The sequence below is a fragment of the Pinus tabuliformis genome, chromosome 2_2 (assembly GCF_031772625.1).
Source record: "Pinus tabuliformis cultivar Carrire ecotype Pingquan chromosome 2_2, CPIR1, whole genome shotgun sequence".
In the NCBI taxonomy this organism is placed as follows: domain Eukaryota; kingdom Viridiplantae; phylum Streptophyta; class Pinopsida; order Pinales; family Pinaceae; genus Pinus; species Pinus tabuliformis.
The window spans coordinates 885393254-885537432 of NC_142300.1; the positions used below are offsets into that span (position 1 = coordinate 885393254).

At 38.3% G+C, this 144179-nt stretch overlaps 2 pseudogenes; both read right to left on the bottom strand.

Moving 5' to 3' along the window:
• Positions 1-76763: 76763 nt before the first annotated feature.
• On the bottom strand, positions 76764-77462 carry LOC149195859 (F-box/kelch-repeat protein At5g26960 pseudogene; annotated as a pseudogene).
• A 229-nt stretch (positions 77463-77691) lies between these two features.
• Positions 77692-79084, bottom strand: LOC149195860 (mitogen-activated protein kinase kinase 9 pseudogene; annotated as a pseudogene).
• Positions 79085-144179: the final 65095 nt, after the last annotated feature.

Consider the following 144179-nt stretch of genomic DNA (forward strand, 5'->3'; position numbering starts at 1 on the left):
GAATGCCCACTTTTTGAAGGGATGTATCATCATTTGTGGATTCAAAGGCATCTCGTCCCTCCGTGATGGTTTACCTGTTCTTTGATATATATCACAGGCCTTACAGTGTGCTTTTGAATCTTGATGCAGGGTTCGCCACCACAACCCTACGTAGAGAATCTTCTGCGCAGTCGCTCGCCTTGCATAGTGTCCTCCTGCAGTGCACCCATGCGCTTCAGCTAGGATCTGACTTCATTCAAATTTAGGTACATACCTTCGAGTATCTTATCATTGCCCATCTTATATAGGTGCCTCGCAATGACAGAAAAATCAGTCGCGTGCACCACCAGTTCTTTCTTTTGTTGGACAAAGTATTCTTTCGGCGCAGTTCCCATTGTCAGAAAGTGGATTATATCTTCAAAGTGTCCATTTGCTATGTGCACATCAAAAAGCTACACATCAGGTACTCCTTCCTCCAAACTGGTAGGTTCCTCCCCTGTTTCAATGCGCGACAAGTGATCCGGTCCCACGTTCAATCGCCCAGGCTTCACAACGACTTCAAATCATATTCTTGGAACAATAAGAGCCACCTGCATATGCGCCCCCCCAACACAGGCTTATTGACTAAGTATTTCAGTGCAGAGTGATTAGTATACATCTTGAAGTGCCCTCCTAGCAAATAGTGCCGATATTTTTGGAGCACGTACACCATAGCCAATCCCTCTCGCTCGGTAGTGGAGTAGTGCTTTTTCACTTTAGATAATCTGCGACTTGCGAACACAATAGGGTGATCCAACCCTTTTCCTCCATCTTGTATGAGTACTTCCCCTAGCGCTATACACGATGCATCAACATGAACATGAAATTCTTTCATCCAGTTCGGGAAGACAAGAATTGGTGCAGTAACCATCTTTTTCTTTAATATATCTAGGCTTTTCTTACAGTCGTCGTCCCAGCAGAACGTGACATCCTTCTTTAGTAGTTTCTCCATCGGCGCGGTGATTTGGGCATAACTCTTGATAAAATTTCTATAGTACCCTGTGTGTCCCAAGGTAGCGCGCAGTTGTTTCACACTGTGCGGTGCTTCCAAATTCAGAATTACCGCAATTTTCACGAGGTCTACCATCAGCCCTTGCTTACAAACCACATGCCCCAACAGGTTCCCAAAAGGAATAAGAAACATACATTTCTTGAGGTTGAGCGCGATTTAGTATAGCCAGCATGTATTAAGCATCAAGCGTAGGTTCGCTACATGATTCCTAACCAACCCAAAGACAGTCCAATCATCAAAATAGACCTCCAAGAACTTATGAATATACTCCCTGAACGCCACAACAACTACGCGTGAGAAGATGGCTGGTGCATTCTTCAATCCAAACGGCATGACAGTGTATTGAAAGAAACCCCATTCCGTTGCGAAGGTTGTCTTTCTCCTATCTTCTGGCGCAATCCTGATCTAGTGATATCCCGAGAACCCATCGGTGAAAGAATATGCCTCCTGACTGCCTACATTATCCAATACCTCATCTGTGAATGGGGTTGGGAATGGATCGTGTACGCATGCATCGTTCAATTTTCTGAGATCTACGCAGATTCTTATTTCATCCTTCTGCTTCTTTTCTTGTACCACCATTGGACTTACCCAATCGGATTCTTCGACAGGTTCAATAATGCCTGCCGCGAGCATCTTATCTAACTCTACGTGGACCTTCTCCTTGTATTTTGGGTTTAATCGATATGGTCTCTGCTTTACTGGCTTCGCGTTGAGTTTTAGCATGATCCTATTACCCCTAAGTCTCCTATTATTCCCTTTATGTCTATGAACTTGGTCAGAAATAAGTCCTGATACTCGCAGAGTAGTTCAGCGACCTTATCCACCGTCGCGTTGTCCCAGTAATCCCCAATATTCGCAAATTTAGGTTCTGCTTTTGTACCAATGTTTACCTGCTGAGTCTTTACTGGTGCGGTTATGTTAGGGTTCTCAATTTGGGGTCCTCAAACCTCTCACTAGCCTTCTGTATCTGGAATATCAATGTTCCTTGGATCTTCATCCTCTTCCTCAGCAGTGACGTTATAACACTCCAGTGCGCAATTTAGCTGAGCAGCCCAGTCAGTTTGAGTTAGTGCTACCGACCCCTGTGGTATTCTAAAGATGACTGCCTTTACCTCTTGTAGTGCTTCATTGATACTCTCCCATCCATCCTCAAAGTTAAAGGTCAGCACAAACCCTTCGCGCAGAATATCCCATTCATTCGTCCCATGACGAACTCCTGTTTCTATGTACCAGTTCATTGGTATAACGTCTAGAGTGTGATAGAACATGTGCATCCACTCTGGTTGTGGGTTTTCTCCATATCCCTGCGTCCACTTAGCCAGATGCGCACGCGGATCATCCTGGCCATTGTATTTATCCGTGAATCACACTCGAGGCTTTCCAAACCGTGTGCGCATCATTCATCTACACTCGCACTAGTCTTCAAAGCTTCCTTTGTGCATACCCCACCACCTTGCGGGCATAGCCCGCAGTACTCAATTCAAAGCTTTGAAACATTGTTTCTCAGGCACCTCTCTTTTGAATCTATTCGTGAAGTCATCTGCCTCACTTAACCTGTCATACGTAGGCAGATCCCTTACCTCCGTTGATACGTAGTGCAACGATCTTGCCATCATGTTACAGTTCAGCATGGTTACCTCGTGTAACTGGTTCTGCCATTGTTCGATCTCTTCGTCAGAATCTGATGTACAGGAGCTTTCACACTCCAATGAGATTCATCCATCCATGGTTGGATTTACCCTATCTTTCTCTCGTGTAGTTATCTTGTATATGCAATCTAGGTCGTCGTTGCTCTCGTAATCGCACACTGGCTCAATGTAGCGCAATCCCTCTGCAGGGTCCAAAGGTACAACTACGTGCAGAGACTTTTTCTCAAAAATCATCTTGCGCTTCTTCAAGTTTATCACCCCATTCATGTCAGTGGCCCAATCTATCCCTAATAGCGCGGGGTAGGGATTGTTGTCATCAACAATCTCTATTACTTCAAAATTTGCTAGCGCACTCGCTCCTTCGATATCTACGGTGATTCCTTGCAATCTTCCCATCAGTAGGATCTTTTGCTAGTTCATCATTCACAGTTGGATAGGAGACCATTGCAGCGTAGGCCTCCCCATGCGCTCCCATGTCTGTTTCGATAGAACGTTCGCGTCTGATCCCAGGTGTAGAATCACTTGGTCCATCTTGTATTCTCCAATCTATGTTAATCTCATTTCTCTTCTTGTCCTCGTCGCATGCTTTCCAACCTTCCTGACTACGCGTGGCTCTGGCGTGGTCCCAACACATCGATTGATGAGTTCCTGTAGTCCTTTTACAAACTTACTGTCGCGTAGCAGCTTCATGCATGTTTCTAGGAATGTTGTGAGCATCGAGGGGTCCATTTCCAGCTCCGGTCTATCTTTGCTTCCTGAAGTGGAGGCATCAATGAAGCTCTCCTTGGCTTCCATGAAGGTTTTCTTAGCGCGCTCCAAATCAAACTCTAGTTCTTTCATTGGAGCCTTGTGGACACAAGTACTCTCTTCAGGTTGCTTGCCTTTGTCATCCCCTGTCGTAATTCCACTCCGGAGTACAATGTTCACACTAGGATCCTCTTTGCATGGCTCAGACCTCATCATTTGTAGGTTCTGAGTCGGGGAAGGTTGGAGCATTCCTTTATCATGCAACCTCACTATTAGTGTGGGACAATCCTCCGTCTCATGATCAAACAATGTACAATACAAGCATGATGGATTCTTTGGATTCATACAATCGTGGGCATAATGTCCTAACCCCCCACAATTGTAACATATGAGCTGCCCGCGACCTCTTCCAGGTCCTCCTCCACCTCGACCTCCTTTGTGTCCCTGAAATCCGGTTCGCGCCATCCCTGCGCTTTGGTCAAGGAGCCACATTTCGGCCTAAACTCTTTGCGCACCTCTAGGCGAACTGTTCTATCTTGTTTCAGACTTTGCATCTCAAGGCACAAGCTTTTCAACTGCGCGTGGATCTGCTGAACTCCCAGGTTAGGATCCTGTATCAAGGTTTCATGCTGTCTCATTGCGGTCTCTAACGCTTCGGCTTGAGTTGTTATCCTTTGCTGTCACAGCGCATTCCTCAGATGCGGTGCTAGTTTTGCTACAAACCATGCATGGTGTTTTCCATCTGTCAGAGTCATATTGGCTTCGTGAATCATACATTTCAGCCTTTGATCCAACTCCCAAGGAGTTTCGCCTAGTAGCATCACGATTTCTTTGAACCCAATTATCGACTGCACTTCTGACTTTGGCCTGCTAAATTCCTTAGTTAGCATTGCTTGGACCTCCACGATTCCTGCATGTGGATGATCGCTTGAGTGCTTAATGTAGCAGGTCAGTGCACGATCTTGCAGAGCACTAACCAATGTAGCTTTCTTGATAGCATCATCTGTCACTCCCTGTGCTTCCCATACAACTTTTACTATGAACCAAAATTGGTCCGGATCCTCATTTCCGACTCCTTTGAACACTGGTAACTTTATTGATCTCGCCATATTAAAATGCGGCGGTGGTGGAGGTGGTGTGGGTGAGGATGGAGGTGATGATGGTGAAACTGGTGGTGGTGTGGGTGGGGGTGGTATGCGTGGAATCCTTTGCCTTATCAAGTTGATCGCACTCCATGGAGATACTTGCGCGAGCTCTTCTTCATCCCTTCACGAGGGTGAGATCAAGGGGCTAGTTTCTAGTTTTGTACTACCTTTGTTTCTATAAATTCTACCACTTCGCGTAGCCCCAAACATCAATGTATTCGCATAACCCGCTTTTCACACAGTAGCATTTTAATCCAGGTGTTCAAAGATTTAACATACTTACCTCGCGATCCCTTGAGGAAGCGTCACTCCGCCTCGTTATAACTGACTGAAGTATCTACCGCGAATTCAGTAATGAATCCTCCTATAATGCGATCGAGCCAGTGGTCAACAACGTGCACGATCTTATCCTCTGATGCTCCCAACCTGCGCACCAATTCTGGGGTCCACACAATATGACTATCAAGCCTTCACCTTCCTTGGCTATCTGCTAGCTTCGCGATCCAATCGTACAGCTCAGTGGGGAATGACACGAAGAATATTTCGTGGATCTCTATATACAGGTAGCAGTCTAACCACTCTTCTTTTGTCAGTCGCAAATTCTTGTTCTCCTACGCTGCGAACTCGTGAATTTTCCTGTGAATCCAGCCTTCGATCTCCTTCTTAGTTGGATTCCAGTGATGCGACATCAGAAATCTCTATGTAGATCCCAGTCCTGGCAACAGAACCATCTGTTGGCTTGTGGGGGCCTGACCCAGGTTCGAAGTTAATTAGCCAAACAAATCCCTGTACTACTGGACCTTTCGGCAACAGTCCGCGGAGCATGAACTGAAGTCTCACCTGAAGTAGTATGGGGGGGTGCTGGAACCAGGTTTCCGCACCCTTGAGATGTTTAAGGGTTTGACTGGATCCAACTGTTAGGTCCTTTGTGCAAGGTACTTTGCGCACTTTCTTGGCCTTTGCGGCCTGATCTACTTGCCTTCGCGTAGCCTTAACTAGGGTTGTGGGGCTTTCGCGCTGCTGGGGCAGTGCTCTGTGCTAGTTCCCTAAGTCACCCTTGCGACCTTACTTAGCTCTTTACACTGATTAGTCACCTTCGCACAAACAGATGCCTTATGTTATATTTATTGATTTAATGCATTCATATAAGTTCGCGCATATAAATAAACAGTAAAATTGTAATTCATGCCAAATAACATATAACTCAGAAAAGATACACAGAAATATGATATAACTTCTCTTTTATTGATTCTTCCCACGGTTACAGACTCGACCTACCTTGCACACTCAGCTGCAGACTAATAGGCCTCTGCACATTCAGCTGCAGAGCCTTCTCCTACTCTACGACTCAAAAACACAATACACTTGACTCCGTACTTGATCAATCTCTTAGAATATTCATTTCTACTCTACGATTGTCTTCTTTACAACTTATAGCCTCGCTCTATTTATACAATCCCATGGTCCGCAGACCATGGGTAGATCTTACAAGCCGACATTACAATACAAAAACAAGGGTGGACAACCCTGTGACTCAATTATGGCTTTGCACTCCGTGCCCATAAATCGCGAAGTCTTTACAATGTATTTGGTCAAAACTTGGGCCTTAAGCCCCAAAACATGCCTTGGGGGGCCCTGCGCCCAACAAGGGTGTTAAGGAAGACCCTAAAAAAATTAAAGCCATCAAGGAATGGAAAATTCCCACAACCTTAAGGCATCTTCGAGGGTTTCTCAGGTTAACAGAGTATTATTGCAAGTTTATTAATAATTATGGGAAGATAGAAACACCATTAACAACATTACAAAAGAAAGATGCATTTTTCTAGACTGCAGAAGCAACTAAGGCCTTTGAACATCTTAAGGAGGTAATGTGTCGTGATTCGATATTAGCTACATGAGAATTAAAAAAACCTTTATTGTGGAATGTGATGCCTCAGGAAATGGCATTGGTGCTATTTTATTTCAAGAAGGAATACCCATTGCTTCTGAAAGTCGTCCAATCGAAGGAAAGTATTTAGAAAAACCTATTTATGAGAAGGAGTTGTTGACAATTCTACATGCAATGAAGAAATGTCACCCTTACCTAATGGGAAGAGGCTTAAAGGTAAAAATAGATCATAATAGTCTTAAATACTTCTTAGAACAAAGATTATCTTCAGAAGAGAAACAAAAATGGGTCACATATATGTTGGGTTATGAATTTAAAATCATCTACAAAAAATGGAAGCAAAATGTTGTAAAAACTTACCATAGGGTCAAGAAGGAATATTTTTTGGGATGGAATTAAATCTGATATTCAAATTTTTTTGGTGGAATGTTTGGGTTTCCAACAAAATAATGTTGAGACAATTAATACCTTAGGACTTTTACAACCATCAGCCATTCCAAGTCAACATTGGGAAGATCTCCCAATGGATTTTATCATAGGTTTACCCAATTCTGAAGGAAAGAGTTTCATCATGGTGGTAGCTGATAGACTTACCAAGTATGCACACTTTTGTGCATTACCTCATCCTTTCAAATCCAGTACAGTTTCTATTTCATTTGTGGAAACAATTCAAAAGCTACATGGAAACCCAAAGATTATTGTAAGTGATAGAGATCCCATTTTCCTTGGAATTTTTTTCACAATTTTTTTCTTTTCTTGGTACTCAATTAAATCATAGCTCATTTTATCATTGTCAATCTGATGGGAAAACTGAGATAGTGAACAAATGTTTAGAAGGATATCTTCATTTCATTGTATCCGATAAACAAACACAATGGATCAAGTGGTTTACCCCCCAATAATTGTGGTATAACACTTCCTTCCATTTATTGCACTTTATGGATATCATATACCTTCCATCACACTATGTTTAAGAGAAAATTCTAAGGTTCAAGCAGTGGAAGATATCATCAAGCATCAACAACAAGTTCTCCAACTCTTAAAGGACAACCTGACTCTGACACAAAATCAAATGAATGAAAAGGCGGATCATCATCGCAGTGAAATAAGTTTTGATGTGGGAGATTGGGTATTTTTACGAGTATAACCATATAAACAAATGTTTGTCAAGAAAGCTAAGAAGGATAATATATTATCACCCAAGTAATATGGCCCTTAAAAGGTGTTAAAAAATATCAGGACTATGGCATACAAATTGGAGTTTCTTGCACCTTCACGAGTACACCTAGTTTTCCTTGTTTCATGCTTAAAGAAGGTTATCAGTGACAAACTCCTAGTTCAAACAATGTTGCTGGAACTCGATGAAGAAGTTAAAATAATATTGGAGCTTGAAGAAATCATAGAAACAAGAATCTAATAGCTACGAAACAGATCAATTTTAAAGTATCTCATTACATGGAAGAACTTAGTATTGAAGAATCCACATGGGAGGATGAGTATTTTATCCAGAATCATCTAAAACTACCCAAGCATTGAGGAAAACATCTTTTTGAAGGAGATGGGCATGTTAGGTCCCTACAATACTAATGTAGTCCCCATATTGTTATTGTTGTGCCCCATAGAAGCCCACTATTATTATTTTTGTGCATTTACATTATTATTGTTATGTAGGCCCTAATTATATTTTGACCCCTTAGACTCCTATATATACCAAGGAGGTCATGTCATTTGAATAATCGAAGAATTGTTCGTTTATGTGATGTAAAAGGAAGTTCCCCCCTCAAAGAGGCTTATTTTCAAGTTCTTGATCTATCTTTTCTTATGTTTTTGTTATCTGGTTAAATAACATAAGATGTCGATGACATAACAAATTCATTGCGAAAAATTAGTTGTCGTCGATCTGTGGATGCTAATTGTTACATCATTATATGGACTCATATGCTCAGTGATGTTGGTAGAGTGACTCCAACTTCTGTCAATATCCCGAGGACCCATTTTTTCGAAGTATGTATGCTTTTGGTGATTGACCAACCATCGTTATCATCCATCGTGTGACACCACGAGACTCCTACATCCATTGATCTTCTAAATATGCTTTTCATTAAAACATGTATGCTTTCGACAGTAGACTGACAACCCCTGTCGTCGATCATGCAACACCAGAAGATCGCCCTTTTGTCAATTTACCAACGTTTGATAGATATTAGAATTATGACAAATTTGTAAAACTCCAATAATGCAACTTTACCATGTTTCATGTTTAGTAAAACCTCCTTTTGTCCTTATAATGACAAAAATTTGTGGCAATAGCAACAAAAGGCCATTGAAAGTTGGCTCAATTTTTATTAGTGAATAATAAGGAAAACATTAATACAATAGTCGAAATGTAATAACTCAATATTTCAGTCTTAACAAGACATGGATATGTTTGCATGCAACTTGTCCATGAACAAACTTAATAGTTGTAGACACACAAATTTGTTGATACCCTTAAGATTGTTGGTATGAAGATAAAGGATTTCAAGCTTAATTAAAATGCCAATTACCTCAATTATGTTGCTTGTTAACATGTTTGAATAAAAAAACTAGAAGTCTCAACTTGCCTAATTTTGTATTGGCTTTAAGGATACTATAATTTAGCATGTTTGATGCAAGAAATTGTAAAAAGGAGAACAACAATTTCCTAGAGATAGAGCAATTTTATCCCAACAATTTTTCGAATAAAGATAGAGGATTATAAGTTCTATAGAAAGTCCAATTGAGCTAGAAATAATCCACTTTAGTTGTTTATGGAAAAATCAATACTTGATGACTAAGTTTAATGTCCTAGAGTTGAAATGATGTGACCAACAAGATTGTTAAAATAAATGTACAATACCGGTGGATTTTCTCAAAGAAGTTCAATACTTCAACTCATAAGACTAATGAATAAGGAGAGATATTATAACTTGACTAGATGGCCCAATTATCTTGGTATAGTCTTTGTTGAATATTTTTTGAAAGAATGATTGGTTAGATGTGTGTACAATTACAAAATATTTTTTAGTATAGCCCCCGTTGAGATAAAGTGTTTGGAGCACTTTAATATATCCAAATTATGGTGGAATTCTTCCTATCAAATGTTTTTCTCAAAGATGAAAAGTTCACATCAAGGGGAGGCTACCAAGAGATGGAGAGATACTACCTTCCAAATGTAATTCATAAAGGATTACTGCAAAGAATTTTAGTGTGTTTTTTGTGGGAAACAATCTTCCATGAGTATAGATTTTTTGAGTTCTCAATTGTCTAGTTGTACAAAATCCTTGTGGATCTAATGTAATAGCCTTCTTCAAATAAAAAAAATTCATCCATGTTCCTTTTTTTCCTACATGATGTCAATTGACACACGAAATCCTCTAGAGTGCATTGTATCCAAACAAAATTGTAGGGTTAAAGTGAAGTAATTCCACTAGGTGTGGGGTCATAGAGATGATCATATTCCTCGTGAAATATAAGAAGAAGAATAATATAGTGATTTCCTTGAGAAATTAAATGTTACAACAGTTGGAATGTCCAATGATATTGTTGTTTCCATGATCACAAACCACACAAGCTTCAACATGACTTCTTCTTAAATCGATTAGTTCCATGAATTATATATCATAGTTTTATTGATTTAATAATTGATTAATAATAATTAAATTTATATACAAAAAATATGAATTATATTAACAAGCGTGAGGTGTCCAAAAATTATAAAGCAACATATATTTCCCTTTTAATGTTTGTTGAATTTTTCCATTTTACTTTTATTTTAAAATTTTCCATAACAATAAAGTAAACATTTTTTTATATTCTCAATACAAATTTTCTAATATTATCTTCAAAACTATTTTTCTCAATAAAATGATTTTTTTTTGTAAGCTTGGTAGGACTACATCTTCATCATGTCCAATATATCACCCCAATTGGGGCAGGGAATTGAACTGGTGACTTCACATCAAGGGGTGCCTTAACAAAGCACTTGATCACCGTTTATCCAAGACCCCATGGACTCAATAAAATCATATTTTATATTACAATATTCATTTATTTTTTACCTAGATTGAAATATGAACATGAAGAATCATCAATTTCGATTCATAACTAACCATAATTTATAAAATAAATTAAAAATGGATTAATCAAATAACATATGAAAAGCATTTTGAAGGAGAGGAAAAACATAAAGAAAAATATGTTAATTTTTCATAATAATTCTCAACCAAGAATCTTGTTTTCAAAATCTATGAAAAAGCTCTAACATAGGAACCATATGTCACTTCATTGTGTACACTTTTCAAAATACTTAAATATATATGTAAACTAGGAAGTAAAAAACTACAAAATGTTAAAAAAATCATAATTAAGTGGAGATGGAAAACAAAAATAGATAACATAATAACCATTCACATTTTATTCATCAAAATATTAGATATTATTTTAATTTTCAATACATATTTGATGAAAATAGCATTATGATTGGATAAAAGATAAGTCATTTAGGGAATCGATACACTCCATAAAATGGTTGTATTTTTGGAGGTACCATCCAATGCCATACTTTATCCCACATAATTATTAATGTTACAACTCCACCAAAGCCAATTCCTACTCCTAACCCTAATGCAATTAATGAGACATGTTCGTCCACATGATTCAACCATCCTTGGTCTTCGGTAACATTTGCAGAGACTCCATATCCATTTTTGGGGGTAGCTTTATTGCATGCTTGTAAAGTATAGACACATAGGCACTTGTTCCTTTGAAATGAAGCCACATTGAAAGTGTCCATCTATGTTCCTTCTGGGATTCGCCCACATAATCTATTAAATGATACATCCAGGGATGCGAACTTAGCTAATTTAGAGATTTCTTGAGGAATCTCTCCACTCAAATTATTTGTAGCCAAGTCTAATTTCTCTAGGTTAGATATATCACTTAGAGATGCAGGAATTTTCCCTTCCAACTGATTTCTAGATAGATTCAACAGCCGCTAGGCACTCAAATTTCCCATGCTTGAGGGAATTTGTCTAATAAAATTATTGCTAGATAAATCCAAAATGGTATTTGTCAGCAACACATATGTTAGAGAATACTCAAAACATTTAATTTTAACTTTCACGTCACTATATAATGTACTATCAATAAGCTTGGAAGACGAAGGTATTTGAAATCCTAAGAGTCTCCCTAAATTAAAAGGTATTCTTCCAATAAATTTATTATTGGATAAATCCAACACCTATAATTTAGGAAGAGTTGTGATCCAATCAGAGGTACCACCCTCAAGATTATTATAGCCCACACTTAAAACTTGTAATGATTGAAAAGATTCATAATGTTTATGAAGTTGGTCTATCAATTTATTTTTCCTTAAATCTAGTGCTAGAAGTTTGGTGCAATTGGCCAAATATGATGAAAGATTCCCATAAAAACTGTTGGAATGAGCAGAGAAAACCCGCACGAAAATTGGAAAAACTATGTCTAGGGGTCCACTAAGTTTGTTCTTGGACACCTTGAAGCGCTCTAAACATGTACTGTTCTGTAAAGTTGTGGGAATCTTTCCATTCAAAAAGTTTTTGGATAAATCTAGCATTGATAGATAGACAAATTTTCTAATATCCTCAGGGATTGTTCCACTAAGAATTTTGTCAAACAACAACAAATCTGACATCATTATGCAATTCCCAAGAGATGCAGGAATCCTTCTACTCAAGTTGTTGGATGAAAGATCCAGCCTCAATAAGTTCTGCAGTGAGCCCAATTCTCTTGGAATTCTTTCACTCAAGTTGTTGGATAACAAATCTAGTGCCCATAAGTTCTGTAGCGAGCTCAATTCTCCTATAATTCTTCCACTCAAGTTGTTGGATGATAATATCAAAAAATTTAAGCTCTACAACGAGCCCAATTCCACTGAAATTTTTCCATTCAAGTTTTTCAAACTTAGATCCATTTCCGTTAAGTTCTACAACAAGCCCAATTCTCTTGGAATTCTTCCACTCAAGTTTTTGGATGATAATATCAGCCCCCTTAAGTTCTGCAGTGAGCCCAATTCTCTTGGAATTTTTCCACTGAAAATGTTGGATGATAAATACAACATTTTTAAGTTCTGTAGTGAGCCCAATTCCATGGGAAGAATTCCACTCAAGTTGTTGGATGATAAATCTAGCTCTATTTAGTTCTGCAACATTCCCAATTGCATGAAAATTCTTCCATTCAAGTTATTGTAGGATAGATAGAGTGTCTCTAAATTCCGCAGAGAGCCCAAATCCACTAGAATTCTTCCACTCAAGTTGTTAGAATCTAGATTCATGTCTTGTAGGTTGTGTAGTGAGCCCAATTCCACTCGAATTCTTCCACTCAAATTGTTGAAATATAGATACATGTGTTGTAAGTTGTGCAGTGAGACCAATTCCATTGGAATTCTTCCACTCAAGTTGTTCGAACTTAGAGAAAAAAACTCTATGTTCTGTAGCAATCTGAATTCCACCATAATTATTCCAATTAAGTAGTTGTAATCTAAAGATAGCTTCTTTAGGTTTTGCAGCAAGTTGAATTCCACCGGAATTCTTCTGCTCAAGAAGTTGGAATAAAACAAAAGAGACATTAGATGAGTACAATTTCCTAGAGTTGGAGGTATGTGACCAATGAGCTTGTTCTAGGAAATGGCCAATCCTTGTAGGGATGTGCAATTGCTCAGAGAAGTTGGGATACTTCCAGTGAGAAAATTATAGTGTAAATCGAGATATTACAACTTGACTAGACGACCCAATTCTGTTGGTATACTCCTTGTCAACTTATTATCTGAGAGCTCCAAAGTTCGTAGTAAGAATAGGCTGCCAATTGATGGGAAAATAGTATCGTTAAGACGATTGTTGCTGATAATTATATGAGATATCCAACATATGTAGTAAGGAAAGGTTGCCCAGAGATGGTGAAAGAGTACCCTCGAAATATCACTGAGGAATTAATAGGGAAATCACTCTATTAGTGTTGTTCTGGCAAGAAACACCCTCCCAAGAGCATACCTTCATTGAATTCTCAGTTGTCCAGTCTGACAGCGATCCTAGTGGATCAAATGTTATTTCCTCTTGAATGGAAGAAGTGCATCCACGCCCTTTTATCCTCCAATGATGTGACGGTGTGTTCTTTTGAAACAAAATGATGGGGCTGCAAATACTTATGTAATATTTCCATCATATGTTTGCCACTGAGTTGTTGACTAGTGAAATCCAATGGTCTACCTACCTGCATTAATACTGCGCCAATGCCCGCACCTGAAGTATCACATTCAATCACAAAATATTTGTTGAAGTATGGTAAGGACAATATTGGAGTGGAGCACATGTCCTGTTTGAGAGCCAAGAAGGCTTTTTAAGCTACATCAATCCATATAAATTATTTTTTCTTGAGAAGATTAGTAAGGGATTGGGAATTGCGTCCATAATTGCAGACAAATTTGCAATAGTAGCCTGTGAGACCCAAGAATCCCCGCAAACTCTTCAAGGTTTTTGGTTGGGGTTAATCTTGCATTGTCTGAATCTTTTTCGAATCAACCCTCACTCTGTCAAGGCCCACAATGTGTGCCAAATAATTCTTCCATGCCAAAGGAAATTTTGGATAATTTAACAAATAATTTGTGATCTTGGAGCAATTGTAATATTTGGTCAACATGCTAAAGGTGTTTGTCCCATCTTATGTTGTAGATGAGAATGTCATTGGAAAAGAATAGGATGAATTTTCTAAGATATGGTTTTAGAAGGTGGTTCACGAGGCTTTGAAAAGTGGATGGGGCATTACAAAGACCAAATGGCATGACCAGGAATTCATAATGGCCTTCATGAGTTCGGAAGGTTGTCTTGGGAATGCCAACTTCCTTCATGCGTATTTGGTGTTACCCTAGAGGAGGTCCATCTTGGTAAAACATTTAGCACCATGCGGTTCATCAAGTAGATCATCAACTACTGGAAAATGAAATTTGTCCTTGATAGTGAGCTTATTAAGGGCCCTAAAGTTAGGACACATGCTCCATTCTTCATCTTTATTTAGAACCATGACTAGTAGATATGAATAAGGCTTGGCGTTGGGACGAATAAGACCGACTTTGAGGAGTTCCTTGATGATTTTTTTGATTTCATTCTTTTGTGCAAAAGAATATCGATATGGGCATACATTTGGAAGCTTGGCACATGGGAGAAAAGGGATGCTATGACCATGTTCACCTCTAGAGGGTGATATTTCCATAGGTTTTTCAAAGTCCCACTGGTGGCGATCCAATACCTATTGCATATCGCGATGAATATGAGGAGGAGTAGATTCAATGGCCTGGATGGCATTAAATTGGGATAATATCCCATGATGGCCCTTTTTTTAAAGCTTCTCCATTTGATGCGAGTTGATCATAGTAGGAGAACCTTCCTAGAGTCCCCTTACTGTATGAGTGTTGTCATTATGCTTAAATCTCATATATAACTCCTGCAAATACGTTGTGATATGACCCAGTGTGCGGATCCATTCAATACCAAGGACAATATCACAACTACCCATTTCAATGGTAAACATGTGGGTTTTGACGTGATAATCCCCCATTTCAAGTTTAATATTTTCATAGCATCCTTCACGTTTCATGGTCCCCCCATCCGCGATAAGGACATGGAAATTAGATATCGCTCGTACAAAACAATGAACAACTTATGCTACTCTCTTATGGACAAAGTTATGGGTGTTTCCACTATCAATCAATACCACTACTAACCGATTTTTAATAAAGCCTTATATTTTTAGATTTTGGGGCGAAGAAATTCCATCTAAGGCATGTAGTGATATAATCGTCTCATCTAGCGTAGCCATGAGATCATTTTCCATGTTAGTTTGGGGTTCACTTGCTTCTTCCTCATGCACTTTAATGGATGGAGCTTCATCAACTGAGTTGTTTTCAGTAGCATCAATTTGAAACAATTTTGGTTCCTTGGATTTATGTCCTAGGGAGTATTTTTCATCACAGTAGTAGCAGAGTCCTTGTTTCCTTCTTTTAGATATTTCTGTCAGTGACACCTTTTAAACCTTAAGTGTTTGGGTGGGGCCCATAGCCTGAGTGGGACGTGCCTTTGCGACGAAATTTGGATGATTGGATTGGGAATTTTAGGCAACTTCTACATCTAACGCCTTGCGGGATGCATCCAACCAAGTAGCTGGGTGATGCACTCATACATAGGCTTGGATGGCTTCCTTTAGGAAAATGATAAAACATTCCAAGCAAAATGCATCTCCTATTCCTTTAGTTTTGATGGCCAATTGTTCAAAAACTGCAATGTACTCCCTTACTGTACCTGTTTTCCTCAGCTTAGTGAGATGACCTAAAAAGTGAGATTCCCGATCAAAGCAGTCACAAATGGCTTTGAGAACATGTTCCAAGTTGGCCTCCCTGGATAACATTTATGATGCCACTGCCACCACTCCCATCTCTCTTGGCCCAAGTAAAGGGCCCCCACATGTAGTTTAGTTTCACACGCCCAAATATTATTAATGAGGAAATATTGTTCCATTTGTGCCACCCATATTGCGAGGTTAGAGCCATCAATTTTATACATGTGCAGCTTGGGTGTCTAGTGGCTCGAATATTGGTGACCACCATGGAAATGAATGTGATGGTTGGATTCTCCTTCTATGTGTGCATAAACATTGTGTTCTTCCCTCATGGGTTTGTGAGGAGTCTTTATAATTTCCAATACTTGTGTGATTTGGGTAGTAATGGACACTTGGAATTCATTAAAAAAATTCTCGAGGGTGTTGAACTTCTCGGTAGCCCTTTCTGCATCCATAACTTGAGACCTAGTAATGAGCATACACTAGCCCCGTCAAATTTTGAGCTTACTTAAGAGTAGTATGGTTGGAAAGAGGGCAAGCTCAAGAGTCTAGTGATGTGGCTCACTTGAAGTCGTGTCGGGAAAATTTTGGGACCGTGTGAATATTGGGGGCTTACAAGTGAATGGTACAATTGAAATCAACTCGTTGTCCTGAATCTTATGGGCTAGGTCTCTTACAAGTTCCCCTTAATTGCCCCATATTTTTTTATTTTATTTTTACTCTGAAATGGGTTTTACTCCCAGCTAATCAATACTACAATGACCGAATTCCAAAACGTTTGATACTGCCAAATATCTTGCAAAAATTGGGCCTGAATGATAGTAACTGAAACCCCAAGGTCTTGGTACTACAAAATGTGTTGCGACAATCAGATTTGGACTATGGTAGCCAAACCCCTCACTGCAAAAAGAGTCTGATCTTCATTGTGAAAACCCCAACTACTGAATCTGATTTATACAGTGGTGACAAAACCCTAACTGCTAGATCTGATTTGGACAGTGGCAGCTAAGCCCCCAACTGTTGGATCTGATCTGGCTGAAAAGGTAGGAGGTAGACATTAGATAGTTGAGGGAACTGTGGTATGAAAGAAGTGTCAGGTGCTACAGATCACATTATACATAGGGGTCCAACAATAGTATTCAGCCCAATCTTTCAGGATGCTAACTAAGGAGAATCGACCGTACCCTTAGCCATACTACCCGACTACCCTATTGTACGTACATGCGATTAATCTCCTTGAGTGTTGTTATCAGTGTATTGTAGCAACAAGATGACTGTCGACTTATCTAAGGTTAGGTTTCAGGTTACCCTAGTAGGGGCTTCAGATATACCCAAGGGTACATGGAAGTGCACTGTGTGCGGTTTTGTCTAATGTGCTACTACTCAAAGGGGTACCCATAGGGGTTACAAGGGAGTCCAACAAGCGTGACCACCTCTTGTAGTTCCTTAGTGCATGCCTCCCAAAATCTGCAGGTTTATGCGCTCAACAACAGATCTTGTGGTTTAAATATGTTGGAACATGTCTCTAGCCTAAAAAACAAAATGATACGAAAATTGGAGGTACAACTGACCCTGGAAAGTGATATGATACCATTTGTTATGCACTTGACCTACAAGAATAATAGAATTCCAGAAAGCTGAAAAAATATTTCCAGAAACATAGAAAGATCACATGAATTGAGACAATCTACAAAGATATATTATTATTCAGAAGAAAAATACAATGTTCACTTGCTTCTTCGAGGGGGTAACCTTCAATAGAGCATAACATAGGTTAATCACTTTTTTTATTAACTATCGCTCATTTATAACTAATTTTGGTCCCTTTTCTATAATGTGGGTCAACCACTTACAATTATTATTAATGTGGATAACTCCTTATGAGCTTTATTGACTCAACTATCTAACTATGACTCTGACGAGACTTATTACATAAATAAGGGAGTTAGGGTTGAACCCTAACAAAGTTTTTGGAAAAATCATACTTGCATTAGAATGCAAGTTCTGATAGGCGTAATTTCAGTGTTGAGCATTTAATAATGTTTACCTTTTATTTCTCTTCAATTAAAACCATATTCTAATGCAATGAATGGATTATAATATTGTGGTATTTCCATGTGGAACTCACATATGAATTAATTATTGTAATCTGAGTAGAAAGTCGAAATTTGTTTTTTAAGAACTAGGATATTTTTAGTGTTAATAGTTTTTCACAAGTATGGTTAAAACTAATTGACTTAGAAAATGATCTTGTGTCTGACACTAAACAGTAAAAAGTATAACTTAGACACAGTGTAAACATGAAATATTTGTGACAAAAACTGGGCAAGTTAAAAAAAAAACTAATTTAGTCGACAAATGAAAGCATGAAATTTTGTCTAAACTAGACAAATGAAAAATGTTGAACACTATACAAACTCCTCAGAAAATAAAATAAGCATAAAACGTTCAATTTTGTAAAATGTATTTTCTCTATAACATTTATAAAAAATGGATATTTTTTCATGATTTCTAGAGTCTTTTACTGAGGGTTTTAGTGAGTTTCAATAATTTGGTAAGTGCACTCGAGTCTGAGCATTATTTGACTAGTTTAAGATATTTGTGTATTTCTCACTAAGATTTTGTTAAGTCAATGGTAATTGTGTTGATTCAGTTTTGATATGATTCTATAGAAACTCCAATTCAACTTGAATTCTTCCACTTGAATTGTTTATGGAAAAATTAATACTTGAAAACTAAGTGTAATTTCTTAGAGTTGAAAGGACGTGACCAACAATATTATTAAAATAAATGTCTAATATTTAGAGAGATGTGAATTTTCTCAAGGAAGTTCAATACTTCAACTCATAAGACTAATGAACAAGGAGAGATATTCGAACTTTACTAGATGACCCAATTATCTTGGTCTAGTCTTTGTCGAATATTTTATGAAAGAATGACTGGTTGAATGTCTGTAAAGTTACAAAATATTTCATAGTATAGCCCCAAATAATATTAATGTTGAGATAAAGTGTTTGGAGCACTTTAAGATATCCAAATTATGGTGGAATTCTTCCTACCAAACTTTTTTCTCAAAAATGAAAAGTTCACAATAAGGAAAGGCTACCAAGAGATGGAGAGATACTACCTTCCAAATGTAATCCATAAAGGATTATTGCAAAGACTCTTATAGTGTGTTTTTTACGTGAAACAATCTTCCATGAGTATAGCTTCTTTGAGTTCTCAATTGTCTAGTTGTAAAAAATCCTTGTGGCTCTAATGTAATAACCTTTCTCAAATGAAATTTTTTCCTCCATGTTCCTTTTATTCCTACATGATGTCAATTTACACATGAAATCCTCCAAAGTGCATTGCATCCAAACAAAATTTCAGGGTTAAAGTGAAGTACTTCCACTAGGTGTGGGGTCATAGAGATGATCATATTCCTCATGAAATATCAGAAGAAGAAGAATATAGTAATTCCCTTGAGAAATTAAATGTTACAACATTTGGAATGTCCAATGATATTGTTGTTTCCATGATCACAAATCCCACAAGAATTAACATGACTTATTTTTAAATTGATGTGTTCCATGAATTGTGTATCACATTTTTATTCATTTATTATTTGATTAATAATAATTAAATTTATATACCAAAAATATGTATTAAATTAACAAGTGTGAGGTGTCCAAAAATTATAAAGCAGCATATATTTCCCTTTTAAGGTTTGTTGAATTTTTCCATTTTACTTTTATTCAAAAATTTTCCATAATAATAAAGTAAACATATTTTTATCTTCTCAATACAAATTTGTTAATATTTATCTTCAAAAATATCTTTCTCAATAAAATGAATTTTAATATTACAATATTCATTTGAATATTTTACCCAAATTAAAATATGAACATGAAGAATCATCAATTTCAATTCATAAATAACCATAATTTATAAAATAAATTAAAAATGGATTAATCAAATAACATATGAAAGGAATTTGGAAGGAGAGGAAAAGCATAAAGAAAAAATATTTTAATTTTTCACAAAGATTCTCAACCAAGAATGTAAATCTATGAAAAAATTCAAACATAAGAACCATATGTCACTTCATTGTGTACACATTTCAAAATGCTTAAAATATATATGTAAACTAGGAAGTTAAAAAAAAAAAATGTGAAAAAAATCATAATTAACTGGAGATGGAAAACAAAAATAGATAACATAATAAACACTCGCAGTTTATTCATCAAAATATTAGATATTATTTTAATTTTCAATATATGTCTTATGAAAATAGTATTATGGTTGGATAAAAAATAAGTCATTTAGGGAATCGATGCACTCCATAAAATGGTTTTATTTTTGGAGGTACCATTTAATGTCATGCTTTATCCCACATAATTATTAATGTTACAACTCCACCAAAACAAATTCCTACTCCTAACCCTAATGCAATTAATGAGACATGTTGATCCACATGATTCAACCATCCTTGGACTTCACTGACATTTTGAGAGACTCCATCTCATTTTTTGGGGATAGCTTTATTGCATGCTTGTAAAGGATACACACATAGGCACTTGTTCCTTCAAAATGAAACCACACTAAAAGTGTCCATCTTCATTCCTTCAGGGATTCGACCACACAATCTGTTAAATGATACATCCAGGTATGCCATCTTAGTTAATTTATAGAGTTCTTGAGGAATATTTCCACTCAAATTATTTGTAGCCAAGTCTAATTGCTCTAGAGTAGATATCTCACTTAGAGATGCAGGAAGTTTCCCTTCCAACTCTTTTCTAGATAGATTCAAAAACCTCAGGGCACTCAAATTTCCCATGCTTGAGGGAATTTCTCCAATAAAATTATTTCTAGACAAATCCAAAATGGTATTTGTCAACAACACATATGTTAGAGAATACTCAAAACCTTTAATGTTAACTTGCACATCACTGTATAATCTACTACCATTAAGCTGGGGAGAGGAAGGTATTTGAAATCTTAGGAGTCTCCCTAAATTAAAAGGTATTCTCCCCGTAAAATTATTATTGGATAAATCCAACACCTGTAATTTAGGAAGATTTGTGGTCCAATTAGAAATACCACCCTGAAGGTTATTATAACCCAAACTTAAAACTCGTAATGATTGAAAAGATGCATAATGCTTAGGAAGTTTCCTATCAATTTATTTCTCGTTAAATCTAGTGCTAGAAGTTTGGTTCAATTGGCTAAATATGATGAAAGATTCCCAGAAAAACTATTGGAATGAGGAGAGAAAACCTGCAAGAAAATTGGAAACACTATGTCTAGGGGTCCACTAATTTTTTTCTCGGACACCTTGACATGATTTAACCATGTACAATTCTGTAAAGATGTGGGAATCTTTCCATTCAACTAGTTTTTGGATAAATCTAACATTGATAGTTGGAGACATTTTCCAATATCCTCAGGGATTGTTCCACTAAGCTTGTTGTCGTACAACAACAAATCTTTCATGTTTGTGCAATTCCCTAGAGACACGATAATCCTTTCACTCAAATTGTTGGATGATAGATTCAGTCTCCATAAGTTCTTTAGTGAGCCCAATTCTCCTGGAATTCTTCCACTCAAGTTGTTGGATAACAAATCCAAGCTCTCTAAGTTCTGTAGAGAGCCCAATTCTTTTGGAATTCTTCCACTCAAGTTGTTGGATGATTGATCCAACATCCATAAATTATGCAGTGAGCCCAATTCTCTTGGAATTCTTCCACTCAAGTTGTTGGATGACAAATGCAACGTCCATAAGTTCTGCAACGAGCCCAATTCTCTTGGAATTGTTCCACTCAAGTTGTTGGATGACAAATCCAGCGTGCATAAGTTCTGGAGCGAGCCCAATTATCTTAGAATTCTTCCACTCAAGTTGTTCGAATGTAGATCCAGATGTTGTAAGTTCTATAGTGAGCCCAATTCCACTGTAATTATTCCACTCAAATTGTTGGAACGTAGAGACAAGAAATTTAACTTATGTAGCAATCTAAATTCCACTGGAATTCTTCCCATCAAGTAGTTTTCATTTATAGATAGGTACTCTAGGTTCTGCAGTAAGCCAAATTCTACTGGAATTCTTCCTGTGAACTTGTTGAAAGAAAAAGAAAGACAAAATAGGTGAGTACAATTTCCCAGAGCTGGAGGGATGTGACCAATCACCTTGTTCTCATCAATGACCAATTCGTGTTGGGATGTGCAATTGCTAAGAGAAGTTGGCATACTTCCAGTGAGAAAATTCTGGGATAAATAGAGATATTGCAACCTAACTAGATGACCCAATTCCGTTGGTATGGTCCCGGTAAAATCATTGTCTGAAACATCCAAAGTTCGTAGTAAGGAGAGGCTTCCAAGAGATAGAGAAAGAGTATCGTTGAGAAGATTGTCGCTGAGATTAAGTAATTAATGTGCTTTGAGCTACCCAAACTCGGGTGAAATTATTCCACTGAAATGATTACATGAAAGATCTAATGTACACAATAAGGCAAAAGAGTGCCCTCGAAATATTGCCCAGGAAGTAATTGGGAAATCACTCTATTAGTGTTTTTTAGGTAGGAAACACCCTCCCAATAGCGTACCTTTGCCGAATTTTCAGTTGTCCAATTGGACAACGATCCTTGTGGATGCCCTATGAATTCCCTCTTGAATGACAGAAGCACCTCCACATCCCTTTAATCCTCCAATGATGTGAGGGTGCGTTCTTTTGAAACAAAATGATGGGGCTGCAGAGACTTACTAGGTCCTCCAGGGGTGTAATATTCCCTTGAGGAGCTGAAAGTAGCGGGAATGACATTATCCACTGATTTGTTCTTTAGTATTGGGACCACTTCCCAAACATTTTTTATGACTATGGAATCATATTCCTCTACCATGGCATCAACCCACACTAGTTTCTACACTTCTTCCTCGAATGAGGGTTGTTCTATCTAAACTAGCCCACTCATCAGAGCCATGTACCCATTGTACTGATCGGTTACCTCCTCTTCCTGCGTTGTGATGTCGGTACTACCACATTCTCTCTAGCATCATGCAATAATCTGTCAGCTTCCCTATTGCACTTCCTTCCTTCTTTGGATGTATCTACATGAGTGGGTGCCTCCACTTTGTGCTCCTCTTCTTGTGGCTGCTCCACAACATCCTGACGTGCTTCCTTTAGAGCCAAAAAATTTCGTCATCTGCATGAAGTTGAATATCCCTCTCAAGGGAACATCTCATGGCCTTCTCTTCATCGAACTTCACATCTCTATGGACAATTATCATCCTGTGAGATGGAAGGTACACTCGATAGTTGTGAGGTGTATTAGTGTACCCCACAAATATGCCCAACTCTACTGTCGGATCTATATTTTTCCTTACATTCTTGGAAACATGAAAGTAAACTGATGAACCAAAGATCTTGAAGTGTGACACATCTAGTTTCTTCCCTAAAAAAAAATCTTCTAGTGTACTCATCCTGAGAATCTAGTGAGGAATCCTTTTCTGCACATATACCAATGTGTTTCATGCTTCAACCCACAAATGAAATGGTAGACCCTGATCATGCAACATCACCTATGAAACTCCCACAATACATTTGTTCTTCCTCTCAACCACCCCATTCTGTTGTGGGTTATGCGGTGCTATTAACTCTCATCGAATTTCTTATATTTCACATTTTCAAAACATTCCAAATCTACAATCAAAATAAGAATACTTATTCATATGACCTAGCATTGTAATTGTTATGCTTCAAAAACTGAATCATCCTTCTATTACAATGACCTCAGCTAAAATCCATTTCCTTTCCAGAAAAACCAAACTAGATTATAGGATCTTCGATGCAAACCGAACCAATACCTTCCAATTCCCAACTAGTGTGAACAAAAGCGTGGAAAAGTGAAGATGTGATTCTGATATAGATAGGTCTTGTCCTGTAATGTATAGGTCAAGTCCTTTAATGTAGCTTGATTGATTCTTTTTTAAGTGAACCTAGACTTTCTCGAATCTAAATTTTTATTTCTGGAAGTGCAGTGTTATTATCCAATGATTCCATATTACTTTTGCTCTAGCAGTATCGATCCCCTCTTACGAGGGATGTATAGGTTATCACTTATTTATATTGAAAGTCCTGAACACAAAAACCATCGACAATAAATGGTGACAAAAGGGTTTCTCATTGAAAGCCCTGAACATAGAATCCATTGACAATAAATGGCGACAAAGGGCTTGTGATTAAGTCTTGAGTGGTTTTTTTAAGAATTTTCTTCCAATAAAGATCATATTTGATATCTGTGAGTTCTTTTAGCTGGTGAACCATCTCTTCTATATTGAAGTCAGCTCGAGCATAATTAACTGAGACTTTGTTGTTTGATATTGAGGAGAGGGATTCCTTTCAAAGATGAGTGCCAAATTCTGCAACACATTGTATTAGACTTCCAAATTGTCAAGCCTTTGTTTTTGTTGAATCAGAAAATTCACTATAGATGCATGTTGAGAGACAAAGAGAACAATGAAGTCCTATTAGACTGAATATATTCTTTGTGTCTCCTTAAAGTATTGTTGAATTCCAATAACTCTCTATTTTCCATGTCTATGCTCGAAGCCCCAAACTTTGCCAACCAAACCATGCTGAAAAAGACAATTCCAGAATGAGAGCCACAGTTCAAGAGAAATAAGGAGAAGGCTACAAACACCTTCTGCATCCTCAACAGAGGACAAAAACTAGGACAAGAGACCCTTCACCATGAAATCCTCAAGAAATTCCCTACAACAAGTAGTCCAGATGGAATGCACACAATAAAGGGAAAGCCTTAGAGAAACAGAGATGAGATACCACTCTCTTCCAAAGCCCTTACAAACTAATACTGATTGTAAGGTGTTACAATGCCAAACTACCTCTAAATCCTTATTCATCAATGAGCAACGGTTCACTTCTCTCGATCCACCTTTGTATTTTGCGCCTTACCATGAGCCTGAAGTCCTCTCTATTTCCAATCCTACAGCTCCAGATCCCTCAATATCGCTCATAACTCATTATTCTCCCACATGCTCTGCTCTTTATCCATAATTTAGAGTTCAAAGGTGAGCTCTCTACGTTCATCATTTATAATGGCAGCGAAAAGAATCTATTCTCCCATGAATTTGAATACCACCTCTGTGTACCACAAAATTGTTAACTGAACCATATTCATGGCACCTAATTAAGCACCTAATTGTTAACTACGAATAGCCTTCTCCCTGGCTCTAGTCCCTTCCTGGAATACCCAATCAAGCCCCCTCCCAATAAGTAACTTGAAATAATTAGGTGGTTGAGAACAAAAAGCATGCCACATCAAAAGGAAGGGTAAAGAGGGTCCACCTCCGACTATGGTTGGGGGGTGTTTTATTATAAGATCTCCAAAAATTTCCTCGAAAAATTGCCTCGCCTTCTGAAACATAGACAAATGCATTCCAACCCTTTGGAACAGGTTAATGAACACCAGCTTCTGGCTTCATTGTGAAATCCAAGAACATTGTCAAAGTTCGGATGTATATAGGGGACTTAATGCCCAAAGATTCTCCAGCTATGAAAACTGGTCAACACCATCTTTCTCAATCTTTGAAATGTCTTTACCTTCCAATTCTTGATATGCAAGTTCAATCCTATAGAGAAAAGACAACCAATTCTTTGTAAGTCGGTAACTGAATTAGAAATAGAGAATCTTAAATAAATTATCTGGTTAGAAACAAAGGTACTTACATTTTGTCTTTTGATAAAATATTTACCCAAAGTTGCAAGCCAATCTCGACCTCTTTGCTTGTTGGAATTTCACATTGGATTGTAACTCTTCTAGATGTCATCCATTGCACAACCCAATAATTGTTTACTCAGAACATTATCACAGATTTTGATCTATTTGTTTCGTTCAACATGGTATCAAAGTGGGTGTGAGGATTGTGGCCTTCAAATTTCTGAACCAAATGTTTTTTGGCCCTCCTCTCTCTGTTGGGCATTGTAAAAAATTGCTAAGCTTGTCTATTCTCGCTAGTCACCTCTCCGTGTTGGTTTTGTTTGTTGAGTTTACCCTCTTGTTCATTTTCCTTAGCTAGAATCTTTTGGGGTCCATCATTTTTCATTTTACTTATTTTGATGGTTCAATATCCTCTTATTTTTCCTTATTCTTGTTTGAGGTTTATCATGTCTCTATCATTCTCATAGTCTTAGATTTTTATTTTGATCGATCTGTATCCATTCTAATTTCTTGCGGAGTAGAGATAGAATTTGTGTGCAAGTGGTGAGAGATATGCAAGAGTTTTCAAGGTTGCTAACACAACTATTTTCTAGATGCAAATTAAGAGTAATTGGTTGGAGCTTCTATTCCATTGTGCCATACACTACCACTAATTTTTGTTTTTTCCTTAAGGTCAACATGTTGACAAGTGAGTTTTTGCTTTATTATAAACCATATGCATGATTCCATTTCAAATGTTAAAGCATTTCCACCATTCCATGAGGAAGCACACTTCTTGGATTGTGTACTTCATGTTTGTTTTCACCCTGAACTACGAGGGTATTAGAATATGTTGAAGATATGAGGGCCAAGAGCTAGGTGAAACTTTTATATTTTTAGATGGGTCTTGGTTCATTAACTCTATATTTATCTTCTTAACACTTTAGTAGCCTATGGTATCTCTCCATTATTTTCGATGTATGCATTTTTTGCTTCCGAGAGCCCATTCTCATGCTTGGTCAAATCTAAGCTTAGTGCTCTTTAATACCACCCCAGCAACTGTGAAAGCATACAAGTTTGATGAGAATTCATTGCAGGGTTTCCATATTTCCATATTTTCAATTATATACTTGAATTTATAAAAGTGTTCATGTAACAATAAAGACCTTTTTTTTACCTGCTAATGTTCTGGAATGAAGAGGTAAAATTGTTGAAAATACAGATATAAAAAAAAAACAAATTAGTTAGTTACGACTACCTCTCATGGAAATGGTCATAGATGAATGACTTTGTTATCACTCAGTATTTTCTCTAGAAGTTATTAGAAGAAAGAAAATGGTCGAGGTAACCACAAACCAACTTTTGGGCATAGGCTCAAGCCAACCTAGGCTCAGAGAGGGCTCTCTCTATATGATCTAGATTTGTTTGTTGGGATTTTAGGCTAGTTATGATTGTTCAAGGGGTTTCGATTTTGTTTGAGATTGGGTGGTGGGATTTCTTAAACAGATGGATAAATTGATGTCTTTCAGACCATTGGGCTATGGAGTCAAATGATAAGGAAGAAAGGCTGGATAAACTCAGTAAAGGAGATGTTCCAAGGGCAAGATAGCAGAGTGTATTTCAGATGTTTGAGATAGAGGGGTGAAAGGGTTTCACTCGGGGAGAGAGAGTAGGTAAGGGTTCTCAGACCCGGATAATGAATGAGGAAGGCAGGGGTAATCGAAATCAAAGGGCAGTTAAGGATCCTTCAATTTGGATTATTTGTGAAATCAATTTAAACTAAAGAGAAATTAAGAATTCATTAATTTAAATATCAGAATAAAACATTCAAATGCTTAACTGTTAAAATAGTGTGTGATTTAAACAAGTTCTAAAATATATTTCCAAGTTGTAGCATTAAGATTGAAACACATAAAAGATTATGGATAACTTTGAGAAATTGACAAAGATACATGAAAATACTTGTTTGAAACTCGCTCAACACATGAATCCTTGGAACAGTCTGATCTTTATTAATCAATCTAGCTTGCTGGCTCATCAATTGATACAATAACCTTCTGGTTCTTCTTGATCAAAAAGTCTATAGAAAAGTCTAACAGAATCCACCCTACATACTTCGAATTGTGAAGTATTTATACAAAAATTATTACAAAATATCTCAAACTAATTTGAGATTTAATCTAGGGAATAAAAATATCTCGTTGCAAGAAGATAGAGACAGTTATTGAACTGCTTCATGTTGTCCCTTTTATTTTGGCGCTGCTGGTTTTTATGGTTTGATTTTAGCCTTTTATGTTGCTTTGTTGTTTTGTTGTTTCACGCTGGAATCTTCTTTTAATTTTGGCTTTCATCTGATACACTTTGACACTGATATACTTTGACTCTGCTAATCTGTCTTCATCTTTTCACCTGCTGACTGTACATCAACCTTTTTACTACATTTTACTATAGTAAATCAGTCAAATTTTCCCACCATTCAGCATCAGGTAATTTGATTTTCAACATCCTCCTATATATTTCATTTGCCTCAGTGTACTTAGCAAAAGTAGGCTTAGTGATGAATAAGTGTTTTACCTCATGCTGGAGGGAAAACAAGTTTTCAAACGTTAGGTAAAGAACCTTGCCTATTGGCAATGCCTTTATTGCTGATGTACTGACCTGTTCTTTTGCTAGCTCTCTGATTTGGGTGTTGTAATCCTGTTGTGTCATGAGCTTTTCATTTATGACCAAGGGATTGGGTAACCCTTTCTCTCTCAAAAATTGAAACTTGGCCATAAATCTATCAACCGCTACCTGCATATTTTGACATTTGTCCTCCAAGTTTAAAATTAAGTTTCTCTTTGAAAGGACCTTTCTCACCTCCAAAATTGTTTATGTCCTATCCTCTATATCCAATTCCTGAAATTCATACTTGTTTTTACTGTTGAGGAAGTGGATAAGTCTATTTGCATCTTCAAGCATGTTTCCTAATTCTTCCTTGACTCTTTGGATAGCTTCTGTAGCTATCTTTATTAGATCTATCTGTTCAAAAATCATTTGAATAGATGGCCAAATATCATTGACAAAGAATGATATTGGCCCATAATAGTTCCTTGGCTTGTCCAAGGGGTTTCTCCAGTGTCAGATCTTTCTCCATGTCCTTTAACCTCTCACTCATTCTGGCAACTTTCTGCACTTCTTCCTTTCGCATGATCTGGGCAAGCTTGCAATCAGTCTCCAAGCTTGCCACCTTTTCTTTAAGCTTATTCATCTCTGTAGCCTGTATGGACATTTCCTCCATGGCTCTGAACAAATTTTCTTCTTCTTCCCCTGATGCGCCTGCTGCTGATGTAGACTCTGTGGAAACTGGTTGTGTTGTAGGCTTAGGAGCTGTGGGAGCCAATGAGGTTGCCAATGTAGAAGGGACTATTGTTGAGATTGTTGGGATGACATTTACAGATGTAGTGGAAATATCACTTTGCTTCAATTGGATTAAAGTGTCAAATTCCTTCTCTGTTTCCCTTAACTAATCATTTGGTTGTAGGACTAGGTCCATCAACTCTTCATGCCTGGTTTGGCTCTCCAAGACCTCTTGTGTTTGGGGATGCTACAGCTGAGGTATCTTCAATTTCTTTTTGAGTGCAACAATGTCATCATTCTTTTTCTTGATTAGTTGTTTAGTGGCTTTAACATCTTTGGGATCATGTCCCAATTCAATCACTAAGTCTTCCAAAGACTTAATTCTAGTATCCTTGGCCTATGGAGAGGCCTTCTCTAACTAATCTTGGGCTGAAATATTGCTCAACGAATTTTGCAACTCATGAGAAACTATGGCTTTACCTCTGAGGGTGGAGTATATCATCTCTCCATCCTGTTTGTGCAATTTGACCTGGTCATTGGGATGAATATCCCTTTCCAATACCTCAAAGTCAATCTTTTTGTAGTCTACTGATGTCCTTGGCTGCTGTGCTGTAGGTTTTATGAAGGACATCTGTAGTTTTCCCTCTTTGATGTCAAAAGATAACATCAACCTGGTCTGATTGGTAGGTGTGAATTTAAGATACTGAGCATAAGTTTGGGCCTTCAGTTTCTCATTTCTCATCTTTATCTCTTTAAACCTGTGTTTTATATCCTTATCCTTATCAGGCCTACTGAATGAGGAAACTTCTACACTTAGCTGCCTTTCCAACGTTTGAGTTTGTGATGTGGATGGCTCCTGTGTTTCTCCAGATGGAGTTGTGCCCCTGCTTTTATCAAACTCAGTATTAGTTACTTATGCTGATCCTTTTGTGTCTCTTCCTGTTCTGAAACATGATCAAGCCTTGGCCTCTTGCTTTGACTAGTTTCATGTTGCACATTGGATGTGTCTATGCCTGAAGTGGAGGGTCCCTCTTTGTTTCTCTTGGGATTTCTTTTCTCATTCTGAGGAGTCTGCATGCTAGGAGGGGTGCTCATGGTTGCTTCTTGCTGTTCAGGTACATGTAGAAATGAGCTCTCATCAAGCTGTCTTTCTAAGTCAATCAAGGCATTCTCTACATCTACCTTTCTATTGTCTCTCTCTACAAGACTATTTTCCACCCACTCTAATTGATTGGCATATCTTTCTATCTCTGTATGGGGTGGTGAATATAAGGTCCCAACTTGACCTTCTTTCTCAATTTGGTCATAAATTCCTGAGGGTCATACCTCCACATGAAACTCTTTTGGAACTTCATTTGCTGCAAAATTTGGTCTGCCTCCTTCCCTGCCTCTCTAGAATTGCAGATGAAGGGGCCTAACTGGTTTTTTACTTTGAATTGTGATATTTTCTTAGCTGAGACAAAATTGATCTCATCAGAGTTCATTATTTTTCTATAGTACTCTAGAGAAAATAACCTCATGGGGAGGTATTTGGGTAGTTTATATGGTGCAAGCTGGAAACCATAAATTCTTATCTCTGTGTGGTTTTGGTAAAGGTACCAATCTTCCATTTGGCTTTGTTTAGACAACTGGAGCACCCTTTTGATCTCTTGAATTATTCTGGGTGGAGGGCTTCCTGTCAGCATGGTCATGACTGGATGAACAAAAGAATCAATGAAATCCATATAGGTATATGGTGACTGAAACTTGTGGAAAAGTGGGGTCCAAAATATGACAGACCTGGGCTAGCCTTTAGTATCCAGCTTCTGAAGAGTGAAAGGAAATCTGTCTGGCTAATAGTATAGGAACATATGGTATAAAACAGATGAGTATTTAAATACTCTCTCATTATGCATTCTAGTGAACTGTTCATGCATTCTTTCAGCTATGAACTGGGCATAATCATACAAAACAATAGGAGGTTGTCCTGGGGTATAAATGGACATGAAGGCTAGGACAAATTCATCAGTGGTACAACCCAGAATACATGATATCATAGTAACAATTTGTTTCCCCCTATCAGAGAAAAAGGCAGAATGGTATGGAGGGGGATCCTTGGCAATATACTGCTCTTCTACAATGAATGTATGGAATAATTGGGCTAACCTAGACAGACTCAATTTGGAGTACTGGTCTAGAAAATCCTCAATGGAGAGTGGGGTGAGGTTTGGACCTATAACATCTCATTAATTGACTCAGCTGTAATTGTGAACAAAACCTTTTGATCAGGGGACATTATGGCTCTCTGGCTGGGAATGTAACAGGCATGGCACTGGTGGACAGTTTCTGGGAAGACATGTACCTCTGGGAACTAGTACTTGGGAAAATTTGACTCCCAAAGGCTAATATCATCAGCATGGTTAAGGTATCTATCTCTACTTAAGCAATGGATTTTAAGTAGGAGGGTCTGGGTAGCTGTATCTTTAATTTGAAAGTCTATGTTAGCTAGGGGAAGGTGGTCAGGGTCCAAATGGGGAGTTGTGATGGGTCTGACATCCATGGCAATAGGGGAAGCCATAATTCAGTTCTTTTGGATTTGAATATGGCTTTCACAAGTTTATTTAGAGGTCTTGATGGAAATTGGAAGCTTTCAGAAGGGTTTGGACGTAAAATTTTAAATTTAAAGCAATTTCAATTAATTTTACTTAATTAAAACACTTCACAGATTGAACGTTTTCAAATTGAAAGGGTTGTTTGGAAAATTCGTCTTCAAATACCTGGAATTGGGTGAATCGGCTTCAAATTCGGTGTTCTTGGAAACTGCAGAAATTTGAATGGCTCTAGTATGGACTGAGAGGTTGATTGGGGTCTTTGCAGCTTCTTCAGGAGTGAATTTGGAGTTCAGTAGGTGAATTCAGCATTTGCAGGAGTCGCAGTGGTTTGCTGAGGTTTACACAGAAAATAAGCGAAAAAAGGCGAAATAGGGTTTCGCATGCTTTTTATTGAGCAATGGTTATTTTTGGCGGGTAATTTTATGAGTGAATAGTAGGTGGTTTTTCGGGTTGAGCGGGAAGGCGTTTTTCAAGCCATCGCACCGCTTTCCTGGAGGGAGTGGTATTTAGGAGGGGTCACCCGATCTACTCCATCAATTGACACGTAGCAGTCTGGGGGCTAGGGAAAACCGCTTTATCGGGCGGGTAAAGGTCGGCCGTCGGGCTCGGTCAATATGGCTATGGATCGTTGGATGAGGGTGATAATGATCAGACGATAGTTGGGCGAGGGAAGTGCGTGGATGATAAGAGCATGGGTTTCGGGGCGGGGCTTTATTCCTTGGCGGTTTGGGATTAATTAGATTTTAATAATGGATTAAAATGATTGGACGGGGTTTAATGACAGGATTTTTAGGTTTTGTCGGGATATGGGATAAATTGCATAGTTTATATAAAAACTAAGGGTTGGGATATTTATATATGGGATTTAATTAATACGGGAAAAGGATATTAGGAATTATATAATTAAGTTAAAAATTAATATGAAATGAATGTGCGGAGTGAACATACCACTAAACATAATGTAATATTGATTCACTTTCTTGACATACATTTATACTTAGGATAAAGCACTTTTGTGGGTTTTTTGAGTGAAATAGGATTTAACATGGGGGGTTTTTACTTTGCCTAGGCAATGAAGTTTATCCTTATGAAAAGGGGTTTTATTAGGGTAATGAAGGGAAATGAATTGTATGTAGGGAATTGTAACACTTGATGTCCATAAGTCATTAAGCCGAGGGTCCGGTCCCACCAAAAGTCAGAGAAATGATTTGAGCCTTTATGACTTGAAGATTTAAGTACTAGAACTTACTTGTAGATGGGGAAATTAGTAAGTAAAGGGGTGAAAAGAATGAAGGGGAGTTAATTATTTGAAAATGTAAACCATTGTTTTTGCCTTCTTAAATGCTCATGCACATTGAAACATATAATCAAGCATGATAAATGTGCTTTTATCCAATCAACTTTATAGTTGAACAACCTTTCTTCTACTTACCCATTACTTACCCTACCATTTTTTCTTCATTTCATTTGGGTGCATTTATGCTAGCAAACCCTTATAATTCATTTTTCTTTTGAAAAGTAAAATATCTAATTCTAACCTTATATCATCCAAGGTCTTAGATTAAACTGATGAGCTCCTTTTATTTTCTCTACCTATCTAATGATCTACCAAGATTAAGCTGTTTGGTCAAATTTTATTTTCTAACTATAAACATAAAATTGAAAGCATGAAATAACCAAAATTAAATAGTTTGACTATCATGGGTTGTGGCATGTATGACAAGCTGCACACAACCATTATTATGCATAAAAGTAAATAGTAGTGGCATTTAGACTTGCACACTTTCATGGTCTCTTTTTGTTTTTGGGGTTCATATATTTTCATTTTTTGACCTTTCATTATTCTTTTTGTCCTTTGATGTTTCTTTTAGGACACACCCTCTTTACATTTTTTAAATTTTTAATATGGAAAACATTTGCAGAAAGCAAAGCTATGTACAATATTACAAGGCTCAAACTTAGCCAATTCAAAATTATGAATCCTATCTCTATAGGACTCTAATAGTGGCTCCACTTGGGGGTGGCATTTCCTAGTGAAATGTCAAGAACTCTAAATATCAGTAGCCTCTGAATTGTTGTTGATGTTACCTTGCAAAGTGTCCTTCTGTGAATCTGCATTATTGACACTTATGATAGTAAATATTTTAAAACTTAGGGCCTTCTCTTTGGGCTTCAACTTCAAAGAATTACCATCCAATCCAATCTACACACTGGAATGTTATGTACAATGATGGAAAATAAAGTGAACTACTGCAAGTCAGTGGAAAAGTAGTGCTTCAACATCCTACCATTAACAGGTCCTCCTGGTAGATCTGACCCATCAATGTTTCTCAAGAAAAAGGCATTTTTTCCTCTGTAGCCATAAATGACATAAGGTCCCTGCCACAGAAAATCAAATTTTCCATGCTTGCCTTTATCTTCTCTCCTTGAATCCCATTTCAGGACTTTGTCTCCTATGTGAAAATCATCTACTTTAGTCTTTTTATCAAAGACTTTCTTGATTTTTTCCTAGATTATCTGTGATTTTACATAAACCTCTTCTCTGTTCTGTTGTAGGTGTATAGTTTGGTTTATTCTTCTTTGAATGTCATTCGGTTCCACTTGTTTTTCCTGAAGGATTTTCATGACTGGCACTCCCAAGGATGATGGGAAAACTGCATCCATCCCATAAACCAATTGATAGGGTGATGTTCCAATGGACTTTTTAGTAGTCAATCTATCTGCCCATAGGGTATTGACTAACTTCTTATTCCATGTCTTTTTATTATCCTCCATTAACTTTTTGATAATATTGACCAGGCTTTTGTTGGATGACTCTGCTAGTCCATAACCTTGAGGGTAATAGGTTGTGGAATGTGTTATCACTTAAGAAATGATTTCTAAATTCGGAGCATCAGTTCTATTCCAAAGGATTGGTGTTAGTCTTGGTCTAGTCTTTCCGTGGCTGCTTTAGTGTCTAAGATCTAGGAAAGAGTCTTGTTGGTATGGTCAAATAAGGTCAACACTCCATTCTTGCCCATCACTGGTCCCACATCACACATTATTTCCATGTGTCAAGCTTGTGTCAAGGTTTACATTTTACATTTGTTCCTAAGTCATAATGTTATATGGTGGTTAAGTCACTTTTATGGTTTTTAGAGTCTAAGTCATAGGGTTAGAGTCTCATTTCCATCATCAAATAAAGCTCAACAACCTTGTTTTACACTTTATGGATCTCATATCATGTTTTGAAAGTCATGTGTTTAGCCATTTTGGAAAATTTTTGAAACTTGCTACGAATCCACGTTTTTGTAGCACAGACAGTGTAAAAAACCAGTTTTTTGCTACGAAATCACTGAACTAGGAGTTTTCGTAGCGCGCTACGAAACCCCTGAAAAAGCCTGTTTCAGCATAAAAAACTTTGTTTTCTGCGTTTACTAGTCAACTTCCAGAAGGGGTCCTGAGCAGCTGAGAACTCAATTTTGAAAACTGAAAGAGGCTTTTCTTTCTAAAATACCAAACTACAAAAACCTCTTTCAATTTATTCAAATTCGTTATGAGGTGGGAATAATTTATGGTTAAACTTGCGCTATGAAACTGCTGAAAGTCAAGCTTTGGCTTCTGGTTTTAGCAGTCTTTTTCAAGATCATTTTCTGGTCACAGGAAAAGGTATTTTGGAATTCTGAAGGAGGTTTCTCTTCATCAACTCTCCATCTACAATAAACTATCTCACTTTCTTCATAAGTATTTTCAGTTTGGAGATAATAAGCTTTCTTTGAGACCCTAATTTCAGAGAATAAATTTTTCCTATTTGACACATGTTTTTCAAGGATAGATTATGAACAACTGGAGAAGTGTTTTAAAAAACCAAGAGAGGTTTTTGTTCTAGACGGCATGGACTACAAAAAATCCTTCAATTTTGTAAAATATGTCATGAGTGAGAAGATAAGGGCTCTGTCCCACGTGCCATTTTCAAGGATCCTAAGCCTAAAAACAGGGAAACATGTTCCCTAATTTCTAGGGTTTGTCATCAGCAGTCAGGTGACAACGTGGGAGGCTTCATCAAATTTGAATTCATGAGGTTGCAGCTGTCAAAGAATGCATTTAAATGTTTAGATAAGGTTGTTGTAATCATAATAAGGAGTTACACTCCTAGTTGTATTAGGTCTCTAGGACTGCTAGTTAGCTGTCAAATGCATTTAAAGGTTTGTTTTATGGTTAGAATAGGTGTCATTGATGGCAAATTCGAATTCTCCTCATGCTAGAGGAGGAATATAAATCATGTAATGAACTCTATATATTGGAGAAGATGTGATGCATAAAGGGTTGGCAATTTTCAAAGAAACAAGCACATTGTGCTATTGTATGTGACTGTATGTTTTCAGGTTAATACAAAGAGTTGCTTTCACTACTCAGGATTCAGAAAGGGTTTCAATGTTTGATTTTCCTCATGGCTTCCTTCATATACTTACTTGCAGTGGTATAGACACATGTTACTTAGAATTCATTTGATGATGCTCTAACTTCCTTCGTGTGTTTGTAAGCTGTGTTCTCTATATTATATCTCTGTTTTTCTTTTATGTTAAAACCCTCTATGCCCTGACTTCCATGTGAAATTGATCTTGCTGTTGTACTGAAACACACTTTGACTCCATAGCCCAATGGAAGTTTGTTAATTGGTATTTCAACCATTTATACATTGTTGTTTGAATTTTCCATAGAGTTAGCCATCTAATCTTATTCATTATCAAAATCTTTAATCTTGTGAGAGAGCCCTCTCAGGTTGAGGAGGCTAAGCCTCAACCAAAAGTAGGTTTGAAATAGTTACTTAAAGTCTACCTGATCAGCAGCCTATCAGGGTCAGATTTTGAGATAACATTTTGGTGCATCTGCCGGGAGCCTAAAGTCTATTCATTCCCGAAATTAAGAAGCTGAACTTCTGAAGGTAGCAGGAGCTCAGACATTTTTTTTTTGAGGCTGCAAAACTACCTTGGTGACTGCACACATCGAATAACAAATTGGAAGGTGACTCCATTGCTACAAGATCAATAGCTTGATGAAGTTTCAAGATGAGTTCCACTGCAAGAATGAATGCCAGGTATGCCCCTATGAATCTGTCTCATATCCCTGGTTTTCCAAATCCTATGCCAAAGGTTGATTGGTTAGATGATCTTCCAATATTCAAAGATGAAAACAAGGACAATGCTGCTCTTCATTTGGTTAGGTTCCATATGCATGTACGCAGTCTTAAGGTTCATTTCCATGAAGATTGTCTCATGAAGATTTTTATGACCACTTTAGAAGGAAAAGCATGGTCTTGGTATAAAATCTTGGAAAATGGTTCATTATATTCTCTTGTTGATTTTCACGATGAATTCTATGAGATGTATAAAGAATCTCATCCTTCCTTATTACTGGTCAAAGATTGTTGTAAACATTCTTTGAGTCTTATTCAGTATTTGGAGGATTGTTATGATGATGATGAATTTATGGATGAAGAAATTTTAGAAGCTCTTCATAACAATACATTTCAACACCAAGAAGAAAGTATAACATCCCATGAAATGCAACAAGAAAATTAGTAGGGGTTTACTTATGAAAACCATGTTACATCCCCTGATATGAATGAGAAGATGCAGCAAACTTGCCAGTCTTTTGATCATAAAGAGTATGAAATTGATTGCAAACACCAAGAAGAAGTACTGGAAGATAGCTTTTATAACCCTCAGGCAGAGGAAAAGGTTGTTCATTTTTGTAATTCCTTGCAGCAACTTACATCAAAGAGTGATCATAATAATGAGGAAAATTACATTGTTTGTGGGAATCATTCAGAAAAGCAGTTGGATAGCATATCAAATAAAGGTTGTGTGACTAAAGATCAGTTGTTAGAAGTAACAGGATGCTATGAGAATCATCAAACTAACCATGTGTTTTTTGACCCTATAGCTAACTACATGGAAAAGATTTACTGTTCAGGCTTCCAGTTATATTTTCATCTTGAAGAACAGTTACACCTCATGCTTCCTTGGTTATTTCAGTATCTGGTTTATTTTTGCTTCAAGCATAGTCAAGAGATTCAAGTGTCAGATCAGATCGATGACTGGCTTCATTAGAAGTTTCATGTTCCTTGAGCTACAAGTGGAGATTGCAGCTGATAGGGTAGGTAGATGCAAATAAGCTCAGGGTAGGTTGACTGAGCATCTATTTCAGTAGGTGCATTTTGAATTCTTCTTGCAAAAAATAATTAAAGGCTTGAGGAACAGATTGGACAGAAGTTCAGAGTTTTATTATAGAGAATGGATAGCGGCACTGGAGCTACAAGTTCTTAGTGTACCACAGGGGCACACTATCCCAAGTGGAGCCACTATTATCACTTAAGAAATGATTTCTAAATTCGGAGCATCAGTTCTATTCCAAAGGATTGGTGTTAGTCTTGGTCTAGTCTTTCCATGGTTGCTTTAGTGTCTAAGATCTAGAAAAGAGTCTTGTTGGTATGGTCAAATAGGGTCAACACTCCATTCTTGCCCATCACTGGTCCCACATCACACATTATTTCCATGTGTCAAGCTTGTGTCAAGGTTTACATTTTACATTTGTTCCTAATTCATAATTTTAGATGGTGGTTAAGTCGCTTTTATGATTTTTAGAGTCTAAGTCATAGGGTTAGAGTCTCATTTCCATCGTCAAATAAAGCTCAACAACCTTGTTTTACACTTTGTGGATCTCATATCATGTTTTGAAAGTCATGTGTTTAGCCATTTTGGAAAAATTTTGAAACTTGCTACGAATCCACATTTTCGTAGCGCAGATAGTGTAAAAAACCAGTTTTGTGCTACGAAATCACTGAACTAGGAGTTTTCATAGCGCGCTACGAAACCCCTGAAAAAGCCTGTTTCAGCATAAAAAACTTTGTTTTCTGCGTTTACTAGTCAACTTCCAGAAGGGGTCCTGAGCAGCTGAGAACTCAATTTTGAAAATTGAAAGAGGCTTTTCTTTCTAAGATACCAAACCAAAAAAACCTCTTTCAGTTTCTTCAAATTCGTTCTGAGGTGGGAAGAATTTATGGTTGAACATGAGCTACGAAACTGCTGAAAGTCAAGCTTTGGCTTCTGGTTTTAGCAGTCTTTTTCAAGATCATTTTCTGGTCATAGGAAAAGGTATTTTGGAATTCCGAAGGAGGTTTCTCTTCATCAACTCTCCAGATAAAATAATCTATCTCACTTTCTTCATATGTTTTTTCAGTTGGGAGATAATAATCTTTCTTTGAGACCCTAATTTTAGAGAACGGATTTTTCCTGTTTGACACGTGTTTTTCAAGGATAGATTATGGACAGCTGGAGAAGTGTTTTAAAAAACCAAGAGAGGTTTTTGTTCTAGATGGAATGGACTACAAAAAAATCCTTCATTTTCATAAAATATGTCATGAGTGAGAAGAAAAAGGCTCTGTCCCACGTGCCATTTTCAAGGATCCTAAGCCTAAAAACAGGGAAACATGTTCCCTAATTTCTAGGGTTTGTCATCAGTAGTCAGGTGACAACGTGGGAGGCTTCATCAAATTCGACTTCATGAGGTTGAAGCTGTCAAATAATGCATTTAAATGTTTAGATAAGGTTGTAATCATAATAAGGAGTTACACTCCTAGTTGTATTAGGTCTCTAGGACTGCTAGTTAGCTGTCAAATGCATTTAAAGGTTTGTTTTATGGTTAGAATAGGTGTCACTAATGGAAAATTCGAATTCCCCTCATGCTGGAGGAGGAATCTAAGTCATGTAATGAACTCTATATATTGGAGAAGATGTGATGCATAAAGGGTTGGCAATTTTCAAAGAAACAAGCACATTGTGCTATTGTATGTGACTGTATGTTTTCAGGTTAATACAAAGAGCTGCTTTCACTACTCAGGATTCAGAAAGGGTTTCAATGTTTGATTTTCCTCATGGCTTCCTTCATATACTTACTTGCAGTGGTATAGACACATGTTACTTAGAATTCATTTGATGATGCTCTAACTTCCTTCATGTGTTTGTAGGTTGTGTTCTCTATATTATATCTCTGTTTTGCTTTTATGTTAAAACCCTCTATGCCCTGACTTCCATGTGAAATTGATCTTGCTGTTGTACTGAAACACACTTTGACTCCATAGCCCAATGGAAGTTTGTTAATTGGTATTTCAACCATTTATACATTGTTGTTTGAATTTTCCATAGAGTTAGCCATCTAATCTTATTCATTATCAAAATCTTTAATCTTGTGAGAGAGCCCTCTCAGGTTGAGGAGGCTAAGCCTCAACCAAAAGTAGGTTTGAAACAATTACTTAAAGTCTACCTGATCAGCAGCCTATCAGGGTCAGATTTTGAGATAACAGAATGGCCAAGGGTGATATGGTATTTATTACAGAAATCTATCATTATTTTGGACTTATAGGTTGCTGCATTATCAGTAATGAGCTTTCGGGGACATCCAAATCTTGAAAGGATATTATTCTCTAGGAAGGTGATTATGATAGTGTCTGTGGCTTGCCTAGAAGGTGTGGCCTCTATCCATTTGGTAAAATAGTTTGTGGCTGTTAGAATCCACTTATGCTGAGTTGAGGATGAGGGGTGTATTTCTCCAATGAAGTCTAACCCCCATTGTTGAAATGGCATCTCAGTGGAAATTGGTTTAAGAGGCAAGGGTAACAGCTTCCTCTTTCCCTCAAAAATTTGGCATTTGTGACAGGAGGTCACATGTTTTTTGATATCTACAAACAAAGTAGGCCAGTAGAAACCAGCCCTCAAAATCTTACCAGCAGTACTCTTCTAGTACAAGTGTCCTCCACAGTCCCCAGCATGAAACTCTTGCAAAATTTTGTCAGTCTCATCTTTTAATAAACATGTTAAGAGAATACCACTACTGTCCTTCCAAAACAATGCATTATCTATAACACAGTACCTCAATGATTTCATTTTTAAGAATCTAGCTTTGGTTCTTGTCAGTTCAGGAGGAGCTTGTAAATTTAGTAATACAAATATAATATCTGCATACCATGGTGATTCAGTAAAGGGTTCATTGATCTGTGGAGTCACCATCTCCTCCTAATCATCCAAAGCACTAATGAATTTGATATAAAGGGCCTGACAGTTCGATTCAGCCATGAGTTTGGCTAAACCTTGGCCTTTGATGAGCTTCGTAGGTTTTATCTCTATGTCATATTCCAATATTGTGGCAATCCACTTGCCTCTTTTTCCTTAAGGCCCATTTTGAGTCAAAATGTCCTTAACGATAGAGTTTGGAACATAAGCAATGATGTGAGAGTACAGAATGTATACTCTAAAATCTTTGATAGATTTAACCAAAGCCACTGCCTATTTTTCCATGATATTGTATTTTAGTGTGGCATCTCTCAAGGATTTACTAAAGAATGCTATTGGTTTTTCATATCCCTGATTGTTCTTTTGTAGCAAGATTGTTGTAATAGTGTGTTCTGAAGAAAATGAAAAAATAATAAAATCTTTGCTGAAGTCAGGACTAATCAGGACTGGAGTCTTGGTTGAAGCTTCCTTAATAGCTTCGAAGGATTGTTTGGCCTCCAATGTCCACTTAATTGATGAGTCCTTTCTAAGCATGCTATTTAGTTCCCTAATTAATTTTGGTATATTTGAGATGAATCTCCTATGAAAATTAATCTTACCTAGAAATGATTGTAGCTCTTTTATGTTTTGGGGATGGGAAATGGTCAAAATGGCTTCTATTCTAGCAGGGTCTATCCTATTCCCATCTTTAGATATGATGTGTCCTAACATATTTCTCTCTTCTAGACCGAAAAGTGTCTTTTTAGGATTTAAAGAAATACTAAATTTCCTGCATTTGATAAATACTCTTCTGAGATGGTCTAAGTGTTCGTTGTCTGATTTAGAGAAAACTGTAATATCATCCTGGTATACTACTAAGAAATCATGGATTTCTTTAGCAAAATCTATATCCATGGCTCTCTAAAATGTGGCACCTACATTCATTAATCCAAAGGGCATTTGCAAATACATGAAGGTACCCCATGGAGTAGTAAATGTAGTTTTGGGTTGGTCCTCAGGTTGGACTAATATTTGGTTATAGCCAGAGAATCCATCTAATAGTGAAATCCTAGATGAGCCCACTACCCTTTGTAATATATGGTCCATTTTGGGTAAGGGGTAGTTGTCTTTTAAAGAAACCTTGTTCAAGTTTCTAAAATCTACACAAAGTCTAATTTCGCCTGTATTTTTCCTAGTTGTAACTAAGTTTGAAATCTAGTCTGAGTATCTAATGGGTGCTATTATTTGAGCATCAAACATCCTTTTAACCTCTTTTTCTATGGATGGCATAAGAACTAGGTTTATGCTTCTAAGTTTTTGTTTGAAAGGTTTATGATCTTCTTTCAGAGGTATTTTATGTTGGATTATGCTGGTGTCATAAGATTTTAAATCTTCATAACTCCAAGCAAATACATCCTGGAACTCTTTAAACAGATTTATATATTTGACCTTTTCCTGTGGGGGCAAGGCTTTAGATACCTTGATGAGTTTTGGATTATCTTCATTTCCTATATTAACTTCTTCTATGTCAGCTCTTAGAGGTTCCATATTGGGCTTTCTAGCTACATCATTAGAGTCAAACAAATCCTCTAAAGATACTAATCCTTTAGGCAAAAAATTATCTTTCAAATCAAGAATCTGAGGATCATCATCCATTATTTCATCTATCTCTACATTCTCTAAACTATCTATTTCTACCTTAGTAAATTTAGTTGGTTTCTGTACATCAAAAACATTTACATCTAAGTTGTTTTCTATATTATTGTCTATGGTGCATTCAGTATCTATTTTACAGTTCTGAAATTCACCTTCATTGTTCATGAAATCATAGATCTGAGAGTCCTGAGAAAAGATCTGCCAATACTTAAGGTTATCTGGTATAACAGGCCTATGTCTAACCTCTGCAGTGTACTAGTGGTTTGGTTGAAATGGCAATTTACATGTACTAGCAAAGGTAGCCAGACTGTGGGCCTGCATGTTTTGTTTTCTTGGAATGGCAACAAAGTTTGATTCCAGGAGGTCCTTGACCAAGTCTAAAACAGTATCCCTATATCTACCAAGCCTTGGGCTGTTTACAAAATATTCAACACTAATCTGTTTCATAATCAGCTTAGAGTCTCCCATGAAAGAAACTCTTTTGGCTTCCAAATTCCTAACCAATTGTAACCCTAGAATCAAGGCTTCATATTCGACCATGTTATTGGTACATTTAAAGTTCAATCTGAAAGCATGACCCTAGCATGGTTTTTTTCCATATTATGGATCCAAACTCCTGCACCAGCCCCCAACCTATTTACAGACCCATCAAAGTTTAAATGCTAAAGTGACTCATGGAATATGTTCTCACTATCAGCGATTCTGTACTTAGGGTCCTTGGCTATGATTTCCTTTTTATCAGTTTCTTCATTGTATAAGATGAAGGAGTCCATATCTGAGTGCATGGAGTATATGGGAAAGTTTTGGAGCTTCTCCTAACTACTAACCATGTACTTCATCAATGTCTCCCTATATAATTTTCTTGGTTGGCCAAAAATAGATATGGTGGCATAAGACATATCCAACTGCAAAGATCCCTGTAGTTTTGCTCCCCATGAGTGAGATAGTAGCATTCCATATTTTGGTGGAATATTTGCAACTACAATTTCCATTAGAATGCTCTTTGTAGGGAATTAGACAAGAGTCACACATAAGTCTTTGATCAAACCAAGGCATTTAACTTGGCTGGAGTCAAAAGAAAATAAATCCTTATAAGGCCTGGTTATGTCTAGGTTCAATCTTTCCTTTATTGCTTTTGGCATGAGATTGTGGGATGCTCCTGAGTCCAACATAGCGTTATGCAAAATTTTATCATGAATATTTAGGCTAATGTAAAACGGAGGAACTCCCCCTTGCTGATGAATTCCATTGGCCTCAGGGCCAAACAACAATTCAGGCTAGTCATCATTCAAACTAACAGAATCCTCTCCCTCTCCTATGTTCAAAGTCTCCGTTATCTGTGACCTATAAGATTCATTTTTTACCAGTTCGGTTAGAGGAACTGATATCTTCAACTTAGCTATCTCATTTTTAATATTGAAAGGGAGTTGAGGTTTGTTTTTTTGATTCAAATCTTCCTTAATGTGTGCAATTTGAGTGTCTTTATCATGTTTCTCAGTGGTAGGGATTTCAGTTTGTGTTTCTACTGTTTTACCTTGATCTCTTTTATCTTGATTATTTTCAATGATTGGCTTTGATTGGGTTTCATTAGAGGTTATGTCTACAATCCTAGGGGTTTAAGTTTCAGGTGTTCCCTTAGGGAGAATTTGCAATACCTTTTTAACTGGAGTTTCTTTTATTATCTTAGTCTGAGTTTGGATGGATCTTTTAATGGGAGTTTCGTTATTCTTATTACTTATCAAACTATATTTTTTGTGTACCTCATATATAGCTGATTCATATTGTTTCTAGGAAAATTAGTATTTCTAAGAAATGCTAACCCTCTAGGTTTGGTAGCTAACCTAGAAACAATAGTCAAAGCAATTCACTATCTTTCCTATGAGTGATAGATAAGAGAAAGATTATGGAAGACCAACCTGTAACTTTCGCTTGATTCCTCGCTTGATCTCCCTCTCCTTTGGCCGATCTCGTAACTCCTCCCTGTACTTAACATGATTGGAGAGTACCTGCATAGCTACAGAAACAAAGACCTGTCAAAGAATAATGATCCATCACAGCATAAACATCATAGAATCAGAAATATGATAAACAAATGAATGCATTTACAGTTAACACAAACAAATGGGAAAAATCTTGAAGAACTTTATTGATAACAAGGAGAATTACAACCCATAAGTCTGATCCAGTGCCATCCTCCCAGCTTCAAGCCTTCTTCACCTCATGAATCAGCAAGAACATACCAACAATAACACAATACTCTCACCTCAATACTAAAACTAGCAGCACTTCCTTACAACTCAGAATAATTTAGCCCCTTGATCTCTTGGATGAGGGATCCTTTTACAGATGAGTGCAGGAGGTTGAGTCATCAATGGGGATGATGAATGCCTTTCTATTTTTAGGAATTGGTTCCATGAAAGAGGGGAATTAGAGATGGTTTCCTAATTCCTTTAGTCATCCTTGGGTGAACTCAGAGGGGCAGGTGGCATAGGAGAAGTTTGTAGAAGTTTCCATGAGAAACTGACTCTCAAACTCTCCTGGAATTTTGTCCTACCTCATCCATCGCACCTTGTAGAGGGCCAAACTGCGATGCATAGCACTTTGACAGTGTGGTACCTGCTATGCATCGCACCCTAACACATGGCTTTCTGCAATGATCCCTTTTAGGCACTTTCTGGATGATTTTTGTGATGGAACTTTTGGGGAATGAGGCATTCAGATGACTAAGTTTCTTTAGGGCATAAAACAACTATTTTAGGGGTTGATGAACCCTAATACCATCGACATGTGAGTTGGAGTTGATGTGCCCAAATATGTCTATAACAGTTTCCCCCTAAAGTATGAGGTCGTAAATGTCTATGTCGGGTGAAATGATTTATCATGAGGATCAGAAGTTTCGAACTGGAAGGTGACCTGCATCAATTACAATACAATACATCATGATGATATGATTTTTTTTTGAACTAGCTGAGGGAGGCATTCCATGCTCATCTTGTAAACTTTCATTACATGTACATAGATCAGATGGTCGTCTACAGATATAGACTTGTGTTTCTACATATATAGATTTGTAATCCATGATTAGGATGACCATCTGTGTAAGGCCTTTGTACATTCGATGCTTTTATACTCCTAAATATATCGCAGCCCGGATGGATGAAACTAGATCTAGGGTCTTCAAACTCATTCAATCTTCACTCAATGTACAAGTCAAACCATGTGAGAAGATGTTTTGAGGTCGAACATGGAGAGACATCGTCTGATTACCAGCCAATGATGTAAGTTGTTAACAAACGCGAGAGGGGTCACCGATAATGATGATGACCCTCAAGGTACAACAATACATTTCATGTGGTGTGAATAAATGATTCAATGTCAAACACCATGCAAAATCTTTCGGTCAAAGGCTATTGATGTCAACCAGTCGCCGGAAGAGAGAAACTTGCCATTGATGTATGCAAGCTTCAAAGCACTGAAAGGGTGTTTCTAAGTCAACTTCTTGGATAATGAGCTGATGTCGACAAGAAGCGACTCGTTGTAGGAGGGCCTTAATGTATCCCACATCCATTACACGAAACGAAGAAAATGACTTTTGGAGATGAAAACAAACTGACGACACAAGGTTCAGGAATAGCGGTCATGAAAATGAAGGTTTGTAGCATTGCAACAGATGAGACTTTAACTGGATGACTTCTCTTGAACATATCGGTGACACTAAGATGAATTGGTAGCATTGACCCAAAAAAAAAGTGATGGATGGCATGATAGACCAATGGTATGATAACCATCAAACGGAATGTCCCAACCCAGCTTAATCATGGAGATGAAGTGAAAGTGTCATGTTCAAGAGTGACTCGCTACAATAAGTTTTCAAGATTTTTCCCAATTTTCCCGAGTCATTGATGACCAGTACCTTCTTATTTTTTATCTAGCTTGAGGAGGATAACATATGCTTGTTGTATAATTTTCCCTTCGGGAAAACCCATTGCTATTTGATGTTTTAACGAGTCTAGCAACGGTGAAACTTGGTCTTGTCTAGATGGACAAGTTTGTCACTATTATTTTAACAAGTTTAACAACAAGGATAACTCGGTTCTTTTCATGTTTAGAGAGTTTGAAAAGAGACAAAAAGAAAACTCCATAAGTTATTTTTCATAAAATAATCCCTCAGGTCTGAAAAAGGATAAAATAATACAAGAGAGATGTCATTTCCAATACTTTAACGAGCTGGAAAAGACAAACGCTCGACTATCTTTTCTTATTTTAAGAGTCTGAAAAGAGTTTAAAGAGGACTCTATGATTTTCTTTTCATTTTTATATCAAAGCTCAAAAAGAGAATGAAAAGTTTACTTGGTGGTCAAAGATGCTCAATTCCCCATTAGCACATCAGATTCTATTTTTAGTTGTTCATCCTGCTCAAAACTCCATAAAAAATGATTAAAAATACATATTTATGGATGAAAAATGAATAAAACTAACATCTATTTGATTTACAAGTAAAAGAACATATAAAAACAAGTTTTGACAATTCATTTTCATCATTTCATTTCAAACATTGGATTTTGGAGCTCTGAAGTAGTTTTTTCCCCCAAACTTCACCAATCGATTTTGAGAGATTCTGTGGATCATTTCCCACGCCGTCAGGACCAGGTAGGAGCTATCCTTATGCTCTTCAATTCTATTCCATTCTTTTTCAGTTTTGGGCAACTTTTCTCAGCTTTCTGGGCCTCTAGGGTTTAACATTACGTTTTTTAACCATCGCACCTTGTCCCTATCGAAAAGTGCAATGCATACTAGGCTGCTAACAGGAAACCTACTATGCATAGCACTGTCTTCAAAGGACAAGTGCGATGGGTGCAAAAAACCAAGTTTGAACAGTTGTTTTTCATCAAATTTTGAACTGATTTTTTCCCAAGTTGGATCCTAACTTATCTAATGTTTGTGTTTCAGATATTCATTGGATCAGAATGGTTGTTACATGGTGAGAACGAGAACATGAAGAGTAGGATATGATTGCATTGAATGACCAGGGCACAGTAAATGCCTTAAAGAATTGTGGTTTGCTAAAGTTTTTCCGCTTGTCTAGCATGAGGCAACAGATGGATTTGCTGCAGTATCTTGTTCATGCTTGGGATCCTATTGACCAGGTGTTTCATATCAGGGGTAAAGCTATTCCTATCACCATCGAGGATGTTTATTTTCTGACGGGTTTATCGAGGCGGGGTGCCCCTCTTTTATTATCAGGACCCACCCGAGGAGGTGAATTGGTGAGAGATTATATTTGTCAGTTCTGTGGGGAAGTATCTCAACCCAACAGAGATGGAAAGATTCATATCTGAGATGTTATTGATTGACCTTTGAGGACTATACTCTTTACCCTTGCTAGATTGGTTGGCAGTGCGGCTTTAGATTTAGCAAACAGATCCTATATGCAGTACGCCTTGGAATGCCTAGAACCGAAGGTATTCAACTGGTGTGAGGCGGTTCTTCCACTCATGAAAGATCAACTGACCAAAGTGAAGGCTGGAAAGACCAAAAAGTTTGGTTATGGGTCTATTTTGATTTCCTTTTATTTGGAAAGAATCCCGCACATGCAACCACAGAACATTTGTCTAGGAGTGCCTGGCCTGAGAGAACCACGGATGCAATGATGCGTAGACCTTACAGCTAGGCATGTTGGCCAGTCACAGATCTCATTTTCATCTGCCTTCTTTGAGTGGTTTGACCATCAAGAGATGGCTTTTGCAGAATATCCATATGTGGGAATGGATTTCCGAGGCGATCTAGATTTAGCATTACTAGTTGGGGAGCAGTGGAGTGCTATTGGTAAATTGATTTGACCACACTTTTATTTTTGCGTTTTCCATTTTTTTTTTGTGTTTTTTGATTGTTACAAAGACTAAATGAACTCACATGTGTATGCAGATATTGGACCAGTTCGACCTATGGCATGCCCACAAGAAGCAAATGCTTCAGTGGAGGGAGCTATCGGGAGGGCAGTCCTTAGAGATTTGGACATAGCAGAGACCTTGGCTCAGTTACAGGATCATGTAGAAGGCTTAACCCTCGGCATTCTGGATGTCTGGATTGATGAGTTACCCACAAGGCTACAACGCCATACCACTGGTGTGCTGAGTCGTTGGACGAGGCTCTTGCACATGATAGCACATGCGATGACCTGTTATCATCAACATCACTAGTCTAGGTTGTTTTCTGCATTCATTTTGAGTTTCTAGGGTCAGATGACCAATTTTGTCTTGGACACAAAATATTTGTGAAAACTTATATACAACTATCTATTTGACTTTCAGAGTTTTATTGTGGTTAAGTGATGAAATCCTATGCAAATGATGATGTGAAATTCTTTCTTTACATATGTTGCAAATGTCTATTTAACACATAGTTTTCTAAAGAGTCAGTTAATGTGTTTAAATTTCTGGAAATATGTTGATATTGAATGAAATCAAAATGTCTTTCCAAAATTCTAACTCTTAGGAACATGCGATGAATAGTTGGGTTTCGGACGAAATAAACGCCAGTAAGCTGTAGAATGACAAGTTGTGAATCTAGCCTAACAATAATTTGGCGTGCCATGTGAAATGGCATCAGAGAGGAGTTAAATCAATGCGCTATACTCAGTGATGTTGTTTGTCGATCGACCAATACATATCCCTCTGAAACTCACTAACTCGCTGCTTGGAGCGAAGATGGCCCAGGCTGCAAAAGATAAGTTCTGCATACTATGACTAGCTCCGTCGGCATACCCAACAAATGGTTCCGAAAAGTTTGACATCTGCAACAAATGTGAAGTGGATTACCTAACCAAATTGAAACTCTAAAAGAAAACTAACACACAAAAATGCAATGAAAGCATATGTACAGTGAGTTTTACTACACTTAATCAAGCATAGTAACGTTTGAGATACAACCCGTTCCGGGGTTGCGACAATGGAATCCCATCATAATCGACTAACTCATAGGCTCCTTTTGTCAACACATGTTTAACAATATAAGGGCCCATCCATAATGTTTCAAACTTCCCTACTCCTAATTTGTCAGAATCCTGATCGTAAATCAAGACCAGGTCACCTTCTGAGAAGACACGAGGCTTAACATTCTTGTCATATTGTGCCTTAATGTGTTTCTTATGTGCTTCATTAGCCAATGCGGCATCACGACGGGTTTCATCCAGATGGATTAATTCCAAGAAACATGCTTCTTCTTCAGAAGTGTCGGGTAGCAGGTCAATTGCGAGCTTGAGGGATGAGATTTCACATTGAATTGGCAAGATTGCTTCCAAACCATACACCAACTGAAAAGGCATAAATCCGGTCACATTTCTTACCAAGGTACGGTATGCCCATAAAGTTGAGTACATGATTAAATGCCAATTCCGTTTATGGACTCTAATCATTCTTTGTAGCATGCGCTTAAGGACTTTGTTGATTGCGTCAACTTTTCCGTTAGCTTGTGGATAATATGGAGTAGAACTATCATGAGACAGTCCTAATTTGGTAGTTAACTCGATCATCATGTGATTGCGAAAATGTGACCCATGATCTGTAACTATAGCTTGTGGCACACTGAACCTGGAAACCACATGATTGAAAAAAAAGAGAGTAGTCGTTTCGCCACTATTGTTCAATGTAGGCATCGCCTCAGCCCATTTTGTAAAATAGTCAATGACGACTATAATATACCCATGCCCCCCGACCGAGGTGGGGTTACATGTCATGAAATCAATGCCCCATTTTGCGAATGGGCCAATAGCAACGACTGGATGCAGTGGTGCAGGTGGTAATCTAGTTTTACGATCAAAAATCTGACAAGCATGGCACTTTTTGACAGCAAGTATGCAATTTTTAAATATAGATGGCCATAAGTAACCAGCTTGTAGGGTTTTTTGTGCAGTAGCGTAACCAGATAAATGCCCCCACAAGCACCTAAATGGTGTTCATTCAGAGCTTTTTCGGCCTCCTCATGCGTAAGGCACCTTCGTAAAATCGTATCGTAACCATGATGATAAAGTGTATCACCAACGATCAGATAATCTTTGGCTTGGTATTGAGTACGTCGCTGTTTGGAGCGAGAGGTGTTAGGCCTAAAATCTTGGGTCTGGAGATAGATCAGTATATCTCCATACCATGGATCAATTGACGAAATTAGAAACAGAGACTCATCCAAGATTGATGCTTCTAATGTTAAATCATTGGAGGACGAGGGAAGGTCACAAAGTAGCTCAACAAAAACAAGATATTTCTTTGATTTGGATTTGATGAATTCCAAATCAAACTCCTGCAGGATTACTATCCATTTAGAGCATTTTCCCCCAAACAATTTACGTGACAAAATGTATGTCATAGGGTTGCAATCTGATATAATGGTAGTTTTGCGAAGAAGGATATAATGTCGAAATATCTGCACAGCTTGAAATGCTGCTAAAGCTAACTTTTCAACGTATGAGTATTTACTTTCTGTATCATTAATATTGTGACTTAAATAATATATAGGACGTTCAATTCCATTTTCCTCTTGCACTAAAACCATACTGATGGTTGTATCTACAGTGGCGAGATACAGGTAAAAGTCTTTTTGATAGTTCGGGGCGTACATTAATGATGCTTTAATTAGGGAATCTTTGAGAGCATTAAAGGAAGCTTGCGCAACTTGGTCCCAATGGAGGGGTACCCCTTTCTTCAATAGACATGTATAACCTTTAGCTAATTCAACATAATTTGGAATGAACCTCCTCAGAAAGTTTGCCTTCCCTTGAAGTTTCTGAATCTGTAACAAATTTGAAGGTGGAGGCATGTCAAGAATTGCCTGAACCTTTATTGGATTGAGTTGAATTCCGTCTTTAGAAACTACAAAGCCAAGTAATCGACCAGAGCCAACACAAAACACACATTTGTGTGGATTGAGTCTTATTTTGTAGTGTCGACAACATAAAAATATTGCTCTCAAATGTTGCGGGTGATCAGTTTTTCGTGAATGAGTAGGCAGATCGTCAAGGTATGGTTGAACTATGTGTTTGATGTCATGGAAGGCATAATTCATTGCCCTCTAAAAATTTCCCCCCGCATTCTTCAAACCGAAGGGTAATTTGCGATATGCGAATGTGCCCCACAGACATATAAATGCAGTTTTTGATTGGTCCTGTGGGTGGATATTGATTTGATTGTAGCTAGAAAACCCATCCATGAATGAAAATATTTCGCATCCAGCACATTCATCAATAATCTGGTCGATAAAGTGCATAGGATAGTTTTCCTTCGGACATGCTTGATTTACATCCCTATAATTGATGCACACTCTAATCGTCCCTTGTTTTTTCATCACTGGAACAATATTTGATACCCAATCAGTGAGAGGTATAGGGAAAGTGAGGCCAACGCACAAAAGTTTTTCAACCTCTATTTTAATGGCAGTGGCTTTCTTTGCATGAACCAGTCGAAGCCGTTGTCGTACTGGTTTGACATTTGGATACATATTGATCTCATGTTCAACAATGCTTGAGTTAATGCCTAGCATTTCCTCATAAGACCATGCAAAGACATCTCGAAATTCAAGAAAAAGAGCACAGTAATTATCTAGTTCCAATGGAGAACAAGATTTGCCGACATGAATATTTTCTACAACATTAGGCTTGGTCGAAATGTTTATGGAGATTGTTTCTTCTATGTTAGACAGATTTCGCTCTAAATCGATTGTATTTACAGAATTCGACAAAAAATCAATGATTGAAGGGTGATTGAGTTCTTTTGAATAATCTTCATTGTCATCTCGAAGGTGGGAATGATGATGATAATATTCCCATGGCATCTCTCTTATCATCATTGATTGGATGATTCCTTCATTTGTAAAATGTATACGTGACAAAGGATCAGAAGAGGTGCCATATTCTAAAGACCTATCTACCCATACAATTGTTGAGTGCAGATTAGGGTTTTCCGCACAAGCCCAATAGATTGATTGCTACAATGATTCGATGGGGCTTGGCACCATTGCCTCACCATCATGATCACTCTCAAAATAGTTGGAAATCTCCTTAAACTCAGATGATGTAGAAGAGATCATGTTGCAGGTTTCCACTGTTGCCACTTCCACAAAACCAGATGGTGATGGGAGGGTAAAGGTACCCATCAAGGAAGGATCTTTTAGGAGACCTACTCCAACATTTTGAAGTGATTGTGAATTTCCATGTATTAATGGAATGCTTCCCGTGGCTTGTGAACTATTAGCAAAGAAGGCTAGTTGGTCGATAACTGTGATTCCACCTTTGAAGGGAAATGCAATCGTTCGAAAGTATGTGGAAACAACTACAGCCATAGCATAAACCCAAGGCCTTCCCAGTAAAATATTGTAATCAAGGAGTCCATCAACGACCTCAACTTCAATATCTACTGTTTTTCCCCCTAGTTCAACTTGCAAGCTACTTAAAATCCCATATGAAGTGTACGTTCTTCCATCGAAAGCTTTTAGTGTAGTTGGTGATCTTGACAAGGGTGGTGAACCAAGAGTTTTCCAGTAGCTCATTGACATGATACAAGTAGATGCCCCCTCATCAATAATGGTTCGATGAACATTTTTATTGAGGGATTTCACCTGTATAAGGAAAGCTAGTTGTGCTGGTAACTGTGGTGTATATCCTGTATGATTAAAGACCACAAGATTGGAATCCATAGGATCGATCCCACCTATTGCTAATAACAAAGCCTGCTTTTGGGAGGGACAATTTTTCAATACCTCGAGTGTCGACATAGCGGAAGGTGATTGAGACAAATCTTCCACAATGTTATAATTTTGGGCTGCTCGAGCACAAGGATTAAATGTTGATTTGTGTACAACTCCCTTTGGCGGCTTTATTGTTAATTCAGGAATAATCAGTGGAACAACTTCTGGTGAAGTCGTGCTCGAAGTACTAGGTTGATCAGTAGCCTGGTTATTTTACAATGACGGATTCTCGTAATATTTATTCCTTGTCGATACCAAAACATCAATTTGTTTATTTGCGATAGATAGCATAAGTACATGGGATGTGGAAGCATTATCAGTGGCAACCAAATGTGTTTCTGGGTTCGGAAAAAAATTTGTCCCCACCGTTGAGGTATTCAAAGCTTTTAAAAGTTTTGAGACCTCAAATTGATGTGAACAATCTCTTGTAAAATTCTCATCATTGCATATCAGACATGGATAACGAGTTTTCCTAGCCACAGAAGGGGTTTCAGATGATTTTTCAGGAGTAGGATTCTCTTGTTTCTTATTATTATTCTTCCCCTTTTTCTTACCTCCTGGTTGCTTTGGATTTTTTCCTTTGTCAAATGACTCAACATTAATCTCGGAGGCAAGAGCATTTTCATATTGATTTTCATTTTGACTGGATATAGCAAGAGTTTGACTAGATGGTCCTCTTGATGTTTGTGTGCTCGAGGAACCGATCACGCCGTCACCGGCATGAGAGTCCCTACTCGATTTTGGAGGTGGTGGAACGGTGAAAGCTGGTCTAGGTGCAACAGGAATTTTATCATACAGTGTGTCTGATTGCGTGTAAATCAGATCCAAATATTGGGCACGAGCAATGACTTGCTCTTCTGTGACAACTCCTCCTTTCGCCACATCCTCAGTGATAGATGGCAATAAGGACTTTGTAAACCACTCAGCTAAAAGCTGATCTGAAACATATGTCTTAACCATTCAATGACGATGCCGCCACTCATGAATATGATCTGATATGTGAGTGGAGCTATTCTGTTTAAAGTTGGTCAAAAGTTCTGTTCCAGTTTCATACCTGATAGGTAACTGAAAGTGGGTTAGAAAGGTAGTGGCTAAAATGGTGAAGTTATCAAAAGAAGCTCTAGGTAATTCAATATACCATTTTGCAGTTGGACCAGTAAGCATTCTCTGGAAAAGACAAAGTCTAATCGAATCATCATTCAGGGTGTTGGATGAAAACCATAAATGAAAAGCCATTACGTGATTCGATGGGTCTTCTCCTGGATTTCCATTGAACTTTGGAATGTCAGATGGAAATTTATGTGGAATCGCCGGCAACCAAGGGGCATATGAAATTGGATCATTAGTGAGCCGGTTTAAATCTAGTAGTTCTAGAGTTGCTACAAATGCAACTGTCAATTCGGGTCAGGTGGGGCATACCTAGGATAAGATGGAATCACTTGAGCAATATATCTTTGCATACTAGCATAGGGCATCTGTGCCTGGTAACCTTGATAAGGTTGTTGGACATAACCAGTATAGGGCGGTTGTTGATAACTGGTTTGGAAATGTGGTTGTCCATAACTTGCAAAGCCTTGTTGCCCAGATCCTTGGTAAGTTTGATATTGTCCCATACTAGTTTGAGCTTGTGAACCAAGTCCAAACTGGGGTTGGGATTGCTGGAATTGAGGTTGTTGATATTGTGACAGCCACGGTTGTTGAACCGATTGTTGCTGCCCAGTATTGAAAGACTGACCAAGATGTGGATCAATTGTACCAGTGTATGCCTGGGTCATTCCGGATAAAGGTACACTAATCTGGGATTGTTGTTGAGTTCCAGAAACAAGCGGCTGTTGTATAACAACCTGAGAAACTTGAACTTCTTACCTTGAAACTTGGGGTTGCAAGGAAGAAGGATCGGTTTGTATCGGTTGAGATACAACAGTTTTAGCTTGTGACTGTGGTACAACAGTAACAATAGGTATAGTGGGAATATTGGACACAGTTTGCATTGGTTGTGTTGGATACACAAGCCTTGGTTGAGCTGGCAGTACTGGTTGCCAACGACTAACTCTAACTCCAGTTTGACCTGAATACTGTGGGAAACTCTCATATGGTTGTCCTCCAGAAAAAGGAGGGAACGATGAGTAAGCAGATTGTTCTCCATATGGTGGCAAATCAGTGTTTAATGGATACATCGGTCTTTGAAAACTAGTTTGCCCAAATTAATACTGATGCATAGGATCAAATTGCTGAGTTTCCATATGAGAAAAACCAGATTGAAATCTGGATGAGTAAATGGGAGTCGACCATGGTGCAGAAGCAACCCCTAAGTGGATTCCAGATAATGATTGGTAACCAACTGGAATGGATGATTCACCATATAGGTGTGACTCGGGTGTAGCAGAGAACATCGAAGGAGTAGCAGCAGAGGATTCTGCTGCAGCTGCATCAAACGATACAGTCTTGGATGTTGATGGTTGTTCAGACATGGTTAACTTGTCCAAAAGCTATCCTAACGATTCGACAGGAACTCGCGATGAGGCAGGATTAAAAGAAGAAAAATTAGGAGTAGTAGGGTAGAGGTTAATCCCAGTTCCAAAATGGAACGGGGCGGTAGATGTGGGATCCTCTACTATCTCCTCTATAGAAATCAAACTAGGTGGAAGAGGTTGACCGTCAGGTCCGTAAAAGATTTCTGGTGCAGAAGAAGGTGTAGTTTCTACAGTAACAGATGCCGGAGGGGTAACAACTTCTGGATACTGAAATTCAAAGTCCAGATGTTCAGGTAATTGAACTACAGTCTCAAAGGGAGGTTCTTGAACAACTCCTGGTTCAGATGTAACCTTGGTTCGAACTGGGATAGGTTCCAAACCAACTCTTGATGGAGTTTTTTCAGGTTCAGAAGTACTTCTTGGTTGAACGATTTCAAATTGAGGATCAATTTATTGTTGGACAACCTCGGTTACTATCACACTAGGATCAATACTAGTGTCCTCAGGTAACTTCGAAACTTCCTCTTTAGAGGTGGATGTGCCAGAAATAATTGGAGTAACTGGAGTCTCTGAAGATGTTGAAACAAATGTTCCAAACAACTCAAATGAACTAGACTTAGTTAAATGAGACCGCTTTGTCCGAATTGGTTTCGCTTCCAGAGGCAAAGACGGTTGACTCGCTAATCTCCGCGAATGACGGGGTTTGGATTGACTTTCTTCCACGACTGCAGATTACTCGATCAACTTAAAAATCAACTAAGGGAAAGTGATGTTATTCGTAGTCAATTAATTTTAATGACACTTGGACACAACTTTGCTTTTTCATTTTTATAGAGTCGAGAAAAAGCTAAAGATGACTCTAGTTGCCTTCTATTTTTAATGAGCCTGAAAGGACAAGTGCTCAGATGGACCTTTTCTTTTAAAGAGTCGAAAAGGAACGAAAGTGACTACTCTAGAGAATCTAGACAAAAAGGTTTACCAAACCAATCACAAAATTGCAATATACACCTTTGTGATAAATTAAAGAAAAATTACCAAGGACTTTACATACGACAATCAATCTTCCCGAATATTGTGTTCAGTGCATTGCGATTGATAAGGCGGAAGACTCAGTTTCCTATGGATAAAGGATTTAAGCCTATTGGGGTCTCCCACTATATATGTGACAGTACAGGGAGCACAAGTCTATACTAGCACTTGTCGGATCAAAGAGGAGGAATCACCCAACCTTTAGTGAAAACGATAGCCACTAGGTTTAACGATGCCGAAACACGTCTCTAGCCTAGACCTATAAATGTGTTGCGTTAGATTCCAAAGTGTTGTTAAGTTAATTGAGGTTCATTTTAAGTTGATCTTTCTTAAGAGTTTGCCTTTGAGGGTTCACCGTGAAATGTGTTCTGAAATTCCTAAAGATGTAACTAAAATGATAAGCAATCTTTTTGTTTATTTGAACAATGAAAATCCTAACTACAAGGGATAGAGCATAGAAGCACTTTTAAGCAAATACCAAAGAGCACACACTAATGCAATTTCCCTAAAACATCCTTTTGTGCATTTGTTTTCAGTGCTCCTTAATGTGAATGATTCAAGAAGGAAAACTAAATGCAGCAATTATTCAAATTGTTTCATACAAAATGACAACTTTTCGACAATTTTCCTTCAAAGAGAGAAAGGAAGACTCAAACGACACTTTCAAGCTTGAAGAAATATCTTTTTGACACTTTGAACGAAATCAAATCAAATGCATACAATAGATTAATCGATCAGCTATGAAGGAGGATTTTACGACACTTCGCTTTTTCGATGAACATTGAAGACTTTACGACACTTTCTCTATTGAAGCAACAAACTGATTAACACTACTTTTGACAATAGTTTGTAAATGAAAAACAAATACACAAAAACATTTACCAATATTAATCTAAATATAGGCTGATCTAAGTGTTGAAAGTTGGCTTCAGTGGTGAGACATTGTTCATATTCAGCAAGCAATCAATCAGAAATGAAAACTAGTTAAAAACCTCAATTCCTAGATGGGAAAATTGAGTTTCAATCAGTCATCATAGGTTACAGTGATAGACAGTGTGATGCATAGCACTTTTTCCATTCGGGAACTACTATGCATAGCAGGTTGCAGTTCAGGACAGTGCGATGGTCACAGAGAGCGCTTCTGAAGGTGTTTTTGGCTCAAATTTGATGCAGTTTTTAGTGGATTAAGCTTGGTTTCAATGAACAATAACAAGCAAAGTGTAATGGAATGTCCTAAGAGGCTACTAAGCTACCAATAAGGGCATTTTGATGCTTTTTTAAATCAAATGCTCAAAGTATAAACTAAACCAGAGATTGACTGAAGTAGCATTTATCTACTACGCAATTGTATAACAAAAGTAGTTCGAAAGCTTCCTGGCTAGCTTCAGACTCTGTCTATAGTTTATATAATTCATCATAGAGCAAGATACAGCAAAAAACAATCATCGTTCCCTAGCGGAGTCACCAATTTGTTTCTGGGAAAATTAGTATTTCTAAGAAATGCTAACCCTCTAGGTTTGGTAGCTAACCTAGAAACAACAGTCAAAGCAATTCACTATCTTTCCTATGAGTGATAGATAAGAGAAAGATTATGGAAGACCAACCTGTAACTTTCGCTTGATTCCTCGCTTGATCTCCCTCTCCTTTGGCCGATCTCGTAACTCCTCCCCATACTTAACATGCTTGGAGAGTACCTGCACAGCTACAAAAACAAAGACCTGTCAAAGCATAATGATCCATCACAGCATAAACATCATAGAATCAGAAATGCTAACCCTCTAGGTTTGGTAGCTAACCTAGAAACAACAGTCAAAGCAATTCACTATCTTTCCTATGAGTGATAGATAAGAGAAATATTATGGAAGACCAACTTGTAACTTTCGCTTGATTCCTCGTTTGATCTCCCTCTCCTTTGGCTGATCTCGTAACTCCTCCCCGTACTTAACACGATTGGAGAGTACCTGCACAGCTACAGAAACAAAGACCTGTCAAAGCATAATAATCCATCACAGCATAAACATCATAGAATTAGAAATATGACAAACAAATGAATGCATTTAGGAATTGGTTCCATCAAAGAGGGGAATTGGAGATGGTTTCCTAATTCCTTTAGTCATCCTTGGGTGAACTCAAAGGGGCAGGTGGCACAGGAGAAGTTTCTAGAAGTTTCCATGATCAACTGACTCTCAAACTCTCCTAGAATTTTGTCCTACCTCACCCATCGCATCTTTTAGAGGGCCAAACTGTGATGCATAGGACTTTGATAGTGTGGTACCTGCTATGCATCGCACCCTAACACATGGCTTTCTGCAATGATCCCTTTTAGGCACTTTCTGGATGATTTTTGTGATGGAACTTTTGGGGAATGAGGAATTCAGATGACTAAGTTTCTTTAGGGCATAAAACAACTATTTTAGGGGTTAATGAACCCTAATACCATTGACATGTGAGTTGGGGTTGATGTGCCCAAATATGTCTATAACACATACCCTTGTTTAAAATCAAAAGATTCACCAGATTCTAACTGTAACTACTGGAGCACATATAATTCTTGTTCCTCTTGAGTAAGAAAAACATTGTCTTCATCTGTGGTCTCTAGTACGCTAATCTGGGTATCATCCTCTGCTTCTTGGTTTTTTGATTCCTCAACATAATTTTCTTGGAAGGGTGGCCTAATTTTTTGGTCTGATGTAGTATTTTTTGTAGCATTAGGGTTCTTCCTAAAATTTGGGTTTCTTATTGGGGGTTGTGGCTGTTGATTTTGCCATTGAATTTTCCTATCCATGATATCTAATCTATCCATAATTCTTTGTAAAAGTTTAGCTAAAACATCTACTTTTCCATCTGAAGTTGAAGCTTCTTCTTTAAATCCAACTTTCTTTTCATTCCCCATTCGTGCTTTCCTAGCTAACAGGTTGGCTTCGACATTGACAACATTACTCTGCATTTGCTCAAGGGTTTCAAGATTTCTCTCCCTCAGCTAGTATGACATATCAGCATCAAAACCATCAGGGAACTTAATCAATGCTAGGTCAGGTGGGGGCTCAATGTTGGCTGGAATTGCATTATAGATATTATTAAACCTAGTGCAATAGTCCTGAACTGATTTGTTGGGAGCTCTCCTAATATTGTCATATTCAGAAAGTATTTGTAATGGGTTCTTTTTTCTTTCCCATTTATCAATGAATAACCTTTGAAAGTTTTCTAGGTTTGCAATATGGTTGGCAGGAAAGGCTTTGAACCATTTCATTACATCACCAGTTAAAGTTTGGGAAAAGAGTCTCATTTGGACATCTGCCTCATCTATTTCATGTAATTCAAAAAGTTCTGACATCTTGTTTACATGTTGGGCAGTGTAATGACCAGTATCATCAAATACGAAAATATTACTCTGATAATCTACAGGCATGGCATGAAGTTGGGCAAGTAGGACAAGAGGAGCATATCTGTTTGCCATTGTTGTGATTCTCATTTGACTGGGGAGTAAAGTTGAGGTGGTTGAAGAAGGGCTTCAGATTGATGGAGGTAAACTAGATGATGATGAATAGATAACGATAGGTTGATGTGGAAGTGTAGGTATAAATGGTGGGGATGAATGGACTTCTGAAGGTATTGTTGTTGAAGTTGAAGGGAACAATGGTGAACTTAAAGTAATAGACAATTGTTCAGAAAGCTCAGGGTGGCAGCAGTATTACTGGATGATTGAGGAGTTCTTAGAATGTATTCATCTATTGATTGATTGGCCTATTGAACTTCAAGGTCTGCAATAAAATCAGGATCTAGAACAGTTTCATCGATTGCACTTTCAGATTTTGTTCTAAATAATGAAATATCAAATAGCACATCAAAGGGAAGTTCTTCTAAAAATAACCACTCATTAGGACATGAATTAGCTTTAACTAATGGTATTTGGCTAACTGAACTTTCTTCTTTTTTAGATTTTCTTGAAATTAGGTTGGGATTATCAACTACTTGGGCAGGGTTTGGGTCTGGATTAGCCCTAGTAAAATGAGTCTTCCTAGAAGCCAAAATTTTGAATCTTTCAATTGTTTTGGTGAGATTTTGCAAAATAACTTCTAACAAATAACTTTAAGAGGCTTGAAATGTAGATTTAAAATTTTCTTAAAGCTTTATTAGGACTGAGGGTTGGTAGTCCCCAGTGGAGTTGCCACTATGTTATCACTCAATATTTTCTCTAGAAGTTATTAGAAGAAAGAAAATGGCTGAGGTAACCACAAACCAACTTTTGGGCATAGGCTCTAGCCAACCTAGGCTCAGTGAGACTCTCTCTATATGATTTAGCTTTGTTTGCTGGGATTTTAGGCTAGTTATGATTGTTCAAGGGGTTTCGATTTTTTTTTAGATTGGGTGGTGGGATCTCTTAAACATATGGATAAATTGATGTATTTCAGACCATTGGGATATGGAGTCAAATGATAAGGAAGCAAGGCTGGATAAACTTAGTAAAGGAGATGTTCCAAGGACAAGATAGCAGAGTGTATTTCAGATATTTGAGACAGAGGGGTGAAAGGGTTTCACTCGGGGAGAGAGAGAGCAGTTAAGGGTTCTCAGACCTGGATAATGAATGAGGAAGGCAGGGGTAATCAAAATCAAAGGGCAGTTAAGGATCCTTCAATCTGGATTATTTGTGAAATCAATTTAAACTAAAGAGAAATTAAGAATTCTTTAATTTAAATATCATAAGAAAACATTCAAATGCTTAACTGTTAAAACAGAGTGTGATTTAAACAAGTTCTGAAATATATTTCCAAGTTGTAGCATTAAGATTGAAACACATATAAGATTATGGATAACTTTGAGAAATTGACAAGGATACATGAAAATACTTGTTTGAAACTTGCTCAACACATGAATCCTTGGAACAATCTGATCTTTATTAATCAATCCAGCTTGCTGGCTCATCAATTGATACAATAACCTTCTGGTTCTTCTTGATCAAAAAGTCTATAGAAAAGTCTAACAGAATCCACCCTACATACTTTGAATTGTGATTTATTTATACAAAAATTATTACAAAATATCTCAAACTAATTTGAGATTTAATCTAGGGAATAAAAATATCTCCTTTCAAGAAGATAGAGATAGCTATTGAACTGCTTCATGTTGTCCCTTTTATTTTGGCACTGCTGGCTTTTATGGTTTGATTTTAGCCCTTTATGCTGCTTTGTTGTTTTTCTCTTTCACGCTGGAATCTTCTTTTACTTTTGGCTTTCATCTGATACACTTTGACACTGATACACTTTGACTCTGCTAATCTGTCTTCATTTTTTCATCTGCTGATTGTACATCAACCTTTTTACTACATTTTACTATAGTAAATCAGTCAATTTTTCCCACCATTCAGCATCAGGTAATTTGATTTTCAACATCCTCCTATATATTTCATCTGCCTCAGTGTACTTAGAAAAAGTAGGCTTAGTGATTAATAAGTGTTTTACCTCATGCTGGAGGAAAAACAAGTTTTCAAACGTTTGGTAAAGAACCTTGCCCATTGGAAATGCCTTTATTGCTGATGTACTGGCTTGTTCTTTTGCTAGCTCTCTGATTTTGGTGTTTTAATCCTGTTGTATCATGAGCTTGTCATTTATGACCAAAGGACTGGGTAACCCTTTCTCTCTCAAAATTTGAAACTTGGCCATAAATCTATCAACTGCTACCTGTATATTTTGACATTTGTCCTCCAAGTTTAAAATTAAGTTTCTCTTTGAAAGGACCTTTCTCACCTCCAAAATTGTTTCTGTCCTGTCCTCTATATCCAATTCCTAAAGTTCATACTTGTTTTTACTGTTGAGGAAGTGGATAAGTCTGTTTGCATATTCAGGCATGTCTCCTAATTCTTCCTTGACTCTTTGGATAGCTTCTGTAGCTATCTTTATTAGATCTATCTGTTCAAAAATCACTTGAATAGATGGCCAAATATCATTGACAGAGTCAATGATATTGGCCCATAATAGTTTCTTGGCTTGTCCAAGGGGTTTCTCCAGTGTCATATCTTTCTCCATGGCCTTTAACCTCTCACTCATTCTGGCAGCTTTCTGCACTTCCTCCTTTTGCATGATCTGGGAAAGCTTGCAATTAGTCTCCAAGCTTGCCACCTTTTCTTTCAGCTTATTCATCTCTGTAGCTAGTATGGACATTTCCTCCATGGATCTGACCAAATTTTCTACTTCTTCCCCTAATGCGCCTGCTGCTGATGTAGACTCTGTGGAAACTAGTTGTGTTGTAGGCATAGGAGCTGTGGGAGCCAATGACGCTGCCAATGTAGAAGGGACTACGGTTGAGATAGTTGGGATGCCATTTGCAGATGTAGTGGAGATATCACTTTGCTTCAATTGGATTAAAGTGTCCAATTCCTTCTCTGTTTCCCTTAATTGATCATTTAGTTGTAGGACTAGGTCCATCAACTCTTCATGTCTGGTTTGGCTCTCCAAGACCTCCTGTGTTTGGGGATGTTGTAGCTGAGGTATCCTCGATTTCTTTTTGAGTGCAGCAATGTCATCATTCTTTTTCTTGATTAGTTTTTCAGTGGCTTTAACATCTTTGGGATCATGTCCCAATTCAATCACTAAGTCTTCAAAAGACTTAATTCTAGTATCCTTGGCCTATGAGGAGGCCTTCTCTAACTAATATTGGGCTGAAATATTGCTCAACTAATTTTGCAACTGATGAGCAGATATGGCTTTACCTGTGAGGGTGGAGTATATCATCTCTCCAGCCTATTTGTGCAATTTGATCTGGTCAATGGGATGAATTTCCCTTGCCAATACCTCAAAGTCAATCTTTTTGTAGTCTGTTGATGTCCTTGGCTACTGTGTTGTAGGTTTTATGAAGGACATCTGTAGTTTTCCCCCTTTGATGTCAAAATCTGACATCAACCTGGTCTGATTGGTAGGTGTGAGTTTGAGATATTGAGCATAAGTTTGGGCCTTCAGTTTCTCATTTCTCATCTTGATCTCTTTAAACTTGTCTTTCATATCCTTATCCTTATCAGGCCTAATGAATGAGATGCCTTTCCAACATCCGAGTTTGTGATGTGGATGGCTCTTGTGTTTCCCCAGATGGAGTTGTGCCCCTGCTTCTATCAAACTTAGTATTAGTTACTTCTTTTGATCCTTTTGTGTCTTCCTGTTCTGAAACAGGATTAAGCCTTAGCCTCTTTCTTTGATTTGTTTCACGCTGCGCATTGGATGTGTCTATGCCTGAAGTGGAGGCTCCCTCTCTGTTTCTCTTGGGATTTATTTCCTTATTCAGAGGAGTCTGCATGCTAAGAGGGGTGCTCATGGTTGCTTCTTGTTGTTCAGGTACCTGCAGAAACGAGCTCTCATCAAGCTGTCTTTCTAAGTCAATCAAGGCATTCTCTACATCTACCTTTCTACTGTCTCTCTCTACAAGACTGTTTTCCACCCACTCTGATTGATTGGCATATATTTCTATCTCTGGTATGGGGTGGTGAATATAAGGTCCCAACTTGACCTTCTTTCTCAATCTGGTCATAAATTCCTGAGGGTCATACCTCCACATGAAACTCTTTTGGAACTTCATTTGTTGCAAAATTTGGTTTGCCTCCTTCCCTGCCTCTCTAGAATTGCAGATGAAGGGGCCTAGCTGGTTTTTTACTTTGAATTGTGATCTTTTCTTAGCTGAGACAAAATTGATCTCATCAAAGTTCATTATTTGTCTATAGTACTCTAGAGAAAATAACCTCATGGGGAGGTATTTGGTTAGTTTATATGGTGCAAGCTGACAACCATAAATTCTTATCTCTATGTGGTTTTGGTAAAGGTACCAATCTCCCACTTGGCTTTGTTTAGACAAATGGAGCACCCTTTTGATCTGTTGACTTATTCTGGGTGGAGGGCTTCTTGTTAGCATGGTCATGACTGGATGAACAAAAGAATCAATGAAATCTATATAGGTATATGGTGACTGAAACTTGTGGAAAAGTGGGGTCCAAAATATGACAGACCTGGGCTAACCTTTAGTATCGAGCTTCTGAAGAGTGAAAGGAAATCTATTTGGCTGATAGTATAGGAACATATGGTATAGAACAGATGAGTATTTAAATACTCTCTCATTGTGCATTCTAGTGAACTGTTCATGCATTCTTTCAGCTATGAACTGGGCATAGTCATACAAAACAACATGAGGCTGTCTTGGGGTATAAATGGACATGAAGGCCACACAAGTTCATCAACAAATTCGTCAGTGGTACAACCCATAATACATGATATCATAGTCACAATTTGTTTACCCCTATCAGAGAAAAAGGTAGAATGGTATGGAGGGGGATCCTTGGGAATATATTGCTCTTCTACAATGAATGTCTGGAATAATTCGGCTAACCTAGACAGACTCAATTTGGAGTACTGGTCTAGCGAATCCCCAATGGAGAGTGGGGTGAGGTTTGGACTTGGTTGGACCTGTAACATCTCATCAATTGACTCATCGATAATTGTGAACAGAACCTTTTGATCAGGGGACATTATGGCTCTCTGGCTAGGAATGTAACAAGCATGGCACTGGTGGACAATTTCTGGGAAAAAATGTACCTCTAGGAACTGGTACTTGGGAAAATTTGACTCCCAAAGGCCAATATCATCAGCATGGTTAAGGTATCTGTCTCTACTTAAGCAATGGATTTTAAGTAGGAGGGTCTAGGTAGCTGTATCTTTAATTTGAAAGTCTATGTCAGCCAGGGGAAGGTGGTCAAGGTCCAAATGGGGAGTTGTGATGGGTCTGACATCCATGGCAATAGGCGCAGCCATAATTCAGTTCTCTTGGATTTGAATTTTGCTTTCACAGGTTTATTCAGAGGTATTGACAGAAACTGGAAGTTTTCAGAAGGGTTTGGACGCAGAATTTTAAATTTAAAGCAATTTCAATTAATTTTACTTAATTAAAACACTTCACAGACTGAACGTTTTCAAATTGAAAGGGTTGTCTGGAAAATTCATCTTCAAATACCTGGAAATGGGTGAATTGGCTTCAAATTCGGTGTTCTCGGCAACTGCAGAAGTTTGAATGGCTCTGGTACAGATTGAGAGGTTGATTGGGGTCTCTGCAGCTTCTTCAGGAGTGAATTTGGAGTTCAATAGGTGAATTCAGCATTTGCAGGAGTCGTAGAGGTTTGCAAAGGTTTACACATAAAATAAGCGAAAAAGGTGAAATAGGGCTTCGTAGGCTTTATTGAGCAACGATTATTTTTGGCGGGTAATTTTATGAGTGAACAGTAAGTGGTTTTTCGGGTTGAGCGGGAAGGCGGTTTTCTAGGACATCACACCAGTTTCCTGGAGGGAGTGGTATTTAGGAGGGGTCACCCGATCTACTCCATCGATTGACACATAGCAGTCAGGGGCATAGGGAAACTGCTTTATCGGGGAGTAAAGGTTGGCCGTCGGGCTCGACCGATATGGCTGTGGATCGTTGGATGAGGGTGATGATGATCAGACGAGAGTTGAGCGAGTGAAGTGTGCGGATGATAAGAGCATGAGATTCGGGGGGGCCCAAGGCTTTAATCCTTGGCGGTTTTGGATTAATTAGATTTTAATAATGAATTAAAATGATCGGGAGGGTTTTAATGACAAGATTTATAGGTTTTGTCGGGATATGGGGTAAATTGTATAGTTTATATAAAAACTAAGGGTTGGGATATTTATATATGGGATTTAATTAATACGGGAAAAGGTATACCAGGAATTATATAATTAAGTTAAAAATTAATATGAAATGAATGTGCGGAGTGAACATACCACTAAGAATAATGTAATATTGATGCACTTTCTAGACATACATTTATACTTAGGATAAAGCACTTTTGTGGGTTTTTTGAGTGAAATAGGATTTAACATGGGGGTTTTTTACTTTTCCTAGGCAAATGAAGTTTATCCTTAGGAAAATGGGTTTTATTAGGGTAATGAAGGGAAATGAATTGTATGTAGGGAATTCTAACACTTGATGTCCATAAGTCATTAAGCCAAGGGTCCGTCCCACCAAAAGTCAGAGAAATGCTCTGAGCCTTTATGACTTGAAGGATTTAAGTACTAGAACTTACTTGTAGATGGGGAAATTAGTAAGTAAAGGGGTGAGACAAATGAAGGGGAGTTAATTATTTGAACATGTAAACCATTGTTTTTGCCTTCTTAAATGCTCATGCACATTGAAACATATAATCAAGCATGATAAATGTGCTTTTATCCAATCAACTTTATAGTTGAATAACCTTTCTTCTACTTACCCATTACTTACCCTACCATTTTTTCTCCATTTTATTTGGGTTCATTTATGCTAGCAGACCCTTATAATTCATTTTTCTTTTGAAAAGTAAAATATCTAATTCTAACCTTATATCATCCAAGGGCTCAGATTAAACTGATGAGCTCCTTTTATTTTCTCTACCTATCTAATGATCTACCAAGATTAAGTTGTTTGGTCAGATTTTATTCTCTAACTATAAACATAAAATTGAAAGCATGAAATAGCCAAGGTTAAACAGTTTGACTACCATGGGTTGTGGCATGTATGACAAGTTTCACACAACCATTATTATGCATAAAAGTAAATAGTAGTGGCATTTAGACTTGCACACTTTCATGGTCTCTTTTCGTTTTTGGGGTTCATATATTTTCATTTTTTTGACCTTTCATTATTCTTTTTGTCCTTTGATGTTTCTTTTAGGACATACCCTCTTTACATTTTTTAAATTTTTAATATGGAAAACATTTGCAGAAAGTGAAGGTATGTACAATATTACAAGGCTCAAACTTAGTCAATTCAAAATTATGAATCCTATCACTATAGGACTCTAAAGGCTTACTTAAATCAGTTGAATTATCTAATATAATGCATTGCGAAAACCCCCAATACTTAATTCAAAAGAGTGAAGGGAACTCTACTTGAATGGTTCATGAGGCACAATACTTGCTAAGGTTTTACAAATGGGTTAGCAAGCTGATGCAGGAGCATGGGGACTTAGCCAGTAATGTGAAAGCTTGTTCACATGTTGTGGCTAAACAAGTTGAAATTCATTGAGTGAATGGTCAAAAGCCAGTTTTACTAAGAGGGTTGGATCTCTCAAGAAATTAGTTGTATTTCATTATTGTAATAAGTTAGAAACTGTCTAATTTTAGATTCAAAGATAGGATTGTTAGCATATAGCTAGGAGTTAGAGATTTGTTGTAAGATTTATTAAAAATAGAGATTTTGTTGTTAGATATGGTTGGAGTAATAATCAATGTATAAAAAGGAGGCAAATGTAATGAACAAAGGAGAGAGAGGATTGAAGATGGAGTAGAGTGAGAACCAAGATTTGTGTGTGGGTTTCCAAGTGAACAGAGGTCTTTGATGTTGTAATCATGCCCAAGGCCGAGACTCTGTAATTTTGTTAATTTGTGAATAAATATTGTTGTCTGTGTGATTCCCTTATCAAACCTGCAGAGATTATATTTGTTTGCATGTGTGTTATGAGTATTCGGGATTGAATCATATTAAGTTCCATTTCCATACTTGATGGTAGAAAACACTGTGTTAAAGGCGAGTTTCGGCGTTGTTTGGTTCCGCAAGCGGAAGTCCCATTTACACAGAGAAATCATGCAAAAACACTTAGCAGATTCATAAGGCGGAACTGAAATATTATATATGGAAGTTTTGGGGGCTTATCGGGTCTAGACACATTATCACATCGTGACAACGGAGTGGCCTGCATTAAATTCTAAACCCCGAACCTTTGCGACTACTGATCGCCGACATATCGCATCGGTGTTCTGAAGCGGGAGCGGTAAAGCGTTAAGTGGGAGCAGAGCCGATCGCTGATAGCAATTAGCGATAATCGCATCGAAACTCTAGAAAAGGGGAACCGCGGATAGCGCATACCTTGCATCTGCCAACTGTCGATATTGCAATTGAATCTGGACTGTCCAATTAGTCAGATCTGCGTAAAAACGCTTATATTTGTTTAAACAGGGGAAAAAGCATTCTTTGGGCATTTTCAAGAGCATTTCAGTCCCGAAAGGAAAAAGCATAAGATTGAGGAAATGGGTGTTAAAGCGGGGTGATTGTTGGGTTTTATAAATCCATTGTTTCCACCTGCGTCATTTGTGGTATCAGAGCAGAAGCTGAGGTTAATTGTAGCGAAAATTCCGCCAAGGAGAGGAGTTGGCATTGGTCGAGGAAGACCAGAAGCAAACACAGTTTTGCTAGAGGAGATCCGAAGTTTGTGGATGAGGATGGATACTATGGAGGTTGCCCAGAGAAGAGCACCTGATGAAGGAATTGATAGTGCTACAGAAGAATCTTCCGCAGAGGAGGAAGAAGAAGAAGAAAATGAGGATACTAAACTCATCAATATGTTGGCTAACGTAGGAGGGAAACCAAAAGTGGAAATTCCTACAGATGAAGGAAGTTTAAATGCAAAGGAGCTAATGGATTGGATCAAATCTTTAGACAAGTACTTTGATTATGAATAGGTCAATGAGAAGAAGATGGTGAAGTTTGCAGTCCCCAGATTGAGGGGTCATGCAGCGATTTGATGGGATGAATTACAAACATCCAGGACGAGGAAAGGAAAGCCTAAGATCAAGAAATGGGACAAAATGGTAAGTAAAATGAAAGCCAATTTTTTGCCTAAAGATTATCAGTTGAATCTTTTTAAACAAATGCAAAATTTAAGGCAAAAGGGAATGTCTATTAAGGAATACGTAGAAGAATTTTATAGATTAAGTATTAGAGTAGGACATGTAGAAGATGACCTGGAGAAAGTAGCTAGATATATAAATGGCTTAAGATATGATATACAAGATGATATTAGCTTGTTAAATCTGAAAACTATTGAGGATGCCTATCAAGCAAGTTTGAAGGCAGAGGAGAAGATATTGAGAAAACAGAGTCAAAGGAATAGAGGAAGAAGCTCAGTCAGAGGCAAAGGGACTACCAGAACTAGGGGACAACAACATCAGCATGAAGCAGGAAGCTCAAGCAGCAGACCACCACAGAGAGAAGAGTGGAAGAGAGGAAGATTCGCGCCCAGAGGAAGAGATGTTCGGTGTTACACATGTGGAGAGTGGGGACATATCTCATGGGACTGTCCTCATAATAAACCAGCAAATCAGAGGAATGTGAATGTGGCTGAGGCAAAGCCAGAACCACCTCAACATATGGAGAAGGAAGAACCCCCTGAAGAAGGAGAATCCTTGTTATTAAGAAGGACTTTGCTTAAGACAGAGAAGGAGATTGAAGAACCAGTGCAAAGGAAGAATTTGTTTAGAACTACCTGTAAATCAAAAGGTAAGTGTTGCAAAGTAATAATTGATAGTGGAAGCACTGACAATCTAGTTTCTACAGAGATGGTGGACAAGCTTGGACTAGCAAAAACCATACGCCCTACTCCTTACAAGGTGTCATGGTTACAGAAGGGACATCAAGTCATTGTGACAAAACAATGCAAGGTTGAGATACAAATTGGTACGTATAAAGATGTGATTTTATGTGATGTAATGCCCATGGATGTATGTCATATATTATTGGGGAGACCGTGGCAGTTTGATCGGAAAGCAATTCATGATGGGAGGAGGAATACTTATACCATGGAGAAGGATCGAACTAAGCATACATTGTTGCCATTGAAGAATGATGTTGACAAAGGAACACCTGGAAGTAGTATTATGCTGATAAGCAGAAAGGAGTTACTATAGGAGGTAGTGAAAAGCGAGGAGTTGCATTTTGCCATTGTGGGAAGACCAAAGGTAATTTTAACTTCCACAAAATTTGGATGATTTGCCTAAAGAAGTTAAAGTTCTGTTAGATGATTTTGCTGATATCATTGTGGATGAGTTACCAAATGCGTTGCCACCGATAAGGAGTATTAGCCATCATATCGATCTAATACCAGGGGCAAGTTTACCAAATAAAGTTGCGTATAGATTAACTCCTCAAGAAAACGCAGAAGTTGAAAGGCAAGTGCAGGAGCTGATGGATAAGGGGCTAGTCAGGGAAAGTCTTAGTCCATGTGTTGTACCAACAGTACTCAGTCCGAAGAAAGGAGGAGAATGGCGCATGTGCACAGATTCTAGAGCTATCAATAAGATCACTATTAGTTACAGATTTCCTTTGCCATGTATGGATGATTTAATGGATTGTTTGAGTGGATCCAAATATTTTACTAAAATAGATTTGAAGAGTGGATATCATCAAATAAGGATTCGGGAAGGCGATGAATGGAAGACTGCCTTTAAAATGAATAGTGGTTTGTATGAGTGGTTAGTGAGGCCTTTTGGGCTCACTAATGCACCCAACACATTCATGCAATTAATGAATGAAGTCTTAAAGGACTATGCAGGCAAGTTTGTTATTGTGTACCTTGATGATATTCTAATTTTTAGTAAAAGTAAGGAAGAACATTTAGAGCATCTTAAATTAGTTTTAAGAACTCTACAGAAAGAGAAACTACTTATAAATCTGAAGAAGTGCAGTTTCATGAAGGAAGAGTTGATTTACTTGGGATTTGTAGTTTCCAAAGAAGGATTGAAGATGGATCCAGAAAAGGTCCAAGCAATTTGGAATTGGCCTATTCCCAGAAATATATTTGAGGTAAGAAGTTTCCATGGACTTGCAAGTTTTTACAGAAAGTTTATAAGAGGTTTTAGTCAGATTTGTGCACCTATTCTTGAAACAATTAAGGAGATCAATCAGCCGTTTAAGTGGATAGAAGCAGCAGACAGGAATTTTAAATTTCTGAAGAAGAAGATCACAGAGGAACCAATTTTAGCTTTTCCCAATTTTGAAAAGGTATTTCAGGTTGAAACAGATGCTAGTGGAGTTGCAGTTGGAGTAGTTCTGAGCCAAGAACAAAGACTGATAGCATATTTCAGTGAGAAACTGAATGAAGCAAAGAGGAAATATTCTTCCTATGACAAAGATTTTTATGCTATTGTACAAGCCTTGAAGAAATGGAGACATTATTTGCTGCCAAAGGAATTCATATTATATTCAGATAATCATGCCTTACAGTTCATCAATAACCAGCCGAACTTGAATCAAAAACATGCCAAGTGGGTAGAATTTTTGCAAAGCTTTACTTTTGTAATAAAACACAAGAGTGGTAAGTCAAATAAAGTAGCAGATGCATTGAGCAGGGTAAGTTTTATTGTGCAAGAATTCAAAGTGGGTGTTGTAGGATTTGAGGAAATGATTGAAATGTACAAAGATGATGTAGATTTCAAAGATATCTATGCAATAGTTCGAAATCTAGTAGTTCATAACAGGAGTCAGTGGTTAGATTATCTCATTCAAGGAGGCCTATTGTTTAAAAGGAACAAGTTATGTATTCCCAAATGTTCCATGAGGGAAAACGTAATAAAGGAGAAACATAGTTGAGGATTATCTGGTCACTTTGGACAAGATAAAACCTTTTCTCAGGTGAATGCTTTTTATTATTAACCAAAGATGTAGACTGATGTCAAGAGATTTGTTGAGAAATGCAGGATATGTTAGCATGCAAAAGGAAGGAGTCAGAATGCAAGATTGTATCAGCCATTGCCAATACCAGACTGACCGTGGGATGCAGTTAGCATGGATTTTGTTTTGGGATTACCAAAAACCCAAAGAGAGAATGATTCCATTTATGTTGTAGTAGATAGATTTTCCAAGATGGCACATTTCATTGCTTGTAGGAAAACTAGTGATGCAACACACATACCTAATTTATTCTTTTCAAAGATTGTAATATTACATGGGTTACCTGTAAGTATTGTGTCTGACCGAGATACCAAGTTTGTAGGGCATTTCTGGAGGACTCTTTGGAAGAAACTGGGAGCTAAACTCAGTTTTAGTTCAGCCTATCATCCTCAAACAGATGGACAGACCGAAGTAGTGAATAGGAGCTTGGGAAATATATTGAGATGTTTAGTATATCAAAATCCTAAATAGTGGGATTTAGCACTAGCTCAAGCTGAATTTGCTTGTAATGATACTCCAAACCAGAGTACTGGAATGATTCCATTTCAGATTGTTTTTGGAACGCACCCAAGAGGTGTGTATGAGCTCAGGAATTTGGGAAAGCAGGAGACCAGGAGTGGAAAAGCTGAAGAGTTTGCGGAACAGATGCAAAGACTACAGGAAGAAGTCAAAGGCAAATTACAGGAAAGCAACAACAAATACAAACAGAGGGTAGATTTGAAAAGAAGAGAGAAAGAATTCCAAGTGGGAGATCTAGTGATGGTGTATTTAAGAAAAGAAAGATTTCCTGCTAAAACTTACAATAAACTGAAAATGAAAAAGATAGGACCATGTAGAATTGTAAGAAAGTTTTCAACTAATGCATATGAAATTGAATTGCCTGAAGGAATTGGAATATCACCCATTTTTAATGTTGCAGATTTGTATCCATACAAAGAGGCAGAGATAGAGCTACAGGAGGAAACTACAGGAGATGAAGTTCAAACTGTGAACTGGGAAGAACAAATGCCAAAGGCAGTTAAGAAAGAGGTTGAAGCTATTTTGGAGCAAAGAGTATCCAAGAGAACCAAAGGGCAGACTTATTTCCAATATCTAGTCAAATGGAAAGGACAACCAGTGGAGGATGCTAGTTGGTTGACTACAGCAGAGTTGCAGAAGTATGGAGTAAGTCCTGAAAGTCTAAAGGACAATTCTTTTCTTCCCCAGGAGTCTGATGTAGGAGCATCGGGACTTAGCCAGCAATGTGAAAGCTTGTTCACATGTTGTGGCTAAACAAGTTAAAATTCATTGACTGAATGGTCAAAAGCCAGTTTTACTGAGAGGGTTGGATCTCTCAAGAAATTAGTTGTATTTCATTATTGTAATAAGTTAGAAACTGTCTAATTTTAGATTCAAAGATAGGATTGTTAGCATAGAGCTAGGAGTTAGAGATTTGCTGTTATATTTATTAAAATTAGAGATTTTGTTGTTAGATATGGTTGGAGTAATAATCGATGTATAAAAAGGAGGCAAATGTAATGAACAAAGGAGAGAGAGGATTGAAGAGGGAGTAGAGTGAGAACCAAGATTTGTGTGCGGGTTTCCAAGTGAACAGAGGTCTTTAATGTTGTAATTAGGCCCAAGGCCGAGACTCTGTAATCTTGTTAATTTGTGAATAAATATTGTTGTCTGTGTGATTCCCTTATCAAACCTATGGAGGTTATATTTGTTTGCATGTGTGTTATGAGTATTCGGGATTGAATCGTATTAAGTTCTATTTCCATACTTGATGGTAGAAAACACTGTGTTAAAGGCAAGTTTCGGCGTTGTTTGGTTCCGCAAGTGGAAGTTCCATTTACACAGAGAAATCACGCAAAAACACTTAGCGGATTCATAAGGCAGAACTGAAATATTATACACAGAAGTTTTGGGGGCTTATCGGGTCCAGACACATTATCGCATTATGACAATGGAGTGGCCTGCATTAAAGTCTAAACCTCGAACCTTTGCGACTGCCGATCGCCGACATATTGCATCGGTGTTCTGAAGTGGGAGCGGTAAAACGTTAAGTGGGAGCAGAGCCGATCACCAATAACGATTAGCGATAATCGCATCGGAACTCTAGAAAAGGGGAAGCGCCAATAGCGCATACCTTGCGTCTGCCAACCGCCGATATTGCGATTGAATCTGGACCATCCGATCGGTTAGATCCCGATCCGCGGTAATAATGCTTATATTTGTTTAAATAGGGGAAAAAGAATTCCTTGGGAATTTTCAAGAGCATTTTGGTCCCAAAAGGAAAAAGCATAAGATTGAGGAAACGGGTGTTAAAGCAGGGTGACTATTGGGTTTTATAAATCCATTGTTTCCACTTGCATCACAAGCTAAGTGGGCTTGATTGTGGGGAAAACTACACAGTTAAGCGTGCTTGAGCCAGAGGCGATCTGGGATGGGTGACCTCTCAGGAAGTCCTGGTTACCGAATGCAAGCCCCAAAAGTGATGATTGACGCTATGTGATTTATTTCACTAGTTTCAATCCCACTTCTTCACCCCTGTGAGCATCACCTGATGCAATGAGTGCTAAGTGGACTATTCAAAAATCATGAGAAATTAGTCAGCTATGACTACCTCTCATGGAAATGGTCATAGATGAATGAATTACTTAACGTAGTTGAATTATCTAATATAATGCACTGTGAAAACCTCCAATACTTAATTCAAAAGAGTGAAGGGAACTCTACTTGAATGGTTCATGAGGCACAATACTTGCTAAGGTCTTGCAAATGGAGTAGCAAGCTAAGTGGGTTTGATTGTGGGGAAAACTCCACAGTTAAGCGCGCTTGAGCCAGAGGAAATTTGGAATGGGTGACCTCTTGGGAAGTCTTGGTTACTGAGTGCAAGCCCTGGAAGCGATGATTGACACTGTGTTATTTATTTCACTAGTTTCAATCCCACTTCTTCAACCCTATGAGCATCATCCGATGCAATGAGTGCTAAGTGGACTATTAAAAAATCATGAGAAATTAGTTAGTTACAACTACCTCTCATGGAAATGGTCATAGATGAATGACTTACTTAATGCAGTTGAATCCCAAGAAATGATATCTAATATAATGCACTCCGAAAACCCCCACTACTTAATTCAAAAGAGTGAAGGAAACTCTACTTGAATGGTTCATGAGGCACAATACTTGCTAAGGTTTTGCAAATGGGGTAGCAAGCTAAGTGGGCTTGATTGTGGGGAAAAATCCATAGTTAAGCGCGCTTGAGCCAGAGGCGATCTGGGATGGGTGACCTCTCGGGAAGTCCTGGTTACTGGGTGCAAGCCCGAGAAGTGATGATTGAGGCTATGTGATTTATTTCACTAGTTTCAATCCCACTTCTTCACCCCTGTGAGCATTACACGATGCAATTAGTGTTAAGTGGACTATTCAAAAATCATGAGAAATTAGTCAGTTACGACTACTTCTCATGTAAATTGTCATAGATGAATGACTTACTCAACGGAGTTGAATTCCAAAAAATGATATCTAATATAATGCTGGACTATTTAAAAGTCATGAGAAATTAGTCAGTTACGACTACCTCTCATGGAAATGGTCATAGATGAATGACTTACTTAACGCAATTGAATCTCAAAAAATGATATCTAATATAATGCACTGCGAAAACCCCCAGTACTTAAAACAAATCTAACCGAGCCTGGTGAGGCTTGTTATTTCGAGCCTGGTGAGACATATTTTTTTTGCTTTGCTCATCATTTTTCACAAAATTCAAGTAACTATATTACACAGTTGAATGTGAAAATATAATGAGTTACAAAAATATTTCATAAAGGAACTGTAGGCGACTGTCAAATTTCCACTGGTATTAGTAAATCAATGAATATCCTTATTTGGTATATTCAAGGGAAAACATAATACCAAAATCAGACTTATATATAATAAATAAGGTAATTTTGTAGGAATTTAAAAGAAAAGAGAAATTTTTTTTGCCAAGATATAGGCCTTTGGTCACTATAATCTTAGTTAAAACCACACGGAACAGGAGTCCTATTGCAACGTATGTGTTCTTTATGACTTTGTAGCATTCTTTGAGTACCTTGCAAATACCTCAAATCCATTTGATTACCTGTAAATAAATTTCCAGCAATCTCATGCAAACACCTCGAATCCATTTGATAACCTATGGAGAAATTACCGGTAATCTCATATATACAAAACGAGAGAAGTGGATCGTTTATTTCAAGAATCGAATGAAGTTCCAAGATCCAGTGAACTTCATAATAAAGGAAGAATATGTTAAATAGGGAGCATATATCCTCATCTATACAACATTTAATGTACTACTGTGACGTGTATATTATTTACCCTAGTTCTTGAAGAATCAATTGAAATCGTTATACACAGGCAAAAGTGTTTAATGACAAAACCAAAAGATGTAACTGCTAATGCAAAACCCTTTATCTGTGCTATCTGTTTAATAGGCAGTGCACCCAAGTCAATGGAAAAAGTTACAATTGTAAGAACATAAATACAATGCAGAGGAAGAAGCAACGATGGAAAGTGTATCAGATCCACGACCATGGAGGCTTATCAATGAAAATTCCATGGAAATACAGTGACAACATTTAGGCTTGATGGAAGTCCTTATCCTATGAAATCGTTCTAAGAAAAAAAACCAACCTTGTGAAATCAGATCGAAATGCCACAGAAGAGATTTCCTTACAAATTCATTGAGAAAATTACTCAGATTATGCATAAGAAACCTAGAGAAGAGAATGGGAATCCTTCAAAGAGCTCATGTCTGAGAATCTTGTTACAGTTCCAGACTGGTAATACAGAAGAAATCAGTGTATTCAACTTGGCACTGAAGAGAAAGCATTAGGTTCCATGGTTAATATGAACCCTGATTTATGGAATCAACTAACACTCCACCGTAGCATAGACAACTCCATTCTTAACAAGAGGAAAATCAGGTCCTCTAGCCCATTCATGCAACTTAGTAACATAGATCAACACCAACCCTTCTGCCAGGCCTCTATCACACCTCCCGCTTCTCGTAAGAAAATCATCAATGCAACCTCCAACTTGCAAAACATAAACACAGGTACCCATTGTAACAAAAGAGAATTTTAGCACATTATCCATCCTTAAAGGAGATGGAATAGGAGGAGGCTTAATCTGACTCCATAAATCATTCCTGGTATCATATCCCCAGAAAGAAAATTCAACTGCATGACTTGACAACATATAAATATATGATCCCATCATTGCTAAAGCAATCACACAACCCCCCATTGGCAGGGCCTTGGTCTTGTGCCAAGTATTAGTCTTGGGGTCATAGGAATCGATAGATCCCACATAAGCATAAGGATGTAATGAGAAACCATTCTTCTTACCAAATTTAAGCCCTCTGATTACATAAATAATCCCATCCACAACAACACCCAGGCAGCCATATCTCTTTCTAGGCATATTTGCAATGAGTCTCCATAAATCAAGGTAAGGAACATATTCCTCTGCATGAACAATGGCTTCCCTACAAGCATCTCTCCTCATAGAGCCTCTAGCAACATAAATCTTGCCAAATATTTTAACGTAACGTTTTGTTTTCAGAGGCATAATTGGAGTACTTGAAAGGGAAAATGACAGGATTTCCAAGGAATACATTTGAATTTACCACTGGAAAAACAAAACGAACATGATGACAAAGTACTCTAAAGAAGACTGCAGTTGCATTGCAAAATGATTTACAAAATAGAGTTCCAGAGACCAAGAGAGTGTACATTCATTACAAGTAAATGAATGCCCTAAATTACAATATTCAAAATATAGAAAGGAATTAAAAATTCTATAGGTGTAAAGACTGCATGAGGGAGACAGGTCACAAGATTGTTGTTGATACTTCTTCAAAAAGGGATGTGAAAGAAGCTGATGTGCAGTATGGAGAAGTAATGCATCCTTTTTAAGGAAACATCTCATAAAACACTAAAACTATGGCGATGCATCAGGTGGCGTTGATGGAGGGTCACCCAAACAGATGGCCACCATTAATGTAGGCCAATCAGGTGTTTTCCCCAGAGACAAACAAGGGAACCTTCCAAGTGCACATTCCAGGAAAGATAACCCCAAACTCCATATATCTGCAAATCATCCGTCATACTTTCCACTGTACCCATCAAGATCGAACCTTTCAGGACTCATATAAACACAAGTTCCCACGAAGGAATTTCACTGGGCCAAAGTGTCAGCCAACACAGTGTTGACACTGAAATCAGAAATCTTGACTTCTCTTCTCTTGTTGATCAACAAATTGGAGGGTTTTATATCACAGTGAACAATTTTGTTCTGGTGCAGGTAATGCAAGCCCTTGAGAACCTGCCTGGCAAAATCAACCAAATATTTTTCTCATATTTTCTTGTGGGCTTGAAGAACATGCACAAAGGTACCACCGTCCATGTACTCCAATGAAAAAGAGATCTCTCCTCCTCGATCTAATATGCCATAACAATGCACAATTTGTGGAGAATTCGCCCTTCGGAGAATATCCATTTCCCTCATTATTTTCTTTCGGTACTTAGTGGCTTGCCTCTATGAATTGTTATAATAAGCGGGAACGGTAATGATAGCTTTATTCACTTGACAACCCAGGTATGCTTGGGTGATTTATTTCATATTAAGCAATACCATTGAAGATATTTCCTCGGCCACAAAGGTTTTCTCTTCTCCCTTAAAAGTTACTTGGATCAAGAGCTTATGATTGGATTCACAAACAATAGAAAAGGGCCAAAGGCTCTTATTAGCTTGGATAGAGGAATTGGAGAAATGCCTGCCAATCAACCTCTTGGCATAAAAAATAGTGTTCGCAGGGTTGAAAGTGACTTGATTCTTGGCAGGGTCTCTGATGAGGCGTTCATTTTCTATGAAGGCAACCATGGAAGGAGTAATCCAATTGCCCTGATCATTGGGAATGATATCCACTATGTCATGATAACCATCCCAAACACCCACACAGCTGTAAGTGGTTCCAAGATCGATGTTATAGCCTTACAATTGGGATTATGAGGGAAATCCATGGATGTATATTGTGATCATTTAGCAAGATTGAACGTAACTTATCCGATGTAAATCTCAAATTAAGTTGGAGGTATAAACCTTAGATATTTTGAACTCGAGTAATTGGGTACACTGAAAGTTTTATCAGTTGGAAGAGAAAACTTCACAATCTTTTTCAGGTTAATCATTTTATATATGGACGTTTTTGAGGTACTTATCATGGAACCATTTTCAAGTTTATAGCAATACATGAGATTTAACACTGAGACAATTTGACCTGTAAATTTTAGGAAATATTTGAAAGCAAAATTTTGTTTGTTGTCCAATAGATAGATTGAAGTATGCATTATCAAAAGCTAAAATCTATGACAAATTCAAATTAGAAGACAGAGTAACATTTGTAATTACAAATTTTAGAAGCCTCTGTATATTGAGATATAATTCCATTTCAATTCATATATTATATCCAGTGACCAAATTTTCCACCGATATCATATTCATATATATATAAATGAGTAACTGTGTTAGAAGATGTTGTAGCTAAATGCTAAAGTGGATATTATATCATAGTATAGTTCTAGTAAAACATAAAAATAAATATACATTATTGTGTACAATATCTTGATAGATACCTTTAAATTAGCGTTGTGTATAAGGACTAGCAACATCCTCCAAAACTATACTAACTAGTTCATCTTCCTAACTCATAGATTTTATTTATTCATTGAACTAATGTACATATTCCTACTCTTCTTTCTCATTTAACTCTCCTCTGGAAAAATTTGCTTAGGTTCTTGAATCCGAGGCCATTGCCTGATCAACTCTGCAAAGATTAAGTGCAGAATTCCAGAGCTGCCTCCATTCGTCTCGTGCCTCATCCAACTATTGTTGTACTGCCAGCACATATTCTTTAATTTCTGCTACTTGAGCTATAATTTGACTGTCAGTTTCAGTTTTTGTTGCATCAATATTGGGAATGGAACCCCTATTGCAACTTTAATTTCTACTACTTGAGCTATAATTTGACTGTCAGTTTCAGTTTTTGTTGCATCAAGATTGGGAACAAAAGCCCTATTGCAACGTATGTGTTCTTTATGACTTTGCAACATTCCTCGAGTCTCTTGCAAATAATCCATTTGATAAATTGTAAATAAATTGCCAGCAATCTCATGCAAATCTCTCAAATCCATTTGATAACCTATGGAGAAATTACCAGTAATCTCATATATACAAAAAGAGAGAAGTGGATCATTTATTTCCAGAATCGAATGAAGTTCCAAGAGTTGTGAACTTCATAATAAAGGAAGAATATGTTAAATAGGGAGCATATATCCTCACCTATACAACATTTAATGTACTGTTGTCAGGTATATATTATTTACCCTAGTTCTTGAAGAATCAATTGCAATCATTATACATAGGCAAAAGTGTTTAATGGCAAAACCAAAAGCTGTAATTGCTGATGCAAAACCATTTATCTATGCTACCTGCTCAATAGGTAGTGCACCCAGGTCAATATAACAAGGGATTAATTAGGATTTTACCATGCTGAATAGTTATTGAACCTATTTCATATATTTATATGCTCTGCTGATGTGCATGAAAAACAAACTCATTTCATCTACTTTCACGAATATAGTAATAAAAAATGCCAAAATCTCGGGATTTTATTAAGGAAAGTTTGTTAGACAAGATTTTTATGAGAAATTGTTGGCTTAGTGGGTCCTGACCCAGGTTCAGAGTTAAGTTTTCCAAACAAATCCCTACACTACTGGCCCTTTTGGCATCAATCCACGGAACACGGACTGAAGTCTCACCCGAAGCAGTATGGGGGGATGTTGGAACCAAGTTTCTACACCCAAAGATGATTGTGATGTCGTTTTATGCCCTTAACCTACCTTCGTGCATGTCGATAAGCCTTTAAGGCTTATCGATATAACTCCCTCTTACCATCCTCTAAACCTTCCTGAAGGTCTACGACTGTCTTTTACAGACCTTAGATAGGTGAATCAACCACTTACGCGCCTCTATGATTACTCCTAATTCTGTTATTATTCAGATCGGCTTAAGTGTCTAATATCTTTAACATGCATTAAGATATTCTTCACATAAACAAATATTATTACTTGTGTTCATATAACAATGTAAACTATGTAGAATCATGCATCAATATGATATTAAATCATAAACCCAATATTCATCATAACATAAATGCATTCATTCATAATAGAAGTAAATGGACAAAACACATATATTTCCATAATAATCTCTTTATTGATACTTTAGTTTTGCTTACAGACTCAAGACTACCCTGCGCACTCAGCTACAGGGGTCCGCGCACTTAGCTGCGGACTCTACTCTAGGCCTTTGCGCACACAGCTACAGAGCCTCTCTTCTACTCTAAGACTCTTCTCTCTTCACTTCTTAATGACCCATTACATCAATCATCAACTATATAATCCCTTGGTTCGCGGACCATGGGTAGGTCTATACAAGCCAACACAACTTACATAAAAGAAGGAAAAATCCCTTTATGAAACTTACTATGTACATGCTTTGTGACCACAACTTGTAGAGACTTTACACTTTACATAACAAAAACTTGGGCTTTCTGCCCTAAAACTTGGGCTTTTTCCCCAATTGACTGCAGGGGACCATGTCCCAACAAGCCCCCAGCACAAATATCGTGACTCACCCCGAATCACTCTTCTGGCATGGAGATCTTACTACAGAGACCTCCCAACTCAACCTATGCCACTGCTACTTCAACTGTGCTCTGCGTGGCTTCCTCCTTGATCTGCTCCACTAGCTGCTTAGTTGTTGGTCCTGCGCTGTCTTCCTTTACCTTCTACTGTGTCCTCTGTAGGTGTGCCAAATTCTCCTCAATGGTAGTAGAGATAACATAGGCCTCGTCTAGCCAAGGCCCCAAGCTGGCCTTGAGGACCGCCTCTTTCCGTTGCGCTGCCTCCACCTCCTCGAGCAATTGTTTTTCTTCATGCAACTTAGCCAATCACTGTGATATAGTGACAGTGTGCGCCATCGCTCTTTCTTCATCATACTACTGCTGAAATTCTCGCACCTTTGTGTTCAACCTTTGTAGGTTAGGATCCTCCTACAGAGTCATAACGACCTCCATAGAGTGCTCAAAGAGCGCGATGCAATCTTCCACCGTGACATCTACTGTTGCAACTGCATCCTTTATAGTTTCCTCGTGTCGTTCTCTGACCTCTGGTGGAGTTGAAGGCTGTGACTTCAACTCAAGCTCTGTGATTTTAAGGTTCAGTTTAAATTGAACCTTGGCCATCTCTGTCCTTGCATCGCACACATCTGTAGCCAACTTCCTAATCTTGGCCTCCACCAGCGCTTCTTCTAGGATGTGTAGTTCTGGAACGGTTCTGCATGCTTCGGCTACCACAGCTGTGGTTCAATCATTCTTCTCATGAACCTTCTTCCATGCTTCTATCGCTTCTATCCTCTCAACGAATATATGTTCGTTGTTGAATTTTTTCTCGTCGATCATGCTCAACACGCGCTGCTCTCGGGCCTTGATATCTGCAATCACATCTTCTTGCAGTGTGTAAAGGAATTCACTGGGGAGTGCGGCCAAGTTGAGGCCAACATTCCTCAAAGCATTGAAAGTAGCCTTGTCAGCTTCCGCATCAGTGCTCAAAGCTCCATCATACAGCGCGACTGCCCGAAGATCCAAGGATTGAACCAACTCTTCTGCTTTAGTGGTCCCCGACGCCAAACTAGTTGATGTCACATCGCTCTGCCCTACACCTACCTGCAGTCTAGTTGTTTGGATCTGCAGCTAACACAGACCCATTTGTATGGTGACCAGTGCTTACTTCTACTGCTGCTCAAATTGTTGCAGCAGTTCTGCTATCATGTCCCTCACCTTATCTCCAATATCGTCCAAGTCACCCTCTATCAAGGTGATTGGATCTAGCGATGACTTGGAGGCTTTTCTCTTCTTTCGTTGTCCCTCCTTTTCCTTTTCCCTATGTTGCTTTACGTGAAAAGGAGTGCTCTCCAGATCTCCGCCACCCTATTTTGACTATTTTTCATCCTCTATTTGGGGTGAAGGATATTTTTAACTTCTGTCAGAGCCACGCTCTTCTTGCTCTGCTTGTTCCTTTGCGGTGCGCTCTGCTTCTGCGCAGGCCTTCTCCTTAGTGTCCTTCTTCCTCTTTTCTGCCAACTGTTGCACCTTCAGTTGAGCTGCTTCCTTTTTCTTCTTCTCTGCAGAATTACTAGTCACGGTGGCCAAATCTGAGGGTGTGTGCCAATAGGTAGGCCATCGCTTAAGGACTTCGACAATGGCATCATTGATAGCCAAGTAGGGAAGATCATACCACTTTTGATCTGGATCCTTCAGCACCCAGATGTAAACATGGTGGAAATACGCCTTGAACTCCATGTACCCAGACAGCTGCTCAAAGACGATTGGTGACAACTGTGGCTTTCAGTTGATGGCCATATGAATGCTCATCTTCATCAATACCTAAAAAAATTTAGTTTCTTGAACCCGCGCAGTGTCCTTTGCGGCCCATAGCGAAGAAAACTTCGTTGCTTCTGCTAAATCTGTCTGAATCGGAGGAAACTGGCTGTCCTCCGGCAACTCCCACGCGACTATCACAATTGACAGTAATAGCCATGAGTAATGGAAAGTTTTACTTTGGTCCTATGCCTCTCTACAGTTCGTGAGGATCTCGCTACATAGGTAGCGTGCCCAGTTGAACTGTATGCCCTCCGCGCACTAAGCCGCTAACAAAACCACAGATGTTGGCACCTCGTCCGGGCGGAAATTCCTCATCACTTTGCCAACCAAAATTTTGGTGGCCACCTTCACCACAAGGGTCAGTAATACCGGAAATAGAATACCTGCACGCTTTGTTGACAAGTTTCAACTTGTCCTTCATCTTCTCGGCGAGGTCACGCTTGCCCGTCATTCCGCCAAATGCCTTTGCAAGATTCAGTCCAAAGTGAGGTAACAATGTGATCCTATGGATCATCATATCAGTGATCAGTATGGGCTCAGTTAACCACAAGGATTCGTCATGCACAAGGCACAACAACTGCTTAATCACTGTCAAGTTTATCGGGGCGTGGTGGTCGTGAGTCACCCATAAGAAGTTCAACAACCTTGCCTTATTTACCATGCAAATCCATTCCACCGGCTCCAACATGGTGACACAACACTCCTTGTAGAATACTTGCTTCATGAAGGTATCGGTAGCCAGGTGGGGAAACCGCTCAATGTCTCCCAAATCCCAATCTTCAAGTTTCATATGTGGGATGCGGGCCAAGCACGGACCTTCAAAAGTGATCTTTTCTGGCAGCAGGGGTGTTTTTAGGAGGAACTGTCCCTCATCTGGGTCCTTCGGGAGCTTCACCTTGCCTTAGCATGGAGGTATGTACTCCGGCAGCTTCGAAATAGAGTCTACCCCCTCAATATCTATGTCTTTAGTGCCCTCCTCGACATCCAAGTCTACCACTTTTCCTTTCTCCTTCGTGGTTGGCTTTTCTTTTTGCTGCACCTTTGTAGCTACATGTTTCCTTGGTGACTCGTGCACTAGTAGTGTCTTCTTCTATTTATCCTTCTTCAGCTTGGGAACCTCTCTCGGCGGTGACCTTGGCACCTTAGGCACTGCTACAGGAACCTCCATACTCACGACTTCAGGGGCAGCTCCCTCAGAGGCGACAACATCCCCAATACTAGCAGTCTTAGCTGGTGCAGACATGATGTTGTTAATGAGGTTCTGATCAGGCTCAGACACAGGGCTTGCAAGAAAATTCTCAAAGAGCTCACGCAACAGTCAACAAGACTCAGAAATTCTCAAAATGCAAAGTGTTTCTTGTTAGACGGCTATTTGTAATTTAGAGGAAAATTTGAATTCAAATTCAACCATTCCCCCCAAAATCCATTCATAAATGCAAGATTGGCGACATATTTCCAAATATTTCAAATTTGATTTCAGCCTTAAATGCCTTAAATTTTGTCTGCGCGCTCCTCTTAACCATCTTCTGGCAGTCAAATCATGAACAGTGACAGTAATGGTCACTTTCTGGCTATGTTGTGTGGTCTCTCGTCCTGTAGCGCATATCCCTTCACACTTCTGTTGGTACTGTGAAATCCTCCCATTCCACGCAGACCCTTCGTCGTGCATCTCTACAACCCAGGCAGTGTATTTTATAGTCTTGTGCCTCCTTGCATCTGCCTGAAGCACTAAGACTGTGCTACCATCATATAGTCATATGGCCAGATCCCTAGTGTATGGCTTCAATCAGCTACCATTTACCTTTCCAGGAAATGGATCTCCATTCAATTTCACAAGATGAACTTCTCCACCATCAGTAATATCCTTGATAACATACAACCCCAACCAATGCATTTGAAATTTTCCTGTCAAACTTGTTGTCATATAATAAAACTAAATCGTTTACCTTGAAGGTGTGCAGTTTGATGTGCTGATCATGCTATGCCTTTTCGCTCCTTTTGAACTTGTTTATGGAATTGAACCAAGAATCTATCTTTCTCCAGCTCTGTCAGTTGCGTGAGCTGCTCTTTTAAGGCTCTGCGGTTTGCCATTCCTATGAACACCGCTATGCGTAGACTAGGCACAATATATTTCATCGACATCACAGCTTCTACACCATAGACCAGCCTGAAAGGTGTCTGTCTAGTCAGCTTCTTACAGGTAGTCCTATACACCCATAACACGACGGGTATGCACAAGTCCCAATCATTCCTCTGTGCATTGCAAACCTTTGTCAGCACATTCTCCAATATCTTATTAAACACTTCCACTATCCCATTGGCCTGAGGATGATATGGCATACTTTTCTGATGATAAACTTGGAACTCTTCCGTCAGTGTGCTGATCGTTTCATTAAGGAAGTGCATACCGCGATCACTCGTCAAAATATTTGGGCAACCGAACCTGGTCAGCACATATTCAAATAAGAATTTCGTTGTTGTTGCCCCTGTATAATCTTTCACAGGCTGTGCTTCTGCCCATTTGGTCAAATACTCAGTCACGGTGATGATATACCGCACACCCGTCTTCTTTCCTAGAGGTTGAATCAGTCCTACAAAATCAATCGTGCACTTTTCGAATGGCTACAATGATACTTGAGGATTCAGAGGCAGATCATCCCTCCGCGATGGCCTGCCGGTTCTCTGACATGCATCGCACGCCCTCAATATGCTTTTGAATCCTTATACAAGGTTGGTCACCATATCCCAACGCGTAAAATCTTCTACGTTGTTGCTTTACCTACATAATGGCCTCCTGCATCCCCTCCATGAGCTTCAGCTAGGATGTTGCTTCGTTCAAAATTAGGCACATAACGACGCAGTATCTCATCCGATCCCATTTTATATAAGTGACCTGCAATCGCCGAAAAGTATATCGCACGCACAACTAATTCCTTCTTCTGTTTACTCGTGTATCCTTCCGGATCTGTTCTCGTAGTCAGGAAGTGGATGATGTCTACAAAATTATTGTCAGCCATGCGCACCGCAAAGAGTTGTGATTTAGGAAGCCCTTCCTCCAAATTGGTAGGCTCCTCTCCTGTTTCAATGCGTGACAGATGATCTGGCCCTGCATTCAATCGTCATGGCTTCACAATGACTTCGAAATCATATTCCTGAAACAACAACAACCATATGCATATTTTGCCCCCCAACATAGGCTTGTTGACCAGATACTTTAATGCAAAATGGTCTATATACATCTTAAAGTGTCTGCCTAGCATGTAATGACTGAACTTCTGGAGCGCATACACCATAGCCAACCCTTCGCACTTTGTCTTCAAATATTTCTTTTCATCCTTAGACAACTTTCTGCTTGCAAATGCTATCAGCTGACCCAATTCTCCTTCACCAGCCTGTGTCAGTACTACTCTCAGCACAATACATGACGCATCCAAATGCACATGAAATTCCTTCTTCCAATCCCAGAAGACTAGGATCAATGCGGTGACCATATTTTCTTTTAACACATCCAGGCTCTGCTCACATTCCTCATTCCAACAAAATGTAGCGTCCTTCTTCAACAGTTTTTCCATCAATGTGGTAATCTGGGCATAACTCTTGATGAACTTTCGGTAGTAACCAATATGACCCAGTGTTGCGCGCAACTGTTTAACACTTCTTGGCGCCTCCAAAATAATTATAATTGTGATCTTGGCTGGGTCCACCATTAATCCTTGTCTGCACACTACATGACCCAGCAAGATTCCAAAAGGGATGCAAAATAGACACTTCTTCAAGTTTAGCGCGATATGATACCTCCGACACGTATCCAACATCAAGTGCCGACTATCTACATGGTGTGTGACCAGTCCAAACACTGTCCAATCATCAAAGTATACCTCCAAAAACTTTTGAATAAACTCTTTGAACTACACAATGCCTATGTGTGAAAAGATCATCGGCGCATTCTTCAGTCCAAAAGGCATTACAGTATATTGAAAGCATCCCCACTCGGTCGTGAAGGTTGTCTTACTCCTCTCTCCCGATGTGATCTTTATCTGATGATATCCAGAGAACCCATAAGTAAACAAATATGTTTCAAGTCCGCCAACATTATCCAATACATCATCCGTAAACGGAGTTGGAAAGGGATCATGAACACAAGTATCATTCAATTTCCTGAGATCTACGCAGATCCTTATCTCATCCTTCTGCTTCTTTTCCTGAACTACCATAGGACTTACCTAATTGGACTCCTCCAATGGTTCAATAATACATGCTGCCAACATCTTTTCCAACTCCAAGCGGACCTTTTCCTTGTACTTAGGATTAAGGTGATATGGCCTCTGCTTCACAGGCTTCATGTCTAGTTTCAACGTTATCTTCATCACTCCTAAATCGCCTATTATCCCCTTCAGGTCTGAAAATTTTGTAGGTAACAAATCCTGGTATTCACGGAGTAACTCAGTGACCTTATCCACCGTAGCATCATCCCAGTAGTATCCTATCTTCACAAACTTCAGCTCCGCCTTTGTTCCAATGTTCACTTGTCTCGTTTTCAGGCTCGCAGTGATATCTAGGTTTTCTATCTACGACCCCTCAACTTTGCGGTGACCTTATGCCTCTGGGATATTAATGTTCCTTGGATCCTCCCCTTCTTCTTCAGTAGTCACATTGTAGCACTCCAACGCATGTCGTAGTTGGGTGGTCCAATCTGGGTGAATCAAATCCAAGGGATCCTATAGGATTCTGAAGATTGCCGCCTTGACCTCCTGTAGTGCTTCATCGGTGCACTCAAATCCATCCTCAAAGATGAATGTCATCAAGAACCCCTGTCTCGAAATATCCCATTCATCCGTTCCATGGCGGAGCTCTGTTTCCAAATACCAATTCATGGGTATTACATCTAAAGTGTGACAGAACAAATGTACCCACTCCAGTTGCGGTTCTGCCCCATAAGCATCAATCAGTTTTGTTAAGTGATCGCGCTGATCACTCCTCCCATCATATTTCTCTGACAATCGCACCTTCGGGTGACCAAACCTCACCCTCATCATTCTTCTATATTCACATCATCCATCAAAATTTTGTTTATGTGTACCACACCATCTTGTAGGCGTAGCACGCAGTGCCAAGTCGAAGGCTTGGAAGCGATGCTGCTCTAGCACTTCCCTTTCAAATGCATCCAAAAATTTATCAACGTCAGTTGAAATATCATAATAAGGCAAACTTCTTACCTCCTATGATACACAATGCAGTGACTTAGGCATCATATTACAATGCAGCGTAGATACTTCGTGCAATCGATTCGGTCAGTGTTCCAATTCCTCACCTGAATCTGATGTGCAAAAGCTTTCGCGGTCCCATGCAATACATCCATGAGCTGTCGAATTCACCCAATCTTGAACTAGCGCTGTTATTTTGTAGATTTGGTCCAAATCATCATCACTTTCATAATCACGGATCAGTTCAGTATATCCCAGTCCTTCTACAGGGTCCAAAGGTACTACTACACGAAGCAATTTTCTCTCAAAGGACATTGTTCACTTCTTCAAATTGATCACCCGATTCATGTCAATAGCCTAATTGATCCCAAGGAGCGCAGGGTAGGGATTGTTGTCGTTGACATCTCTATCACTTTGAAATCATCCAATGCGCTTGCGCCTTCAATATCTACTATCACTCCCTGCAATCTTCCCATGGGGATAATATTTTGTTGATTCGCCATCCTCAATTGAATAGGAGACCACTACAGCGCAGGTCTCCCCATTCTCTCCCATGTTTGTTTCAGTAAAACATTCGCATCTGACCCAAGATCCAGAATAACTTGGTCCATTTCATATTCTTCTATTTTCGTGGTGAGCCTCATCTCATGCGTTGTTCTTTCCTTATTCTTACCAATTTTCCTGTCCATGCGCGGCCCCTCAGGAGCATTTTCTTTACCAACACATTATTGATCAACTCCTGCAATCCTTTCACGGCCTTGCTATCGTGTAGCAGCTTCATGCAAGTTTCCAAAAAGGTAGTCAACATGGATGGGTCCATTTCTTCAAACTGCTTATCCAGACTTCCTGAGGTTGAAGCCTCAACGAAGCTTTTCATCGCTTCCATGAAGGTCTCTTTTGCACGTTCTAGATCAAAGCCAACCTCCTTCTCTGGAGCTTTGCGGACCCATTCACTTTCTTTAGGCTTCTTTCCCTTATCTTCGCCAGTCGTCATTCCACTTCATAGCACAATATTCACATTAGAATCCTCTTCACGGGGTTCAACCCTCATTATCTGCAAGTTCTGGGTAGGTTGTTGAGGCTGCGTCCCCTTTTCGTGCATCTTAGCTATTAAAAATGGGCAGTCTTTTGTTGTGTGGTTAAACTAAGTACAGTATCGGCACGACAGGTGCGTCGGGTTCATACATTCTCATGCGTAGTGTCCTGGTCCTCCACAATTGTAGCAAATAACTTGCCCCTAACCTCTCGCAGGTCCTCCTCCACCTCGACCTCGTCCATGCCCCTAATATCCTCCTCGCACTCCCCCGACACCTTGATCTAGAGGCTGAGTTTCTATCTGCATCTGATACCTGGGTGTTCTCTCCATCATTAACTCATAACTACTGCAATTTCACTCATCGTGGCCTACTGATTTGCAGAAGTTGCAAAAGAGTTGTTGCGGTGTCTGTACAAATTTCTGCAGCAAGTGACAATTTGTTGTCACATGTTTTCCAGCTACCTGATAGATAGCACACCATAGCACAGGTCTCGTACTTGGCCCTGCTTGAGCTTCTGGTCTAAGAGGTATCAACCATCCTCCTGCAACATAATTGGTGAAGACAGGGAAATGATCTTTATCATTCCCCTGACTCTTACATTTCAAACACCAAACTTCTTCGTGCACCTCTGGCTGAGCTGCTCTACCCTTCTTCAGACTTTGGAATTCTAGGCAAAGGTTCTACAACTCCACATGAATCTACTAAACTCCTGAAGCAACATCTTGAATCGGTGTCTGATGCAATCTCATCGCAATCTCTAGGGCCTCTGCCTGGGTCCCAATCTTTTGCTGTGATAAAGCAACCATTAGATCAGGCAAGAGCGAAGCCCCAAACCATTCATGGTGCTTCCCATCTATAAGATTCATGTTAGCTTCGCGGATCTTGCATTTCAATCTCTGATCTAGCTCCCAGGGTGTCTCGCGAGGCTTCATCATGATTTTCTTAAATCCCACGATCGATTGTGCTTCAGACTTGGGTCTACTGAATTCTTTATTCAGAGCAGTCTGAATACCTGCCAAAGCAGCTGGTGAGTTATTAGTGTGTTAGTGCCTAAATCTGCCTCAGGTTGAGAAAGGCAGGATCTAGGGTAACATCAAACCACGCTTAACCTAGTAGCTAGCCCTACCAGGTCGGGAGAGGGCTCTCTCCTTGTCAATCTTAGCAAAATATGATCAATGAGGCTTGAGATGACAAATGTGAAGACTGATTTTAGGCTAGGTATGTGTGCAAAATAGTTTGATTGAATATAATGATGTTTTGTTGGCTCAAATGGAAAGGTAGATTTGGGTCTGGGGAATGAGGCTCAGTTTTGCAGAGATCTCTATGGGGCAAGGTAGGCAAATCATTTGGCACTTCAAATTGAATGAAATGGAGAGCTTTTAGACAATTGAGGAGTTGAAGAGGGCAAGAAAGTCTCAGGGATCCTCTTCAAACAACTAAAAACATAAATAACTAAACAAACCTGTCGTGGCGGAAAAAGTCGTTTGTGCAGACACAGCTGACCTCCCTAGGAGTCTAAACTCTCTAGCGACAAACAAGACAAAATGGAGCTATCTTTCTCTAAATACACCTTTTAAAACATGAAAACTACAAGTGTTTAGGCTTACCTTATTCCAAAACGCTGTTGTTGTAGCCCGTCCTTGCCGATCCGGATGAGCTCCTCCTTCACATCAATTCCTGCAACCACAAACAATCAAACAATTACCAAGCACTTGCATCTCATATAATAAAACATATATTCAACATGCAGACCAAGGAACACATGAAATAACTCATAAACAACAAGTTATTGAGAAGAATGGACCAATTTGCATTAAAGGTAATCAAAAGGAACCATTACAACCTGAGCCTTGGTGTCGTGCAAGCTCCTTCCAGGGTCCACAAGAGTCTTCCTCTACTTTGACAAAGCTCACCCACTTCCAAATAGAACAAGCAAAGATGGCAATCTCTCCTCACAAGCTTCTAAATGGGAGTCCTAATTCCTGCAGCATTTACCCTTAGAAATGTATAGCTTTCAACCTCTTCTCCCTCTGGCTCAATGCCTTTATTTATAGTGCTGTAAAGAGGTTATTCAGGTCCACCATCAATGGGATAATCCCCCTCTTTGGATGGGATAGCTCCCTTATTGATGGGATAAGTTCCTCCTTAATAGGGATACATGAACCAACTGGAGGCGCATCCATTTCATCAAACCGACCTCTAGAAAGTTCTAGAAGTAACCACAAGTAACTTTTTTAAGATGAAACTTGCGCATTTTTCCTTTTACAGAAGGACGCACCTGTCCCTTAACATACAGAGCGTCTTAGGACGCAGCTTTTGTGAACATTGTGAGCGTCCCCGCAGGTAAGGCTTGAGAGAACCTGCGTCCCCAGAGATAAACACATTTTTTACAAGACTTTCTCTCTTCTTTGAGTTTGAGATGGATAGCAGAGGCATAAGACTTGCCTAAGAGGGTAGCATGACTGTTGATTGAGCCATACTAACTGTAAATAGTCATGGTGACATTTTTTAGTGTAACAGATTGCCCCCTAAAGTGCGAAGCCTGGAATAGATTAGGGTTTTGTAATTCTAGGAAGGGTGAAGCGCTTTATCATTTCAAGGATTGTCTTGTGGATGACCTGGTTGGAACCTGCAATTTTCAACACAAAATACATGTATAAGATTATATCATCACTGAGGTAGGCATTCCCATACTCAGATTCAAAACTTTAACTAATGGACTAACTACTCTGATACAGGAATGATCTTGCAGTACATCATTTTTATAGACTTTTGTAGACACAGTATGGACGCAGCCATCCGTTTATGATTAGTCTACATAGATAATGAATACAAAACTCCTCGCAGCCTGGATGGTAGAAACTAGATCCAGGGTCTTCACTTCTACTTCCCGAATTGGTACGATTCTAGCCATGTGATTAAATGATTTGATGTTGAACATGTTAGAAACCACTTGATTACCAGTCGATGATGTAAACTGTTAACAAGCGTGAGAGAGACCACCAGTAATGTCAATGGTTCTCAAATTACCAAGCACAACCCGTGAAATGTGAATAGATGTTTTGATGTCGAACACTTCACGGAATCCTTTGATCGAAAGTCAATGATGTAAACTGACGTCAAAGGCGAGAAACCTGCCATTGATGCATGCAGACTTGAAGGTACTGTCGATTCCTAAGTCATCTTTCTAGATAATGTGTCGATGTCGATAGAAAGCGACCCGTTGCAGGCAAGCCCGCAACACGAAATCATTGTTCAAGTTGAAGAAATGTTGCTGTAAGGACTGACTCAGGGATGGTCAAATGGATGACAAGTATTTTGCAGATGAAAGTTTTGCTTGCAGACCTCTTGAACACATAACAACACGACAGATGGCTTGGTGACGAATAACTCAAAGTTAATCCCCGGAACCTGGTTAAAGACTTTCAAAGTGGTTTGATCAACTGTGAGGTAAAAGATTTCCCAACCCAGGTGAATGAGACAGTGTCGTGTTCAAGAGCGGTGATAAAGTTTCTTTCGAGACAAAAGGTAACAAACAGGTTCATTCTTCTCTCTTTTCCCCCACCATTTCTGGCAAGTACCTCTTTATTTTTAACAAGCTTGAGGAGGATAACATATGCTTGATTATAAGCTCATCCTTCGGACGAGTCCAACCTAGTTTAAATTCGAACCCTAGGAAGGAGTGGTTCGTTCCTGTTTGTAATTGAACAGGTCCTCTACTGTAAAAATTTAACGAGCCCAGTATAGAAAAAAGTCGGCGTTTTTCAATTTTAGAGAGTCTGAAAAAACTAAAGGAGACTCCACGTTGAACTTTTTCGTACATTTGTGTCCCTCAAGCCCGAAAAAGTATAAAATAATACCTGGGGGAACCGCTTGATCTTGCGACCAAGGAGTACTTTCATAATAGTGTCGTTGACCTGAAAAGTAAAAAGCGATCAAGGACACGTCATTTTATTTCCTTATCGAGTTTGAAACGACAAAAACCCGGCAATCTTTTCCTGATTTTGCGGTCAGAAAAGAGCTAAAAGGGGACCGTCTTTTAATTCCGTTTTAACGAGTGTAAAAGAAACGCTTAGCGATCTTTTCATGTTTTAGGAGTCAGAAAAGGGCTTAAAAGATGACTCTAAGGTTTCACTTTTTCGTAAGTTTTAACGAGTTCGAAAAAGGGATAAAAATGTACTCATGGTTTTCATTTTTTCGTAAGTTTTAATGAGTTCGAAAAAATGATAAAAAAATGTACTCATATGGCCGACTTTCAATTTAATTTACGAGCAGGAAAAGACGAAAAGAACTCGGCATTTTCATTTGTTTTACAAGAATGAAAGATAGCAAAATAATCTCGGGATTTTCATGAGTTTAACGAGTCTTGAAAATAACTAAAATTGACTCGAGATAGGTTTCATTTTTACAAAAGCTTGAAACAAATAAAAACTATGCTTCAAAGTAGTTTCATTTTTTCACAAGCTTGAAACAGAGAGAAAACTGTGCTTGATGCCCCCTAAGCGTAACTGCTAGAGCGCATGCCCCCCCAGCTTCATTTCATTCAACCAGTAGGATGAAATGAAGGTTCAAGTACGAGATCATTTGAAAGACTTGACCTAAAACTGTAAGAAAATTATGCAAAAAACTGAAATAACTAACCTAAACACTTAACATTTACGAGATCTAGTCAATCTCTTGACTCAATTAGAGGAGGATTTGTTTCATTTTTTAACGAGCTTGACATAGGAAAAGAACTATGCTCGGATTCAGTTTCATGTTTATGCAAGCTTGAAATGAAAAACTATGCTTGTTATAAGTTCACATGCCCCCAGCATAAAGATGCAAACCAAGGTACATGCCCCCCAAGCTTCATTGCATTCAATGAGGTGGATGGAATGAAGCTTTACTTTCAAGATCTTGGAAAGACTTGTGGGAGATGTTTCATTTTTTAGTGAGGTTGACACAGGAAAAGAACTATCCTCAAAATCCTTGTTTCATTTTTTCAAACGAGCTTGACACAAGATAAGGAACTATGCTCATAGCTACTCTACAATCTACCTAACAAAAAATCTACTCTAAAAACCTTGATTCATTTTTTAACGAGCTTGACACAAGACAAAGAACTATGCTCTAAAATCCTTGTTTCATTTTTTAATGAGCTTGACACAAGACAAGGAACTATGCTCATAAAATCCTTGTTTCATTTTTTAATGAGCTTGACACAAGACAAGGAACTATGCTCAAAAAGTTCGCATGCCCCCAGGATAATGATGCAAAGCGAGGTACATGCCCCCCAGGCTTCATTGCATTCAACCGGCTGGATGAAATGAAGGTTTACTTTCAATATTTAACTTGAAAAGGGAGTTGTTTCATTTTTAAGGAGGTTGACACAAGAAAAGAACTATCCTCATACCTGATTCATTTTTTAACGAGGTTGACTCAGTAACAGGAACTATCCTCATACCTGATTCATTTTTTAACGAGGTTGACTCAGTAACAGGAACTATCCTCAAAATCCTACTTTCTACAATCTACCTACATATCCTAAAATCTACCTGATTCATTTTTTAATGAGGTTGACTCAGTAAAAGAACTATCCTCATGCACACTGTTTCGTTTTTTAACGAGGTCGACACAGTAAAAGGAACTTTCCTCGTACACACTGATTCATTTTTTAACGAGGTCGACACAGTAAAAGGAACTTTCCTCGATGCAGCCTGTTTCATTTTTTAACGAGGTTGGTACAGGAAAAAACTATCCTCGCGACTCCTTGTTTCATTTTTTAATGAGCTTGACACAAGACAAGGAACTATGCTCATGACTTCCAGTTTCATTTTTTAACGAGGTTGAGACTAGAAGAAACTATCCTCACAACATTGATCATGGCCTCCAACTGGAAGAAAGATATGTCAATGGACACACCTTGATCATGGCTTCCAAGAGGTCTTCATCAGAAGGAAGAATAGTTTTTTGGAAGGAACACACGTCAAGGGACTCAAAAGGGATAAGAACATCGTGTTCAAATAATCCCATAGAGTTTTCCATGTCAATTACCGGATCTAAATCAACAGTGAGAGGCTCACTTACATCGGTAACTGAAAACATGGGACCAGTTGCCACATAATTAACCCGTGGCAGGGTAGATACCACTTTAGAATCATGAACATTTAGAGGTGTCATATTATTGGTAGTTGAAACAAGACTAGGGAATGAAAGCTGGTCTACAGTCACAATACTGCCATTGTGAGGGAAAGACATCACGCGAAAGAGTGTCGATACGACAGCTTTCATTGCATAAACATAGTCTCGCCCAAGGAGTAAATTGAAATCCAAGGGACCTCGAACTACCATAAGATCAATACAAACAGTTTTACCTTCCAAGGTAATAGAAAACTTAGGAAGGATCCCTAAAGGTTCACTAATGGTTCTGTTAAAAGCTTTCAGATTCTGCGTAATAGGCGCAAGCTGAGGGGAACCCAAAGCTTTCCAAACAGTTGAGGATAAAATACTAACAGAAGCACCCTCATCTACCTGAGTACGATGTATGTCCCTACCACCAGCCTTGACAATGATTTGGAAAGGGATGGAGGAAGGAAGACGAGGTTCTGTCAGTCTATTCCAATCAAAGGAAAAAACCTCAGTGCTTGGAGGGGGTTCCATAGAAACAGGTAAAATGCCCCCCGGCATAGAAGAATCTGATGTAACAAGAAGAACCTGAGCGGTATGAAATTTACTCTCCAAAGGGAAAGTGTGATCGACCGAATGTGAAATTGAATCGACCACTTGATCAACTAATGGATCATCAACCTGAGTGACATGAGTTTCACTCTCCAATGGAAGAGTGTGATCGACTGTACTTGAATTTAGATCAATCACTCCGTCAGTTGACGGTAGGTTGGGAGAAAGTTTACGGTAACCAGTTGGAAATTCTTGCTGTGGAACAGTAAGGTTTTCCAACAGTTTTGAGGCTTCATCCATGTGAGGGCAAATGTGAGTTTGATGACTCCCTTTGCATAACTTACAAGGAAACCTAACTTTACCCTTTTTCCCAGGAACCTGACTATCACTGGTTGATGGATCAATGGAAAGTTGATGTACTTTTTCTGACCATACTTCCAAGACCTTTGGAATACCAGGACAATTGACAAGGAAGTGGTCACCCTTACAAAGCTTGCAAGGGTATTTGGGTTTACGATGCATGTCGGAATTTTCCTCAACACCACTAACACTTACAACCATGGTTGGTTGGTTGACTTCTTTCTTATCTTGCTTCTTCTTCTTCTTCTTCTTCTTCCCTTTCTTCTTCCTCTTAGCCTCCTGGTTACTAGCATCAAGGCTTTGACCAGGCGAAGAGGAAGAAATGGAGGAAGAAAAATTAGGCGAAGAAGGTAAAGGGTCAACAGAAGGTTGGTGATGTTGAGATGGTGAACTCTGTTGAGGTGAAGCATCCGGTTGAGATGGAACAATTGGAGTATTTTGGGCCAACGAAGTTGAAAATAACCATATCGGTAAACCTATTGTAAATCCAGGTAATGACAAAGTAGCCATATAAGGAGGACCAACATTTCCAAAGTAAGGAAAAGTACTAGGATTCTCGTTACGAGGGGTTCCTAGGTTGATAAATTCCGGAGCATTTGCCATTATATTCAACTTCTGTGAATTTTATTAAAAATTTAAAACTAAAATTAACAATTCACAATTCACACCTAACAATTAAAATTCAACATTCACACCTATGGTCTCTAAAAGTAAAAATAAACAAATTAACACGCGCTATCAAATCTAGGAGTCAAACCACACACAAACAGTAGCCTTCCGGACCGAAAACACTAGTTGGTGATGAAATCCAACATCGCAGAATTCAGTACAGAAGTGGTGGGTGGAACAGTTACCCCGGCAACCTGCTTAATGAATAGACCGGCACAAGTTCCTCCACTTTAACCGTCTCGAAGTGAAGTGAACCCCCCGGAAAATCCAAGTGAGTATAACCGACGTCTGCTCCAGGTACAGTGGGACCTTCCCTCCCACTGGTAGAGCACTGCAATTTCAACGGATTATACCTTTATCCTCGTTTCATTTAGTTAAGATGAAGCAAAGAGAGATGATGGCATACATAAAACACATGTAAAATTACAATTACAAAAGGAAACACAATACCAAAGAAAGATGCCACATGAATCCCATAAAGTGCTGCAAACCCTGGTCTATTCCTTAGCCAAACTGCTGAGATGAGTATACAATGAAGCTCCAAGCTTTCTCAAAAGTCCAACCTCTGCTAATGACTGAAAATTTACAAGATATAGGAAACCAAAAACTCATCCTAGCCTTTAGGGGTCGAGCTCATAATTTTAGGAGTTGTTCCAACAAATTCTAAACTGAGAACTAAAAAGTAGGCAGTGGAACAGCTTGCCTCTAAAAACTAGGGAACTGATTCATTCAGTTGCAAACTACCTTTTCATGGATGAATCTACCTCTATGAGTGAAAATTTAGCATAATTACATCAAAATCCATCAAGTCACATTAAATTACATCATGAGTTTGACAATTAGAAGGAGAAAAGTCAAACTGTGAAGAAACTAGGCGAAAAACAGAGTTTTTGACCAAAAATGAGCAAAATTCCTCCAATGCGCCGCGCTGATTTCCCTATGCATAGCACCTTTTTGCAGCTGATTTTGGAGGCCTTCCTGGTATCCAAATTTTCTCCAAGTGGAATTGCTGGAAATTTCTACCTGTCTACTTTCCAACACAAGTGGAATTTTTGAATTTTGCCTCCATTTGCCCCTCCAAAACTGAGTTCTCCCAACACTGCTTCCTGTGTGTCCAAAAAGGGGCAGAAAGGTCATTTTTGAGGTGTTTTTGACCTTTTTGGAAGCTCAAAACCTGTCAAAATTTCTTGGCCATTTGTAGGCATGCATATTTTTTCATGAAAAATCCAAATATGCTGAGTTTTCCTCAAAAGGATGTCTCCATCAAAAGCGAGCGCCAGGTGGCACGGCGCATTGGGCAGAAAAGTCTGTTTTTTAAGGCAAAAATTCCAAAATTACAAAAAGTGCCCCAAATTTTTTGAAATTTGGGCCGAGTGTCCTCCATTAAGTGCTGTGTTGGGCCAAGGAAGCCTTAGCCAAGATCTGAAGTCTATCTTTCTCTTTTCGCCTCCTTGATGCCTTCTTCAACTTGGCCTTTAGGTTTCTGATTCTTGCCTTGCACACTTTGTTTCTTGCCAAGTAATGATGGGCCATGTGCCTCAACATATTTTTCTCATTGTTGGCCTTCTCTAGCATCCTTTCTAGGTGCATTTTTGTTCTCTAAAGCCAAGATTCACAATCAACTTGAATTTCTTGCTCAAGTGTGGTCAATTTGATTTTCCTCCTCTTGGCAGCTTGCCGATTTTGCCTTCATGTTTTTGAGCTCCATGGATGAGTAGGATTGATGAGAGGAGGGTTTGATGCTAGCTATAGGGTTATATGGAATGAAAGGGTTTAGGGGATGATATTTAGGGTTTGGGATGGCAATTAGTGTTTTGGGGATATCTGACTAGGGTTTGGGATAGTGGGATTAGGGATTTAGGATTAGTTGATTAGGGATATGGGAAATGTGGAATGGGTAGATGAGAATGTAAAGAGAGGGAGAAAATGATTAAGGGAATGAAGGAGTGAGGGAGTGAGAAATGGCTAGTAGTGGAATTAGCAGCAAAACATATAATTTGCAAACCCTATGCAACTGCTTTTGGCAAGAAATGTAAAGAGATAGGGTTTTGATTTTTTCTCATTAAATCACCATAAACACCAAGGTAACTCATTCATTGGTCATGGAGGGATGTTAACTTACTTGGGAAATGAAGAATTTAGAAATTTGAGAGTCTTTGGAGGAATATTTGAATGGATTTTAGGCTTTTTAGCCCAATGCGCCGCGCCATCTCAATGCGTCGTGCCAGTTGATTTTTTACACTGTAGAGGGCTACCCAATGCGTAGCTCCATCTCAATGTGTAGCGCCTTTTTGCAAGAGACTTTTGGAGGCCTTGCTAGTGTCCAAATTGGGCGTGGAATAGCTCGTTGGAAAGATATTTGTGTCTAGTTATCATTTGACTCATCAAGCAAGTCATTAGGCCAACGAATCTAGGAGAAATCTTGATTTTCCCAAGGTCACTTCAGAGGTGCATCAATTCTTCTAAGGAAACTGTATTTTTGACATTTCTCTAAAACCATGACACCTGTGTAAAAATTGAAGGATATTTTTCTTCCTTGGCCTATTTTGGACAAAAACCTCTCTCAGTTTTCCCAAATTCATATTTTCTTGCTCAAAAACATCATTGGAGTAAAACCTATCCCGATGTGTGGAACAAGGGATTTATCGAAATGAAGTGAAATGAAGGGGATAAGGGGCTTCTAAATTCTTGAGAGAATATTGGGAAGTAGGGAGGGATGTTAGGAAGCAGGGGAAAGTGGAATTTCAAATATTGAGTGAGGGGAAGTGGTCCAAAAAGGCAAAACACAGGCCTGGCCTAGAAAATTGTCAAGTTGTAGCAAGAAACTAGGGTTTGTGGAAAAATGAGGAATTTGGGGGATCTCAGTGATGGGAAGTGTTTAATAAGGTACATTAAGGATAGGGGAAGGTGTATGAACATCAGGGTACAAGTTTTTCTGATGATTTGATCATCCAAGAGAAATTACCCTCAAAACCCTAGGAGAGGGAAATGAACCTTACCTAGGCGTAATTGAAGCATGAACAAGGTGTAAAATGACCCATTGGAACCTGACATGATGATGAAAACCCTCTTGATGATGGTACACTCAGTTGAATGGTGACATGGACCGACATTTGGACAACTTTGAAAGGAGTGAAAGCAAACCCTAGACCTAATACCTAGTGACCAAATTTTGCTTGAAGACTCACTGAAATGACAAAATTTGACCTTGACACCTTAAAATCACTTTGTAAGAGCATGTTTGATCACTGGAGGAAGGCTGCAAAGACTGACACTAACACAGTGCAGTACTTAATGTACCACATTAGCGCATGATCCTGTAAAGCAATATCCAACGTTGTTTTCTTCATCTGATCATCTCTAATGTTCTGGGCTTGCCACACAGCATTCGCAACGAACCAAAACTGGTCCCTGTCCTCATTTACTAAGCCCTTGAAAATGGGAAACTTCATAGTATTCGCCATGTTGAATGGTGGTGGAGGTGGTGGCAGTGTGGGTGAGGATGTATGCGGTGAAGGTGAAGATGGAGGTGGTGTGGGTGGATGGGGTATTCGTGGGATCCCTTGCCTTATTAACTAGACAACGCTCTGCGGTGAAGCTTGTGCTGCTTCTTCGTCATCACTCAGAGGAAGCTTAATTAGTGGGATATATTCAGGATCTGTTCTCCTTCTATCCCTGAATAACTTTCCACTTCGCATAGCTCCAAACATCAAGGTAATTGCATAACCCGATTTTCACACAAGAGCATTTTAATCCAAGTATTCAGAGATCTCAAATAGTTACCTCGTGGTCCTTTGAAGAAGTGTCGCTCTACTTCATTGTAGCTGACTGGGCTATCGACCGCGAAATCTATCACGAACCTTCTGAGGACACGATCAAGCCATTGATCGACAACACGCGCGATCTTATCTTCGGAGGCTTCCAATATCCACACTAACTTCAGGGTCAACACTATTGGATCGTTAAGCCTCCACCTTCCCTGTCCGTCTGCTAATTCGGCAATCCACTCGCATGTAGAAAATCTGTGATATGTTAACCCGATAATGCAATATAAATTAAAGAAAAATACTATAACCTACTTCTACTATCAATTTGCAGAAGCTTAAAGATCGAGCTGAACAATATAACCAGAAGAAGAAGAATCAATGGCACAATACACATGAAAATACTTTGGGGAAAGCCTTAGCTAAACCCCCACACTATTGTATTATCATACATGGTGGAAATACATAGGAATTATACAAAGCCTTAGCTCTCACAGCTAGCCAGCTCTCAGTACAATCCTCATAGATGCTCACATGCAATCATGGCTTCTCTCAATCCTTCCTCTTTGCCCTCCAAGCTCTTATTTCCTTGCGTTGTTCCTTGTGGATGATTAGCCTTTTACCAAGTGGAAAACCAAGCCTTCAAAACTGCGCAATCCTCAAGGATGAATCCTTGACTTCATGCATGATATTTCTCCATGAGAAAACACATGCAACTGATAATACACTCTCCTTGAACATTAATCTCAACTGAGTCTTTCTTAGAATAGACATGCATGAGTTTCTGATGAGGGAATCTTCAGTTAATTGGAGTAGCACTAGTTGAGTGAATTAATGCATCAACTAACTGTTAACTCACAATTAGTTCCTCAAACAATTTGGAACTAATTTAACTAGACTTAACTCAGTAAACTGAGTTAACTAATAACAACTCAAAATATAACTCAATATTATCTCCTTAATTTAAGGGATAACTCTTGCATGACTTCTGAAAGACTTCTAACTTGAATTTCTCCAACTAATTAATTTAAAATAAATTAATTAATTATTTCAAGTAGCTGCTAAGACTAAATTCGATTTTAATTTTAGTTTTAACTCAAGGAAAAATTAAATTGGAATATTCTTGTTGCCATATTTCAAAAATCCCTCTCAATAAGAAGGGATTATCTGCCACCCTGATCCTGTCTCTATGGAACTTGAATTTTCACTTTGACAATGCCTTTGTCAAAATGTTAGCATCTTGCTCCTCTGTCGAAATATACTGTAGCAACATGATCCTCTTGACCTGTCAAAAGCCAAGGGCAAAAAATATTTCCTTATGCTTCTCCACACTACCATCAATAGCTTGATTTACCTTGTAAAGCCAACGGGAACTCACAACTGACTTGTTCTCTGGTCTTGGAACCACATCCCAAACACTATTACGAACTATGGAGTCATACTTCTCCACCATAGCATAAACCCAAATCGGCTACTGCACTACTTCCTCAAAGGAAGATGGCTCGGTCTCAACACATTCCTCAGCAAGGGCCATGTATCCAGTGTACCTCTCAGGTGACCTCCTCTGTCTATGTTGAGAAGATGGTGCTCCCACATTCTCTCTCGCATCCTCCAACAATCTGTCAGCTTCTCTTGTGTGCTTCTGTCCATCTTTGGAAGACTCTGGTTGAGTGGATGTCTCCACTCCTGGAACCTCTGCATGTTGCTGCTCCGCATTAGTCTGAGGCTCCTCCTCCTTAAGAACCAACAGTTCCTCCACAGCCTGTAGTTGGAGCTCCCTCTCAAGGGAAACTCGCATGACCTTTTGCTCATCAAACTTGAGATCTCTGCGAACCACTTTCCTCTAACTAGTAGGAAAGTACACCTGATAGTTGTGAGGTTTATCAGTGTACCCCACAAATATCCCCAACTCTGATGTCGGCTCAAGCTTCTTTTGTGCATCCTTTGTCACATGGAAATATACCGATGAGCCAAAGATCCTGAACTGACCCACATCTGGTCTCTTACGGGAGAAAGCTTCCTCTGGTGTCTTCATCCCAAGTATGTGATGCGGGATTCTATTATGCAAATAGACTGTTGTGTTGCATGCCTCAGCCCACAAGTGAAGTGGTAGGCCTTGGTCACGCAGCATTGCCCATGCTAACCCTACAATAGTTTTGTTCTTCCAATTGGCCACCCCATTCTATTGTGGGTTATGAGGTGCCGTCAACTCTCGTTTAATTCCTTCCGCTGCACATAAGTCCTTAAACTCTTGAGAGACATATTCTCCACCGTTGTTGCTTCTCAAGGCCTTGATCTTCTTCCCTAACTTTTTCTCAACCAAAGCTTTGAACTCACAAAAATTTGTGAAAGTTTGGTCCTTCTTCTGCATGAAATAAATCCAACATTTACGATAATAGTCATCAATGAAAATCACATAATACCTTTGCTTCGCTGTGGATGCCATCAAGAATGTTCCACAAAAATCAATATGAACTCGCTCTAAGATAGCCTCTACTCAACTATCTCGATCATGAAAGGAAGACTTGGTGTACTTTCCCAAGGTACAACCTTTGCATGTGTCAACTTGCTCAAGTTTACCTTTAGGAAGTCCTGTAGATATCTGCTGCATTATCTTCAAAGCCCCATGATGCAAATGGCCCAAATTCTTGTGCCACAACTTGCCAATGTCTTGGCTTTGCACCAATTCTTCTTTCGTACTCAATGCTATACAATCATCTACCTCTATTTTAAAGAGATTATTCACCCGAATCCCTATCCTCTTGGTCTAACCCGTGGCTATGTGTCTTAGGAATGCCTTTCCTTTACTGAAGACAACATCATAGCCTTTGTCCTCCAACATCGCAACCAATACCAAGTTCTTCTTCATTCCAGGCATATACATCACATCTGTCAAGGTGAGAGGAGCTCCATGCTCCCTCTAAAAATCAACTGTGCCCACTCCTGAAACACTATACCTTCCATCGTCACCCATCTCTATGTGCATCTTGAGGTATTTCTTCTCCAAGGCACTGAATAATTTTTTATCACTCGTCATGTGGAATGAGGCTCCACTGTCAAGATACCAGACACAACCCACCATTGATGACACCATGCATTCGATGAGGGTAAAGTCCATTTCGAACTAAGAGGCTAATGCCTCACCTTCCGATCCTTTCGAGGATCCCTTCTTGGACTTCTTCGATGGGAAATTAGTCACATATTGTCCCATCTTGTGACAATTAAAGCATCTTACTTTAGACATGTCACCCTTCTTCCCTCCATGAGAAGAATTCAATTTGGAATGGGAAGCCTTCCCCTTCCCTTTCCTTTCCTTACTTGTTAAGGCCAAATTTTCTTCATCATCATTCTTGGATGAAGAACCATCTCGTGTGCTCCTCGTGATCTCCTCCTGCATAAGATCCGACCACAGCCATTCCCAATCTGGTAGTTTCTCCCTTCCATTCACAGAATCCTAGTAGCTATTCTAACTCTTTGGAAGGTCAAGGAGAGCGAGGCTCACCATATCATCATCGACAATAGTTGTTCCCACACTTCCAAACTCATCTCTGTAGGTGGTGAGCTTGTTCAGATATGTGGAAATAATTTCGTCCTTCTCCATCTTAATTCTTTGAAACTTATCCTTGAGCGCCAATTTCCTCTAGTCGCTACTGTTTTGGTAGAGGTCCTTCAATGTCTTCCACATTGACAATGGATTATCCCTCCCCTTGAGACTCGAGACAATATGGTCTCGAACTCCCTCAAGGATGTTCCATCTCACCTTCGCCACACACTTCTTCCACTCAACCAAATATTGTGCATTAGTTGAAGTTGGCTTTGGGATTTCTTGATTAATGAATTCCTTCAAGCCATTGTCTTCTAATACAACTTCCATTCTATCATTCCATGCTATGTATTTCGAGCTACCTTCCAAGGCATACTCGAGTCTCAAGCCATTGAATTCCATTGGCCAACCTTGAAGTATGATATGAATTTGATTTGCACCTGCAACCCCAAACTTCAAACTTTGAATTCTCTTCTCAGTATATTGTTCACAGCTTTGATACCATGTAGAAAATCTATGATAGATTAACCCGATAATGCAATATAAATCAAAGAAAAAATACTATAACCTACTTCTACTATTAATTTGTGGAAGCTTAAATATCGAGCTGAACAATATAACCAGAAGAAGAAGAATCAATGGCACAATACACATGAAAATACTTTGGGGAATGCCTCAGCTAAAAACCCCACACTATTGTATTATCATACATTGTGGAAATACATAGGAATTATACAAAGCCTTAGCTCTCACAGCTAGCCAACTCTCAATACAATCCTCACAGATGCTCACAGGCAATCTTGGCTTCTCTCAAGCCTTTCTCTCTGCCCTCCAAGCTCCTATTTCCTTGCATTGTTCCTTGTGGATGATTAGCCTTTTACCAAGTGGAAAACCAAGCCTTCAAAACTGCGCAATCCTCAAGTATGAAACCTTGACTGCATGCACGAGTTTTCTCCATGAGAAAACACATGCAACTGATAGTACACTATCCTTGAACATTAATCTCAATTGGGTCTTTCTTAGAATAGACATGCATGAGTTTCTAATGAGGGAATCTTCGGTTAACTAGAGTAGCACTAGTTGAGTGCATTAATGCATCAACTGACTGTTAAATCACTATTAGTTCCTTAAACAGTTTGGAACTAATTTAACTGGACTTAACTTAGTAAACTAAGTTAACTAATTACAACTCAAATATAACTCACTCTTATCTCCTTAATTTAAGGGATAACTCTTGCATGACTTCAAAAATACTTCTAACTTGAATTTCTCCAACTAATTAATTTAAAATAAATAAATTAATTATTTTGAAGTAGTTGTTAAGACTAAATTCGATTTTAATTCACAATTTAATTCAAGGACAAATTAAACTAGAATATTCTTGTTGCCATATTTCAACATCGTATAGCTCAATCAAGAAGGAACAGAAGAAAATTTCGTGTATCTCTGAATACAGATACATGTCCAACTACTATTCTTTCGTCAATCATGGATTTTTGTTTTCTTGCGCTGTGAATTCGTGGATTTTTCTATCCAACCAATCTTCAATTTCCTTCTTTGTTGGATTCCAGTGATGCGACATCACACATCTCCTTATGCAAATCCCAGTCCCAGAAATGGAACCATTTTTTGGCTTAGTGGGTCCTTACCCAGGTTCATAGTAAAGTTTTCTAAACAAATCCCTACACTACTGGCCCTGTTGGCATCAATCCGCGGAGCGTGGACTGAAGTCTCACCCGACGCAGTCATTAGGGGACTTTTGAAATCTAAAATGGGCCTCCTAAGAAAAATGTACAACCAAAATAAACTTTATAAGAACCAATAGGATTCAAGATGATGATGTCAACCATGGGAGATGATTCACCATTTTTGGAGTACAAAAGTAAAAAGATTAAAAAATAATAAAATAATAAAACTACTTTTTCAACTTATATTCCTAAGGTTTTACTCAAATTTCGAGTGGGAGTATTCGTTGGATGAAAAATTTAATTCCCCGTCCAAGGAGTACCCATGTTGCATGCTTTTGATGGACCCTCCTACATGAAAAATGAGAAATACATGAAAAAACATGATTGCAATCATGTTTTTCATGTATTTCTCATTTTTTGTGTAGTAGGGTCCATAGAAAGTATGCAACATGGGTATTCCTTGGATGAAGAACCAAATTCTGCATCCAACGAGTGTTGCCGCTTGAAATTTGAGTAAACCCATAGGGAGATAAGTTGAAAATACGAGTTGAAAAAATAGTTTTTTCTTATTTCCCTCTAAAATTTAATGATGTAATCTATTCTTATTTTATTATTTCCACTATTATTTTATAATTTCCTTAGGAGGCCCATTTTAGACCTCAGAATTCCCCTAATGATGGGGGGATGATGGAACCAAATTTCTGCACCCAGAGATGATTGTGATGTTGTTTTATGCCCTTAACCTGGCTTCACGCAAGTCGATAAGCGTTTAAGGCTTATTGATATAACTCCCTCTTACCAGCCTCTAGACCTTTGCAAAGGTCTACGACTCTCTTTTGCAGACCTTAGACAGGCGAATCAACCACTTACACACCTCTGTGATTAATCCTAAGTCTGTTATTACCCAGATCAGCTTAAGTGTCTCATATATTTAACATGCATTAAGATATTCTTTGCGTAAATAGATATTATTACCTGTGTTCATATAACAATGTAAACTATGTAGAATCACGCATCAATACAATATTAAATCATAAACCCAATATTCATCATAACATAAACACATTCATTCATAATAGAAATAAATGGACAAAACACAGATATTTCCATAATAATATCTTTATTGATACTTCAGTTCTACTTACAGACTCAAGACTACCTTGCGCACTCAGCTGTAGGGGTCCACGCACTCAACTGCGGACTCTACTCTAGGCCTCTATGCACACAACTGCAAAGCCTCTCTTATACTCTAAGACTCTTCGCTCTTCACTTCTTAATGACCCATTACATCAATCATCAACTATGAACTTCCTTAGACTCTCTAAGACTCTCCTTTTTATACAATCCCATGGTCTGCGGACCATGGGTAGGTCTATACAAGCTGACAAAACTTACATAAAGCAAGGGAAAATCCCTTTATGACACTTACTATCTATGTGCTCCGTGCCCACAACTTGCAGAAAATTTACACTTTACATAGCAAAAACTTGGGCTTTCTGCCCCAAAACTTGGGCTTTTGCCCCAAAATTGACTGCAGGGGACCCTGTCCCAACAAAAACCATTCTTTTTACCAAACATAAGTTGTTCGATTACATAGAGAATTCCCATCCATAGCAGCACCCAGGCAACCATATCTCTTGCTACGCATATTTGCAATGGGTATCCATAAATCAAGGTCAGGAACATATTCCCATGCATGAACAATCGCTCAGAATTTCCCTTGAAGTTATTAAATGAGGGCATAATCCGAGGTAACCACAAACCAATCTTTTACACTTAGGATCTAGCCAACCTAAGTCTAGAGAGGGCTCTCTCTTTATAATTTAACTTTGTTTTTTGATAGGATTTTAGGCTAGTTCTTAGTGCTCATGGGATTTTGATTTTGAAACTGAAGTTGGGTGGTGGAACTCTAGGAACAGATGGATAGAACTAACTTCTTTGAGCCATTGGGCTATGGAGTCAAGAAAAGGATGGCACAACTAGGTCAGATCATCAAATGGAACTTCACAGGGCAAGCTAGCAAAACAAAAGGAAAATCTTTAAGAGCTGATGGATGGAATGATTCTAACGAGGGTGCAGGGCACTTAGGAATCCATGGACCAAGGTCAGAAGGAGGAATAGATGGTGATCATCAACAAAGGGAAATTAAGAATCCTTTGCTACATAGACCAAAAGGAAAACTACGAAAGCTAAGGAGCAGTTAAGAATTCCCTAGCTAAGATAGTTTAGCAGAAAACATTAAGAATGTAAACAGTCAAGACAGAGTGCATTAAAGCAAATTCTGAAATATCATTCCCTATTTACCATTCAGATTTCATAGAAACACATATGATTATTAAGAAACATAAGGAAAAACAATAATACACATGAGAAAAAATACTTATTTGATTTCCATTTTGCACAAGAATCATGTGAAGTTTGAGCTTTATTCCATGAGCCAGCAAGTCAATCCCGCCTTAGATACAATAGCCTTTAGATATGAGAAAATATTCTATAGAAATGTTTTTGAATCCACACCCAATACTTCGAAATGTGAAGTATTTATACAAAAATATTTACAAAATATCTCAAAACAGTTTGAGATTTAATCTAGGAAAATAAAAATATCTTCAACATGAAGATAGAGACAGATGGAAAATTGCATCATGTTGTCCCTCTTATTATGGTATTTGTTGGTTGTTTTTTGTTGATCTATGAGCCTTTTAGGCAAGATGGTACAAGTGGTGTTTTCACAATGGACTCTTCTGTTCTTTAACCTTTCACTGATACTCTTTGACTTGCTACACTTTGACCCTGTTTCATCTGTTGTTATCTGTTTTTACCTTGCTATCCTCAGATTTACTGTAGTAACTTATGATGTAAATTTTCTATAGTAAATCAGTCAATTTATCCCATAATTCTTCATCAGGTAATTTCACATTCAGCATCCTTCTGTAGATCTCATCTGCTTTTATGTATTTGGAAAAATGAGGCTTGGTGGTAAACAAATGATTGATCTCATGCTCCAAAAAGAATAAGTTCTCAAAAGTATCATAGAGAACTTTCCCTGATGGCAAGGCTTTAATAGCAGAGGTGGTTGCTTGTTCTTTTGCTAATTTCCTTAATCTATCAACAGAGTCCAAATTGGATCATGAGTTTTTCATTGATGACCAATGGACTTGGGAGACCTTTCTCCCTCAAAATTTGAAATTTGGCCATGAATCTGTCAATGGCCACCTGCATGTTTTTACATTTTTCCTCTAAATTCACCATAAGGTTTCTCTTAGAGAGAACCTTCTTTACTTCCAAGATAGTTCCTGTTCTATCTTCTATATTCAGTTCTTGGAGTTCATGTCTGTTTTTGCTATTCAAAAATGAGATGATTCGATTTGCATCCTCAGGCATTTCGCCCAATTCTTCTTTCACCTATGCAATAGCTTCAGTAGCTATTTTTACTAATTCTGTCTACTCAAATATAACTTGAATAGATGGCCAAACATCATTGACAGAGTCAGTGATGTTGGCCCAGAGCATTTCTTTTGTTTGGCCTAATGGCTTTTGTAATGTCAAATCCTTTTCTAAGGCATTTACCTTTTCACTCATCCTTTGTGCTTTTTGAGTTTCTTCCCTTTGTTGAATCTGAGCAAGCTTGCAATCAGTTTCTAAGCTTGCTACTTTCTCCTTTAATATTTTAAGCTCAGTTGCCTGGATTGACATTTCTTCCATGGCCTTCACTAGTTCAGTTGTTTTTCTATGGGTGTACCTGTTGTTGTTGTAGTCTCTGTAGTGACTGACAGGGTTGTGACAAGTGGAGTAGTTGGTGCCAGCGCTACTGCCAAGGTTGAAGGAACTGCAGTGGAAGCTGTGGGAATGACAGTCCTGGAGGTGGTGGCCATCTCACTTTGTTTGGACTGTATCAGTGTTTCTAGCTCTTTTTCAGTTTCCTTTAGCTGATCATTTAGCTTAAGGACCAAGCCCATAAGCTTTTCTTGTTCTTTCTATTTCTCCATGACTTCAGCTATTTGTCGATGATGCAATGGTGGAATTTTTAGTTTCTTCTTCAAGGCAGCTATGTCATCACTCTTTTTCTTTATTAATCTCTCTGCAGCCTTTACATCTTTGGGATCATGTCCCAACTCAATGATTAAGTCCTCCAAAGACTTGATTCTTGTATCCTTGGCCTGTGAGGAGGCCTTCTCTAGTTGGAATTGTGCTGATATATTATTCAGCGAATTTTGTAACTGGTGAGCTGCTATGGATTTGTTGGTCAAAGTGGAATAGACCATTTCTCTTGTCTTCTTGTGTAGCTCAATCTAGTCAATAGGATGGATATCCTTTGCCAGTACTTCAAAATCTATCTTTAAGTAATCTGCTATTGATCTCGGTTGCTGCACAGTAGGCTTCATGAAAGTCATTTGCATTTTACCTTCTTTTACATCAAAGGCTGACATAAGCCTTGTTTGATTGGTGGGAGCCATTTTTAAGTATTGTGCATAGCTTTGGGCTTTTAGCCTTTCATTCCTGGCCTTTATTTCCTTGTACTTCTCTCTGATATCCTGATCTTTGTCTGCTGGAATCCTGAATGAGGACACTTCCACACTTTGTTGTCTTTCCAATATTTGAGTGTGTGATGTGGAAGGCTCTTGTGTGCCTCCAGAGGGAGTGGCATGCCTGCTTCCTTCTATTTCAGTGCTTGTGGCTTCAATTGTTTCTTCTATGAATTCATGCTCAGAGAAAGGATTTAACCTTTGCCTTTTGACATATGTTTGTGGAGTTGCTCTACCTAAAGGAGTGGCCTCTTCCCTAGGTCTTTTGAGGTTTTTCTCCTCATTTAGAGGAGTTTACATAGTTGGAGGAGTACTCATGATGTGCTCTGGTATGTTTTCTTGAACCAGCTCCTCCGATAGGTCTGGTTGTTCTGATTCTTCTGGTGCTTGGGATTCTTCTACCTGTGTTTCTTCTTGAGCTGGTGGCTCACTCTGTGCCTGTGATGTACTTGGTACCTATAGGAAAGAAACTTCATCAAGTTGTTTCTCTAGGTATATCAATGTATTTTCCACAGCTATTTCAATATTGTCCCTGTCTACTAGAGTGTTTTCTACCCACTCCAATTGATTGGCATATTTCTCTATCTCAGGGATTCTGTGATGGATATAGGGAGCCAATTTGTTTTTTTGTATTCTATTGCAGATGAAATTAAAGGGGTCATATCTCCATATGAAGCTCTGTTTCAGTTTGAGTCTTTGAAGGATCTCTTCGGCTTCCTGTCCAGCTTCTCGGCTGTTGCATATAAAGGGGCTTAGTTGATCTTTTACTCTGAGTTGGGCCTTCTTCATGGCTTTGACAAAATGTACCTCATCTGTGTTGATTATCTGCCTGTAGTACTCCAGAGCAAATAACCTTATTGGGAGGTATCTGGGCAGTTTGTATGGGGCTAATTCACAGCCATATATCCTAATTTCAGTGTGATTTTGGTAGAGGTACCAATCTCCCACTTTGTGTTGTTTTGACAGCTGCAGGACTCTCCTGATGTCTGAACTAATTCTTGGAGGAGGGCTGCCTAATAGCATGGTTACAACATGATGTACAAATAGGTCTATGAAATCTGTATAAGCATATGGGGATTCATACTTATGGATCAAAGGAGTCCAAAAGATTACTGATCTAGGATGACCTTTGGTATCAAGCTTTTGAAGAGTGAATGGGAGTTTATCCGCTTGATAATATAAGAAAAGGTGGTACAAAACAGAGGAATATTTAAAGACTCTTTCATTATCCATTCTCAAGAATTGATCATGCATCTTGTCTGCTATGAATTTGGCATAATCATAAATGATGGCAGGGGGCTATCCTGGAGTGAATATGGACATGAAGGCTAGAATGATTTCATCAATATACTCACTGGTAGTGTATCTTAAAACTCTGGAAATCATGGCTACAATATTTTTACCAAATGGGGAAAACATGGTGACCACATAAGGAGGAGGGTATTTTGGGATATGTTCTTCTTTGCTGATGAAAGTCTGGAACATTTCAACTATTTTTCCAGTGGTGAGATTGGGGAATTGGTTAAGGAGGTTACCAATTGATAAAGGGGTGAGGTTTTGTCCTGGGTGCAATTGAAGCATTTCATTTATGGATTCAACAATGATGGTGAAGAGTATATCCTAGTTGGGAGACATCACTGCTCTTTGACTGGGGCTGTAATTAGCATGGCAGTAATGGACAATTTCAAGGAAGATATGCACCTCTGGGAATTGGTACTTGGGAAAATTGGATTCCCAAAGCCCAATTTGGTCAGCTTGGTTGAGGAACAGGTCTCTGTATTTGCAGTGTAGTTTCAGAGGGGATTCAAGGACAACAGTGTCCTTGATTTGGAAATCTTTGTCCACCAAAGGGAGGTGTTCTAAATATAGATGGGGAGTTGAAACTGGTCAGACATCCATAGCAATGGGAGAAACCATTCTTATTTCTTGTGGATTTAAGAATGGATAAAAGGATTTTTCAGTTTTAATTAGGGCAACAGAGTTCCAATACAGAGCAGTCTTGGGTTGTTGTGCAGTTCTTTCACTTAATTTCTTATTAATTTCAAACAATTCAAGCAACTGGTTCAGAACTGAGACAGGGTTTTCAGTGAATTTGGATAAAATACCTGGAATTCTGGGAGAATTGGACTCTTAACAGGTGGACGGGTGACTGTATGTGGTTGAAAAACCTCTGCGAGGCTGGAAGGTTGACTGTGCATTTCAATGGCATCTTCAGGCTGGCGAATGGATGTAGGTTGGTTGTTTGGATGTCGTGAAGTTGCATGCATAGACATCTGAAGTTTGCTTTCACAATAAAATGAATAATTTGGAGTTTTTCACTTTTTAAGCAAAGTCAATATTTGGCGGGTGCTTGGGGAATAGTGGTGTTTTTGGCTGTTAGCGGGGGTGATATTGACGCTTTGTCATTTAGCGGGAGGTGGTTTGCAGTTTCCTTCGCACCACTTATGAGCGCTGGGTGGTTTCGGGGGGAAGCCGCCTGATTCCATTCATTGGGCGCCACGTAGCCTCGAGGGCCCAAAGGAAAACAACCCATTTCGGGTGGGTATCGTTTGGATTTCGGGCCCGTACGAAATCAACGTGGATCGTTGGATGGGGAGGGGAAAGATTGCGTGATGGTCGGTCAATGGAGTTGCACAGAGGGTAGTAGGGGAGGGGTGGCGGGCATTAACTTGGCGGTTTCAGTTTAATTGAGGGTTAAGGAGAGGTTATATGCATCGGGAGTGATTTCATTGGTGGAAGGCTTGACTTTTTAATTAATCGCAAACCGATAAATTTACGTCATTGGTGGGGTTTTATTTATAAAGTTTATGTTTCAAACTTCAGGACGAGATATTAATATTAAGGGGTTTTAATAAATACATAGGGGAAAGGGTGATTTTTTTGGGATTTAATATATAAAGTTAAAATTTGATATGAATGTAGGTAGAATTTTTTTTTAGCGCTAAGTGTAAAATGAATTCTTTGCAATTTGTTTTTGCTTTTTAACATAGAAAACATAAAACTTAGGCTAAGGGTATATTTGTGGGTTTTCTGTGAAAAAGGGGTTTTATGGGAGAAATGGCTTTCCCTTAGGGAAAATGGTGTTTTAACCTTAGGAAAAGGATTTTATTTAGGAAAATGTATGAAATGTGAAGAAGGGTAATGTTTGTGAGGGGTATTTTAGTACTTAGGATCTATAAGTCATTGGGCCAAGGGTCCAGTCCCTCCAGAAGTCAGAGAAATGCTCTGAGCCCCTTTGACTTAAGATTTTGGGTACTTTGAACCTTGCTTATGGGAAATTAGTAAAATTAAGGGTGAAATGAATGGGGAAATTAATCAATTGACATTGTGAACTTTGATGCATGTCCAATTTTCTCATTTATACTTAGCACTTTCATGATGAAGATGATAACTTATGCTTTTGTCTAATATTCATCATAATTCTGCAACCTTTCTACTACTTACCCATCTACTCATCCTACCATTTTTTATTCTCTTTATTAGGGTGCATTTAAGCTGGAAAACCCTTATCAAAACATTTTTCTTTTATTTTACAATGGTATTCTAACTAAGTCTAACATTATTACATCCAAGGGCTCAGATTAAACTATTGAGCTCCTTTTTATTCACTCTACCTAATCTAATTATCTACCAAGATTAAACAGTTTGGTCAGATTTTATTCTCTATCTATAACATGAAATTCAAATCATGGAGTAACCAAGATTAAACTATTTGATTACCATGGATTGTGGCATAAATAACAAGCTGCACACAATCATTATTATGCTTCATAAAAAGTAAATAGTAGTGGCATTTTGGCTTGCTCACTTTCATGGTCTTTTCTTTTATTGGGGTTCATATTTTTCATCTTTTTGACCCTTTTTGTTGTTTTTGTCCTTTTATTTTTAGGACATACCCTCTTTACATTTTATAATTTTATTTTACTTTTTGAATATGGAAAACATTTGACCTTTTTTTTTGTTTTTGTCCATTTATTACTTTTTTAGGACATACCCTCTTTACATTTTATAATTTTTTTTTTTTTTTTTGAATATGGAAAACATTTGCACAAGAAAAGGTATGTACATATTACAGGTTTAATCTCAGACATTCAAAAATTACGACTCGTATTGGTATAGGAACCTAACAGTGGCTCCACTTGGGGATGACATTTCCTGGTGAAATGTCAAAATCTTTGTAGATCAGTGGCCTTCTGAATTACTGTAATCTTTCCTGCAACATTTTCCTTGGTACTTCTGCATTATTACTATTTATGATAGTAAAACCTTCAAATCTCAGGGCCTTCTCTCCGGGCTTCAACTTCAAAAATTTACCATCCAATCAAATCTAGACATTTTTGGAAAGTAAAGTATGTACAAGTGCTAAATGGAATTAGTAACTAGGTTCATGGTAGTGTTTAAGCATTCGACCATTTACTGGTCCACCTTCTGCTTCTGTACCATCTATTTCCCTTAGGAAGAAAGCATTGTTACCTTGGTAGGCATAAATCACATATGGGCCTTTCCATAGGAAGTCAAACTTCCCATGTTTACCTTTGTCTTCTCTTCTTGAATCCCATTTTAGTACTTTGTCACCTAAGTAGAATTCATCTGCCTTAGTCCTTCTATCAAAAATTTTCTTGATTCTGTCCTGCACAACTTGAGATCTGTTGTATACTTCTTCCCTGGTTTGCTGCAGATATATAGTCTGGTTAATCCTTCTCAGGATATCTTTTGGTTCAGATTGTATTTCTTGGAGAATTTTCATAACTGGTACTCCCAAAGAGGATGGAAAAACAACTTCCATTCCATAAACTAATTGGAAGGGAGATGTACCAATCGATTTCTTTGTGGTTAGCCTATCTGCCCATAATGCATTGACTAACTTTTTGTTCCATAATTTCTTGTTGTCTTCCAATAAATTTTTTATAATGTTAACCAGGCTTTTATTGGAGGATTCTGCTAATCCATTTCCCTGAGGGTAGTAAGTTGTAGAATGGCCAAGGGTAATGTGATACTTGTTCCAGAAATCTACCATTTTTCTGGACTTGAATGTTGTTGCATTACCAGTGATGATCTTGGTAGGACACCCAAATCTGGATAAAATGTTGGCTTCAAGGAAGTTTATGATTACAGAGTCAGTGGCTTGTCTTGAAGGTGTAGCTTCTATCCATTTGGTAAAATAATCAGTGGCAGTGAGGATCCATTTATGTTGGGCAGAAGAAGGGGGATGGATTTCACCAATGAAGTCTAAATCCCATTGTTGAAAAGGTGCTTCCACAGAGATTGGTTTCAGGGGTACAGGTAGATGTTTTCTTTTTCCCTCAAAGATTTGACATTGATGACAAGAAGTGACATGTTTCTTCACATAAGAAAACAATGTAGGCCAATAAAAACCGGCTCTTAAAATTTTGTCAACAGTGGTTTTCCAGTAAAGATGTCCACCACAGTCACCTACATGAAATTCTTGTAATAATTTGTCAACCTCTTATTTTAATAAATAGTTAAGGAGTATGCCTTCATGATTTTTCCAAAATAAAGCATTATCTATGATACAAAACTTTAAGGACTTCATCTTTAAAAATCTGCCTTTTGTTCTGGATAACTTTGGAGGAGCATGTAAATTCAATGAAACATATATGATATCAGCATACCATGGTGATTCAATAAAGGCCTGGCTGATTGGTGGAGTCGCCATCTCCTCTCCATTATCCATTTCTGCTACAAAATTGATATCTAAGGCCTGACAGTTCGATTCAGCCATGAGTTTGGCTAAACCTTGGCCTTTAATTAATTTTGTAGGTTTAATTTCTAGGTCACAGGATAGTAGCAATCCATTTCCCTCTTTTTCCATCTGGACCTTGTTGAGTCAAGATGTATTTGACAACTGAATTGGGGACATAGGCTACTATATGTGAATATAAAATATAAACTCTGAAATCCTTAATAGCCTTTACCAAAGCAAAGGCTTGTTTTTCCATAATGTTATATTTTAAAGAGGCATCTCTTAGGGCTTTGCTAAAAAAGGCAATTGGTTGTTCATGGCCCTGGTCATTCTTTTGCAGTAAAACTGCAGCAATGGTGTGTCCTAAAGCAAAGGAAAACAGAATGAAACCGCTATCAAATTTTGGGCTAATCAAGACTGGTGTTTTGGTTAAAGCAAGTTTAATATCTTCAAATGATTGCTTGGCTTCAATAGTCCATTTGATTGTCGAATCTTTCTTTAACATGTTATTCAATAATCTAATTAACTCTGCTAAGTTTGAAATAAATCTTCTAAGAAAGTTTATTTTCCCTAAAAATGCCTGTAATTCTCTGATGTTCCTGGGAGGTTGTATTTGTAAGATGGCTTCAATTCTGGCAGGATCTATTCTGATACCATCTTTTGAAATAATATGACCCAGTAGCTTTCCCTCTTCCAACCCAAATAGAGATTTCTTAGGGTTTAAAGAAATGCCATATTTCCTACATTTTATGAAAACTTGTCGTAGATGATCTAGGTGTTCATTATCAAATTTCATAAAGACAGTGATATCATCCAAGTATATATCTAGGAAGTCATGGATCTCCTTAGAAAAAGCTATATCCATAGCTCTTTGAAAGGTGGCACCTGCATTCTTCAATCCAAAAGGCATTTTCAAATACATGAAAGTGCTCCAGGGAGTGGTGAAAGTAGTTTTAGCTTGGTCATTTGGGTGCATTACGATTTGGTTATAACCAAAGAACCCATCCAGTAATGAGATCCTGGTTGCCCCAACTACCCTTTGTACGATATGATCCATTTTAGGGAGGGGGTATGTCTAGTCAATTTAACGTCTTAAATTGCTCTACATAAATTATCAATCCGGGTATCGTAAACTGATGAAGTGTGGTGCACCATATGTGCTTAGTTAACCTTTCTCTTACTTCGTTGTTTTATAGTTTATGTTGTTTTTGGGGTTTCGTTCTTGTTCCTTTTCTAAAGTGTTTAATGCAACTTAAAACATGTTATTGATGGAGTTAGTATTTAAACAAAAGTGTAAATATACAACTAGTTCAATCAAAATAAAATGCAATAATCAAATAATGAGAGAATGACTATGTGACCCAGTATCCTTGCTGCTTCAGCAAAAGGACAAGATGATTCTATCACGTTATTAGTTCATTAAAAGACTATGTGCATCACTAATCTACAATCAACTTGAAAACAATTTATGTACAGCTAATATACATGAGAAAAATGTAAAACAACAATAATCAAAAAAACTTTGTTATGTACAGCTAATATACATGGTGAAATAAAATGCAAAATTAAATGACAACTATACAAGGCAGGGGCCCTCTACCACCTATGAAATCAAATGCTTAAAGGAAAATAAAGACATCAAATAAAGGACTAATGACATTGGCCCATTATCTCTGCTGCTGATTTAAAATGAAAATGAAATCAACTTAATCTAAGCAATGTGAAATATAAGTGACACTACATAAAGGAGACAAATCACACTACTTTAACCTTTTCTTAACATTTTTGCTTTTCAGCTAGATTTATCATGTGAGAACAGTTATGAGCAAGTCAGCAATGTGAGTCTTAAAGCAAACTAAACCAAGATGTACTAAGTGATATTTTGGCTCCAATAAAGTTATTTGATTATGGAAAAAGAACCATCAATAGATGAACAACTTGATATCTAAGAGCAGAAAGTAAAGTGCAAGTTAAAGAAATGATACTAATGAAAATCAAACTACAGAAAAATAAAGGTCAGCAACATAGACAAGATGATCACACATGCCACTAGTCATGAAATCAAAGCAAAATTGAACACACTTGCATGAATTAAAATTGCATGAATGAAAAATCTAATCTACCTTACATTCTACAAAGCAATATTTACAAAATGAAATCTACTCTACCTTACATCCTAATATGCTCCATGACATCTACTTCACATCTCCTTCCATGTTGAGAACATCAAAGCTTTATTCAAATTCTTCAAAAGTACAAAGTACAACAAAGCTCTCCAAAACTTTCAAAAGCCATCAAGGAAGAACTACAAACTTAAGAACTAGGGACTAAAAATACTAACTAATGAAGGAGAGAGATCTCCTATTTATACAAAAAGATGAGAGCCATCTCATTAATGATAGTCCATGAATCTCTCCCTCTACCTCTAGAGTCCTAATCAAAATAGGAACTGATAAGACACATGTCTTTTTAGAGTTACAATACAATTAGGAGATGTGACACATATCCTCATGATCCCATGATTCTTTCCAACCAAATTCGAATTTGGCCTTAGAGTGCCACATAAGGGTCTTCTAGAAGTCTCCTTTCAACCTACACATGTCAACAATCTCAACCCATTTGTTAGGTATAAGCATATGCACATTATTTTCTAATGTTTAACCACAAATTCACTTAAAAGGCTTAGAAATAATAAATATTGGAAAAACATAAAGGTAGCCCAATGATAATGAAAGTGGGATGAATGTGGTGACATAGTAGTGAAATGGAGGTGATATAATGGACAAAATAGTGAAAGTGTAATGGAAATGAATGGCATTTTCAAGGCTCAACATACCCCCAACTGAAGCTATTGCATGTCCTCATGCAATATATATTACATTAATTCTTTTGATCCTTGAGCTTTGGCTTAACTTTGCATGATATCATTTGATAACTTCATATTTCTGCAAAGTGTTTTACTTGAATTGCAACATGGTTGGTTCTTGTGTTACAACCATTTTTTTTTTTGTTGTTGCCTTCTACTTTGATCTTTGAACTTTGCATAATGATATTTTGATTATTGTTGCAAAGTATATCTTTATTGGATTGCATGATGGTTGGTTCTTGTGTGACAACCATGATTTTGTTTGTATCCAATTTATCCTTTAAGCACTTTTTCAAAAGCCATTGTATGCTCATAATAGCAATGTAATAATTAATATATGTTGGAAGTATGTGAGCTCCTGAATATGATATGGACATGGCAAGATATGAATATGAATGTATTCTCCCCCCCCAACCTGATGGTATTGGCAATTTTATGAAATGAGGAAGAGAAATGTTTTTCCAATAATTATCATTCTAGCTTTTATGGAATTCTATGGTCAAAAGTTAGAAAATGACGTACCTTCACTTACCCTTTGGAATGAATGAGTTGTATGTGTGGTGGCTGAAAAATTCTGATCATATTCTTCTTCAAGTGGCTGAACAAGATGATTCATGGATAGAGAGATAAGATGACTTTTTATTGCTTCTACTAAAACTTGCTGAATCTGCTCCAAAATGCTGAAAATAATAGTCTTCATGTCTTCAAAACTCATTGGCACAATTCCTACTATGTGAAAAGATGTTCTGATGTCGAACATAGTAGGAAATTGTTGGCTTAGTGGCCATTAATGGATGCCACTAGTCAACACGAGAACTCTCACCATTGGTGACAATGAGAGTCAAGATGCCCAAATACATCTTGCTAGGTACGAATGAATTTGCTGAAGTCGAGTCACCTAGAAGATCTGACGAACAAGGGACATTAATGTATTCCCATTGTTTATCAGCATGAGGACTTGCCATTAAGGCATGCAAGCCTCAAGGTGTTTTTACAAAGAACTTAGACTCAAAGGACTATGGACTCAATAATTTGCATTGAAGCAGGGCTTATTTGCGGAATGAAAATGACAAGGAATGGAAAATGAAAATGGAAGATGGCAATGGAGAGTAGAAATGGAAATGGTCAATAAGCATATGAATGAGCCTCTTGCTTTTATTTGTGGGTTATGAATGGACAAAAAGAGATGGAAAGTGTATGTGAATGTAAGTGGAAAGTATGGAGTGGAATGAGGTGAATGGTTTATTATGAAGTATGGATGTGATGGATGGATGTGATGGAGACAATAGTATCTGAAAGTTTTTCAAGTGTTTGGACTGATTTTGCATCGGCATATTTCCTCTTTGTTGTTGATCATCCTCTTATGAAACAAATTGGTCTCTTAGAGAGACACCATTCTCTTGTAGTCATTTGTCCTTCCTCCTGGAACCTGCAAAAAAACTAATACTTCTTCTGCAATGGAATGTAAGATTATCAAAGGAGAGAGATGGCCAATCTCTCTAGTTATGATATTTACACACAAAACTAAGAATTTGTATTAATGAAACAAGTTCTCAAAGGAAAAATCAAAAGAATTTATACCTGATTTGGAATTAGTGCCTCAAGTTGATGTTGCTTCTTTTCAGCAATTTATTTCATTATTTTCCATTTCAAACCCAAATGATGGATTTCTCATTGTGTAGATCTTGTTGAGATCTTTCCAATGGTACTTAAATCATCAAAATCTGATTTTGTATGAAAAAGTTAGGCTGATTTGAACAATGAGGTTTTTCTGGCTACGGAATTGGAGAACAGCTGCGGAATTGGACTTTAGCTGCGGAATGTGCACAGTTTTGTAGCTAAAAATCTTGAATACAAAGTTAGCCATTCATCTTTCATCATCAATCCAAAATTAATCAATACCTTCAGAAAAGTGAGCAAATAACTTATTCATTTCATTGATTCAAAATTATTTTTTTTTTTTTGACATGTAGCGATTTAGTGTGGCGACTCAGTGTGGCGACTTGTGATAACACTCAACTTGACTTCCCTTTGACCGGGGTCTTTTTCATCAAATTTGACTGAATGAATAGGACACCATCCATGTACTGACATTCCCCCAACTACCCATATGGCTTGTTTTGCTTGATGACACCTGCAACTTAGAGTTTAACAAAACAACTGCGGAAAGTTGGGCTAGCTGCGGAAAGTTGGGCTGGCTGCGGAAAGTGGCTAAAACAGTCAACCGAATTCTCTTTTTTTATTTTTATTTTTATTTTTATTTTTTATTGTCTGCATTTAGGAACTCTGTGAATGGAGCAAAACAGTTTTATTGATGGACTTATAATTTGACAAACAACCTATAACCATGATCATAACTATTTGGCCCTTTCGGTTCTGCCCCATCCTTTCCTCTGTTTAAAATTCAACCTGGAATTCAACTGCGTGTGATGGTTTAACAGAGGTAAGATGACTATGTTGCAAGGTTTATGGAAGAATAATGACTGAAAATGGAAGATGGATAGGGGTATGGGAGTGTTCAGGAGTTGTAAGCAGAAACAGAGGATGAGCAGCCCAGATGAATTCGCAAGAAGATACAAATGCATGCGTTGATTTGCTTCATCATAAAAATCTAAAAAAATATCTGCACATATTTCCTCCTGATTAGATGTCATCTCAAACAACAAATATGATCTAGATTCTATACAGGCTGGTTTTGCTCAGGTAGAAAGGAAGAACCAGCGATTCACAAGTACATAACCATCAGTGCTAGAACTGACTTAGCAACAGCAGTATAACTGGCTTCACTTTTACGGCCCTTAGAATTCTGAGCTCTCTCACACGATTCCTTCCATTCAGGAAGTTACGATTAATGATGATATTTTCTTATCAAGAGGACCTTGCTTCTGGCAATGGGAAAGATCTTGAAGGGAGCAGCGTCCTTGATGGAATTTAATGACAGAGAGTCGTGTTCAATTGGAACACGTCTCTAAACAGGTTTGAATTGAATAAGATGGAAGGCGTGTAATTGGTTTTAGATGCCAGCATGCAGTTGATCCCAATTAGAATTCCTTCCCTCAGGCACGCGGAGTTAAATCACGCATTCAAACTATCAGTTAATCAATTCAAATCCAGTTTTTTTCACGCGGCGGCAAAAAAGAGGCTCCAAAGAACCGAAGATTTCTCCCAGACTGCCACAAATTTCTTCAAACAGTTTCTGGGTTATCTAATTAACCCACCTGGAAAAAAAACCCATGTTTTAGTTTTTCTAAATTCATCTCTGTTTGGTCGAATCGAATGTTTTAAATTTGAAGTTTTTTCTATGTTTACGGTTTTTTCCTGAGTTAACAATTCTCTGTTCTGCATTCTTTCTGAGTTGATGTTTTTATTGCTGCATTCGTTTTTCTTGTTTGATCTACTGTTTTGCAGGTGTACAGGCTCAAAATCATCATCAATTATATACAATATGTATGAAGAGAATAGAGAAGCGCTGCACATGAAACTGATAGGAAGGAGGCAAGTATTAACACTCCAAAGTCCTTAGGGTCTGAGACAATCATTCCCATGACATAACCCAGCAAGTCCATGCATGATTGAAGAGAGTTTTGAACACCACCTACAATACCATGATCTGATTCAGGGACAGAATCCTGCATTTCTTGCACCACAGCAAGATCAAACATCCATAGTCCCAAGCGAGATGCAGCCACTCCTCCCATTAACATCCAAGATGATAGTTGTTGCTTTTGAACCCAAATTGAAGCCACACATGGCAACAAAGTCCACCACTGAATCCAAATGGACCAAAGCCACTGAATCCAATGATCGCACTTACTGCACGGGCAAGGCCCAACACATAGGTTGGAATACCTCTCCATTCTAAGGTTGCTGTCATCAAGGTACCAAAACTTAAGACTGTGAAGTACAGCAGAGCCAAAGAAAAACTTGCAAGTGCCACATCTTGCTGCATGTATACCAACCATCCTTATGATATAAACTCACTTCTATATGCATTTTTTTCTCTGAATTTTTGAATTCTTATATTGCTTAGTCATACCTGCATTTTCATTTTATTGCACTAACATCTTGACTGTAAATATGAAAAACAGAGTGGTGGCTGCGGAAACTGATTACAGCTGCGGAAACTTGGCACAGCAACCACTTAGCTAAATAGAGATAGTTAGGCAATCTTAATGGAAATGATCATGGGGAAATAACTTTTATTGATGAAATGGATGGCATGGAGTGAAAATGGAAATGAAATGAAGTTTATTTTGTCTCTTCTTTTTTTTTCTTTTTTTTTTTTCTTGAATCAATTGAAGTGATGAAGTTTATTTTGTCTCCTATTTTTTCTTAACAATTCTTTTTCTGATCCTCCAGATCACACAAAGTGCAAGAGGAGAGCATACTCAAGAATTATTATTTTTTATTTTTCACTTAACAATCCTTTTTCTGATCCTCTAGATCACACAAAGTGCAGGAGGAGAGCATACTCAAGAATTGTTAATTTTTTTTCAGATGTAAGAAATAAGGTCTCCTAATTACACTTCCCCGGCAACGACGCCAAAATGTCTAGTCAATTTAACGTCTTAAATTGCTCTACATAAATTATCAATCCGGGTATCGTAAACTGATGAAGTGTGGTGCACCATATGTGCTTAGTTAACCTTTCTCTTACTTCGTTGTTTTATAGTTTATGTTGTTTTTGGGGTTTCGTTCTTGTTCCTTTTCTAAAGTGTTTAATGCAACTTAAAACATGTTATTGATGGAGTTAGTATTTAAACAAAAGTGTAAATATACAACTAGTTCAATCAAAATAAAATGCAATAATCAAATAATGAGAGAATGACTATGTGACCCAGTATCCTTGTTGCTTCAGCAAAAGGACAAGATGATTTTATCACGTCATTAGTTCATTAAAAGGCTATGTGCATCACTAATCTACAATCAACTTGAAAGCAATTTATGTACAACTAATATACATGAGAAAAATGTAAAACAACAATAATCAAAAAAACTTTGTTATGTACAACTAATATACATGGTGAAATAAAATGCAAAATTAAATGACAACTATACAAGGCAGGGGCCCTCTACCACCTATGAAATCAAATGCTTAAAGGAAAATAAAGACATCAAATAAAGGACTAATGACATTGGCCCAGTATCTCTGCTGCTGATTTAAAATGAAAATGAAATCAACTTAATCTAAGCAATGTGAAATCTAAGTGACACTACATAAAGGAGACAAATCACACTACTTTAACATTTTCTTAACCTTTTTGCCTTTCAGCTAGATTTATCATGTGAGAACAGTTATGAACAAGTCAGCAATGTGAGTCTTAAAGCAAACTAAACCAAGCTGTACTAAGTGATATTTTGGCTCCAATAAAGTTATTTGATTATGGAAAAAGAACCATCAATATATGAACAACTTGATATCTAAGAGCAGAAAGTAAAGTGCAAGTTAAAGAAATGATACTAATGAAAATCAAACTACAGAAAAATAAAGGTCAGCAACATAGACAAGATGATCACACATGCCACTAGTCATGAAATCAAAGCAAAATTGAACACACTTGCATGAATTAAAATTGCATGAATGAAAAATCTAATCTACCTTACATTCTACAAAGCAATATTTACAAAATGAAATCTACTCTACCTTACATCCTAATATGCTCCATGACATCTACTTCACATCTCCTTCCATGTTGAGAACATCAAAGCTTTATTCAAATTCTTCAAAAGTACAAAGTACAACAAAGCTCTCCAAAGCTTTCAAAAGCCATCAAGGAAGAACTACAAACTTAAGAACTAGGGACTAAAAAGACTAACTAATGAAGGAGAGAGATCTCCTATTTATACAAAAAGATGAGAGCCATCTCATTAATGATAGTCCATGAATCTCTCCCTCTACCTCTAGAGTCCTAATCAAAATAGGAACTGATAAGACACATGTCTTTTTAGAGTTACAATACAATTAGAAGATGTGACACATATCCTCATGATCCCATGATTCTTTCCAACCAAATTCGAATTTGGCCTTAGAGTGCCACATAAGGGTCTTCTAGAAGCCTCCTTTCAACCTACACATGTCAACAATCTCAACCCATTTGTTAGGTATAAGCATATGCACATTATTTTCTAATGTTTAACCACAAATTCACTTAAAAGGCTTAGAAATAATAAATATTGGAAAAACATAAAGGTAGCCCAATGATAATGAAAGTGGGATGAATGTGGTGACATAGTAGTGAAATGGAGATGAAATGGAGGTGATATAATGGACAAAATAGTGAAAGTGTAATGGAAATGAATGACATTTTCAAGGCTCAACAGGGTAGTTATCTTTAAGTGAGACTTTGTTAAGATTTCTAAGGTCTACACAAAGTCTTATTTCTCCAGTTTTCTTTCTTGTAGGCACTAAATTGGAAATCCAATCAGAAAATCTGATTGGTGCAATGATTTTTTCCTCATACATTCTTCTGATTTCTTTTTCAATATAGGGCAGTAAAGTGGGATTGATCCTTCTAAGCTTTTGTTTGAAAGGTTTTTGGTTTTCTTTGATAGGGATTGTATGTTGTATTATGCTAGTGTCATAGGACTTGAGGTCCTCATAACTCCAGGCAAACACATCTTGAAATTCTTTAGTAATTCAATGTACTTTCCCCTTTCAGTTGAAGGTAGTGACTTAGAAAGTTTGATAAGTTTAGGATCTTCTTTAGTACCTATGTTACATTCCTTAATGTCAGACTTTAATGGTTCCATTTTAGGCTTTTTTGGTACATCGTTTGAATCAAACAAATCTTCTAAAGGGGTTAATCCTTTAGGTAAAAAATTATCCTTGAGTTTGATAACTTCAATATCTTCATCAAGTATTTCATCAATCTCAATTTCTTTTAAACTATCTATTTTTGATTTAGTGAATTTGGTAGGATGGAATCTATTTATCTGTTCATTTTCTATTTCATTAAATTCCATTTCATTTTGACAATCTAAATCTACTGTAATATCAGTATCTATGTTACTATTTACAAATTCATCTTCTAAAGTTAAAAAATTATTTATCTGCTGATCATTTGCAAACACTTGCCAATTTTTTAAATTATCAGGTATAGCAGGTCTATGCCTGACTTCAGCAGTGTATTGGTGATTTGGCTGAAAAGGTAACTTGCAAGTACTAGCAAACATTGCTAAACTGTGGGCTTGCATATTGTGTTTTCTTGGAATAACAACAAGCTTGGTTTCTAAAAAAGTGTTTAATATTTCTATGATTGTTCCTCTATAAAAACTCAATATGGGATCTTTAGTCATATATACAGCGTTAATCTGTTTGATAACTAACTTAGAGTCTCCCATGATAGAGACCCTTTGGGCTCCTAAGTTTATAACTAATTTAAGTCCTAAGATCAAGGCTTCATATTCGACCATATTATTAGTGCATCTAAAGTTTAGTCTGTAAGCATGACCCTCTGAATGGTCATTTTCTAAGTTATAAATCCATACTCCTACTCCTACTCCTAATTTATTTACTAATCTATCAAACTCAAGATGCCACAAAATTTCATGTTCATAATTGTCACTATAAGGAGGAAGAGAAGTTTCCTTGTTTACTGCATCTTGATCAATTTGTTTATTAGGAAACTCTTGATTTTGAACAGTTTCATTTTTATTTGTTACTTCAATTTCTTTTGGTTCTATACAAATACTGTTTGCAGTTGTCTTTGGTGTGTGTTCAGCATTATACAAAATGAAAGAATCTATATCTGAATGCATAGAGTAGATGGGAAAGTTTTGGGGACGATCTTGGCTACTCACTACATATTTCATCAGGGTTTCTCTATACAGTTTCTTGGGTTGTCCAAATACAGAAATGGTGGCATATGACATGTCAAGTTGCAGAGATCCTTGGAGTTTTTCTCCCCAAGATCTAGACAAAAGCATGCCATATTTAGGTGGGATATCAGCCACCACTATGTCCATAAGAATACTCTTTGCAGGATATTGTACCAAAGTGACACACAAATCTTTGATTAAACCTAAACATTTCACTTGGCTTGAATCAAATGAAAACAAGTCTTTGTAGGGCCTAGTGATGTCTAAGTTCAGTTTCTCCATAACAGATTTAGGCATTAAATTATGTGAAGCACCAGAATCTAACATTGCATTATGTAATATCTTGTCGTGAATGCTAAGGCTTATGTAAAAAGGTGGCACACCTCCTTCGACTGGTTTACCATTTACATTAGGACCGAAAATGAGTTCAGGATAATCATCAAATAGATTCACAGAATCTTCATTTTCAGAGATTTTCAAAGTTTGATTTATCTGACTTTTATATGTTTCAATTTTCATGAGTTCAGTCAATGGTACTGAAATTTTTAACTTGGCCACCTCTGCTCCCAATTGAAAGGTAGAGGGGCTTTCTCTGTTTGAGGATTTGAGATTTTTACAGCAAGAATCTGAGCAGGATACTCTTCTTTTTCTATGTGAGGAATCTTTTCAGGTTGTTTTTCTAATATAGGGTCCTAATGCTTTTCCACTATTTCCTGGGAGGGGGTTGAAGTGGAAGGTTGATTATTAAGGGGTTGGTTTGCAGTGATATCTACAATGGTGGGACCTGGAGGATTTTGACTTGGTCTTGGAAGGATTTGGAGAGTTTTTGTGATGGGAGATGCTTTAATATTTTTAGGTTGATTTGGTACAGTTTTCTTATTTTGATCAGGAGCTTCATTATTCTTTTTACTCCTTAAATTATACTGTTTGTGCACCTCAAAAATGGCAGAATCATACCCTTGTTTATAGTCAAATGATTCACTGGATTGGGTCTGCAATTGCTGCAGCATATGTAGTTCTTTCTCATCTTGAGTTAAGAAGAATGTATCTTCTTCATCTAATCCCATCAGATTTATCTGAGTGTCTAGTTCGGGGTCATCTGAATGTGAAGTTTCAGCATAGTTCTCTTGGAAAGGAGGCCTAATGTTTTGGTCAGGTCCATTCTTCCCAGTGTTCTGATTTTGGTTCTTCCTAAAGTTTGGATTCCTTACTGGAGGAGCCTGTTGATTGTCCCATTGAGGCTTTCTCTCCATACTGTCTATCCTGTTCATAAGTTTCTCCATACTTTTGGTAAGAACATCTATTTTAAGGTCTAAAGGTGAGGCTTCATCTTTAACCGGGACTCTCCTCTCATTTCTAACCCTAGCTCTCTTTGCTAGCAGGTTGGCCTCCACACTCATAACAACACTCTGCATGTCTTCTAAAGTAGGGGGATTTTGTTCTCTAAGTTGAAAAGCCATGTCAGTATCAAATCCATCAGGGAATCTTATTAAAGCTAAACCAGGTGGGGGTCTAAGATCTACTAGTATGGCATTATATATGTTGTTGAACCTTGTGCAATAGTCCTGTACTATTTCATTTGGTCCTCTTCTGATGTTTTCATATTCAAAAAGGATTTGTAGAGGGTTCTTTTTCTTCTCCTGTCGGTTTAAAAATTGTTGATAAAAAACTTCTAAACTATCTATACTATTTGGGGGTAGTGCTCTAAACCATTTTCTTATGTCTCCAGCAAGAGTTTGGGCAAAAAATCTCATCTGAACATCTGCTATGTCAATCTCATGCAATTCAAAATAAGCAGTCATTTTTCTTGTATGAAGTTGTGCTGTATATGGTCCAATGCCATCGAACTGGAAAATTTTATTCTAATAATCTTGTGGCATAGGACCCAATGGGGCAGGCAATACTAAAGGAGCATATCTGCTTGCCATGGCTCTAAGCTGAGTGGGGCTAGGTTGTGGGGTTGAGGTTCTAGGAGATAATACAGTAGTGGATGGAGAACTGAGAGTTGAGGTATTAGGGGATTGTTGTGGGGAAAATTATCCGACTCGGAATGACCCTATCCCGACTCTAAGGGTGATAGTTCCTTAGCAACAACTGAAAGTAAAGCTTTGATAGTTTTCCTTTATGAAAATACAGAGAAGGAAGAAAAGATTGACTAACCGATGTCTTTCGCTTTTGTCGATCCTGTCTTCTCTCCTTGCCTCTTGTTCCCAGCTCCCTGCTCCCTTTGCCGGCCCAGCTACACAAAGATCCTGCAAAAAACAAGAGAGGGAAACTACAAGAAACATGTACTCATAACTGATGGATGGATTAGAATGGATCAAATATACAGATAAAAACAATACATCATTGCAATACAAGTATATAGGAGAACATCAAAAGCTTTATTGATAGAAGAAAAAGGTTCTGAGAAGGTTACAACCATAAATGGCTCCAATCCAGCAACACCTCCCCAGCAGCAAGAAATCTCCTCTTCCCCTCTATAAAAGCAATCACCCAATAGCTCTAACTGTAAACCAACAGCACTTCCTTGCTTTGCACAAAATTCCAGCCTCACTAGACCTCATAGAAGAGCTCTATATATAGGAGATTTGGAGAAAGGATGAGTCAGCTTGAGACTGACCTAAAGCTGCCTTGTGTCCTCTCCCTCTTCAGTTAAACTTCAGTTCTTGAGTCCACTTGGAGAATCTTGCTTCCACTTGGAGATCAAGACCTTCTTACTCATCACAGGGCGAATCCTTTGAACCAAGTGTCAGTTTGGAAGCTTCCTGGGCAGTTGACACCTTGCAGAATGACTGTGCCACTTGGCCAATCTCGCCCAGCGCAGGTAGCCTTCATTGGAGTTGACTTTCAGCGCAGGTACAAGGAGGAGCAGTTGACATTCAGCGCAGTTGCTCAGTGGAGCAGCTGACATGATCCAAAAATAGCCTGTTTTTGAGTGTTTTCAGGTGGAGAACTGATGGGAAGTGCTGTGGTTTGCTGACCTTGTTCTTCTAGGGGCAAGAACAACATGTTTAGGGACTGAGGATCCCTGTAATTATTGACATTTCATGCTCCATGCTGCGAGGCACAAAAATGTCTATAACAGGGATGATACAGTAGTTGGTGGAGAACTGAGAGTTATGGGTGTCTAATGGGTAATAATAGGTTGATGAGGAAGTGATGGTATAAATGGAGGTGGGGAAACAATTTCTGAGGTGGAAGGGAATGATGGTGAATTGAAGGTAGTGGATACTATTTCAGAAAGTTGAGGGATTTCAGTAGTAACAGAGGATGACTGAGGTGAATTTAAAACATGCTCATCAATTGGCTGCTTTGCCCTTTGTATTTCGAGATCTGCAATGAATTCAGGGTCTAAAACAATCTTATCAAGAGCAGTTTCAGACTGGGTTTTAAACAAGGACAAATCAAAAGTTACATCAAAAGGGAGTTCCTCTAAAAACAAAAATTCATCCGGACATGACTCTGCTTTGACTGAAGGTGTAGGGCTGACTGGACTTTCTTCTCTTCTAGGTCTTCTCGAAATCAGGTTGGGATTATCATACACTGGGGTAGGGTTTGGGTCTGGATTGGCCCTAGTATAGTGAGTTCTGCTTGAAGCCAGGATTTCAAGCTTTTTCAATTATCTTCTTTTTATAAAGTTTCGTGAATAACTTCAAGCAAATCCTTTAAGAGGCATAAAATAATGATTTACAATTATCTCAAAGGTTTATTAAAACTCAGGATTTGACTCCCCAGTGGAGTCGCCACTATGTTATCACTTAGAATTTCCCTTGAAGTTATTAAAAGAGGGCATAATACGAGGTAACCACAAACCAATATTTTAGACTTAGGATCTAGCCAACCTAAGTCCAAAGAGGGCTCTCTCTTTATAATTTAACTTTGTTTTTTGATAGGATTTTAGGCTAGTTCTTAGTGCTCATGGGATTTTGATTTTGAAACTGAAGTTGGGTGGTGGAACTCTGGGAACAGATGGATAGAACTAACTTCTTTGAGCCATTGGGATATGGATTCAGGAAAAGGATGTCACAAATAGAACAGATCATCAAATGGAACTTCACAGGGCAAGCTAGCAAAACAAAAGGCAAATCTTTAAGAGCTGATGGATGGAATGATTCTAACCAGGGTGAAGGGCACTTAAGAATCTGTGGACCAAGGTCAGAAGGAGGGACAGATGGTGATCATCAACAAAGGGAAATTAAGAATCCTTTGCTACATAGACCAAAAGGAAAACTACGGAAGCTAAGGAGCAGTTAAGGATTCCCTAGCTAAGATAGTATAGCAGAAAACATTAAGAATGTAAACAGTCAAGACAAAGTGCATTAAAACAAATTCTGAAATATCATTCCTTGTTTACCATTCAGATTTCATAGAAACACATATGATTATTAAGAAACATAAGGAAAAAAATAATACACATGAGAAAAAATACTTATTTGATTTCCATTTTGCACAAGAATCCTGTGAAGTTTGAGCTTTATTCCATGATCCAGCAAGTCAATCCCACCTTAGATACAATAGCCTTTAGATATGAGAAAATAGTCTATAGAAATGTTTTTGGATCCACACCCAATACTTCGAAATGTGAAGTATTTATACAAAAATATTTACAAAATATCTCAAAACAGTTTGAGATTTAATCTAGGAAAATAAAAATATCTTCAACATGAAGATAGAGACAGATGGAAAACTACATCATGTTGTCCCTCTTATTGTGGTATTTGTTGGCTATTTTTGGTTGATCTGTGAGCCTTTTAGGCAAGCTGGTACAAGTGGTGTTTTCACATTGGACTCTTCTGTTCTTTAACCTTTCACTGATACTCTTTGACCTGCTACACTTTGACCCTGTTTCATCTGTTGATATCTGTTTTTACCTTGTTGTCGTCAGATTTACTGTAGTAACTTATGATGTAAATTTTCTACAGTAAATCAGTGAGTTTATCCCATAATTCTTCATCAAGTAATTTCACATTTAGCATCCTTCTGTAGATCTCATCTGCTTCTGTGTATTTGGAAAAATTAGGCTTGGTGGTAAACAAATGATTGATCTCATGCTCCAAAAAGAATAAGTTCTCAAAAGTATCATAGAGAACTTTCCCTGATGGCAAGGCTTTAATAGCAGAGGTGGCTACTTGTTCTTTTTCTAATTTCCTTAATCTGTCAACATAGTCCAATTGGGTCATGAGTTTATCATTGATGACCAATGGACTTGGGAGACCTTTCTCCCTCAAAATTTGAAATTTGGCCATGAATTTGTCAATGGCCACCTACATGTTTTTACATTTTTCCTCTAAATTCACCATAAGGTTTCTCTTAGAGAGAACCTTCTTTACTTCCAAGATAGTTCCTGTTCTATCTTCTATATTCAGTTCCTGGAGTTCATGTCTATTTTTGCTGTTCAAAAATGAGATGATTTGATTTGCATCCTGAGGCATTTCGCCCAATTCTTCTTTCACCTGTGCAATAGCTTGAGTAGTTGTTTTTACTAATTCTGTCTTCTCAAATATAACTTGAATACATGGCCAAACATCATTGACAGAGTCAATGATGTTAGCCCAGAGCATTTCTTTTGTTTGCCCTAATGGCTTTTGTAATGTCAAATCATTTTTTAAGGCCTTTACCTTTTCACTCATCCTTTGTTCTTTTTGAGTTTCTTCCCTTTGGTGAATTTGATAAAGCTTGCAATCAATTTCTAAGCTTGCTACTTTCTCCCTTAATCTTTTAAGCTCAGTTTCTTGGATTGACATTTCTTCCATGGCCTTCACTAGTTCAGCTATTTTTTCTGTGGGTGTACCTATTGTTGTTGTAGTCTCTGTAGTGACTGGCAGGGTTGTGACAGGTGGAGCAGTTGGTGCCAGTGCTGCTGCCAAGGTTGAAGGAACTACAGTGGAAGTTGTGGGAATGACAGTCCTGGAGGTGGTGGCCAGCTCACTTTGTTTGGACTGTATCAGTGTTTCTAGCTCCTTTTCAGTTTCCTTCAGCTTATCATTTAGCTTAAGGACCAAGTCCATTAGCTCTTCTTGTTCCCTCTGTTTCTCCATGACTTCAGCTGTTTGTGGATGATGCAATGGTGGAATTTTTAGTTGCTTCTACAAGGCAGCTATGTCATCATTCTTTTTCTTTATTAATCTCTCTGCAACCTTTACATCTTTGGGATCATGTCCCAACTCAATGATTAAGTCCTCCAAAGACTTGATTCTTGTACCCTTGGCTTGTGAGGAGGCCTTTTCGAGTTGGAATTTTGCTGATATATTATTCAGCGAATTTTGTAACTAGTGAGCTACTATGGCTTTGCTGGTCAAAGTGGAATAGACCATTTCTCCTGTCTACTTGTGTAGCTCAATCTGGTCAATAGGATGGATATCCTTTGCCAGTACTTCAAAATCTGTCTTTAAGTAATCTACTATTGATCTTGGTTTCTGCACAGTAGGCTTCATGAAAGTCATTTGCATTTTACCTTCTTTTACATCAAAGGCTGACATAAGCCTTGTCTGATTGATGGGAGCCATTTTTAAGTATTGTGCATATCTTTGGGCTTTTAGCCCTTCATTCCTAGCCTTTATTTCCTTGTACTTCTCTATGATATCCTGATCTTTGTCTGTGGGCATCCTGAATGAGAACACTTCCACACTTTGCTATCTTTCCAATATTTGAGTGTGTGATGTGGAAGGTTCTTGTGTGCCTCCAGAGGGAGTGGCATGCCCGCTTCCTTCTCTTTCAGTGTTTGTGGCTTCAATTGTTTCTTCTGTGAATTCCTGCTCAGAGAAAGGATTTAACCTTTGCCTTTTGACATATGTTTGTGGAGTTGCACTACCTGAAGGAGTGGCCTCTTCCCTAGGTCTTTTGAGGTTTTTCTCCTCATTTAGAGGAGTCTGCATAGCTGGAGGAGTACTCATGATGTGCTCTGGTATGTTTGTTTGAACCAGCTCCTCCGATAGGTCTGGTTGTTCTGATTCTTCTGGTGCTTGGGATTCTTCTACCTGTGTTTCTTCTTGAGCTGGTGGCTCACTCTGTGCCTGTGATGTACTTGGTACCTGTAGGAAAGAAACTTCATCAAGTCATTTCTCTAGGTCTATCAATGTATTTTCCATAGCTATTTCAGTATTGTCCCTATCTATTGGAGTGTTTTCTACCCACTCCAATTGATTGGCATATTTCTCTATCTCAGGGATTCTGTGATGGATATAGGGAGCCAATTTGTTTTTCTGTCTTCTGTTGCAGATGAAATTAAAGGGGTCATATCTCCATATGAAGCTCTGTTTCGGTTTGAGTCTTTGAAGGATATCTTTTGCTTCTTGTCCAGCTTCTCGGCTGTTGCATATAAAGGGGCCTAGTTGATCTTTTACTCTGAGTTGGGCCTTCTTCTTGGCTTTGACAAAATATACCTCATCTGAGTTGATTATCTGCTTGTAGTACTCCAGAACAAATAACCTCATTGGGAGGTATCTGGGTAGTTTGTATGGGGCTAATTCACAACCATATATCCTAATTTCAATGTGATTTTGGTAGAGGTACCAATCTCCCACTTTGTGTTGTTTTGACAGCTACAGGACTCTCCTGATGTCTGAACTGATTCTTGGAGGAGGGATGCCTAACAACATGGTTACAACAGGATGTACAAATAGGTCTATGAAATTTGTATAAGCATATGGGGATTCATACTTATGGATCAAAGGAGTCCAAAAGATTACTGATCTGGGATGACCTTTGGTATCAAGCTTTTGAAGAGTGAATGGGAATTTATCAGCTTGATAATATAAGAAAAGGTGGTACAAAATAAAGGAATATTTAAAGAATCTTTCATTATCCATTCTCAAGAATTGATCATGCATCTTGTCTGCTATGAATTTGGCATAATCATAAATGATGGTAGGGGGCTGTCCTGGGGTGAATATGGACATGAAGGCTTGAATGATTTCATCAATATACTCACTGGTAGTGTAACCTAAAACTTTGGAAATCATGGCTACAATATTTTGACCAAATGGGGAAAACATGGTGACCACATAAGGAGGAGGGTCTTTTGGGATATGTTCTTCTTTGCTGATGAAAGTCTGGAACATTTTAGCTATTTTTCCAGTGGTGAGATTGGGGAATTGGTTAAGGAGGTTACCAATTGATAAAGGGGTGAGGTTTTGTCCTGGGTGCAATTGAAGCATTTCATTTATGGATTCAGTAGTGATGGTGAAGAGTATATCCTGGTTGGGAGACATCACTGCTCTTTGACTGGGGATGTAATTAGCATTGCAGTAATGGACAATTTCAGGGAAGATATGCACCTCTTGGAATTGGTACTTGGGAAAATTGGATTCCCAAAGCCCAATTTGGTCAGCTTGGTTGGGGAACAGGTCTCTGTATTTGCAGTGTAGTTTCAGAGAGGATTCAAGGACAATAGTGTCCTTGATTTGGAAATCTTTGTCCGCCAAAGGGAGGTGTTCTAAATCTAGATGGGGAGTTAAAACTGGTTGGACATCCATAGCAATGGGAGCAACCATTCTTAGTTCTTGTGGATTTAAGAACGGGGAAAAGGGTTTTTTAGTTTTAATTAGGGCAACAGAGTTCCAATACAGAGCAGTCTTGGGTTGTTGTGCAGTTCTTTCACTTAATTTCTTATTAATTTCAAACAATTCAAGCAACTGGTTCAGAACTGAGACAGGGTTTTCAGTGAATTTGGATAAAATGCCTGGAATTCTGGGAGAATTGGACTCTTAATAGGTGGACGGGCGACTGTATGCGGTTGAAAAAGCTCTGCGAGGCTGGAACGTTGACTATGCGTTTCAATGGCATCTTCAGGCTGGCGAATGGATGTAGGTTGGGAGTTTGGACGTCGTCCAGTTGCATGCATAGACGTCTGAAGTCTATTTTCACAATAAAATGAATAATTTGGAGTTTTTGGCTTTTTAAGCAAAGTCAATATTTGGCGGGTGTTTGGGGAATAATGGCGTTTTTGGCTGTTAGCAGGGGTGATATTGGCGCTTTGTCATTTAGCGGGAGGTGATTTGTGGTTTCCTTCGCACCGCTTATGAGCGCTGGATGGTTTCAGGGGGAAGCCGCTCGATTCCATTCATCGAGCGCCACGTAGCCTCAGGGGCCCAAAGGAAAACAACCCATTTCGGGCGGGTATCTTTCGGATTTCGGGCCCATGCGAAATCAACATGGATCGTTGGATGGGGAGGGGAAAGATCGCGTGGTGGTCGGTCAATGGAGTTGCACGGAGGGTAGTAGGGAGGGGCCCGACGGGCATTAACTCAGCGGTTTCAATTTAATTGAGGGTTAAGGAGAGGTTAAACGAATCGGGAGTGATTTCATTGGTGGAAGGCTTGACTTTTTAATTAATCGCAAACCGATCAATTTACATCATTGGTGGGGTTTATTTATAAAGTTTATGTTTCAAACTTCGGGACAAGATATTAATATTAAGGGTTTTTAATAAATACATAGGGGAAAGGGTGATTTTTTTGGGATTTAATATATAAAGTTAAAAGTTAATATGAATGTAGGTAGAAAATGTTTTTTAGCGCTAAGTATAAAATGAATTCTTTGCAATTTGTTTTTGATTTTTAACATAGAAAACATAAAACTTAGGCTAAGGGTATATTTGTGGGTTTTTTGTGAAAACGGGGTTTTATGGGAGAAATGGCTTTTCCTTAGGGAAAATGGTGTTTTAACCTTAGGAAAAGGATTTTATTTAGGAAAATGTATGAAATGTGAAGGGTAATGTTTGTGAGGGGTATTTTAGTACTTAGGATCTATAAGTCATTGGGCCAAGGGTCCAGTCCCTCCAGAAGTTAGAGAAATGCTCTGAGCCCCTTTGACTTAAGATTTTGGGTACTTTGAACCTTGCTTATGGGAAATTAGTAAAATTAAGGGTGAAATGAATGGGGAAATTAATCAGTTGACATTGTGAATTTTGATGCATGTCCAATTTGCTCATTTATACTTAGCAGTTTCATGATGAAGATGATGACTTATGCTTTTTTCTAATATTCATCGTAATTCTGCAACCTTTCTACTACTTACCCATCTACTCATCCTACCATTTTTTCTTCTCTTTATTAGGGTGCATTTAAGCTGGAAAACCCTTATCAAAACATTTTTCTTTTCTTTTACAATGGTATTCTAACTAAGTCTAACCTTATTACATCCAAGGGCTCAAATTAAACTGTTGAGCTCCTTTTTATTCACTCTACCTAATCTAATTATCTACCAAGATTAAACAGTTTAGTCAGATTTTATTCTCTATCTATAACATGGAATTCAAATCATGGAGTAGCCAAGATTAAACTGTTTGATTACCATGGATTGTGGCATAAATAACAAGTTGCACATAATCATTATTATGCTTCATAAAAGGTAAATAGTAGTGGCATTTTGGCTTGCTCACTTTCATGGTCTTTCTTTTATTGGGGTTCATATCTTTCATCTTTTTGACCTTTTTTATTGTTTTTGTCCTTTTATTATATTTTTAGGACATACCCTCTTTACATTTTCTAATTTTTTAATTTTTTTTGAATATGGAAAACATTTGCACAAGAAAAGGTATGTACATATTATAGGTTTAATCTCAGTCATTAAAAAATTATGACTTCTATTGGTATAGGAACCTAATAGGTAGGTCTATACAAGCTGACACAACTTACATAAAGCAAGGGAAAATCCCTTTATGAAACTTACTATCTACGTGCTCTGCGCCCACAACTTGTGGAGACTTTACACTTTACATAGCAAAAACTTGGGCTTTTGCCCCAAAATTGACCGCAGGGGACCTTGTCCCAACAGAAACCATTATTTTTACCAAACTTAAGCTCTTCGATTACATAGAAAATTCCCATCCATAGCAGCACCCAGGCAACCATATCTCTTGCTACGCATATTTGCAATGGGTATCCATAAATCAAGGTCAGGAACATATTCCTATGCATGAACAATGGCTTCCCTGCAAGCATCTCTCCTCAACAACATAAATCCTGCCAGAAATTAAACAGTAACCTCTCTCCTCAGAGAGCCTCCAGCAACATAAATCCTGCCAGAAATTACACAGTAACCTTTGATTTTCAGAGGCATCGACCAGGTCTTTGGCACTGATTTATAGATTTTATACCAATACTATTTTTTATCTGATTTTCACATAGACTACCATTGAACTGAAAAATTAATGAGTGAGTCAGTTGAGTGGTAAGGAGTCAGTTATCAGATGAGTCAGTTATGAGATCAACGGAGGGAAACTTTTTAATCGTCTAACACCTAATCTGATGGTGCATAGCGAGGACAACACAGACCAGAGGAGAGTTCATTTCAAAGGGAAACGCCTTACGGCATAATAATTATAACTATAATTATAATTATAATTAATAATTAATCCAGTCTAGATTCATCTTAATTTTAGATCTATCAAATTTCTTGAGATGAAAATCTTTTTTAGAGTGAAATGAGATTTGATCCCTCTCAATGCTTGGTAGATATAAATTTAAGATATATCTAAGATGATTAAACTCAAGCTACATTAATTTTGAATCTTTAAATGTAAATTATGTATTAATTTTCCTGTTTTTCAAAATAATAAGATTTTATCCCAAAAAAATATTATTTTGAAAGGTTAATTTAAGAAAAACAAATTACACGTGACATTAATTAAAAAAGTAGAGAAGTTTTTTAACAAATAATTGTTAGTGATACATAATATAAATTGGGAAATTCTTGGTTTTACATATACAATTAAACTTTTTTGTGTATACATATGTTCACAATAATTTGGTTAGAAATTTGTAGTTTTATTTTTAAGCATTTTATGATACAATGTTCATGCAAATCTAATTCTTTATTTGATTTTGACTTCAATTATATTATGATTATATATTATTAACCATGAAATGGTTGTAAGCATAGGGGGTTATGTGTCCACAAAGAGGGAAACAAAAAGGTGTTAAGGGTAATCAATATATTTTTTTGTTTCTTTGACATTATGCTAGATTTTTCAAGTTTTCCTTGTGAATAATATGGTAGGTTTATTTTTGGAAGATAGTAGTACAAATTAATGCTATGTGCTCTCCTTGAGAAGGCATGCAGCCTTAGTTTCATTGGAAGTACTTAAGATGCATTGTTAGCCATTCAAATGTTTACATGAATGATTATTTTCTAACATATCCTTTAAATTGGGAACTTGTACCTTATTTTTCTTACTCATACTATTCCATAGTGATGTAGTACATATGTAAAAGCCATGACTAAAATTAACAATGTAATTTAGAAGAAAGGAAACCAATTTCTACCAACTAGGAATCCATATAAACTAGTAGAAGAAATTTTCTTGCATGTATTAGAGAATAGGAGGGAAAATTGATTTCCTATGGATTGTATTGTAGAGAAGAGAACTCATTTCATCGTGTTGTGTAGGATTGAGAGGGTATAGTGTAGCTATTTAAAGAGTTGTTGTTGTGCCTAGAGGAATTATAGTGGTTGTTGCGCGCGGGATCCCCTATGGCATGTTTTGGGGCTTAAAGCCCAAGTTTGACCAAGTCCATTGTAAAGACTCCACGATTTGTGGGCGCGGAGCACGAAGTCATAATAGAGTCACAGGGTTGTCTACCCTTGTTTTTTTAATGTAATGTCAGTTTGTAAGATCTACCCATGGTTCGCGGACCATGGGATTGTATAAATAGAGCGAGGCTCTAAGTTGTAAAACATACATAGATAGAGATAGAAGAAATGATGAGTCTAAGAGATTGATGAAGCATTGAGTCAAGTGTAGATCGTGGTTTTGGGTCGTAGAGTAGGAGAAGGCTCTGCAGCGGAGTGCGCAAAGGCCTAGTAGTCTGCAGCTGAGTGCACGGACCCCTGCAACTGAGTGTGTAGGGCAGGTCGAGTCTGTAACCATGGAAGGAATTAATAAAAGAGAAGTTATATCATAATTCTATGTATCTTTTCATGTTTATGTGTTATTGGGTACGAATTGCACTTTTACTATTTATTTACTGCGCGAACTCATATGAATGTGCTGAATAAGTAATTATAACATAAGGCCTTTGTTTATGCAAAGATAATTAACTGGTGTAAGAAGATAAGAAAGATCTCGGGTGTGACTTAGGGAAATAGTCCAGCGCAATGCTCCAGCAGCGTGGAAGCCCCGAAGCCCCTGATTAGGGCTACGCGAAGGTGAATATATCGGGCTGCAAAGGCCTGGGAAGTGCACGAAGGAATTACAGTTGGACCAAATCAAACCCTTAGACATTTCAAGGGTGCAGAATCCTAGTTCCAGCACCCCCCCATACTACTTCGGGTGAGACCTCAGTTCGCGCTCTGCGGACTATTGCCGAAAGGGCCAATAGTACCGGGATTTGTTTGGCTAATTAACTCTGAACCCAGGTCAGGGCCCCACAAGCCAACAAATGGTTCCGTTGTCGGGACCTAGATCTGCATAGAGATGTTTGATGTCACATCACTAGAATCCAACTAAGAAGGAAATCGAAGGTTGGATTGACAGGAGAATGTTGGCATTATGTTTCTGGTATGGTTATATGTTACAGATGTTGTACTTGATGGCAACACCCATGGCAAGGCTCTCAATATGTTGAAAATTAAGAAGTATGCAGGAGATCAGTTCAGAAAGTGCGTACCCGCAGGTACACCGTGAAGGGACCACGGCCGGATACGCAGATCAGCCGTTCAGGAGGTGCGTACCCCCAGTGCACTCATTTCAAGGCAGAAAAAAACACACGTGGGGTTTCTTATGTTTAACCCTTGGTATTTAGCCAACGGTATTTGTGTTACTATGGTTTTGGCTCTTGGTATTGATCCATGATTTTAGGAGGAGCTTGCCTATATAAAGCAAAGGAGATCACTTGGCTAAGTATCTTTTGCAATTGAATATCTTAAGATCTGAAATATTGGGTTATGGTCTTAAAAGCTTGATCTATATGAAGTTGAAAGTGAATCTGTGAAGGGTGATCTCTCGAGCGCATGATCAGATCTGGGCATCTGAGCATCTGTGCCACTCTGGTGGACTGCCTATTCGGCCCTAATCAGAAGTACGCAGGTGTTTAACAGGAGAGCAACGTGGGTACGCAGAGCAGAAACAGAATATCTGCGTGGGTACGCAGAGCAGAAAAAGGAGATCTGCGTGGGTACGCAGAGCAGAAACAGGAGATCTGCGTGGGTACGCAGAGCAGAAGAAGGAGAACTGCGTGGGTACGCAGAGCGACGAAGGTTCAGGTGCATACGCACAGTAACTGTACGCGGCCCGATAGTATCTCTGGGCGCGTACCTGCAGCAATAGTACGCGGCGCAATAGTGTCTCTGGGTGCGTACTTGCAGTGATAGTACGCAGAGCGGTTGAAGAAACAATGCGTGGACACGCAGAGCGGCAGAAGGATCTCTGCGGGTATATGCAGGGAAGCAGAAAGTGAAGTGCGTAGCGACGCAGACCACAGAAGGAAAAACTGCGTATCTGTCTTAAGATCTTCTGTTGATTGAATTTTTCTGTTGATAAGGTGTTCTGGGTTAGTTTTGTTATTACTAATCTGATTACTGCAGTGGACTGTGTAACTTACATGTACTTGATGTTCATTTGATGCTTTATGAAAAGAAGTAGGGGGTTGTAGCTCCCTTCCAGGAAAGACTGGAAAATGAGAGAGAGTTGTAGCTCTCTGTAGGTTGCAGCCTGCGTACTGGTAAAGGACTGCACCAGTACAAAACCATTGTAAAAGGAGTTTCTAATTTGAAAGAAGATAGAGACATATTGCAGCAGGTGGTTTTCACCCACATTGGGTTTCCACCTTACATCTTGTGTTCTTTGGTGTGACTATCTGTTTTCTTTGTCCATGCTCATTATTTTATGGTACTGACATGCAAAAATATTTCAAAGAACAAAGAAGGAAGATTTATTAAAAGAATTTGATAAGACTGATTCACCCCCCCTCTCAGTATTATTTCCAACAATTGGTATCAGAGCAGTTCCTTCGGAGAAGCTTGATCGCTTGAAGGAAGATCATTCATCATGAGCAACTACGAGAGGGAAGCATCAATCAGACCACCAATTTTTGATGGGACAAACTTCAATTATTGGAAGGTAAGAGTTACTGCCTATCTTCAATCTCTTGGTACAGAAGTTTTGGATATCATAGATACAGGCTACGCTTTTCCTTCAACTACTCCTACAGATGCGGTCGAAAAGAAGAAATATGAAACAAATGCTAAAGCAGTCAATACTCTGCTGGGATGCTTATCTCAAACAGAATTTGTAAAGGTTATGCAATATAAATCTGCAAAAGAAATATGGGACAAGATTGTCTTGAGCTACGAAGGAGATGAACAGGTAAAGCGTGCTAAACTTCAAACTCTCAGGATTCAGTATGAAAATCTCAGGATGTATAATGATGAAAGTGTGGCTAACTATTTTCTTCGGGTAGATGAGATTGTTAATTGCATGAAGAATTTGGGTGAAGAAATAAAAGAGGCTATTGTGGTTGAAAAGGTTCTAAGATCATTGTCCCCCAAGTTTGAATCTAAAGTATCTGCAATAGAAGAAAAGGAAAATCTACGAATTCTTACTATGTCTCAGTTACATGGAATTCTAACTGCTTATGAAATGAGAAAGGGAGGTCCATCAGACAGAAGAGAAGCTGCTTTCAAGGCGTCAGGCAAAGGAGATTATTATGAAGCAAGCCACGTCCCAGAAGAAGAAGAAGAAGAATCAAATTTTGTCAGAAATCTTCAAAGGGGTTCTGGAAGGTTCAGAGGTAAGTTACCTTTTAAATGCTTTGCTTGTGGAAGAGTAGGTCATTATGCTGCAAAATGTCCTTATAAGGATAAAGGAAAGGAACCTACTAGATGGAACAAGAAACAGAGTGCAAATAAGAAAAGCTACTACACTCATGAAGATAGTGATGGTCTATCAAACAGTGATGAAGAAGAACAAGGTAATGAATATAAATTGTTAATGGCATTTGAAGATGATGATTATATGGATGCTATAGATGTGGATAACCTTTATGAAGAAATTACTAGACTCAAGAGATGTATAGAAGAAAAGAATATGATGATTGATACTCTACAATTTCAAATTGATGAAAAGGAAAAACATCTTGAAAAATTAGAAGGTGAAATTGTTAGTCTTAGAAAAGAGATTGAGAAAACAAAAGCTATTAATCTTAAGTTTGTCAAAGGATCTGAAACTTTGGATGAGATTATCAATGTACAGCGGTCTCCACTAAACAAGACAGGTCTGGGCTATAATGGAGAAACTTCTCAAGCATCCACCTCAAAAAGTTATCTTGATGCTGCAAGAAGAAATGAGCAAAAGCACAATGGAGACCATCAGGTAAAGCAGGGACGAACTGCAAATAGAGACTATCAGGGGCAAGCTGTCTTAAGAGTGAACAAAAGCTACAACCAGCCACAGGTAAAATCTTCTCAATTTGGTTCAAGAATGAATGACAATAGAGATTACAATCACTTGGCCGGTAGATTTGATAACTGCAGAAGTTTCTTCAATGGAAAATGTTTTTCTTGTCATAACTTTCGTCACAAAGCAGCTCAATGTGTTGCATATAAAACAATCATGACTAGAGAAGCTCAAAAACAAAGAAGTATGACCGGGATTACAAAAAGGACCTATAACAACTTTTCGGCTCTTGAAAATGAAGTTGAATGTTCTATTTGCAATAACTTTGGTCATGAAGATTCTGAATGCAAGAGCAGGTTTCAGCAGAAAAAGGAACAAGCCTCAAGCACCAAAACATGGAGAATAAAGGAACCACAAACATAAATATGTGGGATAGCATTTTATGCAAAGGGACAAGAAAATCTATGGTACATTGACAGTGGATGTTCGAAGCATATGACAGGAGATAAAGAAAAACTTGAGTCATATTCTGCTCTAGAAAAGGGAAAGAAAGTTTCTTTTGGAAATGATACTCCTGCAACTATAAAAGGAAAAGGCATTGCT